Source organism: Lucilia sericata, unplaced genomic scaffold (assembly GCF_015586225.1).
Source record: "Lucilia sericata isolate MDLA Ls3-8-SP2 unplaced genomic scaffold, ASM1558622v1 Contig000107F_arrow, whole genome shotgun sequence".
Lineage (NCBI taxonomy): Eukaryota > Metazoa > Arthropoda > Insecta > Diptera > Calliphoridae > Lucilia > Lucilia sericata.
The window spans coordinates 6286-150464 of record NW_023994139.1 but is presented as its reverse complement, the minus strand read 5'-3'; the positions used below and the strand labels follow the sequence as shown (position 1 = coordinate 150464).

At 32.2% G+C, this 144179-nt stretch overlaps 6 protein-coding genes and 1 long non-coding RNA gene across 8 annotated transcripts in view; 5 read left to right on the top strand and 2 right to left on the bottom strand.

Moving 5' to 3' along the window:
• Positions 1-12909, bottom strand: part of LOC119600211 (transcription initiation factor IIB) — a 14769-nt gene extending 1860 nt beyond the window's left edge. Inside the window, exons 1-2 of the mRNA XM_037950308.1 lie at positions 12724-12909; positions 12255-12663 (exon numbers count right to left, since the gene is read on the bottom strand). Coding sequence (XP_037806236.1) covers positions 12255-12663; positions 12724-12740 — 426 coding nt within the window. The 5' untranslated portion in view covers positions 12741-12909. The remainder of the gene's footprint in view (positions 1-12254; positions 12664-12723) is intronic.
• Positions 12910-29126: 16217 nt separating this feature from the next.
• Positions 29127-35997, bottom strand: LOC119600216. Of its 2 annotated transcripts, XR_005231130.1 has the most exons (4): positions 35966-35997; positions 35281-35914; positions 33846-33960; positions 29127-29245 (listed from the first exon to the last, which is right to left on the bottom strand). It is a non-coding gene; the product is annotated as an uncharacterized LOC119600216 (long non-coding RNA). The 2 variants fall into 2 exon arrangements; XR_005231131.1 differs by lacking the exons at positions 29127-29245; positions 33846-33960 and adding an exon at positions 34132-34435.
• Positions 35998-37486: 1489 nt separating this feature from the next.
• On the top strand, positions 37487-41729 carry LOC119600198 (uncharacterized protein K02A2.6-like). The gene is made up of 4 exons (XM_037950295.1): positions 37487-39502; positions 39634-40321; positions 40896-41255; positions 41425-41729. The coding sequence occupies exons 1-4, from the start codon at positions 37487-37489 to the stop codon at positions 41727-41729; spliced, it is 3369 nt and encodes a 1122-aa protein (XP_037806223.1).
• Positions 41730-59100: 17371 nt separating this feature from the next.
• Positions 59101-62091, top strand: LOC119600197 (uncharacterized protein K02A2.6-like). The gene is given in 3 exon segments (XM_037950294.1): positions 59101-59958; positions 59961-60227; positions 60230-62091. Coding segments are annotated over 3 exon segments (2952 nt in total). The 5' UTR covers positions 59101-59135.
• A 10869-nt stretch (positions 62092-72960) lies between these two features.
• LOC119600196 lies at positions 72961-97003 on the top strand. The gene is made up of 6 exons (XM_037950293.1): positions 72961-73240; positions 74120-74749; positions 74848-75368; positions 75516-76700; positions 95677-95747; positions 96901-97003. Exons 1-6 carry the CDS (start codon positions 72961-72963, stop codon positions 97001-97003), a joined length of 2790 nt encoding a protein of 929 aa, XP_037806221.1.
• Positions 97004-109767: 12764 nt separating this feature from the next.
• LOC119600213 (sm-like protein LSM4) lies at positions 109768-124613 on the top strand. The gene is made up of 4 exons (XM_037950309.1): positions 109768-109877; positions 109938-109979; positions 124036-124134; positions 124187-124613. Exons 1-4 carry the CDS (start codon positions 109875-109877, stop codon positions 124499-124501), a joined length of 459 nt encoding a protein of 152 aa, XP_037806237.1. The 5' UTR covers positions 109768-109874; the 3' UTR covers positions 124502-124613.
• Positions 124614-132879: 8266 nt separating this feature from the next.
• On the top strand, positions 132880-133692 carry LOC119600195. The gene has a single exon (XM_037950292.1). The coding sequence runs from the start codon at positions 132880-132882 to the stop codon at positions 133690-133692; it is 813 nt and encodes a 270-aa protein (XP_037806220.1).
• The last annotated feature ends 10487 nt before the right edge of the window (positions 133693-144179 follow it).

Genomic DNA, 144179 nt, shown 5'->3' with positions numbered 1-144179 from the left:
GTGTGAGTAAATTAACTATTTTTTCAAATTTAATAAAAATTGGCTAAAATTGAATAAAAAAAATTTCCCGTTTTCACCTTTTTGGTACTTTTTTCCCCAGTGAAATAGCAAATATTTTCTTTCAATAAATATTACAGAATTAGTACATAATTTAATAGGTATACATACGTCAATAAGTCGAAAAAGTTTTCTGAATGTGCAAGTACCAAAAATACTGTTTTTTTCCCTTTTATACCCAAAAATATTTACAAAAATTTTATTAAGTTTATTTGTTAAAAAGTTATAAAGGGACAAAAAAGGTACCAAAATCACCTTTGTTACATATTTTAACCCTTTAAAAGTACGAATTTCAAAAAAGACAGGTGCATTTAAAATTTTTCTTGTATCACTAATATTGTGTAAGATAGTTAAGAAAACCTGTTTTACCCGTTTTTTCCATTTTTTACCCTAAATGTAGAAATTCCAAAAACACATCTACTGTCAAAATTTCATGATTCTAGGTTCAGCCGTTTGGGCTGTGCGATGATGAATCAGTCAGTCAGTAACGCTACTCTCTTATATATATATATATATATATATATATATATATATATATATAGATTAGCTTGCTGTCCGCTACTTCGTTAGCGTTACATTTATGTTTTTACATCATACTTTAATTCATCATGTTTTAATTCATATACGTATGTACATAATACATAATATGTACGTAATTAAAATTTAGACGTGTTTTCACGCCTACAAAATTTTCTAAAAATTTACATTTATACATAGTTCAATATTGTAAACATGATACCAAACAAAAAGGTCTCTGTGCAATCTCAGTCATTTCTTAGCATATATTTTAAATTACAATCTATAGAATCAATCTATAGAAATTTTAAAATGTATCACTGAGCTTCTTATGTATTCACCTATAGATCTTTCGTTTTGTGTTTCTAGATTCAATGCAAAAGAAAATTTAAAGAGTGCCATTAATAACGAAAAAGTCCTCTCTTATAGATTATCATATAGTCATCACCCCGAATGTTTTAATTTACATATGTTTCCAAGTTAACTATAATAGAAACATCAAAAATTTATAGTTTCAGAATGAAAAGTACAAAAGTCCCTGCATGTTGATTTGAATTTCTAGGGCCAATATTTTCATTCTCCCTTTTATTTAATTATTTTAATAGACTTCAAAAGTACCGACTGATATTACAGATTTCCATTTAGCCAATACCCTGCATGTTTAATTTTATGCCACTAAGTCGATATCCAACCACTCAGGATTCCGCGGGATTTATTTTATGTGTCTGTTTCATACATTACAAAATTACAACTGTTATGGATATCTATTATTTCAATGCTTCATAGTCCATTATTACAGAAAATTCAATTACAGGAATAAATTGCTTTTGAAGGACGAAAAAGAACCAAAAACTATTAACTTTATTTCTCAATATTATAGAAAACTCAAAAAGTACCAGCTGAAGAACGAAAAAGTATATTAATACAGATTTCCATGTAGAGAAACCTGCCTGTTTATTTTTATGATTTTTACATTATTGAAAATCTGAAAAACGAAAATCACTCTAAAAGCCCTCATATATGTATTATAGAAAAATTAAAAAATATTCGTTTCTACATTCAATATTGTACACTTTTTCGTTTCATCTTATAGATTCTCCTCTTCGCGTCACCTTTTAATGTTTAATTTTATGTTTTATGTTAAATATTATAGAATATTTGTATCATTTAAAGATCGAAAAAGTAAAAAAAGTTTCTCATAATATAAATTCTCAATTATATAATTTCACTCAAGACTCTGCATGTTTAAATTTATGTTTCAAAAAGTACCAAAAAATTTTGTTTTCCTACTAACTATCCATTTAATATTTAATGTTATTAAAGTTTATCAAAATTGGTTCATTTATTAATAAAATCAAATTTTGCGTTTTTAACCCCTTTTTTCTCTCTATTGACATACAGTGATGTTCGATGAATAGAACACCATCACGTTCAAAGTTTCTCTCCACTTAAAATCTCTCCTACAAAGAATAGAGTTGAAAAACTGACTGAAATGTTGTATTGATCTGTTATGAATGTAATAGCATTATTTTTGCAATAATTTACGCGTCGCTATTCGTAATTTTAATGAAATTTTAAATTAAGCTATATAAAATGGTGTAACAAAAAATAGAGCAAGTTTGCAAAAATATAAAAATTTAACAATTTGTAGACAATTTTCAAATTGAAATAGATCCAAATAGTAAGTTTAATGCTTTTTATTATTATTTTAAAAGAATCTCATTACAAAATTATAATTTTGAGTACAAAAGGGGCAGAGACAAACATTGAAGGCGATACAGCAGAAAAACGATAAAAATACTCCTTGATTTAGGAAAGGGCTATAGACAAACTGTAATAGAAGATGCTGTAAAATATAAGTTTAAGCCAAAAAATATGGAGAAGAAATAAAAAATTACATCTTTTTTTAAGCGAAAAAATCAGACTCATGCAGAGGATGACACTTTTGTGTGCTCCGTATAACCTTAAAAGGGAATATAATTTAGATGTTGCCAGCTTAATAGTCAGACCTCTCATGTATAAAAATAATTAAAAGGATAAAATTAGTAGAAAAGTATTATATGGTACTTTAAAGATCCTGAAAGAAAAAATAAAATTTTTCAAAAACATTTGAAATCTCCCCTTGAGCAGGAATCGAAATATTTTGTGGTCAGATGTAAAAAAGTATATTTATTTTATTCTGATATGATCCGTAGACGTTCCAACACTGGATTTTGTCCCCAATGTGCTATGAAGATCATTGAACATGGTGGCGGATACGTAATGGTATGGGGTTATTTTTTCTTGTTTGGAACATGATCTCTATTTCGGATTGAGGGAAGATAGGACTGTAAATATCCCATAATTATAATTAATGATGCTATGCTGAATGAGAAATAGCACTTTTTAAGGAGATTCCTACTATTGTGTCCTCAAAAGCGCAATTTTTTTACATGACTCCATATTTCTTGCTCCAAAAAGAAGTGTTATTTCTTATTCATTCTTGATATTTTCTGGTTTAAACTTATGCATTTTTACAGTGTATATTATTTTTTTGGACCAAAGAATTATTTCAACAATTTGTCTTGAACATGGCGTATTTTTATAAATTTTCTGCGGTCTCGCCTGCAAAGTTTGCTTCTGCTTCTTTTTGAACTCAAAATTATTGTTTATAATGAGATTATATTAGGATTGTAATAATAAGCCTTAAACTTACAATTTGTATCGATTTCAATTTGAAAATTGTCTACAAATTGTTAAATTTTTATATTTTTGCAAACTGGCTCTATTTTTTGTCACACCATTTTATATAGCTTAATCTAAAATTTCATTAAAATTACGAAAAGTGACGCGTAAATTATTGCAAAAATAATGGTATTATATTCATAACTGATCAATACAAAATTTCAGTTAGTTTTTCCAACTCAATTCTTCATTGGAGGGATTTTAAGTAAAAAGAAACTTCGAAAGAGGAGGTGGCTCTATTTTTCGGAACATCACTGTAAGTCAATAAATAGGTTAATGAAAAATGTACCAAAAGTAGGTAAAAAATTTTACCCCTTAAAAGACCGAATATCCAAAAAGTACTAAATTTATATTTTTATTCTTTCTATAAGCTATGAAAGAATTGAAGGGCTTATTGCAGTAACTCGATATGCCACCAACCATCACAATTCGATTTTATGTGCTTTTTGAGTTGCTAGGAACCATATCTAATGTCCCTAAAGAGATTTTTAGCTTATTATGGTAAATTGGCGATATAAGGGTCATGCCTCTTTTTCCATTTAAACAATTTGAAAAAAATTTTATTTCATAAACTCGATATGCCACATATATTTTTTACACTTTTTAAGAAAGTCCTTTATAATGATGGAGATAAAAGCGGAATTGATATTTTTTTATGTTACTGTGATAGAACGAGTTAAGACAAGTATCATTATACGAAGAGAACAATTTTTTGCTCGAAATATCGGGAGATATAATTTTTTGAAATTAAAGTGGCTTACCTTGTTACTGCATAAAAATAATTTCATATATAATTATGTTGCTTACCAAGTTCTTGCTGATTGGAAAATTTTGGATTGCAGAACATCAACAAAATTTTGCTTATAGATTTACTTTCATTTCCTGGAAATATCTTATATAATGTTCAAACTATGTGCATAATATAGTCATATTTATCATACCAAATTAGCAAAGACATTGCAGCATATCCTATAATCTTTGTAAAACATATCACAATCATCAGCATATACAAAAAGCATAATATTATAACGCCTGTTATATAAAGTGCATATCGAAACCTCTTTTGAACAATGGACTTGAAATTTCTAAAATCCGTGCAAGACTTCTGACACAACATGCTTCGAAATTGGTTCAGATGTTTAAAATGATGATCAAGAAGCAGAAAATTAACTATGTTGAATAAACGCAATATTATCTCAAATTTTAATCCGAAAACAATGTGTTTTGTCATTCTATTTAAAATAGAATCAAACCACAGGACCTGCCTTTTACTGCAGAATACTTTAGCTAAGTATATTTAGCCAAATTTATTCTCATATAAAAAAATAACCAAAAATATAAATTTCATATTGAAAATAAATTTTATAAATTTTTTTGTAGCAAGAACATGATAAGCCACTTTAAAAATGTACTAGAACTTGTTTTTTGAAAATAAAAAATGTTCAAATATTGTTAGGCAATAACTTGATAAGCCACAATTTTTTGCTAAAACAGTGGTTTTCACTTTATTTATGATTTCCATCTATTGGCATACGATAGTTATCGACCTTATATGATTATTAGGCGTCTTTAAAGTACAAATTAAAAAAAAAATATTTTTTTGAGAATTTTTTTAAACTTTAATGTCGATTTACTCAAAATTTTATTTTTGTGGCATAACGAGTTACTGCAATAAGCCCTTCAATTAAAAAATGTGAAATGATGGGGTGAAAAATGTACCAAAATACAGCTTAATAAAATACCTTTATGCGTTATTACTAAATACACAGCTGCTTATTTTTTAATGGTACAACGATAAGTATTGTTATTAAGTTTTTTTAAGCTTTTTTAGTTTAAGAGGTAAAAGATTGCCGATTTTACCTAATTTTACCCTTTTTACACCATAAATATTCGAATTTAAAAAAATTCCTTCATTTGGTAAATGGACAATAATCTGTCCAAATTTCAACATCCAAGCTTTAACATTCTCAACCAGTCACTCATGACTTTAACATTATCAATCAGTCACTCCGCAAGTCCAATAACAAATATAAGGGTAACATTTTGTGTATTGGCATCTAATTGTTTTTGTATTGTTGATATTCAGGCAATAAAACACAAATATATTTTTCTGTTTTGGCATTGGTTTTGTACTTCTTGTGTTTTGCTTCATATCTAAAACACCAATAATGACGAGGTTCCACATTAGGTTTAGGTTAAGAAGGGTTATACACCATAGAAACAACGGTGTATATCCACTCGGAGACCATAAGGTCCATTTTGATTCCCTTCAAGAAGTGAAGATTCAAAAACAGAGAAACAAATAACACTACAACAAGACAAGAAAATAAGAAGATGGCAGGCGAGCATTCTAAGTGATAATAATCTTCCGACCAAGCCTAATGTAAATTCTGTTACTCCTACCAAACCTCCATGGCTTTTTCCAGTTAATTCTCTTAACTCGTCTTTAAACGAACAACCAAAAGCTAATACTCCACCAGATATATATCGAAGACTCTTTAAAGAAACCGCAAGTTCTTACGGAAATTACACATTCTTATATACTGACGGTTCTAAAGATTCTTACAATATTTCTTACAGCATAACAACTGAGAACTCCGTTATAAAAACTTCTATTCTTCCTCAATACACAACTATCTTTTCCGCCGAAATTATAGCCATATATGAAGCTCTTAAGCTCTCCATTAATTCGACTAATAAGACTTTGATATGCACTGACTCATTATCTTCTATCAACGCTATAAGTAATCCTCACAGTAAAAATTACTATGCCAACTTTATAAGGAACCTTTTAATAAAACATTTTCCCAGAATAGTTATTGTTTGGGTACCCGGACATTGTTTAATTACCGGTAATGAATTTGCTGACTTATCGGCAAAACTGAGTCTCAAAGCACCTGTTTATTTAACTGAAAATCTCAATACATCTGATATAGTTAAATACATTAAAAAATCTCTAGTACTTGAAACCGATCAATGGTGGTCTAAGACATCACTTTGGTATAAAGAGATTAATCATGAAAGAATTAATATCAGAAAATACCTTAACATAAACATTAAGGAAAACATTAATACCAAAGACTGTCAGAAATTTATAAGACTTAGGCTAGGGCATACATTAATAACTAAAAAATATTTAATAAATCCTCATATTTCTAATCAATGTCCTTATTGCAGAACTGGAACAATATCCATCAAACATATCCTAATCCATTGTACTACATTTAATTCAACCCGTAACTATATGTTCAACATGTATCCTGTTCGATTTCTTTCCAACCCTTCCATTAACAACATCAAAACTATTATTAATTTCTTAAAATCAACTAATATTTATAAAGACATATAAAAACACAAACATACTATTTTCCATATATCCAATACTCACTATTAATCTACTAATTTTGTATATACTTATAAGTAAGACATTATATTAGAAATCTATTATATATATCTATTATCTATTATATAATCTATTATATTATATGTAATTATTTACTATTTGTATTTACATTTCCTCTAGCTGAAGGCCTTAGTTGCCATTGCTTAGTAATAATAAGTTATCCTAATTTCTTATCTTAAGATAACTTATAAATAAATAAATAAATAAATAAATAAGAAGATGGGAAGATACCAGATTAATAATTTATGTTCACTTTTGTAATGTCCTTATCTCATTCTGAAATGACTTGAACTCCAGAATTCACTTAACACCCGTTAAGTGAATTCTAAGGACTTTACAATAAGCTGGCATTACATAGTATCTTATGTTTAACAGAAGTGTCCCACTTTTGTCCTAATTTTTTTTTACATTAAAGAAATAAAGTAAATCAAACGACTAGATCTAAAGTTATAATCTTTTAAACTGTTAAAAATTAGTTCGGACCATGTTTTATTAATCAAATTTAATTATAAACATTAAATTTTTCAAATTAATAACAACCGGTTAACCGGTTTTTTCCGAATTTGAAAAATATCAACCGGTTTTTTTCAAATGCCAACTAATCGAAAACGGTTTTTGGAAAATCTCGAGTAATCGATCACCCTAATATATACACATGTGGATATTGAATTAAGTTATTCTTGAATTTTTGAAAAAAAAAAAAACTGAAGCCGTGTGTACATTCTTTGCATAAATACGAAGTTTAAAGTTCTCCAAAATTTCCAAATTCCAATAATTATTGGCGATGTTCTTCCGAATTTCAAAGAGTAATTTTTAATTCTTTAATCAAATCATTTTTTTAGTATTTTTATTAAAATACTTAACATATGGATTTATTGATAATAATTTGCTTTTGGAAGGGGATAGGGCCAAATATAGACTAAATGATGAAACAGAACTGGGGCATAGCGCTTTTTTCCATACAAATTGGCATTTTTTGAAGTTGTAGAATGCGCTTGAAAAAAATAGATTTTATTTTATTTTGAGAGCGTTTATTTTTATGCTCACATTTTTAGCTACTCATTCTCTCAACAGCGTTACCATACTTTCAAAATATTGTCATATATTTTATAAACAAAACCATGTAAATAGGCAACGAAAAATAAAAACAAAAGAAAATAAATAGAAATATGAGAGAATTTGTAGTTACTGCCGTAGCTTTAATTATGGGCTTATGTCGTTTTGACAACGTTTTTGCTTGAAGTTACAGTCGTGTTCTGTTTCATCATTAATCCTCTTAAAATGTTGGTTTTTGTAGAACTTATTTTTGCCAGATTTCATTGTTTTACCAAGATTGCCATCATTAAAAATTAAATCGTGTTGATGGGACTACAAAATTGGAATGTTTAATCTAAAAAATACGCAAATGGTCTTCTTTATCCATAATTTCATCGTTTCTTTGCAATGGTCTAAGGCGGCACCATATAAAGCAACCCCATTACATTACCGTGTTTCCCTAACATGCTGCTTTGAATTCTCTCTATATGACGGTGTTACTAATTTTGAAGGAATCGGTAAAATAATGTTGTAAGAAGACTATCTGCGTATTTTGAACACTCTTCATCCCGATTTTATAGACTTATCAGTCCGCTTTTCTAGATAAGACCGCAAATCCTATAGAAGAGTTATTTTTCAGCAGGATGGCGAATTAAAGCACCCCTCAAAAACCGCAAAAAATTGCTCAGCAAGCAAAATTTCCCTCCGAAATACTATCCAGTTCAAAGTCCCGACATCAATATGTAATCTTTATATATATATATATATATATATATATATATATATATATATATATATATATATATATATATATATATATATATATATATATGTGTGTATATGTATTTCAGATTAATATTTTGACTGTGTATATAATAACGCCTATCCTGGGGAAGAAGTAATTTCACTGCGATATGGCGATGCAAAACACACGTCAAAAATATTAAAGAATATTTTTCTGAACATATTCATATTGATGTAGTATTCAGCTCAATGTCCTCAACCCAATCATGGTGAACCATGAAAAGCTTTAGCAGCGGATTGAGCAGGAGAGGAAGAGTCATTTAAATGAAGTAAATGAAAAATTGGTAGAAAATCCCAAAAAGTGTAAAAATTTATGAAAGTAATAACGGATTTTGAAAAATATATTAAAAATGCTATTTTTCTCAAAATTTTTCGTTTGGTGCAAAATTGAGTACATGTGAGTTATTTTAGTTTTGTCTATTTTTTAATTAGAACTTGATTCTTATTAATTTGAATTGCAATTAATTTTGTTACATATTAAATATAAAATAAGTGACAGAAAAAAATTTTGGATTTGCATTATTACTTTTATTTTTATATTATGAGAGGTCTACAATGTACCAACATGTACTCATTTATGCTCCCTACTGTTTATATGGGGGGTAGGTTCAATTATGAGCCGATCCTCATAAAATTTGGTACAGTTTGGGGTTTCTCTAAAACTAGTTTTTAGCTATACTGTTATTTTTAAGACTGGTTTGACTATTTAAAATGTATTCTTGACGTGTATGTTTGGTTAAAATTATTGTCCGATACTGTCCATTTTCTGCATCAATAAAAAATAATTCTGGTAAATTTCAGACCTAAAGCTATTTTCGTTCGGATCTTATTTTATGTCGGATATAAAAAAATACTCAGTTTGTATGGATATAGACCACAAAAGGGAAAACAAAAATAAAAAAATTGATATAGACCATAAAACTGTTTGTTTGTTTGTCAACGTGCGCTTCGAATGCCGTAACTCGGTACAGTTATACGACGCCACACTTTGTTCAATGCGGTTTGAAACGTAAAACTATCGAAGGCGGAGCAAAAAAGACGGCCTGATTCCCTTTAAACGATAATGGCAACGTCACACAACGGCCTTCCTCCACCCAGAGCTGAATTACGAATGGACCATAAAACTGGAATTATTGTTTTCATTAAAATCGTAATAACTTTTTTTAAATTTTACGCAGAAAAAACTAATTTGAAAAAATGTTCAATTAAACGATTAATCAACAATTTTAAAAGGGGTTCAATTCATTTTGTATTTGTATCATACACAGAAAAAACTGAAAAACCATTTCAATTACCAAAACCTCGTTTTCAATTATTTTATTTTTTGAAGTTCAACCTATAACAAAAGTTGTATATTCAATTACTACTTATAATTGATTTCGTACACAAAATTTTTATTTTTTCTATTTTTGTTGTTGTTAAATACGTATTTGATTATACATTTTTATGAATCAAATACAAAATGAATTGAACCCTTTTAAAATTTTTGATTAATCGTTTAATTGAAAATTGTTTAAAATTATTTTTTTTTCTGTGTAAAAATGTATAATCAAATACATATTTAACAACAACAAAAATGGAAAAAATTGTGTATGAAACATACATGGGAGTAGTTAATTATATCGACGAATTGACGATTTCATTAGCATTAAATTGAAAAAATTTATAATTATTTTTTTTTCATTAGCATTATTTTGTCTAATGGTAATGCTTTTTAATGGAACAATTTCATAGTAATTATTTAATTAATTAATTTTAAATATCATTACCATTATTCAATGGATTTTAAAAATTTTCGAACATTAGTTCGAATTTCGAAATTAATTCCGAACATCCTAACATTATAATGTATTGTCATTAGGTGAAATCATGTATGCCAAAGAACTAGTTTTAACAGCTTTAAAAAATTTTCGAACACGAGTTCGAATTTTTTTTTAGTTTTTATGACAGAGAGATTAATTTAAAAACATAAAAAATTTTTCGAAAATAACTTCGAATTTTCGAACATATTGTTGCATTGTCATCAGATGTACTTATGACTGCTAAATTTCACACAATTTTGGCTACGGGAACTGGTTTTAAAATATTTCAAACCTGTACTCGAATCTTCGAAAAATTTTTGTGAATTCTAATCAAATACATTTTTCGACAATTATAAATACTAATTAAGTTTGTTTTAGAAAATTTATTATCACATTCATTACCATTATCAAAAAAGTTATAATGAAAAAAATATAATTTTCATTAAATGGTACTTAAAATATTTTTCATTAGAATTTTTTCTATAAATGGTAATGAAATTTTAATGCTTAATGAAAAATTCATATGTATAATATGAAATCAATTAAAAGTTGTAATTGAATATACAATTTTTGTTATAGGTTAACTTCAATAAATAAACTTAACTTCAATAAATTGAAAACGAGGTTTTGGCAATTGAAATCGTTTTTCAGTTTTTTTTGTGTACATTACGTTCACAGAAAAAAATTATTTTGAAAAATTTTTAATTAAACGATTAATTAAAAATTTTAAAAAGAGTTCAGAAAATGTATAATCAAATATATATCAAATATATACAAATATATTTAACAACAAAAATAGAAAAAAAATAAACATTTTGTGTACGAAATCAATTATAAGTAATAATTAAATATACAATTTTCGTTATTGGTTGAAATTCAATAAATAAAATAATTAAAAACGAGGTTTTGGTAATTGAAATCGTTTTCAGTTTCTTCTGTGTACATAACGGTGTATAAATCTATAATTTTGTTCAAAATACCTACATATATGTCGAAATCAAGTGTAACAAGTAAAGGAAAGTATAGTCGGGCATGGCCGACCAGATGATACCCTACACCAATGAGTATGTTAAAAATGTGGATTATATTTAATAACAACGCATTTAAGTTGTTTACCTTAATTCCGAAATATTTTAACAATTTGTTGAAAAAGTGATTTTCTAAAAGAAATGGGGGCAAGGGTAAATATGGGCCTACCCTTATAATTTTTGGTACATGGCTTTACTTTTACATTAGAGTTATGTATGCTGGATTTCATCGTGATACTAGTGTTTATTAGTGAATTATTGACCATCAAGTCATTTTCTGAAGGAAACTTTGTAAGGGGGCTAGGGTCAAATAAAGCCCTATAATTACGAAAATCGGTAGTATTATTAAGAGGTATATAGAACTAAGTTTTGCCGAGTTTTGTAGAGATACTACAATATTTAACATAATTATGAACTCAAAATCCCTTTCTGGAGGATGGGGTTGTATGGGGGCTAGTTGAAATAATGGACCGATTTCAACCATTTTCAATAGGCTTCGTCGTTGGGCCAAATTTCAGCAAAATATCTTGAAAATTGCGACCTGTACCTTGCGCACAAGGTTTACATGGACAGCCAGTCAGTCAGACGGACATGGCTTAATCGATCCAGAAAGTGATTCTGAGTCGATCGGTATACTTTAAGGATGTAAGACCAATATTTTTGTGCGTTACAAACATCAGTACAAACGTATAATACCCTCCCCACTATGGTGGTGTAGGGTATACAAATTTTAAAAATCTATCACGTAAATTTTGAGTAAAGTTTATATAAACATTCTTAATCGTTCTTCTCAATAAGGAGTGTTTGGTGTATGGGTCAAACCAATAATATACTGACGATACATATTTTCTATGAGCAACAAAAGCTAATAGATTAATTAATTACCTGTTTGAATAAATTGTTTGCTCGATCGACAATAGTTTTAGGCAAATTGATACGATCAGCCATCATTGATATCTCCTTAAAGGCTGATATCAATGATCTGTCTGAACTACTCATAGTTCGTCTATTTTGATACTTTGGCGATCCAAATGAATCAAATGAAGCGGAACCAGTTCCTGGCCCAATTATAGTTGATAAATCGCCGCCACTCAACAAAGGATTCTCTGGACCACCAACACGACTGGGATCAACTCCACTTTTTTCATTGCTAAATGTACGCCATTCTGAACCTACATCAATTACACGGTCACCAACAACCAAACCACATTCTGAACAAATCATATCACCAGCCCTATAATCCTCTATAAGTGGAGCATCTGGATGTGCATAACAGCATACTTTATTGGTATCTCTGTAAGAAAAAAGAATTAATATGCTAAATGCTTAAAAATTATAACTTGAATTACAATACCTGGAAGTGCTTGCCATTTTGTTATCCTGAAATTATTATACCTTTATGTGTAGTGTTTTCTTTTAGTTTTTAGACGCAAATATGTTTTAAGTAAATTTTCATTTATTTATTTACGTCTTCGTCAGTATTAACAATGTTGCCACATTTCATTTATAATGACGTTACGATGCATCTACTAGGGTTCTATAAATCGACTTTCGAATAATCGAACAATCGACTTTTTGTCGAAAAAAGTCGAAAAGTCGAAGTCGACTATTTTGTTCCAAAAAAGTCGATAACTCGACTATCGTCTATGAAAAAAGTCGAAAAGTCGACTTTGTAAATAAAAGTCGAAAAAAGTCGAAAAGTCGGAAAGTCGAAAAAAGTCGAAAAGTCGAAAAAAGTCGAAAAAAGTCGAAGAAAGTCGAAAAGTCGGAAAAAGTAAGCTTCCGCTCGAAAAATCGACTTTTCATAAAATGGAAAAAGTCGAAAGGTCGAAAAGTCGACTTTTAACTAAATGCAAAAAGTCGAAAAGTCGACTTTTCGTTTCAACTATAGAACCCTAGCATCTACACGTAAAAAATTATTTTGAGTTTTTTCGAAAGTGGCATGTGCGTTTTGAAAAAATGTGGAATTACACAACACACGTTGTACGCGGTAACGCGTTATAGACTTCAATAAAAAATATTTAAATAAATAAATATTTAAAAATTTCCGTTAAACGGAGAAAAACCTCGTTAATATTTTTAATTATTTATGTAAAAAATCTACAAATACCAAGCATCTCGTAAACAAATATCATTTTATTTAAATAATGGCATAATTGGTATGTATACAAATATGTTATTTAGGAAAACTATTTTTTTTTCTATTAAATGTTAACATATTAAACAATATTGTTTTATATTTTATATTAACATTATGTAGATAACGTGATTAATTAAAACAATCTCTTCCGGAACACTTTATATAAAGAAACACAAATGAAGAATTTAGCCGAACAGCGGAAGCTTACTTTTACATATGGCTTAATTTTGAAATCTATTAAATGTTATCAAATTCAACAATATTGTTTTATATATACACTATGTAGATAAAGAGATTAACTAAAAAAGTCTGTTCCGGAACGCTTTATATAACAAAACCCATATGAAGTATTTACCCGTCCGGCGGCTGCTACATTATGGCCAAATATTGAAAATTACTCCGCCGGAGTAGAATTTTTCGTTTGAAACAAACATTATTCAATTCAGAATATATTTTCTTCACAAATTTTAATATCTTTATCTTTATTTTTAATAAAATATACAAATTTTACAAAAATTTTTCATGAAATGAATTCGCCGTACTTATTGTTTTTGACATCTACCATGGCGAAACTAATAAGGTGAAGTCATTTCAACAGCTGATTGTTTTTTTGTCTATGGAAATTTAGTCTGACGCTGTCAAACTCCATATAAAAAAAATCTCTCTCAAAACCGACGCTGTCAAACTCCATATATAAAAAATTAAATGAATTCGCCGCAAAATGAAATGACTTCACCTTATAATTTATTCGCCTTGACATCTACGTAAACCAAATGCAAAAACAAAATACATGTAAAATGTTGTTGTTGCAGAACTGCCACCACCTTATGTGAATTCGCCTTGCATCACACACTGAGAGAAAATACGGATGGAAAATTTGACAATCCTATGGCTCTCTTCATTTTTTGAAATGATTCAAAAAAAAGCAAGTCGCATTAGATCAGGGATGTATTTTTATGTAAACACATACAAAAAAAGTAAAACAGCTGTTTCCATTTTACTTTGTTATTGTTTTATACCAATCGTGTAAACACGAAAAATATAAATCAAACTACTTTTATTCTCTTTTTTGTCATACGGATGGAATTTCATTTTACTTTTTCATTAGACTTGCCGTATGTAAAGTGTGATCGTCCGAAGGGCCCTTAAAGGATAATCGGAGATTCGGATTAAGGGCCTTACATTAAAAGTAAGATTGAAATTTTAATAGTTTAACATTGCAATAAAATCTAAAATAATTTATTGTTTTCAAATGTTAGAGTATTAATATGTTACTATTTCTTTAATTAAAAAATCTATAAAAAGAACCCAAATTTACAGTTAATATATATTTTCATGTATTTAAGTATTTTTTTATAAATTAATAAAATATCTACATAAAAAATTAGCACATTAATAATTTAACAAATAATTTAGAAATAAAAGATATTTATTAATTTATAAAAATGTTGCCGTCGCAAAATCTAAATAAAAAACTCACACGGGATATATATGCGGTATACAGTTGACGAATTTCAAAATATAACCAGGTGTGTGCATGGTTTTTATTAGTTTTTTAGTTTTTTTTATTACTTTTACTCTTGGGTCTCCGCTCGGAGACCCAAGAGGATCCATTGTGATTCCCTTTAAGAAACAAGAAAAATAAACAGAAAGCAGTTAGAAAGACCTACTATACCAGGATTGGTTGGAAGATTCCTGAATTTGTCGGAGATTAACCTATATTAGAAGCAGATAGGAGGTTTCACCGACCTAACTCCACTATTATTGTCCAGACATGACCCTTGTCTGGCCAGTTCGTCTGCAATCTCATTACCCTGTATATTACAGTGCCCTGGAACCCAACACAACCTGATTGTGTACATCCCAGATAGCTCGCGGATAGCATCCCTGCAGCTGCTTACTAATCTGGAGTAAACTACTTGACATTTCAAGGCCTGACTATCAACATAAACTGTCACTTCCGACCCCCTTCTAATGTGTGTCTTTATCAGTTCCATAGCCTTCCAGATCGCTAAGATCTCTGCCTGGAAAACACTACAAGATCTTAGTGTGACCGACCCTCTGAGGTATTACTAAAGATGACTCATAGAGTCTCAGTAAGTTCCTACCCGCCACACTCTCAACATATTTGTCAATGGGAAGTAGGTTCAGAATCATGTCCAATGCTGCTTGTGGCGTGCTTCCAATATCGCTTGTGATGCCTAATGAAGCACACCTTTGAGCTTTATTGAGTATCATTTTATAACCACTCTTCCTCACAGCTACCCACCACACCGTACTTAGCTCCGTCTGACAAAATCAACTCGACGCCGTTCAACTTCAGCAAATTAAAACTCTCTTATATCTCCTGGTAAAGAGTATTAATTCCGTTTTTAATGGATTGACACCAAACCCATTTATACCGGCCCCAGACCTTTGTGTTCGAAGATTTTGAGAATCCAGTTAACCGCAAGTAACCAAAGCAGAGCACTCCTCCTTATATTAAAAAAACAAAATTTCCTTTAGATAATAAAGTTTACTTACAAAAGTACTGAAAATGGAAACAAAATGACCGAGTGAAAAATATCAGAAAATGTGCAGACTATTCTGTTAAATATCTAAAGGAAATTTATATGATTCGGTTAATTGTCTGATGAAGTTACAAAAACAATTCTCTTCAGATATTGTGCAGATTTTTCTGATATAATTCGTAATCCATTTTATATTTCACCTCAGAAAATGTGCAGACTATTCTCTTTTATGTCTAAAGAAAAACATAAGAATAAAAAAACAAACCAGAGTAGACTCATAATTGTCGTAACACTGAAATTCCCTTTCGACAATGTGCAGGTGTTGCGTGTAAGAGGGTCTTAAACCTCCTGGCTGCGCCACTGGCTCCAAAAAACCCCCTAAAACACGCCTCTGACTCAAAAAAAATTTTTGCGTGGGGGGACGGGCAAATCACTGTTTGGGAAGAGGTCGTCTACTCCTAAAACCCTTTTTTCCCAAAATTAGTATTTTAAATATGGAGGGGCTACTAATTGCGTATGGAGCCACCACTCCTGCCCACTCCCAGTGGATTTCATTCGCAATTGAGATTGAGCAACTAATTGCAGTTGGAGCCACCACTCCTCCAGCTCAATCTCGGTGGATTTATTTATTTTTTTGGTAATAGGGAGGGGCTACTAATTGCGTATGGTGCCACCACTCCTGCCCACTCCCGGTGGATTTGTTATTATGAGATTGGGCTAATAAAATGTAGTTGAAGCCACCACTCCTCCAGCCCAATCTCGGGGGATTTAATTTTTTTGGTTGTTTTTTTGTTTATATTTTGTACCTGAAAAGAAAAAAGAATACATAGCAATAAAAGTAAGAAAAAAAAACAATTGGAACAATACATAATTACCCCATCTCCATGTCCAAAGATTGTCCTAGATTCCTGAAAATAAAAAAATAAAAGATAAATATTAAAATTAGTCGTACTACTTACCATCATCATCCATTGAATTATACGCCATGTGTATGTAAATAACAGCTGTTTGAGTATAAGTCGTAGAGAAGCTGTGTTTAGTAAGCATAGTAGTGGCAACGCACTTAAGTAGAAAATATATGCAGGGTTGCAGTTTTCATTCAAAAGTAACTAATTTTGAAATCAAAATTTTAAAATAGAAAATTATGAATGAAATTTTGTATGTTGCTAAAATTGCTGAACGCCTGGTATTGTAGGAGGATGATATAGAGGAGTAACGCATAATTTGTTAATTTATTTTGTTTAAACAAATAAAGTCCGCAAGAAGTAAAGTTATTTTTTATTGCGCTTAAACAAATTATGTATATTATTTATTTTCTTTTATATATATTTAGAATCCAATTCGCGGGAAAGGTAGTTAAGGGCCACAACCATACAAACCTATGGGAGAGATGTAATAAATAGGAGAAGTATATGTACGCGGGCAAATTTACAAATAAATAAATAAAAAAAATTTTCCAAATATGGTAATATATATATAGAAAATAAATAGGTATCGGCGGGAACTAATACCGACAAAATATTGTCAGTAAATAAGCTGTCAGTGGTATAGAAGAAGTATTGGTTAGGTAGACAAGCTTAAAAGGTGTAGAAAAGTGCAAGTGTAAGAAAGTAAATTTCAAGAAAAATTTTAATTTTACAAAAAGAAAATTTTAATATTTTAAATAGTCAAACAATTTGAGAATTTTAAATATTATCCAAAAGACAATTAATTAAACTGAAAAGACAACCATCAAACCCAAAATAAAGTGCTAGTGAATTATTCTAGTGAATAAATAACTAATTTTGTGTATTAACAATAAGAGATAAAATAAAACGTAAGTGTTGTTCAAGAAAAACAAATTAAATAAGTGTTATAGATGTTTGAAAGAAAATATTTTAAAAAAATGTTGTTTTCCGTACAGCTGGCTATTCTCAGAACTGGTGATGGAAGATCAATAGATCACAGGAGAAATAGTCAGGTAAGTCCTATACCTATATATTTTATATATTTTTCCTTGCACATATCCTAAACTACATCTAATAAGAAGAGGCTAGAGAAGATTTTATGCCGAGACAAAACTGCAAGTAAAGATAGTAATTTCAAATAAAGCCATATTGATTTGCAAAAGCAAAACAACAGCCTTTAGGCAATATAAAAGAAAATATTTAAGACTATGTTTTATTGGCGAAAGAAAAATAAGAAAGCCAAGTCTAGCCATTAGGCGATATAAAAGAAAAAAAATATCCAAAATATAAAAAAAGAACAATAAAAAATAATATTAATAAGTTAGAAATAAATTAGTTTTAAGTATTTTAAGTTGTGTTATTGTGAACAAAATATTGTGTCCTTTGAGAGTGTAGTATTGTATGTTATTATGTTTAGGTGTAAGTAATTCCTTAAGGCCAACAAAACATCTAGAAAAAAAAAATTAGAAAATATCGTTAAATTCATATATATATATATGTGAGATTAGGACATTAACTGATCTTACGCTAACCCTACATTGCAATTATGACATTGACTGACGATACGGTAACCCTATACACTTTGACATTTGACAAACGAAAAGGAATGTCAATAAAACATTTTGGAAAAGACGGACAGAGATTAATTAACAGAGAGATAAGAGAGAATAAAGGTAGAAGCAAAAGATGCTAGATGTAAAGTAGTGAACAGTCGCTGTGTAAAATTAAAACTAAATACCTAAACTAAACTTAATTATAACTTAATACCTATAAGTGAACTGAATTAATAATAAATGAATTCAAAATAAAAACTATCGGTGTTTGTGTTTCATTAAAAACAAAGGCAAAGCCAAAAAGGACACCACAACTTGGGGGCTCAACCCAAAGAAAAAAAACAATTTAAACCTGTGAAACTGTGTAGTTAAATAAAGAAAAAATCAAATAAGCACTCTAATATTGCCTTCGAATAGAGTGTTTATTATAATTGTATAATGTTTAAAATAATAATTGTATATTTTGCTGAAACGAAAAAAAAAACGTTATAAATAAAGTAGACAAAAATTTAAAATATTTGACTGTCTACATGGAAAAAAAATGTGTGGAAAAAACAAAAAAACAACCGTTAAAAAGTGTGTAAAAAAAAATACTTAACAACAACAATTGGAGACTCTAGAAAAAAAAACATCGAATGCAAAAAAAAGGAGACAGAAACTGCATTAAAAGTTGTTTGAGTGTTGCTAGATGAATATCGCTCTGTTCCGATGAAGCAGAGACTGCGTATTGAAGCAGAACTAACTACACAGGCAAGCTAGATGGTGACGCAGAGAGAAGTACCAGCTCGTTGTGATTAACTTTTGAAGCAGGTGGTTGGTGAGAAGCAGCGGCAGAATTTTTGGAGAAGCAGCAGAGGGTATGAAAATAAAATAATATAGAGGTATAGGAAAACAAAAAAATATATAGCCACTGAGCATATTTTTTTTTAATTCTATTTTCTGTTTGTTCAAAACAAGAGTTTTAGATGTTGTGTTAAGAACAAAAGAGAAGTTGTTCAATTTAAGAGTTTGTACTAATTATTCTAGATGTAAAGAGTTTTTATTCAGTTTGTACAACTTTTTTTTCAGTTTTTTGATGTGAAGAGAATTTAAAAGTTTACATTATTAGATGAATTGAAGTTAAGAGAAGTAAATTATAATAAGGGTTATTTTGCTACATTTCAATATTAGTTGATTAAATTTCTTATTTTGGAAAAATTTGATGATTAAAATTATTAGAGACAGAGAATTAAAGAGATAAAATAATTAAATTAATCAAAATTTTGTCATATTACTCCAGTTGAAGAATATAAACTTTTTGTATATTATTAAACTTTATATTTTATAATATTCTTTTATAACATTTTATTGGTAATATTGCTTGTAAAGCACTGATCACTACAAGATGTTAGCAAGCGATATTAGACCTTTCTAAGGCCGGCAACAAACCGGAATTGCAAGATCGTTTACTGCAACATTTTGGGTTGCAATTACGGGACGAAGAATCTGACACGGACAGATTTGTCCGTGTTTAACGTGAGCGCCTACCTTGACGGTCTAAGCTCACGGTGCTCTTAACACCGGGTGAATACAATGCGTCGACCAGCGCCCCCCTACACAACCCGTACAATAACGACGGGATGTGCAAGAGTACCAGAATTGAAGTCATGCATTTGGACATGACCTCCCCCTTGGTTTGGGGCGGAGACTATCTAAACTCCTACCGATCTATGGGTCACGGCACCCGGTTGCAATGCAACTCCACACCGAGCTTGCGCTCTTCCCGCGATTTGGGTCTAAACCACAGCCACCACGATACTCCATAAATGGCCGCACCATCATCCAGGCTGAAACCCAGTTTCAGGGGCTTCCTGGATCCTGTGGTACCAGATTTTAAGTCTCCGGTCGGACTTCGTAGTTTAAAAATAAACTACTACCAGTTGGCCTCCAAATAGGACCTGACTGGTGGCTAACAGCAACACATAACATACAGCGAAAGTACACAAGACGCACCAACATTAAACAGCCGCCCTCACGAGCGACACTTTGTGTCATATTCTCAACACCGGCAGGACAGCACGCACAAAACACTGAACAGAGCACCCTCACGGATACCCAAGATAGCCGAAAGATTCAACGAAGGAAGTAACGACGAAAATGGAAAACATAACAACGACGACAACGATGAAACCAGCGAGACAACGTGGCTGAAGTCCTAAAAAACAAACAAAACAAAAACAACAAAAAGTCGGACAGGGAGAGAAAATCCAAAAATAATACAGCAAAAACGAAGCTGGGGAAGGAAAGCAGCTACCACGTACGACGGAAACAACTAACCAACGGCCATATACCTATATGCAACCTAGGCCAAGCCAGCGTGCCGAGAATGCACGACACCTGGCAAGGAACACCACCAACGGGTAACCGCATTAGGGGTTGCCTCCACTAATGTCAGTCCTCCTCCTATTGAATACCTGCCTAGCATATTCTCCCAACCTAGCAACTGTCCTATCGTCCTCTAAAGCCCTACTGTACTCCCAATTTTCTCCGGTCCGAGTAATATTCATACTCGCTAAATCCCTAATGTCACTGTACAGGGGACACGCTGTAAGCACGTGCCCTACGTCTTCTACACCTGTCGCGCACCTACAGTCCGCTGTTTCGGACAGACCTCTCTTATGCAAAAATGCATTAAGAGAGCCATGTCCCGTCAGTATGAAACCCAAACTCAAGCCGAAGCTAAAGGATGGTTGTTCCTGTACGAACGTCACGTATGAAACCATACGTTACCCGCCCCTTGTCACTATTAGTCCATCTCGTCCGCCACCGAGAGATCAGACACTCCCAAAGCAGTGCCTTGATGTCTCTAGGTCCTCCAACCACATCAGGAGCAGAAAGCCAATCCCGATCTAGAAGTGGTAGTCCCTTCTTGATCTTAAAAGCAATACCACGACGTATTACTTCCAAGTCAGCAAGACCTGAAGAGCATCGGTTGAGACCGTTCGGCAAACAGGCAAGCAACCAAGCAAAGCAACTCTCTGGCACGATAAGACCTTGTTTCTGCCTACAACTGACATAACCGTCTCGTACCATACCGACGAGCCATACGTTGCACAGGCAACAAATAACCCCTCGTATATAATACGAACGGCACGTCTGCTGAGACCCCAGTCACTCCTAAGGATGCGTCTGATCTGTCCCACAACGACGGAAAGCTTGTCTCTAACACGAACAAGATGAACCAAAAAGTTCATCCTCTCGCTCATAGTAATCCCCAAGTACTTGACCTCAGTCACATACTTGAGGGCCACATTGCCAGAACGTATGCATGGGGGACGAGCCGATGATAAGCTGCCTTTCAGCAGCATCATCACCGTCTTGTCCATAGCCACCTCTACACCAACACTACTACCCCACGCATTAACTCGACGCATAATCTCCCCACCAATGGTTTCTATAACAGCACGAGACTGTCCTTCCACCATGATGAGGAGGTCATCCGCATACGCACACAGCTTACACGACTGCACAAGATCACCCAGCAAAGGATCCATCATGAGGTTCCATATAAATGGACCACTCGGACAGTGGGGAGGCCTCACCTTCAACAAATCGTTTGGTAGTAGACAATGTGGAAACTTCACTTGCAATAAATCGTGTGGTCGTAGAACGCGGAAATATTTTTTCACTACGAGATATTCAAGATTCAATATCTACTTTTTCCGGTGATGGTTTACCCGAAGTCAGACATTGGTTACAGGAATTTGAAGACGTTGCGTGTACAGTCGGTTGGGATGATTTACGAAAGTATATATATACGCTAAACAGCTGCTAAAGGGTGCAGCAAAACTATTTATCAGAAGCCAATCTGATGTGACTAACTGGTCTACTCTTAAAAGACTCCTAACCAAAGAATTTGGTACAAAATTATCTTCTGTGGAAATTCACAAGATTTTATCGAACCGTTCCAAAGCAAATAATGAGACTTTTCGTGAATATTTGTACAGTCTACAAGAGATTGGCAAACCCATAAAAATTGACGATGAAAGTATTATCGAGTATTTTATTCAGGGCATTAAAGGTTCTGCCATTAACAAATCAATTTTGTACCAAGCTAGGAATATAGAAGAGCTTAAAGAAAAACTTAAGACATATGAGAAAATCAGAGCAGCTGGAGAGCCATCAAGCTTGAAAATAACTGAATCTACTGGAAAACGTAATTTAGACTCCAAGATCGAACGACGTTGTTTTAAATGTGGCGAAAAAGGGCATTTAGCTAGTGAATGCAATAAGACTGAAATAAAATGCTTCAAGTGCAAAGGCTTTGGGCACAAATCATTCAATTGCACAGCAAACGACAAGAACGAGAAATTCGACGACAAAAACAAGAAGAAGAGAAGTGAAAACAACAACATTCATACGTTAGCTGATGATATTGCCTCGGCATCGAGAAGAATTTTTACTGACATCGAGCTTTTTGGAAAGAAAATATTCGCAATAGTCGATACGGGTAGTGATATAAGCGTCCTTCGGTATGACACCCTTATGATTTTGAGTGATGTTGAATTGAAATCTAAATTTATGGCAAGACTATTAAAACTTTAGGAAGTTTCAAAGCGCGTACAAAATTAGATGCTGTGGATATAGAGATAGAATTTCACGTGGCTAAAGAGAGTGACATTTTGTACTCCGCAGTTATAGGAAACGATGTCTTATCCCAGGTTGACTTGATTATTGATGCTAAGGGAGCCAAATTTCGGAACAAGATTTCAGAGTGGTCATTATGTAGAGATGTGGATAATGTTACTGGCAGTAGCTCAAAATGTGAGAACCGAAATACGATGGAAATCAATCCAATTGTTGAGGATTATATTGCTAGTTGTAGCTCAAAATGTGAGAATAGAACTATTATGGAAATCAGTCCGATTATTGAATTACAGGAAGAATTCGCCGATATGGTTCAGTCCGCTTCTGTAGGTGATTTTATGGAAAACGAACTCCAAATAGAACATCTTGACAATCATAGACAGAATAATATCAGAAGTTTAGTAAGAGCTTATAGGCCAAGAAAACCAGAAAACCCCGTTAAGATGAAAATTGTTCTGAGTGACGATAACCCAGTTGCACATAGACCCCGTAGAGTTTCAAATTCCGATCAATGTTTTATCGACAATCAAGTCAAAGAGTGGTTACAAGACGTAGTTGTAGTACAAAGTTATTCGGAATATTCAGCCCCAGTAGTCTTAGTGCACAAGAAAGATGGAACAAAACGTTTATGCTGTGACTATCGAAAACTCAACGAGAAAATAATCCGAGATAATTTCCACATGGCGCTTATTGACGACGTTATACAAAGGTTAAAGGGTGCTAAAGTATTTACAACTTTAGATTTACGCAACGGATTTTTTCACGTTCCTATTGAGGAAAATTCTCAGAAATACACTGCTTTTGTGACGAGTAAGGGTCAATATGAATTTAAATTCGTACCATTCGGTATATCGAACTCCCCAGCGGTATTCTGTAGATATATTGCTTCTGTCTTTCGCGATTTGAGGAATGACGGCACAATAGTCGTTCTCATGGATGACATTGTCATACCATCGGAAGACGAAGATGAAGGCGCAGCAAAGTTGAAAAAAGTTTTAAAAGTAGCACAAGAAAACGGATTAAATATTAAGTGGTCAAAATGCCAATTTTTGAAAAGAAACATCAATTTCTTGAGCTATATTTTCGAAAACTCGACAGTTTCACCGTCGATTGAGAAAACCCCAGCTTTACCGACGAATGTGAAAGCCTTACAAAGATTTTTGGGTCTTACTTCTTATTTGCGACGATTTATCCCAGACTACGCATCAATAGCGAGACCGTTGTCAAACTTGTTGCGAAAAGACACAAAATTTAAAATGGGAGACGAAGAAATTTTAGCGTTTGAACAATTGAGAAATTCGATGATAAACCCTCCAGTTTTAAAAATTTTTGACCCCAAATCCACAACAGAAATTCATACGGATGCCAGTATACACGGTTACGGTGCAGTTTTATTGCAAAAAGATGAGGACTCGCAATTCCATCCCGTGGAATACATGAGCCGAAAGACTACTCCGACGGAACAAAAGTACCACTCATACGAGCTGGAAGTTTTAGCTGTTATTGAAGCTCTTAAAAAATGGAGAATTTTCGTGCTGGGAATACCGATAAAAATCATTACTGACTGCAACGCTTTTGCACTAACAATGCGTAAACAGGATGTACCACCACGAGTATCGAGATGGGCTCTTTTTCTACAAGAATTCGATTACAAGATAGAGCATAGATCAGGATCGAAAATGAAGCACGTAGACGCTTTAAGTCGTTTGACATGTTTGATGATAGAGGATTCGTTGGGTCATCGACTAAAACAGGCGCAACTACAAGATGAATGGATTAAAGCAATTCGGAAAATACTAGAAACCGGTCCATACGAGGATTATTTCATGAAATCCGATATACTACACAAAGATCCTAATAACGAATTATTAGTAGTACCGAGTTCAATGGAACAAGAGATAATCCAAATAGCTCACAGGCAAGGACACTTTGCTAGTCGAAAGACGCAAAAAACATATTATATTCCGAATTTGACGAATAAAGTTGATCGCGTTGTGAAAAGTTGTGTCGAATGTCTAATATCCGAAGCAAAAAGAGGATGCAAGGAAGGATTTCTTAGTCCAATTGACAAGGCCGATAAGCCGCTATTGACGTATCACCTCGACCACGTAGGACCTATGGAATCCACTCGTAAGCAATACAACTATATATTAGTCGTTGTTGACGCCTTTTCCAAATTTGTTTGGCTGTATCCCACTAAGAGCACAGGCACAAATGAGGTTATAGACCGCCTATCAAAACAGGCAATAACATTTGGCAACCCTAGAAGAATAATAACGGATAGAGGTACTGCTTTTACTTCCAACCAATTTAATGAATATTGTACATCACAGGACATACAACACCTTTTAATCGCCACAGGAGTACCGAGAGGAAATGGCCAGGTCGAAAGATTAAATAACATAGTAGTTACCATGTTGACAAAATTGTGTCAAGAAAAGCCAGAAAACTGGTACAAACACGTTGGTCAAGTTCAACAAGTTTTAAATAGCACGCCACCTAGAAGCACCAAATTCGCACCATTCAAGCTGTTAACTGGATTAGACATGAAGAGAAATGATACCTCAGAAATTCGCGAGTTACTTAACAGCTTAAATATTGAAGAGCTGGACAACAATCGAGACAATATCAGAGAGGAAGCTAAAGAAAACATCCTCAAGATACAACAAGAAAACCGTAGAGAATACAATCGTAAAAGAATCTCCGAAACTGTATACGACGTCAACCAATTGGTAACCATTAAGCGAACTCAATTCGGTACGGGTATGAAATTAAAACCCAAGTATCTAGGACCATACAAAATCGCATGGAAGTTGAACCACGGTCGTTACGAAGTTCATAAAGTAGGAAGCTTTGAGGGACCGACAGAGACGACGACAGTAGTTGAATTTATGAAGCCATGGGAAGGACATTCGAGGGCGAATGTAGGTTCAGGACGGCCGGTTGTGGGATTAGGACATTAACTGATCTTACGCTAACCCTACATTGCAATTATGACATTGACTGACGATACGGTAACCCTATACACTTTGACATTTGACAAACGAAAAGGAATGTCAATAAAAGATTTTGGAAAAGACGGACAGAGATTAATTAACAGAGAGACAAGAGAGAATAAAGGTAGAAGCAAAAGATGCTAGATGTAAAGTAGTGAACAGTCGCTGTGTAAAATTAAAACTAAATACCTAAACTAAACTTAATTATAACTTAATACCTATAAGTGAACTGAATTAATAATAAATGAATTCAAAATAAAAACTATCGGTGTTTGTGTTTCATTAAAAACAAAGGCACAGCCAAAAAAGACACCACATATATATCTTAAAAAAAGGAAAAAATCTATAAAGAAAGAAATTATATAAAATTAGTTACCTTAGGTGCTCAAATTAGGCGCGGTAAGATAAATTAGTTGCAAAACGATTGTGTTTGAACGTCATTAGGGAGCTCCTTCAGGCGTAGGAAACTAGAAAGCGAACATCCGGTATTGAGGATACAGTCATCATAATTTGAGTATTTAATCTAACTAAGAAAAGAATGAGAAAATAAGAATTAAAGAAAGATATAATTATTCAGTTTTTTTAAGATATGCATTATAAAAAAAAAAACGATACGAAACCAAAATTTTGAAAACAAAAAGTAACGGCAAAATAAAAGAAATAATAAATTAGGAATTAATGAATAAGATTAAGTATGAATGTTTAGAAAAGTTAAGAAATAAGTTATATATGACTAAGATTAAACCAATGTCAATAAAATTTTTATGTTATGTATGTTAAGAAAATGAAGAAATTTGAGTAATTACTATTTAGGGGATTGTTGATTTAGATAGGGCGACGAATGGTGGGTTAATGGGACTATGGATAACGGACACGGGAAAGGCCACTGTCATGGTTGGGAAAAGGGCGATTGGAGGTCAACACCTACCTCCCTATTGAGTGGTTTTACCAGAACGATGTAAGTGTTTGGAAATTTTAGTTTTAAGAGTTTTTTTCTTGTTGCGATCCAGCCAGAGGGTTGAGAACTCCTCCTATGAGATGACGCCGCAAAGTTGGCAGGGTAAATTCTGTCCTCCCGAGAAAACAGGTTCGTAACAGAAATGGCGCCCAATACGAAATTTAGGTAGTGTAAAAGAACTATGCACTATACAATAGACCATTAGATTTGGAAATAGCCTATCGTATTTTTTTTTTTTGGTGTGTGAGAGATTAAATATAGTAGGGTAAAGTCATATCCGTTTTTGGAAAGTAAACCAAGAAGTCCGTTGTGTGAACTACTCTACCTTATGTGATTACTTGTGACCAAGAAAAATAATCGACTAATACCTTCAAGAAGAGGAAAGTCCTTGACGCTTGAGTCAGTCTAAATGTACGCCTAGTCTTGTTTTTTGTTATTGTTATATTTGTAGTTTCAGTCTGAATCTGCATGTGCAAAACAGCATGGATGAAAAGCGACAGCCGCTTGAGACAACAACTCAAGGTCAGTTGTGTCGACATTCATCCCATACTGCCCTCTAATGATTAGCGTTAGAAGTGTAAAACACATAAGGATGTTTAGTATATTTGCTTTTGTTTTAATATGATTTATGGTGAGATCACAATAGCTCTCTAGGAGAGAATCAAGAAAAATGAATAAACCATCGTACCGCCGCTGATCAACAATTCCTTAGAAAATTAATATCAAAAAAAGTAGACGTAGATATTTATTCTTATATTTTTTTATTCATTTTAGTTATTTTCTTATAAGTTTTTTTTTCGTTATATGATTGATTTTGTATTTTATTATTATATTTACGTATATTATTCCTTTTTAAATTATTAGGTTAATCAATTTACCATTATTAGTAGTTATTTTAGTAGTTATTTTTTATATAAACACATACCGAACAATATCCACAACATATTTTTATATATCTTTTTTTAAAACATCTATCTACAAAACGAAACGTTATTATTTTTTTTCTTATTTAGTTCAAAATTATCGTAATTGAATACACATTTTAGTTCATTTAGGTGATGAATAGGGAAACTAGAGCCCAATTTAGAAATAGAAAAAGAAAAGTTGAGTTTGATACGAGCAGAACTTATAATCCTTTGTCTCCGAAACAGCGTAGAATTAGAACACCCATAGTCAATATGAATGAAAATAATAGTAAATCCAACGAAGGTCAGATTAGAGATCTCTCGAACACAATTATATCCAATAGGGCTAGTACATCTGCTAAATTACCAACGGAAACAGGATTACCCATGAATTCTGCCAATAGTAGTGCTATCAGTGAAGAAATAACACCAGAAGTCAGAGATTTAGTGGTTGATGAAGCATTATCTGTTCAGAAAACTCTACAGGAGCAGATTAGAAGTATGGTTCAGGGTGAGATACAGGAAGTTAGAAAATCAATAGGGGATTTAATGAAAGTTGTAGGAGATCTTTCGAAAATAGCTGCCCGAAATAATCAAACTACAGAGCCCACTAATGTAGGTAACAATAATGTGAGTGGAGCACGAGTCACTGAACTTTACCACATTAATCCACCTAGTGTAGAGTTAAACGCAATGCCAGGGACTAGTCAAGTTCAGACAGGTCAAGCGTGTTCAGAAAATAGTCAAAATAGAACTCCTTTATCAATACCAGCTCTACCAACTCGAACTGCTTATGGTAATTTTGTGCCACGGAAAAAGGGCAACACAAATCAGATTCCTCAAGCCACTGGTATTCAATTTAACACTAATTATGGCGAGAATATAGTCGGTAACTTACCATTTAATGGAAATTTTGGTAGCAATCAAGCAACCACTGGCTACAGTTTCGGCAATAATAATGTCCCAAATACATCGTCCATACCAAATGTAGCTGTACATAAAGAGTTACCTAAAATTTGGATACGAATAGATAAATGGAGGATTTCATTTTCCGTATAGAGCGTTTACAGGCTCAATATGAAATTCCAGTAGAAGAGTTAGAAAGAGACTTCCATCTCTTGTTATCAGGTCCAGCCAAGGATTGGTACTGGTTATTCGTCCAAACTCATTTCGGTGTTAAATGGCAAGCATTGCTGAGTCAGTACCAAACATCTAGGTCAAACTTCGAGATAATGCGTGATCTAGTGGAAAGAAGACAAAACTTTAATGAGTCTATAGATCAATTCTTTCACGCTATGAATCAAATACGCGCTAAATTGGTTCAGTCCATACCGGAGTACGACATGATTAAGATTTTGAAACGCAACGTTAAAGAAAGAGTCGCTAGGATAGTGTACCCAATTCCGGTTTCATCTGTAGAACAACTTAGAATCGAATGCAATGAGGCCGAAAGAAATTTTTCCCGTTGGGATAGTCGAAATTTACAGCCACCAACAAGATCATCTAGACCTGTAAGCGAGGTATATTTAGAGCATACTGAATACACAAACTTGGAAGGGGGTATAACTGAGGATTTAGAAGTTTCTGCGATACAATTAAATCAACAAAAATCTAATCTGGTGTGTTGGAACTGTAAAGTGCCAGGACACGTTTTTATGGAATGTCCTTCAACAGAAAGGGCACTGTTTTGTTACCGTTGTGGGAAACCAAACGTTATAACTCCAAACTGCCCAATTTGCCAGGGAAACTTGAAACGGGGCGTGGGAATGACTGGGGACCTACGTCCATCCAAAAATCCCAACAAAGAAAATTAGACAGTCCTCCAACAGATAAAGATAATGAAAATTTAGAAAGTTGGGAACAAATAGCGAAAGATATGCCTAAAATAAGACACAAATTACCGATAAAAACTAGACAAGACTATTATGATTACGTGAGAGCACAAATATTTAACACCGAAAAACTTCGAAAACCTTTGTCACAAAGAATTGTAAAGATTAGAGAAAAGTACAAAAGGAAACAGGAATGTAAAAGAATGATTGTGGATTCTGTAATTAGGATAGATAAATTAAAAGATAGTCGTGTTTATGTAAAAGTAGAATTAGAAGGAAAAGAAATATTAGGATTATTAGATAGTGGAGCATCTGTGAGCTTATTAGGAAAAGGATGTAGAGAACTAGTAGAAGAATTAGGTTTAAAAATAATACCAATATTCTCCAATGTGAAGACTGCAAGTGGTCAACACCATAGAATATTAGGTAAAGTAAATCTATCCATAAAGTATAAAGATAAGAAAGATAATATAATTCTATATCTTTGTCCTGATTTGGAACAACATTTATACCTAGGAATAGATTTTTGGCGTACTTTTAATTTAGCTCCAGAAGTTTTAGGCGTAGATGAAATAGCCATAGATAAAGTTTTAGAAGATTTTGCGCAGGATAGAGATAATTATAGAATAGGACCTCACGAACTAAATGATGAACAGAGACGTAGATTAGATGAGGTAATTGCTAAATTTGATACGTTTGAAGAAAAAGGATTGGGAAAAACGAATTTAGAAAAGCACACGATTAAGCTAATAAATGGTGCCGAACCGATCAAGGATCGTCACTATCCTATTTCACCAGCAGTTCAAGATATTATTTATAAGGAAATTGATAACATGTTAGAATTAAATGTGATAGAGATAAGCGAGAGTCCGTGGAGTAACAGAACCACAATCGTAAGGAAACCTGGTAAAAATAGATTTTGTTTGGACGCGAGAAAACTTAATAAATTAACTATTAAGGACGCGTATCCCTTACAAAATATAAACGGTATTTTAAGTAGGATCGATGAGACGTATTTTATAAGTAGCGTTGATCTTAAATTCGCTTTCTGGCAAATAGAACTCGACCCAGAAAGTAGACCGTATACTGCGTTTACCGTTGCAGGGAGACCGCTATATCAATTTCGGGTTATGCCCTTTGGTCTCTGTAACACGGCCCAGCGTTTATGTAGGTTGATGGACAAGGTTATACCACAAACTTTTTATCTATCTTGACGACTTGTTAATAATTTCGAATGACTTTGATAAACATTTACAATTACTGGAAGAAGTGGCTAATTGTCTGAGAAAAGCCAACTTAACAATAAGCTTAAAGAAGTCCCAATTTTGTTTCGAGCAATTGAAATACTTAGGATTCATCGTAGGTGGAGGCATGCTTAAAACCGACCCCGATAAAGTCAAGGCAATCAGGGAAATAAAAATACCGAAATCTGTGAGAGAAGTGAGAAGTTTTCTGGGTACTGCAGGATGGTACCGCAGATTCATTAAAAATTTCTCAGTTATATCTGCACCGCTTACAGATACCTTAAAAAAATCAAAAAAGTTCGAAATGACCCCAGAAGCTATAGTTGCATTTGAAAACTTGAAAAAGGCTCTGACCTCAGCACCAGTGCTTCGTCACCCGGACTTCACTAAGAGGTTCTATGTGCAATGCGATGCTTGCGAATATGATATCGGTGCTGTTTTGTACCAGATATTCGGGGAAAATGAGGAACATCCCATTGCATTCTTTTCCCAAAAGTTAAATTCGTGCCAAAGAAATTATAGCGTTACCGAAAAGGAATGCTATGCTGCGGTAATGGCTGTCGAAAAGTTCAGGCAATACGTGGAGATGATGCCTTTCACCATCGTCACTGATCACGCTAGCCTTAAGTGGTTAATGACCTTAAAGGACTTAACAGGAAGGTTAGCTAGGTGGTCTCTTAAACTACAAGCATTTGATTTTGATATAAAACATAGAAAAAGGTTCAGAAAACATAGTTGCCGATATGCTATCAAGATTACCAAATGTTGATGAGCTCAATTTAACAGAAAATTTAGGTTTTGAAACGAATGAATTCGAAAGTGAAGAATATGTACACTGAAAATAATCCATGCCTAATATACACGAAATATGTTGTACATTGTACAAAATGATTCGTGGTCTCGCACCACGAAATTCTTTCGTAATATATACGAAATTGTACGAAATATTTTAGTAAAATGCAAAATAATTTTATATAATTTTAGAAAAAAAAAAATTTCATTTTACGATTTTTTAAAGACAAATATGTTGTTCTTTTAAAATAATTATTATTAATTTAGAAAAAGATTGTGCATTAAAAAAAAAATTATGTTTTTTAAAAAAACATAAAAAATTTTGCAGGAAATTAGCTGCCTAATTTAAAATTACGTTTAATTTAACTCGCTTAAAATTACGAAAAAAAAAATTCGTAACAAAATATTTTTTTTTTTTTGTGAAATCAAAAATAATTCTTGTATATTACTAATTAATTTTGTTACGAAAAAAATTCGTTACTTTCGTTAAATATTACATGTCTTAACGAAATTATTTTTGTAAAAGAAAACAAAGTTTCTTAATATATACGAAAAAAGATATTACGACAGGGTTTCGTACTTTCGTAAAATTAGAAAAGGGGTTGATTAAACAATATTTCGTATTATACACGAAATTTTCGTATATATTACGAAAAAAGTAGTTACGAAATTTTTTTCGTAAAGTTAAGCATGGATTATTTTCAATGTAGATTTGGTGAAACATGTACAGGAAAATAGAGGCAAATTGCCTGATATAAAAGTTGAAGAGGGTTTAATATACAAAAAGATTGGTTTTGATCAAATGGAAATTATGGATTCCAGTGATGATTACACACCAATTAATTGAACATGCTCACTCGGCATTAACAACAGCTCACGGGGGTGTAGCAAAGACACTTGAGAGATTGAGACGAACTTTTTATTGGCCAAAAATGGCAGTTCAAGTAAACAACTTTGTAGGTAATTGTATAGTCTGTAAGGAATCAAAACCTTGCAACCTCAATCTGAGACCCGAAATGGGAAAACCGGTCATAACGGAAAGACCATTTCCAGAAATTGTATATAGATTTCATGGGTAAATATCCTCGCTCGAGAAAGGGAAATAGTCATATCTTCATTGTCGTTGATCATTTTACTAAGTTCATGTTCTTAAAAGCGATGAAAGAAGCGACAACCAATAATGTTATTGATTTTCTCGTTCACGAAATCTTCCATAAATTCGGAGTGCCTGAGGTAATACATAGCGATAATGGCAGTCAGTTTGTGTCTAAAGGCTTTGAGAATTTATTAAAAACCTATAAAATACAACATTTAAGAACCGCTGTGTATTCACCTCAAAGCAATGCGAGTGAACGAGTAAATCAATCAGTGTTGTCTGCTATAAGAGCATATTTAGAGAAAGACCATCGGGACTGGGACATGTACCTTTCCGAAATTGAGTGTGCACTCAGAACGTCCGTACACACAGCCACAGGTGTAACCCCTTTTTCGCACTTTTTGGGTTTCACATGTACACTAGTGGAGCCGATTATAAATTGGGGAGGAAATTGCAATCTTTGAGCGATCATGAAATCTTGGAAATAAATCGAAATGACAAGTTAGAAATTATAAGGGAGAAGATGAAACAAAATATACAAAAAGCGCAGGAAAAGAGCGCGGAAAGATACAATCGAGGAGCACGTTTTATTAGATTGGTACCCGGTCAAGAAGTTTACCGGAGAAATACTGTGCTAAGCAATTTTAGTAAAAATATAAATGCCAAATTCTGCAAAAAGTTTCTAAAATGTAGGGTAGTAAAACCCGTGAATTGGAAACGTTACAGGGTAATCCAATCGGTATCTATCATGCCCAAGATATAAAAATGTAAAACAAATAAAAATCGTGCAATATTTACATAGTTTTGTCTCAAAATATCCCTAATACCTTTCATAATCCCTAATAACCTTTAACATAAACAAAACAACTTGACTTACCTTAAATGTGATCTATAACAAATTGGTTTTTTAATGTTGTCCAAAATTTTTGTCGGATAAAGTATTTGAATCCTTCTGTATACAAGTCCACGTCAGGTTTACGTTGGTGATGTATCTGTATGTAGAAAGAAAATAAACAAAATTTTAACAAGGTAAAATAATTATTTTATTTTATTTTATTTATTTATTTACATATCATACTTATAAATTAATTATTAGTACAATAATAATAAAAGCTATGACAACAAGGGCCTTAAGCTTACCGAGATTAGAGGAAATTATATGGAATTATAAAGATTAGAATGTTTTACAAAATTTATAATTAACTTGATATTGTCATTGTTCACTGGGACGTCAATTAATTGGAAAATATCATTACCGTGAAGAATGGAGTTTTTGGAAAAATAATTATTATTTGTATGTTTATGCTACTTCCCGTAAAATGATTTCCTGGAAAAGGATAAGAAATGTCTCGAATACCTTCTTTATGAAAGTCTTTCGAAGACTGTGACCAGGTATAATAGGAAAGAAAACTCGAAGAGGTAACGAAGAGTGTAGAGGTATTTCCAGTAGGTAATGTTGTGATGATTCTGAAATGTAATTTAAAATGATTTTAAATTTGATGAAAGAAGTTAGTGATTATATTTTTTTCTTCGAACCTGGTGTTCAAGTCCTAAATTCCGCTAATGGGAAGTATCCGAATCCAAGGTGCAATATTAATGCAATCTGTGTCGTTTTAAGTGCAATAATAGTTTTAGGTCATCTGTGATATTAGTTTTAAAAAAATGCAATATTAGGTTTAGAAAACTTTGTAATTATTTGATCAAATTATATTTTTTTGTTTGTTTGTTTTCGTCCTAATATTGACCAACTTAAGAATATATCATTATGACCAAAGAAATATTATTCTTTAATACGACAATGATACTCATTAATAGAACACATTGTACTTGATTCACCTAACATCGGTTATAGAAATATATAAAAAAAAATTTTTTTTTTCGTGTACATATACCAGATAGATATATAGTAAAATCACCAACAGGTCACCAAAATATCGGAGGAAGTTATAAAAGAATTCATTCCTGATTTTTTTTTTTTTTTTTTTTTAATTTGAACTATATTTTAAAGAATTCATAATTTTTCAAATTCATTCCCTGATATTTAATTCCACCAAAGCTTTCGATTTAAGTGAATTGATTCCCGGAAGAATTAATTCCTATAGAATGTTAAATTAATTTTGTTTGCATTCAATCGAATGCAAATCCAAATAGTTAAGCTTTAGAATTAAAATTCAGAGAATGATTTTGAAGAATCGCACATTCGAAAATTTCAAGCCGAGTCTTTTCCAGCTGTGAATAGTAGTGCCCGGCTAGAGAATCTTCAGGGTGTGGGAGTTCCCCACGTTGGGTTTCTAAAAAGAATTAAAACTTACCCGCACACCGCTCTCTTCAACTGTGTTGTTAGACATCGGAGTTTTGTTGCGTGTAAGAGGGCCTTAAGCCTCCTGGCTGCGCCACTGGCTCCAAAAAACCCCCTAAAACACGCCTCTGACTCAAAAAAAATTTTTGCGTGGGGGGACGGGCAAATCACTGTTTGGGAAGAGGTCGTCTACTCCTAAAACCTCTTTTTTACCAAAATTAGTATTTTAAATAGGGAGGGGCTACTAATTGCGTATGGAGCCACCACTCCTGCCCACTCCCGGTGGATTTCTTTCGCAATTGAGATTGAGCAACTAATTGCAGTTGGAGCCACCACTCCTCCAGCTCAATCTCGGTGGATTTATTTATTTTTTTTGGTAATAGGGAGGGGCTACTAATTGCGTATGGTGCCACCACTCCTGCCCACTCCCGGTGGATTTGTTATTATGAGATTGGGCTAATAAAATGTAGTTGAAGGCACCACTCCTCCAGCCCAATCTCGGTGGATTTAATTTTGTTGGTTGTTTTTTTGTTTATATTTTGTACCTGAAAAGAAAAAAGAATACATAGCAATAAAAGTAAGAAAAAAAAACAATTGGAACAATACATAATTACCCCATCTCCATGTCCAAAGATTGTCCTAGATTCCTGAAAATAAAAAAATAAAAGATAAATATTAAAATTAGTCGTACTACTTACCATCATCATCCATTGAATTATACGCCATGTGTATGTAAATAACAGCTGTTTGAGTATAAGTCGTAGAGAAGCTGTGTTTAGTAAGCATAGTAGTGGCAATGCACTTAAGTAGAAAATATATGCAGGGTTGCAGTTTTCATTCAAAAGTAACTAATTTTGAAAATCAAAATTTTAAAATAGAAAATTATGAATGAAATTTTGTATGTTGCTAAAATTGCTGAACGCCTGGTATTGTAGGAGATTGATATAGAGGAGTAACGCATAATTTGTTAATTTATTTTGTTTAAACAAATAAAGTCCGCAAGAAGTAAAGTTATTTTTTATTGCGCTTAAACAAATTATGTATATTATTTATTTTCTTTTATATATATTTAGAATCCAATTCGCGGGAAAGGTCAAGGGGCCACAACCATACAAACCTATGGGAGAGATGTAATAAATAGGAGAAGTATATGTACGCGGGCAAATTTACAAATAAATAAATAAAAAAAAATTCCAAATATGGTAATATATATATAGAAAATATCGGCGGGAACTAATACCGGCAAAATATTGTCAGTAATTAAGCTGTCAGTGGTATAAAAGAAGTATTGGTTAGGTAGACAAGCTTAAAAGGTGTAGAAAAGTGCAAGTGTAAGAAAGTAAATTTCAAGAAAAATTTTAATTTTACAAAAAGAAAATTTTAATATTTTAAATAGTCAAACAATTTGAGAATTTTAAATATTATCCAAAAGACAATTAATTAAACTGAAAAGACAACCATCAAACCCAAAATAAAGTGCTAGTGAATAAATAACTAATTTTGTGTATTAACAATAAGAGATAAAATAAAACGTAAGTGTTGTTCAAGAAAAACAAATTAAATAAGTGTTATAGATGTTTGAAAGAAAATATTAAAAAAAAATGTTGTTTTCCGTACAGCTGGCTATTTTCAGAACTGGTGATGGAAGAGCAATAGATCACAGGAGAAATAGCCAGGTAAGTCCTATACCTATATATTTTATATATTTTTCCTTGCACATATCCTAAACTACATCTAATAAGAAGAGGCTAGAGAAGATTTTACGCCGAGACAAAACTGCAAGTAAAGATAGTAATTTGAAATAAAGCTGTTGGCAACCCCAAATAAGCAACTTCTATGTTCTCTGTACTAAAATTATAACTGCCGTTTTTATATTGTCTTATATACATACTTTTATATTGTCATACATACATAGTTTGCCGCTATTACTTTTTGTTATGTTTATTGTACATTGTTAAGTCGTCTAATAAACATCACACAGTCGTATACGCGGTAACTATTTTAAATTAATTTGTTATTTGTTTTATTATTAATTATTGTTTTTAAATAAAGGTTAACTTTGGGTTAGAATTAAACTCCATTGTTTCACTCAACCACCTGACAATCATAACAATTGGCGACGAGGATTTTTAAACATAAAAAAAAATTGCAACGACATTGCAATATAAAAAAAACACGATCGTTTTATTTTTTTGTTGTGAGTGAAATTAATAAACACAATGACTTCTTTGGAACAAGTGGTTGGACAACTCCTAGCGCGTCAACAAGAGGCTATGGAAAAACAACACCAACTAATGGAAAGACTGATTATTGCTACACAAGGATCAACGGCAAGTAATGTAAGTGGGTCAACAACACCTTCTGCAAGTGTAACTGCCCCAGAAGCCTTGATGGACATTTTATCGAAAAGTATACGTGAGTTTACCTACGAACCTGAAGAAAACCAGATTTTCGGCACTTGGTACGAGCGCTATGAAGATGTTTTCCAGGTTGAAGCAGATCAACTTGATGATGCAGCAAAAGTGAGGTTATTGTTGAGAAAGGTTAGTAATGGCGTATTTAACAAATACAAAGACTATTTACTTCCAAAACAACCTAGTGACGTCACATTCCAACAAACAGTGGACATCTTGAAAAAACTTTTTGGAAGGAAAGAGAGTCTATTCAGTACTCGTGTAAAATGTATAACAAATGTAAAAAAAGAAGACGAAGACATAATCAGTTACGCCGCCAAAGTAAATCGCCATTGTGAAAATTTTTTAATAAATACATGTACTGCTGATAATTTTAAATGCCTTATACTTGTAAATGGCTTGTCATCGCATAAGGATCAAGAATATAAAGCGAGACTTTTGACTCTACTAGAGTCAGAAACTGAACAAAATCAGTTGAATTTGGATAATTTAGTCGCTGAAGTAGAACGAATCAACAGTCTTAAACGCGATGTTTCAACAAAGGAAAATCCAAATGTCAACATAGTTCATAGTTCCAAGCAACGTACACCACAGAATGCTAATAAAGACCTAAAGCCAAGGCGATCGTGCTGGCAATGTGGAAATATGCATTTTGTCCGGGATTGTGGTTATACAACACACAAATGCTCACAGTGTGGTAAAGTTGGACATAAGGAAGGATTTTGCTCATGCTTTCCAGATAAAAAGCCAAATATAAGCAAAAATAATCAGCAACATCAAAATAAAAGTAATTTCAAGAAAACGCGTAAAACAATAAAAAGCGTATATGCAACCACAGCAGCATGTAAAAATAGACGATACATTTCACTACAAATTAACAATGTAAATCTCTCTCTTCAACATGATACTGGTTCGGATGTCACGATCATCTCAAAGAAGAACTGGGTAAAAATTGGTAAACCAACTTTAAAAATTTCTCAGCACAAGCCAAGAGATGCTTCTACAAATGAAATTAACATAATAGGTCAGTTTCAGTGTACAGTAGTTATCAATAATCAAAACCAAACTTGCAACATTTTGGTATCATCACTTCCCGATTTGAATCTTTTCGGTTCTGACTTAATGGAACAATTTAAATTGTGGAACCAACCAATTGATTCGTATACATCGTGTAAACAACTTCAAGTTAACAACACACTCACAGAATCTGAATTGCGTAAAACATACCCAGAAGTTTTTAGGAATGAAATTGGACACTGCACTCATTTTAAAGTTCACCCACAAATTAAACCACAAGTCGTTCCTGTTTTTCGTCCTAAAAGGCAAGTAGCGTATGCAGCAAAAGATCAACTAGACAGTGAAATTCAAAAACTTGAACGTGAAGGTATCATTTCACCAATAAATTTTTCTGAATGGGCTGCACCCATTGTGGTGGTGAAAAAGGCTTCTGGTAATCTACGTATTTGTGGGGATTACTCCACTGGACTAAATGATCAGCTAGAACCTCACACGTTTCCACTACCTCTTCCAGATGAAATTTTTATAAATTTTAACAACTGTTCAATATTTTCAATAATTGATTTAAATAATGCCTACATGCAAATAGAAGTCGACGATGACACGAAAAAACTACTAGTTATTAACACTCATCGTGGCTTGTACACTTTTAATCGGCTTAGCCCAGGTGTGAGATCGGCTCCTGGTGCTTTTCAACAGTGTATGGAATCAATTATTTCTGGTATTAAAGGCGTTTTTCCTTATCTGGACGATGTTATTGTAGCTACACCAACACGCGAAGAAAATATAGCAGCTGTAAAACAGGTATTTGAAAGTTTAAAAAAATACAACATTACAGTGAATTTTGAAAAATGCAAATTTTTTAAAACTTCGTGTACATACCTTGGTTACCATTTCGACAAAAAAGGCGTTTATCCAGATAAAAATAAATTAACTACTACGGTAAATTTCTACATGAAATGAGAATGCTTAGAGATCCTTTGGATAATTTACTCAAGAAAAACACAGCATGGAGTTGGTCATCTTCATGTCAACGCAGTTTTGAACGGTTTAAACAGCTTCTGTCATCTGATTTGTTGCTTACTCACTTTGATCCAAAGCTTCCTATCAAAGTAGCAGCTGACGCCTCAAACGTTGGACTGGGTGCATACATCTGTCATGTTTTCTCTCTCACTCCAGCTGAGCAAAATTACTCTCAAATTGAAAAGGAAGGATTGGCGCTGGTTTTCGCGGTAAATAAATTCCATAAATATTTATTTGTAAGAAAATTTATTCTTCAAACGGATCAGAAGCCCCTGCTTTCAATTTTTGGAAATAAAAAAGGAATTCCGGCACATTCTGCAAACCGTCTCCAGCGATGGGCTCTTACACTCATGTCATACGATTTTACTTTGCAATACATTTCAACTCATGAATTCGGAGCAGCTGATATTTTATCTCGTCTAATTTTTAATGTACCAAAACCAAACGAAGACACTATCATCGCTTGTATTCAATTGGAAGATGACATCAAAAAGGTAATTAACGATATCACAAATGCCTTGCCGTTAACATTCAACATGATTTGTGCTGCAACTAAAAAGGATTCAAATCTCCAAGATCTTATAAAATTCTTACAAACTGGTAAGTGGCCAAATGAAAAATCTTCTGATATTCAGTGTTATTTTTCGAGAAAACAAGATTTAAGTATTGTTGATGATTGTGTTATGTACGGGGAGCGTATTATAATACCCAGCTGTTTTTAGAAAACGCATTCTAAAAGAATTACACAAAGGTCATCATGGTATCGAGAGGACAAAGGCACTGGCTCGCAGTTATGTTTATTGGCCCCATATGGATGATGAAATTAAAAGGTATGTACAGAATTGTACCAAATGCTCTTCAGTAGCAAAATCGTTACCAAAAACTTCACTTTATTCATGGCCATTAACAAAACAACCTATGGAAAGAGTTCATATAGATATAGCCGGTCCTGTTGATAATTTTTATTATTTCGTAATAGTAGATTCATTTTCGAAGTGGCCACAAATTTATCAAATTAAATCGATTTCTTCAAATTCAATTATAAATTGTATGCGCGATTTCACTTCATTGTTTGGAAACCCTGAATTAATAGTGAGTGATAATGGAACTCAGTTCTCCAGCAGCATGTTTTTCAAGTTTTGTCAAGAAAATGGTATTTTACACAAATTCACAGCTCCATACCACCCTCAATCAAATGGTCAGGCAGAAAGGTTCGTTGACACTTTAAAGCGCGCTTTGAAAAAACTCGAAGGAATGGGCACTGCTAGTGAAAATCTACAAACATTTTTAAAATGTTATCGTTCTTCACCAAATCCTAGCTCTGGTGGCAAATCGCCTTCTGAATTGTTCGTGGGGAGAAAAATAAGGATTAATCTTGATCTACTTAAAAAACCAACAGAATCCCAATTACAACGAAACGAGAAAATGGAAGAACAATATAACAAACGTAATGGTGCTAAAGAGCGGATATACAATATTGGTCAGAAAGTTTACGCAAAATTATACAAATTAAATAAATCTGAATGGTTCCCAGGTATTATCAAACGAAAACTCGGAAATGTCAATTACGAAGTCGAAATCGAAAACATTCCTGAATTTCGTGCAGTTAGATCTCATACAAACCAACTAAGACCTCGTTATTCTGAATCTGAGAACATAGCAGCTAATGATGTTTTATTTGATTACATATTTCAATTTAACAGCTCAACAGACTCCTCCTAGAGATCAAAATATGAGAGACAATGAATTTGAATATGTACCACTCACTGATGGACAGACTACATCTACAGATGAATTGCAACCTGTTCAAGATCCACTTCTAGTTACTTCACCATCTGGTTCAACAAACGTGAATAGTCTACCGACAACTTTAGAAAAGTTAACGTCAACATTAGAAGAAGGTGCATCGACTAGTAATTCAACAACAGATCCTGTAGTTCAAACAGATGAAGCTAATTTTAAATGCCTTATATTTGTAAATGGCTTGTCATCGCATAGGTTAGGTTAGGTTAGGTTGATAGGAGGATGTATACTACATCAAATCCGAAGAAATACACCTAGGCCACTATCGGGCCTGTTGTGCGCTCCAATTCAAGAAAAAAAAAAAAAATTGTTTACTGAATGTTCAGAAACTCAGTTTCTTGGACGTAATTCCTAAGAATCTTCCAATCGGTGTTGGTTAAGAATGTTATTTCCGGAATAACATCACTTCCAAGATACTTGGATCTAACTTCGACGAATGTCTGACAATGGCAAAGAAAGTGCTCCAGAGTTTCACTGTCCTCTCCACATGCTCTACATTCGTCTGAATTCGCACGTCCAATTTTGTATAGATGTGCTCGTAATCCTGTGTGTCCACTGAGAATACGTACCATCATACTAACCTCAGACTTGCTCATTTTGAGAAGATTTCTCGTCTTGCTCTCATCAGGGTCACCCCATAGAATCTTTGTGGTTCTACCCACCGTTTCATTATTCCAAGAGGCCTTATGGGATTCTCTCATCCATATTTTTAATTCAGCTTTTGTTGCGTCGAATGGTTTTGCGTTTGTCAGGTTAACTACATCGAGCTCCCTTCCCTTTAAAGCTATTACATTCGCCCTTTCGTTGCCGATTACTCCCGAGTGGCCTGGTACCCATATGATGTGAACCTTACCTCTGGGAGAGTATTCAGTTAAAGCTTTCTTACAATCCAATACGGTCTTAGATTTAATTCTATCACCTGATATCGCACAAATTGCCTTCTGGCTGTCGGTAAATATATTAAGCCCTGTGGGCGCCATATTTATTCTAATCCAATTTACACATTCCGTTATTGCTCGTACTTCTGCCTGGAAGCTTGTGTTATGATTAGGTAAACGGTGGTATATTTCTGTTTCTGGGTCTTCAATATAGAACCCCAGACCCACTTTGTCCCCTAATTTAGAGCCATCCGTGTAGCAACGGATTCCTACTGGTATTTGCTCTAATGTTCCGCTTGACCAAGACATTCTATCTGGGATTAGCGTTTCAAAGTTTCCGACATATTCAGTGTCTGGTATGCGATCAGGCACGTCCGATGAATGTGTATAACCTTCCAATGTGTCCAGTATACATTGATGACGTGTCCTATAACCGTTTTTGGCCAGTTCGCCTAAAGTAAAGAGCCGTTCGGCTGTAAGCGCCGCCTCATATCTTATATATGTTTCAATGGGTGGAATATCTAGCAACGTTTCCAGAGCCTTGGTTGAAGTAGTACACATGGCACCACTTATACCCAAGCAGCATGTACGCTGAACTCCCTGTAGTAGTTTGATATAACACTTTTTGTCCAAAGCAGTCCACCAGATTATTGAAGCATAAGCTAGAATTGGTCTAATTACACTTTTATAAAGCCAATTTGTCATAGTAGGACTAAGACCCCATTTCATGCCTATGGTTCTCCTACATATCGCCCAGCACCGATGTGCCTTGTTGATCCTATCCTCTATGTGGTGTCTCCATTTTAATTTCCGGTCAAGTATTACACCTAAGTACTTAACTTTGTCTGTCACCGGTATCTTCTTGCCCAAGAAGCAAGGTTCAGTATATGTAGAAATTTTTGTCTTTCTTGTGAAAAGACAGATTTCCGTCTTCGCCGGGTTAACATTGAGGCCTCTCGGTTGAGCCCAGCTCAAGGCCGTATTCAGAGCCTCCTCAGCTCTTCTACACAAGTAATTTGGATCCTTTCCCTTTAAAAGTATTACGACATCGTCTGCATAGCAGACAGGTCTAAGTCCTTTCTCGGTTAGGGTCCTTAGGAGGCTATTAATCGTGGTGACCCAGAGTAAAGGTGACAAAATGCCACCCTGTGGTATACCGCGAAATACCTTTTTCTTGATAGTTATATCGTACATCTCGCAGCTTATCCATCTGTTCCTTAGCATGTAGTTGATCCAGTTACGGAGCACCCGGTCAACATAAAACTGGTCTAGGGATTGGATAAGGGTATCAGTGTGCACGTTATTGAAAGCGCCTTCGATGTCAATGCATACTGCCAGTGTATACAGTTTGCTATCGAAAGATTCACCTATGTAGTGGACAACTTCATTTAAAGCGGTTTCCACCGATCGTCCCTTTACATAAGCATGCTGCTTATATTTAAGGTCATTGTATGGTATGCTGCTTTTAACCATGCTATCGACTATCCGTTCCAAGGTTTTAAGTAGGAAGGACGTAAGACTTATCGGTCGATAGGACTTAGGTGTCGCATAGCTAGGTTTCCCTGGTTTGGGTATAAATATTACCCTTGCATCCTGCCATTTAACTGGGGTATATGCCAATTTTAAGCATGCAGTGAATATCTGTGACAGATGTACGGAAACCAGTCCCGCCTCCATCTGCAAAAGTGCCGGGAAAATTCCATCCGGCCCTGCAGCTTTATAGGGAGCAAAGCTCTTGATTGCCCCTTTCACCATGTCAGTTGTAATAACTATTTCCGTGTTACCCTCCCCTTCCTCCAATATCGGTTCATCTATGTTATTCGATATACCGGGTGGGAAATGAGAATCCATTAGGAGTTTCATTGTCTCCTCCATATCCTCAAGCCTCCTGCCCGTGTCATCGATCATAGATTCCGGTTGGACATGAGTTTTGGATAGGAATTTTTATACCCTCCACCACCATCAGTGGTGATAGAGGGTATATATAACTTTGTCATTCCGTGTGTAACACCAAGAAATATTCATCTGAGACCCAACAAAGTATATATATTCTGGGTCCTTATCAAATTCTGAGTCGATTTAGCTATGTCCGTCTGTCCGTCTGTCCGTCTGTCTGTCTGTCTGTCTGCCTAAAACACGCTCACGTTAAAACGAAGCAAAGGAAGTAAACCAAATTCACCAAAAATATTCATTGTTGTCCTAAGCAGTTTGGTATTGAAAATGAACAAAATCGGTTCACACCGGGAAGAGTTATGAATCAAAATTTAAAACAACCTCGAAAAAAATAAGCATTTTTTACACATTCTGATGTAAATTTCTCGTAAACCATGCAAGATAAATTCATGAAAATCACCATACATAAGTTTCTACACAAGATCTTGATCCCTGCTAAAAATTGTTAGCATCGGTCCAAAATTTCATATACCTCCCATACAAAAGTACATATTCCCGTAAAATGGGTTTTTTGTTAATAACTTCCGCCACAATGTCGACATCTTCACAAAACTTTGCAAATTAAAGTCTTACGTCAATAGAATTCATACAGAGAAAACACTTTTTGCATTGGTCCATAATTGGACATAGCTCCCAAACAAGGTCCCCTCCCGAAAATCACTTAAACGCGCATAACTCATTACTAAATTAAGATATCCATATAAAATTTGGTATAAGTATTGCTCATATGCATAGAAATATTACTGCGAAAGTTTTTTCCGATCGGTCCATAATTGGTCATAGTTCCCATACAAGGTCCCCTCCCGAAAATCACTTAAACGCGCATAACTCATTACTAAATTAAGATATCCATTTAAAATTTGGTACAAGTATTATTCATATGCACAGAAATATTACTGTGAAATTTTTTTCCGATTGGTCCAAAATTGGTCATAGCTCCCATACAAGGTCCCCTCCCGAAAATCACTTAAACGCGCATAACTCATTACTAAATTAAGATATCCATATAAAATTTGGTACAAATCTTACTCATATGCACAGAAATATTACTGTGAAATTTTTTTCCGATCGGTCCAAAATTGGTCATAGCTCCCATACAAGGTCCCCTCCCGAAAATCACTTAAACACGCATAACTCATTACTAAATTAAGATATCCATATAAAATTTGGTATAAGTATTGCTCATATGCATAGAAATATTACTGTGAAAGTTGTTTCCGATCGGTCCAAAATTGGTCATAGCTCCCATATAAGGTCCCCTCCCCAAAATCACTTAAACGCGCATAACTCATTACTTAAATAAGATATCCATATCAAATTTGGTACAAGTATTGTCCATATGCATAGAAATATTACTGTGAAAGTTTTTCCGATCGGTCCATAATTGGTCATAGCTCCCCTCCCGAAAATCACTTAAACGTGCATAACTCATTACTAAATTAAGATATCCATATCAAATTTGGTACAAGTATTGTCCATATGCATAGAAATATTACTGTGAAAGTTTTTCCGATCGGTCCATAATTGGTCATAGCTCCCATACAAGGTCCCCTCCCGAAAATCACTTAAACGTGCATAACTCATTACTAAATTAAGATATCCATATACAATTTGGTACAAATATTACTCATATGCACAGAAATATTACTGTGAAATTTTAATTTTAAACGCGCATAACTCATTACTTAAATAAGATATCCATACATTTAGCACAAATATTGCTCTTATATACATAAATTACACTATAAAATTGTTTTACGTTCGGCCCATATTTGGTCATAGCTCTCATACTAGGTCTCTTCCTGAAAATCACTTAAATGCTCAATATTCATTACCAAATAATGATATGGATACAGAATTTTGAAATTTTTTCTTTATATACATAATTGGTCATAGCTCCCATACAAGGTCCTTTTACGAAAATCTGTTAAACGCACATTACTCATTACCAAGTCAAGCTATTGATACAAAATTTGGCACAAATATTAGTTTTGTATACAAAAATTCTATTTCAAGATATTTTCATGATCGGTTCATAACATTGTATGGTCCCATACAAGGTTCCCTTCAGAAAATCACTTAAACACACATTACTTATTACTGAATTACGATATAGATACAAAATTTTACTGAAACATAGCTTTTATGTACAGAAATTTTGCTTAAAGAATTTTTTACGATCAGTCTATAATTGGTCATATCTTCCATACTAGGTCCTGCCCCTGAAAGCGCTTTAACCGTATTTAACTAGTTGCATTATCAATTTGTGGAGAACAAAATTATATATATGTATTTTGAAAATCCTTAAATCTTTCACACACATGCATACATGCAAATTTCTAAATATCGCTAAGCGCTATAAAAATATAAAGAAAATGGCGTTTGTAATGTTCAATAAATCTTGGAATTGTAATATATTTAAGCTGTTTAAATCTTGAGATTTTTCTATTTAAGATATGAGTTAACTTATAGGGGGTGGTGATGGACCATCTGTCCTCTCCCAGCTTTAATTTCACTTAAGCTGAGGGAGGGCAGATTGTCCACCACCTGGGAATATTATATTCCCCGCGGACCAAAAAACTGAAAAAAAAAACAAATATGGAAAATAAAAATAAAAAGATAAAAGTTACGGTGCAGGGCCTAAATAACCCAGTACCGGCGGCAAGTGTTGATCTACTCGCGAGTCACGTGTCGTCGTCATCCTGCAATCGTGAGCAGAATACTACTACGGAGGTGGGTACCTTGGCCTCCGTGGCGGACAATGCGTCAAGTGTACAGCATGCCGCTGGCAAAAATATAGGGGTGAAAGAGAAGGATGTACTCGGAGAGAGCTCTAAGCTACCTCAGCCTTTAAATATAGGTGAGGGTTCCGACTCTGAATCCTCAGATGATAATAATAATAATACCATTATAGCAAATCCCAAAAAGGATGAAGTAGAGCAAATGGTGAAAGAGGTGAGTGATAGCATAGCTAAACTACCTATTACTAAGAAAAGACTTTCTGGAGCACAGAGGAGGAAGTTGAAAAAGATGCTTCAGGAAATCATAGTTAGTCAATCCCACGACACTCCAAAGGAATCGGACTCTCTCACAAGATCTGAGGCAAAAAGGATCAGGTCACCCGAGGAGTTGACAACTGAGAATAAGCCTAAGAAGAAAAAGAGCTCCCCGTCTTCTAATACACAGTCGAAGCCAAGCCATACTTCACTCAAAGGAATCTCAAGTGAGAATCCTGCGAGTAAGGGTGACAACGCCAAGCCAGATATTCCGAAGACGAACACGTCGGCGAAATCAACCTCGAAGGTAAGGGAATCTCAAAAGAAGCCCCGAAAAACGAGGAAGGAGAAGCTAGACGGAGGAAAAGGTAAAGAGCCGCCATCTTACGCCAAAGTTGCCAGAAGTAGGCACCGGGACGATCTCTGCTATGCAGTTTACGATGCCGGTAATCCGACAGGCAAAATTCCAATAGACCAACAGAGTAAAATAGAAGACCTGGTCAACAATAAGATAGTGGACCATGCAATAGCTTCAAAGGGCAAACAACCAATAGAGAGCGAGAGCTGCGAGTTCAGCATGGGCGTGATGTTGATGAGGTTGGCATCTCACCAATGTGTTAGCACCCTAAAGAACTTGGTGGAAAGTATCCCTCCTCCCTGGGACGGCGCTAGGCTGGGACTGGCAAAGAAGAGCGAGCTTCCGGTGCTCCTAAAGTCCACTGTCTACATAAAAGGATGGGGCAGTAAACTGGCTAATGAACGTATACTGGAAATTCTTGGAGGTCAAAATGCTGAGCTGGCCGTGGAAAAATGGGATGTCTTTTACAGGAAAGAAGAACCTGAGGGAACTTTATTTGTAATAGGTATCGACCAGAAATCCATGGCTAGTCTTGCCAAGAATAAAGGTAGGGCTTACTTCGCCTCTAAATCTGTCATATTCAAAATTGGGAAGGTGCCGATTGGAAGGGCTGTTACAACAAGCCTCGAAAAGGACACTAAAAAACCTAAGACCACAGTATCCACTACTGATAACGTTGAGGAGTCAAATCCTAAAATCGAGGAATTTACCATTAACTCGCCAGAAGAAAGTGTAGTTGCCCTTTCCAAAATTGGGAAGGCGCCGATTGAAAGGGCTGTCAAAACCGGCCCCGACAAGGACACTAAAACACCTAAGACAGTACCCAAAGCATCATTAGCAAGTACTAGCAATGTTGAGGAGTCAAATCCTAAAAGCGAGGAGGAAATCACTCACCCGCCAGAAGACAGAACAGCAATGCTCTCCAGAATTGGAAATGTGTCTATTAAAAATACTGCTATTCCTATGCCTGATAAGGACACCGCAGTGCCATCAACAGTACTCACTGCATTAATAGCCACTTCAGGCTATCCGGAGGAGTCAAATCCAAAGAGCGAGGAGGTGACCACCAACTCGCTGGAAGACAGTTTAATGGATGACCATGATTGAGGTTATCCAAATAAACCTCCATCGGAGCGAGACAGCTACCAACGCTCTGATGGCTAAAATCAACACAGGTAAAATACATATAGCTTTAATCCAGGAACCTTGGACGATTCGCAACAAGGTTTCTGGATTAAATCACGTAAATTTCCAACTTTTCTACGCTGATACAGGATCTCGCCCGAGAACATGTATCTTATGTCACAAGAACTTATGTTTTCTCCTCTCAACAGGATTATCAACATCGGATGCAACGGTGCTGAAGCAAGGTCGAGGCAACATATACCTTGCATCTATTTACCTGCCTTTCGATTCTCCGACCCTACCACCAACGTCGGATCTGATGAAACTGGTTGAAGAGGCACAAAGGAAAAATAAGAAAATTGTAATAGGTTGTGATGCCAACTCGCATCATGTAGCTTGGGGTAGTACAAACACCAATCGCAGGGGACAAGCCCTCATGGATTTCTTTAATACTAAAGACTTGATAACATTGAACTTAGGTAATAAAGCTACCTTCGTCAATAGAATCAGAGAAGAAGTATTAGATATAACTATATGTTCAGAAGAGCTTATAAACGAAATTCAGGATTGGAGAGTTTCGGACGAGCACTCCTTTTCTGATCATCGGTACATAAGATTCAAAATACTAAGGCCACCACCAAAGCCGATAAAGTTTCGGAATAAGTCTAAAACTAATTGGACAATGTTCGGGACCTTACTAAAGAACCGTTTAGGTCAGGACACTTTTCAATGTCGAAATAAAGAGGATATAGATGCCAAAGTGGAAACGTTCACAAGTGCCCTGGTTGAATCGTTCGAGGACAGCTGCCCTCTGCGAGAGCGGAGATCTGCCCAGGAAAAACCCTGGGTAACTGGGGAGATCCGGAACCTTGGGAAGACTCTTCGCAAACTATTTAACCGGGCACGGCGTAAAAAGACCGCAGTATACTGGGATGAGTATCGTAATAAACTTGGTGAATATAAGAAAATCGTTCGAAGAGCCAAACGAGACTCCTGGAAACTTTTCTGTGAACAGGTAGATAGCGTAAATGAGGTATCGAAGATAAAAAAATTCCTATCCAAAACTCATGTCCAACCGGAATCTATGATCGATGACACGGGCAGGAGGCTTGAGGATATGGAGGAGACAATGAAACTCCTAATGGATTCTCATTTCCCACCCGGTATATCGAATAACATAGATGAACCGATATTGGAGGAAGGGGAGGGTAACACGGAAATAGTTATTACAACTGACATGGTTAAAGGGGCAATCAAGAGCTTTGCTCCCTATAAAGCTGCAGGGCCGGATGGAATTTTCCCGGCACTTTTGCAGATGGAGGCGGGACTGGTTTCCGTACATCTGTCACAGATATTCACTGCATGCTTAAAATTGGCATATACCCCAGTTAAATGGCAGGATGCAAGGGTAATATTTATACCCAAACCAGGGAAACCTAGCTATGCGACACCTAAGTCCTATCGACCGATAAGTCTTACGTCCTTCCTACTTAAAACCTTGGAACGGATAGTCGATAGCATGGTTAAAAGCAGCATACCATACAATGACCTTAAATATAAGCAGCATGCTTATGTAAAGGGACGATCGGTGGAGACCGCTTTAAATGAAGTTGTCCACTACATAAGTGAATCTTTCGATAGCAAACTGTATACACTGGCAGTATGCATTGACATCGAAGGCGCTTTCAATAACGTGCACACTGATACCCTTATCCAATCCCTAGACCAGTTTTATGTTGACCGGGTGCTCCGTAACTGGATCAACTACATGCTAAGGAACAGATGGATAAGCTGCGAGATGTACGATATAACTATCAGGAAAAAGGTATTTCGCGGTATACCACAGGGTGGCATTTTGTCACCTTTACTCTGGGTCACCACGATTAATAGCCTCCTAAGGACCCTAACCGAGAAAGGACTTAGACCTGTCTGCTATGCAGACGATGTCGTAATACTTTTAAAGGGAAAGGATCCAAATTACTTGTGTAGAAGAGCTGAGGAGGCTCTGAATACGGCCTTGAGCTGGGCTCAACCGAGAGGCCTCAATGTTAACCCGGCGAAGACGGAAATCTGTCTTTTCACAAGAAAGACAAAAATTTCTACATATACTGAACCTTGCTTCTTGGGCAAGAAGATACCGGTGACAGACAAAGTTAAGTACTTAGGTGTAATACTTGACCGGAAATTAAAATGGAGACACCACATAGAGGATAGGATCAACAAGGCACATCGGTGCTGGGCGATATGTAGGAGAACCATAGGCATGAAATGGGGTCTTAGTCCTACTATGACAAATTGGCTTTATAAAAGTGTAATTAGACCAATTCTAGCTTATGCTTCAATAATCTGGTGGACTGCTTTGGACAAAAAGTGTAATATCAAACTACTACAGGGAGTTCAGCGTACATGCTGCTTGGGTATAAGTGGTGCCATGTGTACTACTTCAACCAAGGCTCTGGAAACGTTGCTAGATATTCCACCCATTGAAACATATATAAGATATGAGGCGGCGCTTACAGCCGAACGGCTCTTTACTTTAGACGAACTGGCCAAAAACGGTTATAGGACACGTCATCAATGTATACTGGACACATTGGAAGGTTATACACATTCATCGGACGTGCCTGATCGCATACCAGACACTGAATATGTCGGAAACTTTGAAACACTAATCCCAGATAGAATGTCTTGGTCAAGCGGAACATTAGAGCAAATACCAGTAGGAATCCGTTGCTACACGGATGGCTCTAAATTAGGGGACAAAGTGGGTCTGGGGTTCTATATTGAAGACCCAGAAACAGAAATATACCACCGTTTACCTAATCATAACACAAGCTTCCAGGCAGAAGTACGAGCAATAACGGAATGTGTAAATTGGATTAGAATAAATATGGCGCCCACAGGGCTTAATATATTTACCGACAGCCAGAAGGCAATTTGTGCGATATCAGGTGATAGAATTAAATCTAAGACCGTATTGGATTGTAAGAAAGCTTTAACTGAATACTCTCCCAGAGGTAAGGTTCACATCATATGGGTACCAGGCCACTCGGGAGTAGCCGGCAACGAAAGGGCGAATGTAATAGCTTTAAAGGGAAGGGAGCTCGATGTAGTTAACCTGACAAACGCAAAACCATTCGACGCAACAAAAGCTGAATTAAAAATATGGATGAGAGAATCCCATAAGGCCTCTTGGAATAATGAAACGGTGGGTAGAACCACAAAGATTCTATGGGGTGACCCTGATGAGAGCAAGACGAGAAATCTTCTCAAAATGAGCAAGTCTGAGGTTAGTATGATGGTACGTATTCTCAGTGGACACACAGGATTACGAGCACATCTATACAAAATTGGACGTGCGAATTCAGACGAATGTAGAGCATGTGGAGAGGACAGTGAAACTCTGGAGCACTTTCTTTGCCATTGTCAGGCATTCGTCGAAGTTAGATCCAAGTATCTTGGAAGTGATGTTATTCCAGAAATAACATTCTTAACCAACACCGATTGGAAGATTCTTAGGAATTACGTCCAGGAAACTGAGTTTCTGAACATGGAAAAATAATACATTCAGTGAACAATTTTTTTTTTTTTTTTTTTTTTTTTTTTTTTTCTTGAATTGGAGCGCACAACAGGCCCGATAGTGGCCTAGGTGTATTTCTTCGGATTTGATGTAGTATACATCCTCCTATCAACCTACCTACCTACCTACCTAACTTATTTCTACAAATGTTTGATCAATTAGAAAAGTATTAATATAAAAGTATCTGGTGGAGGGTATTTAAGATTCGGTTCAGAAGAATATAGCACTCTAACTTGTTTTTATCTTCGATACGTCATTTACGCTATCTACCTGTTCACAGAAAAGTTTCCAGGAGTCTCGTTTGGCTTTTCGAACGATTTTCTTATATTCACCAAGTTTATTACGATACTCATCCCAGTATACTGCGGTCTTTTTACGCCGTGCCCGGTTAAATAGTTTGCGAAGAGTCTTCCCAAGGTTCCGGATCTCCCCAGTTACCCAGGGTTTTTCCTGGGCAGATCTCCGCTCTCGCAGAGGGCAGCTGTCCTCGAACGATTCAACCAGGGCACTTGTGAACGTTTCCACTTTGGCATCTATATCCTCTTTATTTCGACATTGAAAAGTGTCCTGACCTAAACGGTTCTTTAGTAAGGTCCCGAACATTGTCCAATTAGTTTTAGACTTATTCCGAAACTTTATCGGCTTTGGTGGTGGCCTTAGTATTTTGAATCTTATGTACCGATGATCAGAAAAGGAGTGCTCGTCCGAAACTCTCCAATCCTGAATTTCGTTTATAAGCTCTTCTGAACATATAGTTATATCTAATACTTCTTCTCTGATTCTATTGACGAAGGTAGCTTTATTACCTAAGTTCAATGTTATCAAGTCTTTAGTATTAAAGAAATCCATGAGGGCTTGTCCCCTGCGATTGGTGTTTGTACTACCCCAAGCTACATGATGCGAGTTGGCATCACAACCTATTACAATTTTCTTATTTTTCCTTTGTGCCTCTTCAACCAGTTTCATCAGATCCGACGTTGGTGGTAGTGTCGGAGAATCGAAAGGCAGGTAAATAGATGCAAGGAATATGTTGCCACGACCTTGCTTCAGCACCGTTGCATCCGATGTTGATAATCCTGTTGAGAGGAGAAAACATAAGTTCTTGTGACATAAGATACATGTTCTCGGGCGAGATCCTGTATCAGCGTAGAAAAGTTGGAAATTTACGTGATTTAATCCAGAAACCTTGTTGCGAATCGTCCAAGGTTCCTGGATTAAAGCTATATGTATTTTACCTGTGTTGATTTTAGCCATCAGAGCGTTGGTAGCTGTTTCGCTCCGATGGAGGTTTATTTGGATAACCTCAATCATGGTCATCCATTAAACTGTCTTCCAGCGAGTTGGTGGTCACCTCCTCGCTCTTTGGATTTGACTCCTCCGGATAGCCTGAAGTGGCTATTAATGCAGTGAGTACTGTTGATGGCACTGCGGTGTCCTTATCAGGCATAGGAATAGCAATATTTTTAATAGACACATTCCCAATTCTGGAGAGCATTGCTGTTCTGTCTTCTGGCGGGTGAGTGATTTCCTCCTCGCTTTTAGGATTTGACTCCTCAACGTTGCTAGTACTTGCTAATGATGCTTTGGGTACTGTCTTAGGTGTTTTAGTGTCCTTGTCGGGGCCGGTTTTGACAGCCCTTTCAATCGGCGCCTTCCCAATTTTGGAAAGGGCAACTACACTTTCTTCTGGCGAGTTAATGGTAAATTCCTCGATTTTAGGATTTGACTCCTCAACGTTATCAGTAGTGGATACTGATGCTGTGGTCTTAGGTTTTTTAGTGTCCTTTTCGAGGCTTGTTGTAGCAGCCCTTCCAATCGGCACCTTCCCAATTTTGAATATGACAGATTTAGAGGCGATCGCATAAGGATCAAGAATATAAAACGAGTCTTTTGACTCTACTAGAGTCTGAAACTGAACAAAATTAGTTGAATTTGGATAATTTAGTCTCTGAAGTAGAACGAATCAACAGTCTTAAACGCGATGTTTCAACAAAGGAAAATCCAAATGTCAACTCAGTTCATAGTTCCAAGCAACGTACACCACAGATTGTGGTTATACAACACACAAATGCTCACAGTGTGGTAAAGTTGGACATAAGGAAGGATTTTGCTCATGCTTTCCAGATAAAAAGCCAAATATAAGCAAAAATAATCAGCAACATCAAAATAAAAGTAATTTCAAGAAAACGCGTAAAACAATAAAAAGCGTATATGCAACCACAGCAGCATGTAAAAATAGACGATACATTTCACTACAAATTAACAATGTAAATCTCTCTCTTCAACATGATACTGGTTCGGATGTCACGATCATCTCAAAGAAGAACTGGGTAAAAATTGGTAAACCAACTTTAAAAATTTCTCAGCACAAGCCAAGAGATGCTTCTACAAATGAAATTAACATAATAGGTCAGTTTCAGTGTACAGTGGTTGTTGCCGCCGTCCACAATTGGTTAACTTTCATTTTGCATATATACTTTTATAAGAGTTACAATTTGTTTATTTCATCTCCTTTAATGTTAACTTATTTATTTTGTTTTGCCTCATTTTTTGCTAGTATTCGTATACATTTATATACACATGTATAAGTATGTATGTCTTTTGTAAAAACTAACGGACCCTTTGAGTTTGTCACGTAGATATCTTAAACGCATTAAACTGCATGGGATAAATGACAAAAGAAAAGGGAATTTTTAGTTAGTTGGCTTTTAACTTTCATAAGACGAGGCAAAACACAATAAAATTTTAAAGCGCTCTCATACTTTGTATTCCTGTTTCTACTTGAACCTTTATTGAAAATAAATCGAATTGAGTGCTGTTAAAATTATTTATTTTGTCTCTGCGGCGAGCCAACATTTCTTTAAAATTTTATTGTTCTTAAACTTTCTTTAAAAAATTTGTTGCCAAAGTTTAAAAATTTTGAGTTTGCAAATTTAATATGGAAAGAGACAAAACTGCTGCCGGTTATAGTTGCAAAAAATGCGACCAGTTGGATGATGATCACATGGTGATGTGTGACAAGTGCGATAACTGGAATCACTACTCCTGTGTAGGAGTGGATAGTAATGTGGCCGATTATAGTTGGAACTGCGATATTTGCGAACACACGCCATCGGTCGCTGCTGCCCCTAATCACACAGTGGGATTTGAAACTGTTCCTAGCTCATCGTCATCACCTGTAATAATACCACTAACAACTCCAACACCGATCGCTGTTACCGCCACAGGCAGTACTATTCCAAGCACGTCAACATATGCAACAACAACAGCAATTTCAGCACATCCCGTAGTAGCTCCCGTATCAGCGCAAAGTTCGAACGGCGTTACATCAAACTTATCTGTTACCACGGAACACGAGGTTATGAATAGACCATTGTCTACGGGTAATAATATGACTACAGCAGATATATTTCTACCAGCAACAATTCCGACAGTATTTAATACAGTTGCTCCTATCTACACATACAAAACGCAGACAGCATCAATGCCAATTAATTTTCAACAGCAACAAATGCAAATGAATGCGAGTATACAAAATGCAAAGATAACTGCAAATGCAAAGATGCAAAGATTGAGTTCGCCCTGAATGTACAGAATATATGTGCAACAATGGAATCATGTGGACTTGATTCTCACCTCAATAATCCAATGTTGGTGAAAGAACTTGTAGATAAGTTATCAAATCAGCACAAATTGAATTGGGCAATGTATCAACGTGATGAGCGAATTCCAATAGTAAAATCATTTAGCGTGTGGCTCTACCAAATTGCTGAAGCGGCCAGCAAGGTAGTAACACCAAACTTTGGCAAGGGAAGTGCTTCAGTAAATACTCACACACAGATTAACAACACTACAAGCAAGTTGTGCCTTGTATGTAAGCTTGCGGATCAAAAAGTACATCAGTGCAGCAGCTTTAATGATTTACCGCTAAACCAAAAATGGAATTTAGTGAAGCAAAATAATTTGTGCCGCCATTGTCTTAACCAGCACAAAGGAAAATGTCATAAGATCAAAGAATGTGGTATATTTGGCTGTAAGTACAAACATCATCCATTGTTACACAAGGTTATGAACACCGAAAGTCAGTCGACATCCCAAACTGTAAGTACGAATGAAAACGATAATATTCAGCGGAATGTTCAAATTAATACACACCACTACGACGGCGAGGATAGACCGCTATTTCGTATATTGCCAATCCGCATTAATTTAAAAAATAAAATTATTAATACCTTTGCATTTCTAGATGAAGGCTCGTCTGTCACTCTAGTAGATCAGAGTATATTTGGTAACCTGCCATTAGATGGTACCCCTGACCCCCTGTGCCTGCCTACAGTGGACTGGCGGGACAACGCGTGAAGAAAATCATTCCGTCAGAACTTCTTTAATAGTGTCAAACACACAAAACAATGCGCAGTTTGAGCTTTTGAATGTTCATACAGTTAAGCACCTGGAGTTACCATCTCAAAGTATCAACATGTCTGTAATGGCCAAAAGGTTCCCATACTTAAAAAATTTGCCGATACAATCGTATAATAATGCAAGGCCTATGATTTTAATTGGTGCAAATAATTGGAAGCTGGCAGTTCCTATCAAAGTTCGGGAAGGCGGTTGGCAGCAACCAATAGCAACAAAAACACGTCTTGGCTGGACAATACAGGGAGGTAAGACAAACAGCTCAACTCAGTATATGCTGAACATCCACACTTGTGTGTGCCAAAAACGTTACGAAGGGCTTCACGAGTTGGTGAAAACGTACTTTAACATGGAAAAGCCAATTCCGTCTACATTACTATCTACAGATGACTCTCGTGCAATGGAAATATTGAAGTCGACATGTAAACAAATAGGTGAACGCTACGAGGTTGGTTTGATGTGGAAAAATAGCCACCAACAGTTGCCAAACAGCTACGATAACGCTTTTCGTCGGCTTATGTGCCTCCGTTAAAGATAGATCGCTTCTAGAAAAGATGCAATCTCAAATTACTAATTTGCTTGATAAAGGATACGCCGAAAAATTAAGTCCGGCCGAAATTGCGAATCATGCTGAAAGAGTATGGTATCTCCCAATTTTCTTAACATTCAACCCTAACAAACCGGCAAAGTCAAACGGAATATCACTAAATGATTTTTTGCTCAGTGGTCCGGATTTGCTGAATCCCTTAGTTGATATACTTCTGGCTTTTCGCATTGGAAAAATTGAGATTTGTGGGGATATCTGCTTGTGCAAACCGGCGGCGTTGTTACCGTCACGCTTATCGCCTCTAAGGCCAAAGTAGCGCCACTAAAACCTTTGTCAATACCAAGAATGGAACTGCAAGCGGCGCTTATTGGCGTAAGACTAGCAAACAAAATAAAACAGATTCGCCGTCTGCGAATATCATCCACATACTGGTGGTCAGACTCTAAGACCGTACTACAGTGGTTGCGCATAGACCCAAGAAACTTTCAACAACTTTCAAAATGGAGAAAGTGTCGAAAAATCAAGTAAACTATACCGCCTGAACACCTATCTTGATGATTACGGAATCATAAGATGTCAAAGCCGTGCTAAACGTCTCAACAATCACGATGACGAGATATTGCTGCCTTTCAACCATCACGTTACGTGCTATTCATATAGAAATCTCTCACAGCTTAGATACCAGCTCGTGCATTTTATGTATACGCAATTTTATTGCGAGGCGTGGTGTACCTAGAGAGATATACACAGACAATGGTACAAATTTTAAAGCAGCAGAAAAAGCGTTAAACGACAAAGTAAAAGATATTAATTTGTCTAATATATCATCCGCATTTGGAAAAACTAAATGGATATTTAACCCACCAGGTGCACCACATATGGGTGGAGCCTGGGAAAGGCTTATACGATCGGTGAAAAATGTTCTTTACGTTTTACATCCCAGCTTAAATTTAAACGACGAAACACTAAAAAACGCGATGTGTGAGATAGAGTCGATAATAAATTCTCGGCCGCTAACATTCGTCTCAATTGAACACGAAGATGATGATGCTATCACCCCGAATCATCTATTGCTTGGCAGCTGTGATGGCTACAAACCGTTTTTTGAAGATAATAAAAATTTACGTCAGCGGTGGCATCAAACACAATAATTTGCCGACCACTTTTGGCAACGTTGGTTGAAGGAATACGTTCCGGTAATTTCCCGTAGAAGCAAATGGTTTTCTAAAGTACCCCCAGTATCAGTCGGTGCCATAGTCATTGTTGTTGATGAAAACCTGCTGTTTTGAACGTCGGCGATGATCATGAGCAAGCTCGTACCCCTTGACTCGCTTACGGGTGGGGGAATGTTGCCGCCGTCCACAATTGGTTAACTTTCATTTTGCATATATACTTTTATAAGAGTTACAATTTGTTTATTTCATCTCCTTTAATGTTAACTTATTTATTTTGTTTTGCCTCATTTTTTGCTAGTATTCGTATACATTTATATACACATGTATAAGTATGTAAGACGAGGCAAAACACAATAAAATTTTAAAGCGCTCTCATACTTTGTATTCCTGTTTCTACTTGAACCTTTTGGTTAAGCAATTAATTAATAAAAAATAAATATTGAAAATAAATCGAATTGAGTGCTGTTAAAATTATTTATTTTGTCTCTGCGGCGAGCCAACAGTGGTTATCACTAATCAAAACCAAACTTGCAACATTTTGGTATCATCACTTCCCGATTTGAATCTTTTCGGTTCTGACTTAATGGAACAATTTAAATTGTGGAACCAACCAATTGATTCGTATACATCGTGTAAACAACTTCAAGTTAACAACACACTCACAGAATCTGAATTGCGTAAAACATACCCAGAAGTTTTTAGGAATGAAATTGGACACTGCACTCATTTTAAAGTTCACCCACAAATTAAACCACAAGTCGTTCCTGTTTTTCGTCCTAAAAGGCAAGTAGCGTATGCAGCAAAAGATCAACTAGACAGTGAAATTCAAAAACTTGAACGTGAAGGTATCATTTCACCAATAAATTTTTCTGAATGGGCTGCACCCATTGTGGTGGTGAAAAAGGCTTCTGGTAATCTACGTATTTGTGGGGATTACTCCACTGGACTAAATGATCAGCTAGAACCTCACACGTTTCCACTACCTCTTCCAGATGAAATTTTTATAAATTTTAACAACTGTTCAATATTTTCAATAATTGATTTAAATAATGCCTACATGCAAATAGAAGTCGACGATGACACGAAAAAACTACTAGTTATTAACACTCATCGTGGCTTGCACACTTTTAATCGGCTTGGCCCAGGTGTGAGATCGGCTCCTGGTGCTTTTCAACAGTGTATGGAATCAATTATTTCTGGTATTAAAGGCGTTTTTCCTTATCTGGACGATGTTATTGTAGCTACACCAACACGCGAAGAAAATATAGCAGCTGTAAAACAGGTATTTGAACGTTTAAAAAAATACAACATTACAGTGAATTTTGAAAAATGCAAATTTTTTAAAACTTCGTGTACATACCTTGGTTACCATTTCGACAAAAAAGGCGTTTATCCAGATAAAAATAAATTAACTACTACGGTAAATTTCTACATGAAATGAGAAAGCTTAGAGATCCTTTGGATAATTTACTCAAGAAAAACACAGCATGGAATTGGTCATCTTCATGTCAACGCAGTTTTGAACGGTTTAAACAGCTTCTGTCATCTGATTTGTTGCTTACTCACTTTGATCCAAAGCTTCCTATCAAAGTAGCAGCTGACGCCTCAAACGTTGGACTGGGTGCATACATCTGTCATGTTTTCTCTCTCACTCCAGCTGAGAAAAATTACTCTCAAAATTGGCGCTGGTTTTCGCTGTAAATAAATTCCATAAATATTTATTTGGTAGAAAATTTATTCTTCAAACGGATCACAAGCCCCTGCTTTCAATTTTTGGAAATAAAAAAGGAATTCCGGCACATTCTGCAAACCGTCTCCAGCGATGGGCTCTTACACTCATGTCATACGATTTTACTTTGCAATACATTTCAACTCATGAATTCGGAGCAGCTGATATTTTATCTCGTCTAATTTTCAATGTACCAAAACCAAACGAAGACACTATCATCGCTTGTATTCAATTGGAAGATGACATCAAAAAGGTAATTAACGATATCACAAATGCCTTGCCGTTAACATTCAACATGATTTGTGCTGCAACTAAAAAGGATTCAAATCTCCAAGATCTTATAAAATTCTTACAAACTGGTAAGTGGCCAAATGAAAAATCTTCTGATATTCAGTGTTATTTTTCGAGAAAACAAGATTTAAGTATTGTTGATGATTGTGTTATGTACGGGAAGCGTATTATAATACCCAGCTGTTTTAGAAAACGCATTCTAAAAGAATTACACAAAGGTCATCATGGTATCGAGAGGACAAAGGCACTGGCTCGCAGTTATGTTTATTGGCCCCATATGGATGATGAAATTAAAAGGTATGTACTGAATTGTACCAAATGCTCTTCAGTAGCAAAATCGTTACCAAAAACTTCACTTTATTCATGGCCATTAACAAAACAACCTATGGAAAGAGTTCATATAGATATAGCCGGTCCTGTTGATAATTTTTATTATTTCGTAATAGTAGATTCATTTTCGAAGTGGCCACAAATTTATCAAATTAAATCGATTTCTTCAAATTCAATTATAAATTGTATGCGCGATTTCACTTCATTGTTTGGAAACCCTGAATTAATAGTGAGTGATAATGGAACTCAGTTCTCCAGCAGCATGTTTTTCAAGTTTTGTCAAGAAAATGGTATTTTACACAAATTCACAGCTCCATACCACCCTCAATCAAATGGTCAGGCAGAAAGGTTCGTTGACACTTTAAAGCGCGCTTTGAAAAAACTCGAAGGAATGGGCACTGCTAGTGAAAATCTACAAACATTTTTAAAATGTTATCGTTCTTCACCAAATCCTAGCTCTGGTGGCAAATCGCCTTCTGAATTGTTCGTGGGGAGAAAAATAAGGATTAATCTTGATCTACTTAAAAAACCAACAGAATCCCAATTACAACGAAACGAGAAAATGGAAGAACAATATAACAAACGTAATGGTGCTAAAGAGCGGATATACAATATTGGTCAGAAAGTTTACGCAAAATTATACAAATTAAATAAATCTGAATGGTTCCCAGGTATTATCAAACGAAAACTCGGAAATGTCAATTACGAAGTCGAAATCGAAAACATTCCTGAATTTCGTGCAGTTAGATCTCATACAAACCAACTAAGACCTCGTTATTCTGAATCTGAGAACATAGCAGCTAATGATGTTTTATTTGATTATTTCAATTTAACAGCTCAACAGACTCCTCCTAGAGATCAAAATATGAGAGACAATGAATTTGAATATGTACCACTCACTGATGGACAGACTACATCTACAGATGAATTGCAACCTGTTCAAGATCCACTTCTAGTTACTTCACCATCTGGTTCAACAAACGTGAATAGTCAACCGACAACTTTAAAAAAGTTAACGTCAACATTAGAAGAATGTGCATCGACTAGTAATTCAACAACAGATCCTGGAGTTCAAACAGATGAAGCTTCCCCAGCTCTTCGAAGGTCAAATCGTAGGAAGCATCCTCCTGTATGGACTCCAGATTATCATCTTCTTAAAAGAAAGAGAGATGTTGGCAACCCCAAATAAGCAACTTCTATGTTCTTCGTACTAAAATTATAACTGTCGTTTTTATATTGTCTTATATACATACTTTTATATTGTCATACATACATAGTTTGCCGCTATTACTTTTTGTTATGTTTATTGTACATTGTTAAGTCGTCTAGTAAACATCACACAGTCATATACGCGTTAACTATTTTAAATTAATTTGTTATTTGTTTTATTATTAATTATTGTTTTTAAATAAAGGTTAACTTTGGGTTAGAATTAAACTCCATTGTTTCACTCAACCACCTGACAATCATAACAAAAGCCATATTGATTTGCAAAAGCAAAACAACAGCCTTTAGGCAATATAAAAGAAAATATTTAAGACTATGTTTTATTGGCGAAAGAAAAATAAGAAAGCCAAGTCTAGCCATTAGGCGATATAAAAGAAAAAAAAATATCCAAAATATAAAAAAAAGAACAATAAAAAAATAAGATTAATAAGTTAGAAATAAATTAGTTTTAAGTATTTTAAGTTGTGTTATTGTGAACAAAATATTGTGTCCTTTGAGAGTGTAGTATTGTATGTTCCCAGCAAAAAATAATTGATGTCATACTTTACAAACGACATCTTAATCACATCTAAAAATGCGATTGCATACTTTTCGCTTTTATAAACCAAACATATACTTACAAATTAAAACACAGTTAAAAATGAGAAAAGAGCTGTAGAAAAGTCACTACCAACAACATATTCGAAGTACTTCAAATTTTGATGAAAAATTAATGAAATTTACATAAGCGTTTCCCAGCAAAAAAAGTGTGGAAAAAGATGTAGAATTTTCATCACAACTAGTAACCCGAAGTGCTTCAAATTCGGGTGTAAAACCTATGAATTTTACATTAGCGTGTCATTGGAGGGATGTTGTTCATTTTTGGCAGCTTTGAACTACATCTGATGTAGGCGTAGGAAACTAGAAAGCGAACATCCGGTATTCTAACTAAGAAAAAAAAATGAGAAAATAAGAATTAAAGAAAGATATAATTATTCAGTTTTTTTAAGATATGCGTTATAAAAAAATCGATACGAAACTAAAATTTTGAAAACAAAAAGTAACGGCCAAATAAAAGAAATAATAAATTAGGAATTAATGAATAAGATTAAGTATGAATGTTTAGAAAAGTTAAGAAATACGTTATATATGACTAAGATTAAACCAATGTCAATAAAATTTTTATGTTATGTATGCTAAGAAAATGAAGAAATTTGAGTAATTACTATTTAGGGGATTGTTGATTTAGATAGGGCGACGAATGGTGGGTTAATGGGACTGTGGATAATGGACACAGGAAAGGCAACAGTCATGGTTGGGAAAAGGGCGATTGGAGGTCAACACCTACCTCCCTATTGAGTGGTTTTACCAAAACGATGTAAGTGTTTGGAAATTTTAGTTTTCAGAGTTTTTTTTCTTGTTGCGATCCAGCCAGAGGGTTGAGAACTCCTCCTATGAGATGACGCCGCAAAGTTGGCAGGGTAAATTCTGGCCTCCCGAGATAACAGGTTCGTAACACAAGCAAGTCTGATGTTAATCGTTTAGTACTTCAGAAAATGTGCAGAAAAGTCTAACAAAAAGTTTGCCGATTATTCTGTAAAATGTTTAAGGGAAATTTAGAAATTCGTTAAAAATTCTGTAACGTATAAGAATTATTTCAGAAAATTTCTGACATCATACATGTCTGAAAAATTTGTTTACTGGGTGTACATGTGAGTTTTGGCCAACAAATTTGATGTGTGGTCATATCGCTTCGACTGAGGGGACATGTCGCAGGGTTTTTTTCTCAATTCTCTTTTATCCCGTGTCTATATTAGACAAATATTTATCACAGCACTTCACAAAACGTCGGCCGAAAAATTGTCAGTTTTTTGTTTATGTTAATGCATAGGGGCAAAGCTTGGGAAAGAATGAATTCTATTTGGAATTAATTCCCTTATATTTTTAATTCGGCTTTACATTTTTTAATTTACCATTCTTTAAAGTTATTCTTTGAATGTACCATTCTAAAGCTGAATTCCTTGGCTTTATATTCCATAGAATTAATTCCTAAGAGAATTCATTCTTTATGGGAATGAATTCAATTGCATGATCATTCTTGTCTGTTTAATTCCTTCTATTACAAATTGATTGAAAAAAAATTTAATTCAATTGTTAATATACAGAATGCCTTTGAATTCTAAAACAAAACTTTCATTCAATCTATTTCAAATTGAATGGTGGAAAAATGTTTAAATTAATTTTCTAATAGATTGAATTAAAACAAAATTTTTATCATTCAGAGGGAATTCAAAAATCAATAGGAATTGTTGAAATTTATTTTAATTCAATTTGTAACAGATTGAATGCAAACAAAATTAATTCATTCAGAAGGAATTTAACATTCTATAAGAATTAATTCATTAGAGAATTCATTCAACTACATCGAAAGCTTTAAGAATTAATTCTAGGAATTAAATCATAGGAATTGAGATTAAAGAATGGTTAATTCTTTAAAATATAACTCAATTTAAAAAAAAAGAATTAGGGAATGAGTTCTTTTAGAGCTTTGCATAGGGGTAAAAAAATGCTAATATAATGCTAAGATAATTTTACTGAAATAATGCTATATTTTATAAAAACAATTAAAATTAAATGAAAATTTTGTAAATAAACACTAATTTTACTAAAACTTATGTTAAAAATCCATTTTAATTGCACAAAAACAAAATTCTATAGAAATTTTTCAATATAATTACGTTTGTTATCAAGACAACTTTGTCTAAACAATTGTTTAGACAACACTATCATAACGACGCTAAAACACTAATAAATGCTGTCTGTACCTGCTAATTTTTTGTCATGATAACAATTTGACGTTTAGCATAATAAACATTAGTTTAATATAGACATGGGATTGAATTCCGTTCGTAAAATTATGAACGTTTAGATTAGGGTTTCCAAATTCACATTCCCGGGAACCCAGGAATTCCCGATAAAATAAAAAAAGGGTTTACGCGATGTTTTTTGAATTTTTTTAACATATCATGTAACTTAGAAATATGTATGTACATATATATAAAATCAGGGTTGGCAATAGTTTTGAAGCAGTGAAAAGATAAGGGTAACGGTATTTGGATTATTTCGGTAACGTTATTTTAGTGGTAATTGTAGTGAGATAAGAGGATATTTGAAAGGTGTAATATAGGAAAAATTATTTAAAAATAATATAAAATAACGGTAGTTCGGTAACGATATTTTAGAGATAACGCTAGTAGAGCTGAGGACACGATAGCCAATCTTTATTTAAATAAAGTAAATAAAATACTTTATTATTTTCTTTATAAATACATACATATGAGTATGTATTCAAGTGTCCCGGCGGCAACTTTTTGAAGGACTACCTGTCTATTTTTGTTGTATAAAATGTGTTACAATAAGAAGGGTTGCATTTTTACTAGTTTTTAATTCCCGGGATTCCCGACTAAAATTCCTGAAAATCGGGAAGCTAAAAATCACTACATTTCCCGGGAATTTTTTCCCGATGCTTCCCGGGAACGAAGCCCTAGTTTAGATGGAGACTCAAAAGGCGTGTGACATTTTTTTGTTAGTGTTGCCATATTTATGATTCCTAAATGTTGTTTCTATTATATTGCTTAACAATAAATATGTTTATTTTTAAAATATTTGTTAATTAAATATTGAAATAAATATGTTTAACAAATATACTTTAATAATTTATACAAATTTGGCGAAATAACACCCAATTGACTATTAAAAAATGTGTTTATCTGAGAAATATTCCTTATTTTATATATTATTTTATAGTTATTTATTTAATTACAATGTTCAACAAGAAAATCTTTCCCGAATAAAACCAACGGGAAATGAAAGTAGAGCATTAGTAGACCAAAATTCCCAAAAGGTTTAAAAAAGTTAGCTCTAGTTTTAAATTTATAGCCACTTAAAGTTTTGCAATTTTGTGAACAATTTTCCCATATATGTATTTTATATGTATGTAATCCAATGAAATAAGTCAATATATAAATTGCTCAATTATATTTGACTATTTAAAGTCTAAGATATTTAAATATATTAATGTTTATAAATTGTTGGCTTTAATTTCCTATTTCAATAGTTGTTAGTAGATACTGTACTAAAAATTTTCAAAAATGTTCAAATTTGTACAGAAGTAAAACGGATTAGTTTACTAAAATTAGAATTTCTATGGATGGTTTAACTCTTATTTTTTTATATGTTGTTGCTGATATTATAAACTAATTTTCAAAGGAATATGGGAGATACCGTTCTTAAGACATCCTTGACTCAAGGACATTTTTTGATATTATTATCCTTATTTTAAAACCTTAATATTTCAAATAAAATATTGTCAAACTACGACACATAAATAAGATAAATATGTTAGAATATAATATGTATATTATACAATATCAAATTTAACCCTTTTTAGAAAAACTCTTAGAAATAAATTTTTAATGTGTGAAAACAATGCGTGTACCGAATTTCATCAAAATCAGAGAGGGTCTGCTCAACATTTTTTAATACTACATATAAGAAAATTTACCTGATAAAAGTTTGGTTTAAAATGCCTATAAATTAACAATACGAGCTAACTTTTTAAAACCCTTTGGGGAATTGGGTCTATTAATTGTCTATTTCATTTCCAGTTGGTCTTGCTCGGGAAAGATTCGAAGACCAAAAATTTGTTGCAAAGTGTTATTTATATTTTTTATAAAAATAACTAAATTTAACAAGCTAATATTTAAAATGTTTATTATTTTTGAATTAAATTAAATGTAAATAAAATTAAAAATATTGCAAGTGGCAACACTGATTCATACATTAGAGTGATCGCACACGATGTCTTCTCAATAGTTATAGTTATGATTTTCAGACATTCCACGTTTAATTAATTTAATATATTAATAGTTAAAATTTAAAATATTTTCTAAAAACTCATATTTAGTTGCGGTGGAACTCTGGGGGTGCCGACTGTAGAGTGCATGTCGAAAAAAAATTTGCGTGGGGGGACCTTAGTGGGACGAGTTTCGAGCACTATCCGGCTTGGCCAGCGACATCAGCGCCTTACAGATTTTTTATATTTTTGTTATTTTTTAGTCGGAATGGTCTAGTTTTCTTTGAGTAGTGGGGATTGCCAATGCGCAGTAGACCATTGGCAAACAGGGGGGAAACCTTGCTCGTGCGACCACCCGACATACGGATCGAAGTTAAGCCCCGCTGTTTTTACCTGAAAAGAAAAGAAAATTATTAAATTTGAAAAAAAAATATTGTGGAACGATACTTTCTATACCAAAATGTTTTTTGTTTTCATTGTAAACATGAAACATATGTTGTCCAGTGTTGGTAAACGTTCGTATAGGTTTTACTTGTTGATGACTATTGTGAATGATGAATTTATGCTTCCTTTTTGTATTGGAATCTAGTTGTTATATCGTGGGCGTGACAAATGTGTGGAATTCTAATGGGAGTGAAATAGATATAATTAACTAAATAAATTTTGATAGAAAGGGATGTATGTATCTTTGTTAAAAGGCAGATTGTAGAGGAAAAAAATAAAGATGGCTTTATTGGAATAGCCAGTTAATATAGGTCAAGCGTAGCCATGTAAATTTTGTATTTGGTAAGATTACAAAGCTTCTGGACGTTAAAAAGTGCGCTCAATAATAAGTGAAATTAATTGCAAGTTTTTTTTTTCATAAAGTAAAAAAAATCAGAGACAGTAACTGTTATAAGTTTTATTATAAACTTAAAATTTAATAATTATTTTTCAAGCAAAAATTTTTCCTCAAAAATAAAACTTATTGTTAAGTTTTATTTTTTTGTTCAAAAATAAAACTTATTTCTTGATTTTTATTTTTTGTTCAAAAATAATTATTATTTTTGAGTTTTATTTTTTCCATTGAAAAATAAAAATCATTTTTAAGTTTTATATTTTTGCTTGAAAAATAAAAGTTATTCTTGAGTTTTATATTATTTTCTTCAAAAATAAAACTTAATATGAAAATATATTCTTACAAATATAAATGAAATTTTGATTAAAATATTATTATAACATTATAAAGAAGTAGTTGTGTTCAGCGTTGCCACTTTGGTCCAATTGGACCAAAATTGGTAGTTTAAATTCTCTAAAATGACTTTTGGTAGTTTGGTTGGTAGGTTTAAATTTTGGTCCAAGTTTGGTAGGATGAGATAATTTTGATGTCATGCATATGAATTTATAAACATTTCTAACCTTGTTGTGCCAAAGTTTATATTGTTTGTTCTAAGAAAATATTAAGTTTCTATGTATTTCAACAATTCTGATTCATGAATGTTAGTAAGTTAGTTAGTTTTAAATGAGGATGCTACATAAAATTCAAAGGAATACTTCTAGGACTGCATCGGTCCCGTTGAGAACTTCCTAACCAATGCCTCAGGTGGGAATCGAACGCACGACGTCAGGTCTGACTATAACAAACCACTAACCTACTGGAGGCCACACTAATTCATTTTTTTCTAAAAAGCAAGATTCACGAATGAATATATAATTTGGTGGGTCTACTACCTTACAAACGGAATCACAAAATTAATATACCCCAATCTTTTTTGATGGGTATAAAAATATTAGGGGTATATTGATTTTGTGATTCCGTTTGTAAGTATATATTTTTTCTAGGTTCTTATTAGATTCTAAGACGATATAGCCATGTCCGCCCGTCTGTTGAAACAGTTTTTTAAGAACCGAAATCTATGTCGATTGGTCCACAATTATTCCTACTACATATAAAATAGCAAATTAGTTAACCGTAGTATAATAAAAGGATTTATCCATAAAGTCCTCAATTTATACGATAGATGCTGATGGTGGATATACATATATGATAATAATAAATTATATACCAAAACAAATGGCAACTATAATGCAATAAAAAGATATATAAACGACTGCTATAACATGAAAACTATAAAGGATATTTGCAACCATATCGGAGCCTTAAATTACCGCATTTCTAAACCTGTACTAATAAATATACCGATCTATCCAATTTTTGTAAAAATTAATTATGCCACAAATTATACACCAAAACAAAGTGCAACTGTAATGCTTTGAAATGATGCATAAACGATTGTCCTGGCATGAAAACTGTCAAAGTTAAACCTGGGAAAATAATTCTACCGATCTATCCAATTGTCCATTTTCTAAAAATACATTATGCAATAAATTATGTACCAAAACAAATAGCAATTTGAATGCTTTAAAATGGTGCATAAATGACTGTCCTAGCACGAAAACTGCCAAAGTTAATTGCAACCATATCGGAACCTCAGATTACAGCGTTTATTAAACATAGAACAATAATTCTACCGATCTATCAAATTGACCAATTTGTAAAAACACACATTATGGAACAAATTATATACCATATTAAAGTGCAATCATAATGCTTTAAAATGATGCATAAATTACTGTCATAGCATGAAAACTGTCAATGTTATTTGCAACCATATCGGAACCTCAAACTACCGCGTTTTTAAAGCTGTGAAAATAATTCTATCGATCTATCCAATTGGCCATTTTCTAAAAATATATCTATATAAATAAAAATAAATTGTCGTTCGTTGGTAATTGCATCAGTTGAGAACGGCTTTATAGTTTTCATGTTATAGCAGTCGTTTATATATCTTTTTATTGCATTATAGTTGCCATTTGTTTTGGTATATAATTTATTCTTCTTATTCTTATCTTCTTCTTCTATATAAATAAAAATCAATTGTCGTTCGTTGGTAATTGCATCAGTTGAGAACGGCTAGACCGATTTGGACAATTTTTTTACTGAAATGTTCGTCATAGTCCAACTTAGGTTTTTACGGAAAGAAAAATTGACAACGCCCACTTTTACGCACACTTTATTCGATTTATCTAAAATCGGAAAACGGCTGCACCGATTTGGCTAAATTTTTTATTTAAATGGTCGTAGTAATCTAATTTAAGTTTTTACTGAAAGAAAAATTTACCACGCCCACTTTTTTCGATTTATCTAAAATCGGAAAACGGCTGCACCGATTTGGCTAAATTTTTTAAAACATGTTCGTAGTAATCAAATTTAAAGTTTTACTGAAAGAATAATTGACCACGCCCACTTTTACGCTCACTTTTTTCGATTTATCTAAAATCACAAATCGAACATAAACATTTTTTCTAATTTGGACAGGACAACGTCTGTCGGGCCAGCTAGTCTATATAAATAAAAATCAATTGTCGTTCGTTGGTAATTGCATCAGTTGAGAACGGCTAGACCGATTAGGACAATTTTTTTACTGAAATGTTCGTCATAGTCCAACTTAGGTTTTTAAGGAAAGAAAAATTGACAACGCCCACTTTTACGCACACTTTTTTCGATTTATCTAAAATCGGAAAACGGCTGCACCGATTTGGCTAAATTTTTTAAAACATGTTCGTAGTAATCAAATTTAAAGTTTTACTGAAAGAATAATTGCCCACGCCCACTTTTTTTAAAGCATTACAGTTGCACTTTATTTTGGTGTATAATTTGTGGCATAATGAATTTTTACAAAAATTGGATAGATCAGTATATTTATTGGTACAGGTTCAAAAATGCGGTAATTTAAGGCTCCGATATGGTTGCAAATAACTTTTATAGTTTTCATGTTATAACAGTCGTTTATATATCTTTTTATTGCATTATAGTTGCCATTTGCTTTGGTATATAATTTATTCCATAATATATTTTTAGAAAATGGCCAATTGGATAGATCGATAGAATTATTTTCACAGCTTTAAAAACGCGGTAGTTTGAGGTTCCGATATGGTTGCAAATAACATTGACAGTTTTCATGCTATGACAGTAATTTATGCATCATTTTAAAGCATTATGATTGCACTTTAATATGGTATATAATTTGTTGCATAATGTGTGTTTTTACAAATTGGTCAATTTGATAGATCGGTAGAATTATTGTTCTATGTTTAATAAACGCTGTAATCTGAGGTTCCGATATGGTTGCAATTAACTTTGGCAGTTTTCGTGCTAGGACAGTCATTTATGCACCATTTTAAAGCATTAAAATTGCTATTTGTTTTGGTACATAATTTATTGCATAATGTATTTTTAGAAAATGGACAATTGGATAGATCGGTAGAATTATTTTCCCAGGTTTAAAAAGACGGTAATTTGAGGTTCCGATATGGTTGCGAATAACTTTGACAGTTTTCATGCTATGACAATCATTTATGCATCATTTTAATGCATTACGATTGTACTTTAACTTGGTATATCATTTGTGGCAAAATGTGTTCTTCTAAAAAATTGTAAATTTCATGGATCGGTAGAATTGTTGTTCTATGTTTAAAAACGCTGTGATTTGAGGTTCCGATATGGTTGCAAATAACTTTGACAGTTTTCATGCCAGAACAATCGTTTATGCATCATTTCAAAGCATTACAGTTGCACTTTGTTTTGGTGTATAATTTGTGGCATAATTAATTTTTACAAAAATTGGATAGATCGGTATATTTATTGGTACAGGTTTAGAAATGCGGTAATTTAAGGCTCCGATATGGTTGCAAATATCCTTTATAGTTTTCATGTTATAGCAGTCGTTTATATATCTTTTTATTGCATTATAGTTGCCAGTTGTTTTGGTATATAATTTATTCTTCTTATTCTTATCTTCTTCTTCTATATAAATAAAAATCAATTGTCGTTCGTTGGTAATTGCATCAGTTGAGAACGGCTAGACCGATTTGGACAATTTTTTTACTGAAATGTTCGTCATAGTCCAACTTAGGTTTTTACGGAAAGAAAAATTGACAACGCCCACTTTTACGCACACTTTATTCGATTTATCTAAAATCGGAAAACGGCTGCACTGATTTGGCTAAATTTTTTATTTAAATGGTCGTAGTAATCTAATTTAAGTTTTTACTGAAAGAAAAATTTACCACGCCCACTTTTTTCGATTTATCTAAAATCGGAAAACGGCTGCACCGATTTGGCTAAATTTTTTAAAACATGTTCGTAGTAATCAAATTTAAAGTTTTACTGAAAGAATAATTGACCACGCCCACTTTTACGCTCACTTTTTTCGATTTATCTAAAATCACAAATCGAATATAAACATTTTTTCTAATTTGGACAGGACAACGTCTGTCGGGCCAGCTAGTTTTTTTTAATAAATTTCATCAAATGATTTTAGACAGAAAATAAAAAGGAAAATTTATAGGAAAGTATTAAAGGTAAAATCTAACAAACCGCTAAAATCATAAACCGCTAACATAACAAAACGCTATCGCAACAAACCGCTATCGTAACAAACCGCTATCGTAACAAACCGCTATCGTAACAAAACGCTATCGTAACAAACCGCTATCGCAACAAACCGGCAATCGCTAAACGTTGAATAAAATTCATATGCATCAAAGAATCTACACAAAACGAAGATACTAAAAGGTAAAACTTTGAATTTCTTTTATTATACATTATTAGAAGAGTCTCTAATATTTGGGACGAAATAATATTTTTTTCTCTTAAAATTGCGTTAAAATCTGATTCCTTTTAAACCACATTTTTTTAAAAAAATTTGCTAACACTATTTCGTTTGATATGTTTACTTAACTACTGGGTTAGTCGTGTTTAAATATATAAATTGATTCTTTATTCTTCAATAAATATCTTCTGCAAAATTGTATTTTTGTACAATAGTGAACTACACATCCTATAAATATTTAATTTCCAGTTGTATATATAATACAATAGTAGATTATATTCCACTATCAGTTTATTCCTTCAAACAAATAGTATTCAAACTTGATTCTCATAGAAACTAAAAAATGGCAACTTCAGAAGAAAATGGTAATTCTGCCAAACAAGAAAAGTTCCTTTTTGATTGCGATCACCTAATTACATTTTGTACAAATTTTGGCAAGTCTGATATAGAAGATCAAACTGATTCAGTATTAGAAACCAAGTTAAATGATCTCGAAAATAGATGGCTTAAGTTGCAAACATCATATGAATCTCTCATGGTTTCCCCAAGATCAGAAAATTCTAAAGAATATAAAGAAAATGCCAAAACCAACTTCAATGCTTGCTCTGAAACTTATTATACATGTAGGTCACATATTGTTGACATACTAAAACTCTCAAGAGCATGCGAAATGTCAGGTGCAATGGCGCGACCAAGTCTTCTCCCACATGTATTTCCCACAGGAACAAGAACTTCTTTTATAAAACTTCCTCCATGTGATATAGATACGTTTTCAGGTAGTTACGAAGAATGGCCGGCATTTCGTGACCTTTTCACTACAGCATGTATAGAAAATGTTGAGATTTCAAAGGCCCAAAAATTATTCTACTTAAGGGTGAAAACAAGTGGGAGTGCTGGCGCCATTGTTAAAAGATATACTCTATGCGATGAGAATTTCGATCACGCGTGGAACGCTCTCTAATCTCGATTCGACAATAAACGTGTCTTAATAGACAATAAATTAAAAGTACTGTTTACTATACCAGTCGCAAATTCTGAAAATAGCCATTCTATACAGAAAATTCATTCAACAGTTACTGACTGTTTAACAACACTTAAATCACTAAACGTGAAAATTGAGGGATGGGACCCAATCCTTATATATTTAGTCTCTACAAAATTACCCGACGATACGTTAGCTCTCTGGGAACAGTCCTTCAAATCTCAACGTGAAATGCCAACTTGGGCACAAATGGATGAATTTCTAGTAAACCGTTATGAAGTTGTTGATAGAATAGCATCAATAAAAACCACAAAAGAGCGATTTAGTCTTCCGGCTGTTCCTCACACTAAAATTCAGTGCTATTCATCACAAGAAAAACTAAATAACCCAAATAGCCCGTGCCATCTCTGCGCTGGAGATCATCATCTGAGAACTTGTGGAAAGTTCCGAAAATATACGGTACAACAGAGGATCGATTACGTCTTTCAAAATAAAATTTGTAATAATTGTCTATCCTCAGGCCACACAAAATCTAAATGTGCAAGCACAAATACTTGTTTTATTTGCAAATCGGGACATCACACTTTGCTTCATTTGCAAAAATCTCAAAACACATACAAACCTATACAAACCAACAACACAACAGAGACTGAAAAGTCGTCACATCAAAAAATAAACGATTGTACCAATAACCAGAAAATGGATCACAACCAAAATCCCAGTACATCCCAAAATTGTCAAGTTCAAGCTAATTTTGCTTCTAATAATGAAAATATATTACTTCGCACTGCACTAGTGCAAATAGAACACATTGGACAATTGTTCACTGTCAGAGCATTAATAGACCCTGGTTCGCAAAGAACTTTCTTATTTGAAAGAGTCAGATCTTTACTACAATTACCTTACCAAAAATCATATGTTGAAATTGTGGGAATTGGTGGTCAATTACAATCTGCAAGTAAAGAATGTAACATTACTATTTTTGCAAAACGTTATAACTTAAAGTTTTCTGTAAATAGCATTATTCTTCCAAAACTTACTAAACAAATTCCAACCCTTTCATTTGAACCCTTTGATTCCACTCAACTCTCAAATATAGATCTAGCAGATCCCAATTTCAATCAATCTACTCCAATAGATCTTATACTTGGTAATGACTCTGAACAGTTTATTAATATAATACCATATTTGGTTGGGTTTTAAGTGCCCCTATTCGTACTAGCACGGTGCATACCTTTACAACAACAGTCAAACCTTCAGAAAACACCTCTCTAAACGATACATTGAGAAAATTTTGGGAACAAGAAGAGTTATCATCCCATCCCGTGATATCAGATGACGATCAATACTGCGAAGACTTCTATAAACAAACTACTACAAGAAACGCAAGTGGTAGATATATTGTAAGACTCCCATTTAAAAAGGAATTTCCTGATCATACATTTCTCGGTTCATCTCGCATCGCAGCACTAGTTCAATATTCGCGTATAAACCAATCTCTTTCCAAGACTCCTGAGCTCCAAAATGAATACAATAATGTTCTTAAAGAGTATTTAACCCTCGATCTCATGGAGCCAGTTTCATATCGTGAAGTAGTGTCAGATGGCAAGTATTTTTCCTTTTATTTACCCCATCACGCAGTAATTCGACCAGAACATAAATCAACGAAAGTTAGAGTAGTGTTTAATGCATCGCGTAAGACCAAATCTGGTCATTCACTGAACGATGTTTTATATACTGGTCCCACGTTACAATCAGATTTAATTACCGTAATTCTGAATTGGCGTATGTACAGATATGTTTTTAGCGGAGACATACAGAAAATGTATCGTTAAATTTTAGTTCACCCAAATGACAGACCCTTTCAGAGAATAATTTTTAAAAGTTCTTCCGATAACATTATTAAAGACTTTCAGCTCAAAACCGTCACTTTCGGCGTAAACTGTGCGCCATTCTTAGCAATTCGAACCCTCCACCAACTTGCAAAAGACTCTCAAACCGTGTATCCCTTAGCTTCTAAAATATTACTTAATGAAACTTATGTAGATGATATATTGTCAGGCGGCCACACACTTGAAGAGGCAAGAAAGTCTCAGACCCAAATCCTAGAAACTCTCAAATCTGCAGGGTTTATCTTAAAAAAGATTACCGCAAATGATTCCCAACTTCTCAAGGATATTCCAAGCGACGATTTATATGATTCCGATTTACTTCGATTTCATGAAACTAGTTCAATGAAAACTTTAGGAATTAAATGGAATGCCCTTACTGACACTTTCAGTTACTCTTGTTTCCCAATACCTCACGCTGAACAAATCACGAAACGAAAAATTTTGTCTAGTATAGCATCTATTTTCGACCCAGCTGGTTGGATAACACCAATAGTAATCAGAGCCAAAATGCTAATGCAGGAATTATGGTTGGAAGGATTACAGTGGGATGATGAAGTTAATCCGGAAATACTAAATAAATGGAACAAACTTTTAACAGATCTCTCACATATTGATAGCATAAATATACCCAGATGGCTCCAATATAATATCGCAGACGTGGTTCAGATTCACGGTTTTTCAGATGCATCTAAGGGAGCATATTGCGCAACGGTTTACTTACGGTGTCAAAGCTCCTCCCAAGTCGTATTTTCAAACTTAATTGTAGCAAAGAGCAAGGTAGCACCTATACAACCAATTTGTCTACCAAGATTGGAACTTTGTGGCGCTGTATTACTCTCGAAATTAGTAAAATATGTCACAGAATCTTTTAGATTACCCAATTGTGATATATTTTTATGGACAGATTCATCCATTGTAATGGGCTGGTTATCCAAGCCTTCACACACTTGGGAGACGTATGTCGCAAACCGGTCAGCTCAAATTCATAGCGCCTTACCCCACGCTACTTGGGGTCATGTTCGTACACATGATAATCCAGCAGATCTCGGTACTCGTGGTTGCAAAGCTAATGAACTTGCTAATAACATTTTATGGTGGCAAGGACCTCAGTGGCTAATAAAGCCACAATCGGAATGGCCCAAGAAGACCCCAGTAAAAACTCAGGAAATTGATAAAAGAGTTAAATGTTTCCAAACCTCTGTACAAATGGTAGATATTATGAATAATTTTTCAACATATCACAAAGCTCTCCGAGTTTTATCATATGTATTCCGATTTTATCACAATAGTCTCTTAAAATTTAGATCACAATTCACATATTCCCAAGTACATCTCACTCAAAAAGAAGTCAAATATGTAAAAGTAAGATTAATCACTTTAGCTCAGAAATCTCATTATCCAGCAGAATATAAAGATGTCTCAAATTATGTACCTATATCTAATAAAAGTCCATTAAAAGCTTTAAACCCATTTTTTTGTTCGGAAAACATGTTAAGGGTTAATGGAAGACTCGCAAATGCATCACTACCATATAATGAACGTTTTCCAATAATATTACCAGGAAACGCAAGAATTTGTCAACTTTATTTAGAACATTTGCACATATTTCTTGTTCATGCAGATTGCAATCAGATGTGTAGAATGGTACAAAATGAGTTCTACATTTCACGATTAAAAGCTCGTATCAAAAAGATTATTCTGCACTGTAAAACATGTATAATCTATAAACAAAAGTCATGTTCTCAAATTATGGCACCCTTACCTTCTGATAGATGTAGTCTCACTGTCCCATTTCAAACGACTGGTGTCGACTTCGCCGGTCCTTTTGAACTCAAAAGCTCTTCTCTTCGAAATGCTACTACAATAAAAGGCTATGTCAGTGTTTTCGTTTGCTTCAGCACAAAAGCCATTCATTTAGAAGTGTGCTCAGACTTATCAACTCCAGCCTTCCGGGCGGCATTCTGTCGGTTCGTTGGGAGGCGGGGACTTCCCTTCAGGATATATTCTGATAATGGAAGAAATTTTGTTGGTGCCAATAGACAGTTACAACGCGAGTTTAGCTCGTTCATAAAGTCAGCCTCGATCGATATAGCTCAAAAATATATATGTCATGGATTTGAATGGATATTTATTCCCCCTCATGCTCCTCACATGGGCGGCTTATGGGAAGCAGCCGTAAAAAGCTTTAAATTCCATTTGAAACGAGTTACTGGTTCATACAAGTTTAACTATGAGCAATTCACTACTATAATAACTCAGATCGAAGGAATATTAAATTCTAGACCAATTTCGGCTTTATCAGAGGACCCTTCCGACTTGTCAGCCTTAACTCCTGGACATTTTTTAAGAGGTGCTCCTATTATGAGTTTCCCTGAACCTTACGATCTTAAAGTAGGACTCATTAATCGATGGGAGAGACTCAAAGCGATTCACCAACAATTTGCAATTCGATGGAAGGAAGACTATTTAAAATCCTTACACAAACGTTATAAATGGAAAGATGTCTCTAAAAATCTTAAATGCGGCGATCTCGTTGTCGTCATGGTCATGGCGATTGGGAAGAATTATAAAAACCCACTCTGGCAAAGACAATAATGTTCGAATTGCCGATGTCAAAACTGCCTCTGGTACAATAACTCGTCCTATAGTCAAGCTCTGCTTTTTGCCACTACTTAATGATAATAATTCCTCTTAAACTTGTAATTGCAACTTGCCACTATATATCTTAACAAACCCGCAACTTACAATACTCATCTACAATCAAAATTCAACAACTAATTCCAATTTTCTTTGTCTCTTTTTTTTTTTTGTTCTTTACTTTACAGTTCAAGTCGCAATCAGCCAACATATCTTACGCACAGACGTAGAACTGAATTATATCAGTGTCGACTTTGTAGACGATTCCACTCGATACGTTCTTGCAAGAAGTTTTTGGAGATGGATACTCGTAAGCGACATAAGGTGGTGAACAAACACAAGTATTGTGTAAATTGCCTTGCAAAAAGCCATGTTTTAAGGGCATGTCCTTCTATGGACACCTGCCGAAAATGCGGAAGACGCCACCATACCAAATCTAATCTCTTTTCAAACTACCTACGTATAATTTCTCATTTTAATGGGAAATTATACTTTTTGAGAAATTTGTCATTTGCTGTCCACTAATCTACTCTTATTCCCACAAAGTATCCCGCTGAAAACCTAAACGTCAAAAGCCCAAATTTCTTCACTTATATTGGACGCACATATTCCATATTGAAAATTTTAAACATATTAATATTATCCCTTTCACGCACAAAACCAAACCGCTGGACACCGGTGTCCCGTATACGTGAAAGAGTTATCATAGCTATGCGTTTTAGAAGTGAAGAGTTAAAATTCATACTTGCCCTTTTTTTGGAAAAGCATAAAATTTACATGTAGTATTGTAAAAAGTCATTTCTCTAAACATTTTATATAAGAAAATGTTTTCATATTGAGTTTTATTTTTGAAAATAAAATAAAACTCAAGAATAACTTTTATTTTTCAAGTAAAAAAATTAAACTTAAAATTGATTTTTATTTTTTAATGAAAAATATAAAAATCAAAAATAATCGTTATGATTTGAACAAAAAAATAAAACGTAAATTATTATTTTCTGAGTAATATATAAAACTCAAAGAATAATTTAGATTAAGTTTTTTAAATAAAACTTAAAAAATAAAAATCATTGTTTTAACCGATAATCCATCTTTAGATAAAAGAAATCGTATATTCAATTAAATTTTACTCTTAATCCTTGTATTTGATTTTTTTGTTTTAAATTGTAAGAATAATCATTATTTTCTGTCCCTAAAGGTATCGCATCAGTTTACAAAAAAAAAAAAGAAAGCTGTGTGATTTTCCTGACAGTATATGTTTTGTGTGTCTATAGTTTGGCAAGAGTTTGAGAATTTGGAGTATATGATGAGAAATAAAGTTTAAGGTTACTGCAACAACAAGTGAGAAGGAAATCTAGAAGTGTTCCTGCAAAATAGTATTCTAAGCTTGGAGAAAGTAAGTTTCATAGTGTATAGGTTATTTTATTAGCTTTTATGGTCAAATGTTTATTAATATTAATATTTCGACCAAACAGCTTGAGACTGGTTTTTATCTGGAGCAGGACCAGAGTCAACTATTTACGGAAACCATACTCTTCCTGGGAAGAATCTCAAAAAGGGTACTCCAAAGATAAATCTACACCTCTTTTCCTAAAACAACAGGTAACCATACTGAAGTAAGAAAAATAATAGCAAGAGAAAAAAGAGTACAATCAATTCAATACTCGACGCAACGTATTCTATCTCGAAATTACAATTATTGCACTTGCTTTTTATAATATTTAACTATAGAACAGAAGATACATATCAGAAGTTAGGGTTAAGATTATTCAGTATCGTCTATTAGTTTTAAGTTTAATTTATTTATAAAATTCTTGCGTGTCTCGCAAGAAGAAAAAAAATCGTCAGGTTGTATAAATATCCATTGGTACTGTCCCGATGCTAGGTTGAAGGGAGAGACCACCTCTGAGTGTGTCATGCGTAAAGTTAGTCGGCCAGGATTCAACCTAGTGCTCCCAAGGGACACGTAACAATTTTTATTGTTTGACAGATGGGATTATTTCACAGTAACAAATCGCCTGTTGTTTTTGTAATGTCGTATTTTTTGTAGCGACGAGGCTACCTTATTAAGTGTACACTGGATTCGTGCATGGTGTACTGAATACAAGGTGACATGTTAAGTATACCGTGGATTCGTGTGTCCTTTGCTACTTCCCATTCTTCTTTACCCCTTTGCAAACTTGTTAAAATTTTTAATCATAAACTAATTGAATACAGTCAACTGTGCGCACATGCTGCTGTAAGGGAAAATTTTCAAAAACAGCTGACAAATAAATCAAAGCGAATTTATATTAAACAAAAAATGTTTATAAATTTGAATCTATTTATAATTTATTTTGATGTTTAAAATTTAAAAGATTAAAAACACAAAATGAATCCAGTTTGACATTAACAAAATGAGAAAAAAGTTTGACATTTACAAAATGTAAGCAAAGTTTGACATTAATTATACACCACGGAGAAAAATTAACATAATAGCAAAAAACGATCAGCTGTTCTGATAACACTACCTTATAATTAATATATCTTGATAACTAGCAAGTGATTTTGTTTTTCTTCAGCAGCCATACAAACAAGCAGCGGCCATGTTAAGTTTTTTCAACTCAACCGAACTGAACACGACGACTGAAAAGTGCAAGGTATATTAATTTTATAACGTAGTGTCCAAAGCAAGGTATATTAATTTTATAAGGTAGTGTCATCGGCGAATTCAGAATACCAAGCGAATTGGTTATATTTTTTTTATATGTAGTTTGACATTGTGCCTGCACTTGAAGGTGAATTGGCTGTAAGGGAAACATTTCAAAAACAGCTGACAAATAAATCAAAGCGAATTTAAATTAAACAAAAAATGTTTATAAATTTGAATCTGTTTATAATTTATTTTGATGTTTTAACTTTTAAAGATTAACGGCTGTATTTATAAAAACTTATTTTAGGTTTATTAAACAATTTTAGGCAAAATTCAGGAAAATCGTATTTATAAACATGAAATAGCTTAAAACACCTTCAATAAACCATTGACAATTAGAAGAATTTTATTGTAGGTTCGACCCTTCTTTAAGCCAACAATAAGTTGATTTTTAACAATTTTTTTCTCAGATAAAGATTTTTCCGGTAATTTTAGGTTGATTGCGAAAACTAATTATGGTTTCTTTTAAAATAAAATCTAAAAATTCTAATTTTAACGTTTAAAAATTTGTAAATAAAATCCCAGAAAATTTTTAAACGATTATATTTTGAGGAAAAAACTCAAATCTAGGCATTATTGGATTAATGCATGAATATTTGACAATATTCCAATTGTCCAGCACTATTTTTAGGCAATTTGGAAATGCCCGTCTGTCAACCAAATGATGGACAAAATCATTTGATTTGGCTTTTTCAAAGTTTGTTGGTTAAATATAATGCCATAAAGTAATTAACCATGTAAATTATATTGATTAGTGTTATACTAATGCAAAATATATTCGCCGGCATTAAAATTAGTCAAATATCAAAGAAATTTATCAATATTTGCAAAAATTTATCAAAAATTACAAGGAAAATAAGTAAAAATAAGAAAATGTGTCATAGTGATGTATATTTTGTCGCAAAATATCCGTTACTCGGATACTTTTAATAATAATTAGAAATTATATGTTATATTTATACATCTGAACTAAATAGACATTTATTAAAGCCATATATATTTATTTTTCTTAAAAGTTTGTTTTTATTGTCAAAAATCTATTATAAACAAAAATATGAAATTAAGAAAACCGAATCAACGAATATTTTATCCTAATTGTACGCAACACTAACACATAAAATGACAGCCATATTGTACAGTGCTGCCAACTTAAACATAAATCAGCACAATAGTTAATATACGTTTATTATTTGTTTATGAATATCACAATTTTATTAATGGTTTTTAAGGCTAAAGTGTGCTTTAACTATTGAGTGCATTAAAAGCAAAATAAGATTTTTTATAAATACAAGCGTAAAAACACAAAAATATACCCTAATCACACAATTTCACTTTAATCACAAAATTTACATATACAAAATGAAACCAGTTTGACATTAACAAAATGAAAACAAAGTTTGACATTTACAAAATGTAAACAAAGTTTGACATTAATGATACACCACGGCGAAAAATGAACATAATAGCAAAAAACGATCAGCTGTTCTGATAACACTACCTTATAATTAATATATCTTGGAACAGTGCAAACATTTTTGAGGCGTATTGTTTAGTTCTAGTTTTCGTTTTCTTACTATGCACGTAATAAAAACTGGATAGTAGCGTAATTTGACTGGGTAGTAGACGTAATTTGACTGGGTAGTAGACGTAATTTGACTGGATAGAATGGCTGAAAAAAGTCTCAATGTAAAAGAGTGGTTTGATTTGAAAGATTTTGTTGTTGCATGCGCTTTTTGTTCAGCTTAGTAGAATGGATTGGTTTTTTATTTTGGTGTTTACATTTTACAATGATAAATATAAATAATATCGCTAATTTAAATAAATTATGTATAATATTTGTAAATTTAGGTATAAAATATATGTTATATTTAGTAGAATCGAATGATTTCTTATTTATGTGTTTAAATTTGATGTGAATATATATTATGGTATTCAATTATTTGGGGTTTTGTCTTATTCGGTTAATTCGACAAATAATTATTTGAGGTTTTAAGTTAGCTGGTTCATTAATTCAAAATTATTCGGTTAATCGAATAAAAAGAAACTGGATGTTTTTTTATTAATATTATTTCTTTTTTACAATATTTTACTTCCCATAACAAACGAAATTATAATTTAAAATCAATAGATCACATTTTATAAATTTTCCCATGAAGTTAATGAAAATAAATCCTAGAAAAATTAAATGTTTTAAAAATGTCACTTTGATTTATAATTAGATAAATAGCAGAAATATAATAAAAGTTTATATATTAACCCCCTTATTCATAAACACAATTTTATTTTATAAACGATTTATAAATCAAATTTCGTATGAAAATTTTGTTTTATTAACCTTTTATAAAATAAAATGTTGTTTATGAATAATGGGGTAAGTATACAAAATTATACATTAACCCTTTTTGACTATGGTGTAAACTTGAGGTGTACATTTTTAAAAGAATAACTTTGTTTTTAAAACTGATAATTTATGTAGTCCATTTTTTCGGTCGATCTTCGACATACTATGTCTAAAAATAAAAACCGTATATGTTCAAAAAGGGTTAATTCATAAGTTTTATAGTGCATTTTTGATTATTTGAACTTCGGGGGTAAATTTGTCCCATGTGTTTTAAAGGGTTAATTTTACTTTTTTCACTGTTATTTTAAACATAAGACTTTATACTAAAAATTCAAGTCATCTTTATTAAATTTGGCCGACAAATAAATAATATTTCGATATGGTACACTGAGAATTCACAAATATTGTAAAATTTGACTTTTGAACTCCACAATTTATGGGTTAAGAAAGTCCAATATGAATAAAACTTCCTATATATATTTTATATTATCTGAACTATAATACTCTGAAAATACTTTATTTAAAATGTAAAATAGTAAAGAATTAATACGTATTCACTAAAATATTACAAAAAAATGCGATTTTCCCGAAATACGCCGAGTTCAAATTGCAGGTACAGCTAAATTGTAAGAATTATAGATAAAATTTCATTACCGTTTTATTCCCTCATCTATTGTCCATAACTTGTCAACTTCCAATAAAAAATATTAGGTTTTACTATTAAAGAATTTGTTTATTGAATAACAAGAAATCGCGTTGATAGAAACAAACTTTTTAATTTAAATAGTTTTTTGCTTCTCCTGTAAAATTTTTAAAATAAAATACAAAAAATGTACCAGAGGAACACATAATTACCCGTTTTTGCTCATTTAGGTTGAATTTCTTGTTCCCGTTTTCCCCCCTAAGGGTGGGCTTTCGAAATAAACATATTTCTGAGACTACAAAACTCATCGTCTAAAATATTTCTTCTTTAGAACGAAAAAAAATAGTCTTAAAACACAGAACTGCTAATTTTTTCCCGTTTTTTGTACTTCGTCCTATTTTTGTCTCCTTCTGGTCAAGCTTTCGAAACGGAACTTTGCTAATATATACATATTTCAGACACTTAAAAAGCGTAATTGCTTTTTTGCTTAAGTATAATAATTAGTATTTAGGCTCAAAATAGATGGTGTATAGGCTATATTGATTTTCAAAACTAGGATTAGAAGGGGTGAAGAAGGGGTACATGGATGAAAAATGGGCAAAATTAGTACTTATTTTGCCCATTTTTCATCCATATACCCCTTCTTCACCCCTTCTAATCCTAGTTTTGAAAATCAATATAGCCTATACACCATCCATTTTGAAACATAGATATAACTATGTTCGAAATTTAAGGAAAATCCTTCCAGCCGTTTAAGTGTGATTAAAAAAGATAGCATTATTTTAAAAGTACCAAAAAAAAGTTTAAAAGAATACATTGAAGTAGTTTGAATTGTCCGAAGATATGCATTTTTTGAGTGTTTACAAATTTCCCTTTTTACCGTTTTCCCGCTAAGGGTAGGCTCTCGAAAAATCCATATTTCTGAGATTATAAAAATCATAGTCTATAATATTTTGACTTTATAATAGAAAAAATCGGTCTTAAAGCAGACCGACCATTTGGCCTATTTTTTGTACTCTCCTGCTCCAACATTCCCAACGACACTTTGCTAATCAAAAATGATTTTGCTTAAATATAGACAAAATCAGTATTTTCTCTCAAAAGTATTAATTTTGGCAGTTTTTCACCCATTTTACCGCCTTGTTGTCCCCATACAAACAAATAAAATAAATATTATTATTGTAAATGTATAAACATATACATATCTGCAATATCAAAAAGTCCCCTTTTATATAAGTTTGATTTTATAATTCTAGTCTCAATATTACAGACAATTTAAAACAAATTAAGAACGAAAAAGTACCATGCAGTGCCTTTTTAAAGATTTTAATTAAATTAGGATGATGCATGTTTGATTTTCAACCAGAAATTCTTCGCATACAGAATTTTATACAATCAGGAAGCTGCGTGTCCAATTTTATGTTTTTAGGTTCAATATTATAGAAAATTCGAAAAGTATTAGTAAAAGAAAAAAAAGCAGAAAACAACCTTTTTAAATTTTCGTGCAATCAGGATACTGCGTGTTTAATTTTATGTTTATATATTCAACTACCAGAAAATACTCCAGTTTAAATTTTCATTCACTCAATTCCCTGATTGCTTAATTTTATGTTTTTAGGTTTAATATTATTATTAAATTCAAATAGTACCAGTTGAAGAGCGAAAAAGTACCAAAAAGTCCCGTTTTATATGTTCTCACTTACTCCGGGCCCTACATGTTTAATTTCATGTCTATAGGTTCAATGTTATAGAAAATTCAAAAAGTCCCTTTTGAAGAACGAAAAAGTACCAAAAATTCTCCTTTTATATTTCATCACTTACTCAGGGCGCTACATGATTAATTTTATGTTTCTAGGTTTAATATTATAGAAAATTCAAAAAGTACCAAAAAGTCCCATTTATTAGGTTATCACCAGGGTGCACTTATAAGGTGAAGTCAATTCTACAAAAACAACAAAAGTAGATACTTCTGTCAAAAAATTTATATGTTGTCACGGTGTTTTTTTTAATTTACCTTACAAAAAGACAATCCCACATGCCCAAAAATCTCTTCACGTAAAGTAAATATGTATTATAAGATAAAATTTATTAAAAATTATACATGAATTGAAAAATAAGGGTAAGCCCCCTTATTCACAAACAAAATTTTTATTTTATAAACGGTATTTTGTATGAAAATTTTGTTTTATAAACCTTTTATAAAATAAAAATGTTGTTTGTGAATAAGGGGGTTAGAATATTATTTATTATTTACTTATTAAAAAAGTAAATAAATTATCAATTAAAATAACAAAAAATTAATATTAGATTACAAAATTTTAAGTATGTAGTAGCAAAAATACAAATTATATACATATTATTTTTTATCAGTCAATATTGGGAACTTATAACACAGGGTATACAGAGGCGTCACGAGCAAAAAACTATTTCCCTCTCTTTCGCACAAAACGAATTCAATAATTTTTTTTAGCTGTATTTTATATACCTCTTCTCACCAAACAATTTCAAAATCAAACAAAAGCTGATTTTAGACTTTTTTAAATGTCAAAAGTGACACCTCTGTATACTTTGTGCTTATAATACCGTGTAGGTCTCTACCATTGTCGTATAAGAAATATATAATGATCTTTACCCCGTGTCTATATTAGACAAATATTTATCACGGCAATTGACAAAACGTCGGCAGAAAAATTGTCAGTTTTTTGTTTATGTTAATACATAGGGTAACAAAATGCTGATTTTATCACGACAACTCAAAGATAATTTTATTGAAATAATGCTATATTTAAAAAAAACAATCGAAATTAAATGCAAATTTTGTAAATAAACACTAATTTCACGAAAACATATGTTAAAAATTAATTTTAATTGCACAAAAACAAAATTCTAATCAAATTTTACAATAAAATGACGTTTGTTATCATGACAACGTTGTTTAAACAATTGTCGTCTGTACCTGCTAATTTTTTATCATGATAACAATTTGACGTTTAGCTTAATAAATATTTGTCTAATATAGACATGGGGTTATAGAAATGTGACCAAACCACTACAATGGAAAGTTGTTAAAAATTAAGATATCTATGATAAAATCAAGTTTTAATAATTTTATTTACAATTGTGGGATGTTTGTACTCTCAATTGATTAGTAAAAAGTTCCCTATAATTGATAAAATAGATGCATATTTAAGATAAATAGTTTGTGCAATTTTTGAGTATTTCCCATAAATTTACTACGGATTGAAATGAATATAAAATTTATTTATTAATTTTTTGTCCTAAAATATAATAAATCCCTATATAGATGTACATATTTTTTCGGATTGTGGCAACTCTAAATGGTGTACTTTGACAGTTGTATCTACCTCAAATAAACAAAATGAGTGATCAGCTGTTGAATTGACTTCACCTTATGAGTGGTTATCACTTAATCCGTACTCTATATGTTTACTTTTATGTTTCTAGGTTTAATTTTATAGAAAACTCAAAAAGTACCAGTTGAAGTACGAAAAAGTACCAAAAAGTCCCCTTTTATAGATTCTTATTTACTCCGGGCTCTACATGCTTAATTTCATGTTTCTAGGTTTAATTTTAAAGAAAACTCAAAAAAGTACTTTTGTAGAACGAAAAAGTACCGAAAAGTCCATTTATTATTAATTTCATGTTTCGATTTCAATATCATAGAAAACTCAAATGGAGAATGAAAAAGTACAAAAAAATATCACTTGGCACCCATGTTCCAAATAACACCCCATTAGCATATTTAGTGTTTCTAGATCTAAAAATTTTAAATAAATTGGATCATTGTGTTTTAATAAAATCAAAATCGCATCGTATTATGTATTCATATGCATAAGTTAGTGCCGGTCCACACGCGGAAACTTTAGTTGAAAAACTTTTTCTTAATTCTCTTTTAAAGTTTCCTTAATGTCCACACATGGAAACTTTTGTTTTAGAAAATACGTGTTAATTGCATTCTGCATAACAAAACAAAACGAGTTTTCGAGTACGAGAAACTCCGTACCGCGAGAGAGATGAATGATATTTCTTTCTCTTTCTCTCTCACGCAAAATCAAAAGTTTCCCAAAAATAGTTTCCTAGTGTGGACCGGCAGTTATTAAACCAAAAATTATGTTTTATGAAAAAAGTACCAAAAATAGTACTAAGTCCTCTTTTACATCGAGACTTTTTCCCCCTGGGCTTTTCTCAATTTTCTTTTAAATGCCCTTCGTAAAATCTTGAATGTTTCTATTGAGACTTTTAAGGCATGCCCGCTTTTTGAAATTATGAGTGTAAGAGTTGCCATTTCTTATAATTCTTAATTTATTGTTTTAAATATTTTATAAATGAATAAATCTATTTCTTTAATATTTGTTATATTAAATATTGTTTTAATTATTTAAGTAAATATTTATATAAAAAAAATTTATGAAAAATATACTAAAATACTTTAAAATACATATTTTTGCTACTATTTTTGCTACTATTTTATTAAAGACCCAGCAAAAAATAATTGATGTCATACTTTACAAACGACATCTTAATCACATCTAAAAATGCGATTGCATACTTTTCGCGTTTATAAACCAAACATATACTTACAAATTAAAACACAGTTAAAAATGAGAAAAGAGATGTAGAAAAGTCACTACAAACAACATATTCGAAGTACTTCAAATTTTGATGAAAAACCAATGAAATGTACATAAGCGTTTCATTGAAAGAATGTGGTTTATTTTTGACATACAAATATCGGATTTTTACAGCTTCTAAAGATAAGATTAGATGTAGTTCAAAGTTATCAAAAATGAATAACATCCCTCCAATGACACGCTAATGTAAAATTCATAGGTTTTTCACCTGAATTTGAAGCACTTCGGGTTACTAGTTGTGATGAAAATTCTACATCTTTTTCCAGACTTTTTTTGCTGGGGATATAATAACATTTTAATACTCATAACATTTGAAAAAATAAATAATTTTTAAATTTATTGAAATATGAAAAAATTAAATTATTGCAAATGGCAACACTAATTCATGTGTGAGAGAAGTGGCACACGATCTTTACGCTGTGAGAGCAGAATAGAAATAAAACAACTAGCAAAATCACAACATGAAGGAAAAGCAATGTCGAAAAAAAACCCCTCAAATTACGATTCGTGCGTGTCTTGCTACTACCCTTTCTTCTTTCCCCCCTCTGGCTACAAGCTCGACACGCTTGCGTGCCCACCCCTGAGGAAAAGTCTCAATGTAAAAGTGGAATGAATTCATATATTTAGTTTTTCGTCATGGTATGAAGATGCCAAAAATATTTTTTGAATGTTCTCTGGTTTAAAAGATAAATGGGGTCCAAAAAAAGTACCAAAATACAGTTTTTGCCCGTTTATTCCCTAAAGGGGCCGAATTTGAAAAGAGTACCAGACACCGCTTATTTTGTAAATGAACGACGATATCTATCTTTTATAGTTTAGGAGATATGAGTTTATATTGTATATATATATTAGTTAGGATATTAGGTTTATACATAATTTTTTTTAATTTGCGATATGATTTCTATTTATCATTGTAAAATGTTAACTCCAAAATAAAAACCACTCCATTCTACTACGAAAAAGTGACTTTTCATTTTGAAATAAAAATAGAAAAAACTATAATTTTAAAATAAGTGGCAAATAGACTACACCAGCGGCTTGACAAATATAAAAATATTTTACGTTTGTGCAAGCCTGTTGTGAGAGTGTTTCGTGTTTGTACAAATGCTTTCTGTTTGTTTGTATAAAAATTAAAAAATTTGATTTTTACACAAACATATTGAATTTTTTCAAACCGTTTGTATTGTTTATATTCATTAATAACAAATTTTTCACAAAATTTACATTTCTAAGAAAAATTGTCATCTGTATCTTTGCAAGTCCACAAAAACGTTAAAAAATCGGTGTTTGTACGAACAATGTTTGTGTAGTGTGTGCGAATGAAAAAAGTATGTTTGATAAGCTGCTTGCGTAGTTTATTTGGGCCTTAAGTTTTTGTTTATTTTTTAATATTTTCTTTCATTGTTGGTGAAATTTATTTCATTTTAGTTTATTATTATTCTACATAAAACAAAATACAACCCTAATCCTAACGCCGTGTGTAACTTGTTAAATGAAAATACACCATTTCAACTTTTTTGGAAGAAGCCTATAACGCGTTACCGAGTACAACGCGTGTTGTGTACTTCCATCTTTAGCCGTAAAAGTAAAAGTTGGGAGTACACAACACGCGTAAAAGTATTTTCATTTAAAAAATTACATACTGTAGTTTGTAACGCGTCTGCCGCGAAAGCACAATGTATACAGAGGTGTCACTTTTGACATTTAAAAAAGTCTAAAATCAGCTTTTGTTTGATTTTGAAATTGTTTGGTGAAATACAGCTAAAAAAATCATTGAAATCGTTTTGTGCGAAAGAGAGGGAAATAGTTTTTTGCTCGTGACGCCTTTGTATACCCTGTGGCGAAAGGTTCAGAAACTATCACCTTTTGACGAGTGGGCTAAACTAAAATGAAATAAATTTCACTAAAAATAAAAGAAAAAAACTTTAAAAATCGACTTTTAAAACAATAATAGTCTTAAAAACATTAAAAGAAAGATTAAAATGACGCGTGGTGTGTAACTTGCAGCTTGTAAAGTGCAAAAAGTTTGAAAAGCATAAAACGCGTTGCAGGGTTTAATATTTAGTTTTTAGTTTTATTTTCTAAATTGGCGACTAAACTGAAAAATGTTCAAGTATTTATTTTTCCCTTAGAAGCTAACTGAAATCAGTCAACTGTTCGCACACGCTGCTGCAATAATTAGCAAGTGATTTTGTTTTTCTTCAGCAGCCACACAAACAAGCAGCGGCCATGTTAAGTTTTTTCAACTCAACCGAACTGAACACGACGACTGAACAGTGCAAACATTTTTGAGTATTGCGTATTGTTTAGTTCTTGGTTTTGTTTTCTTACTATGCACGTAATAAAAACTGGATAGTAGCGTAAAGGCTCAGTTAGTCTCTACGTTCCGTTCCGTGATGAATCAGCTGATTCCTTTTTGGCTTACGAAAACCTGTGTAAGTGGTTAGTTTTGCCGTAACGTTGAAGTTACGTTGCGGATGAACCTGTAGAAAATAGATTTCAATCCGCAACGTTAAGTGACAGCTACAAACAGCTGACATAAAATACAAAAAAATGTAAACAATAAAAAAACAGTGATGTTAATGTTTTAAAAATAATGTACATACGAAAAATTTTATTTATTACTATTAATTGAAAACTTAATAATTAAACAATAAAATTAATAATAATAATAAAATAGTAATTATTTATTAAAAAAGATATACTAAATGTTATGAATTTTAAAATTAAAAAAAAAGGCGAAAAATAAAAAAAAAACGTGAAATATGTCAAAGAAAATATAAGAGTTGACATTAGTTTCAACATAAACGACATAAGAAAAAAAGTCCAAGAAAGAAATTAAAAAAAATCGTGTTTCGTGTTTTTACTTTTTATAATTAATTTAATTATTAAAATTCGTTATAAATGTGTCCACTGATAATCATTGGTCAAGAAGTTTGTAGATCGTGTTTTTAAAATGGACGACGAGAAATTAATTTTTTTAGTTGAACAAAATGATATTTTGTATAATAAATTTAACAAGGAATATAGATTGCCGGAAAAAAAGATCATGTGGACAAAGATCATGTGGACAAAAGGAATTCCTGGTAAGTATCATAAAAGTCTATAATACAATTGATTAATAAATCTGTTTCATTTTTATTTATTTAATTGCAGAGAACAGAGAAATACAAATGTCTTTTCAATATAAGCGCTAAATTTATATAAAATTGTAAATATATGGAAAAAAACAACTCTAGCAAAGAAAGAAAATCAACTCTGGTTTTTGACACAAGAAGTCAGAGTTGCTTTTTTGGCTGTTATTCTTAAAAATAGCTGCTATGTTCTTACATAGAAACTAACTACACATAAACAGTCAACGGAACGTTACAGAACGGAAACGTTACGGAACGTAGAGACTAACTGAGCCTTTATTTCTCTGGATAGTAAGACGTAATTTGACTGGATGGTATGGCTGAAAAGACTTGATGAGTTGTTTGATTTGTAAGATTTTGTTGTTGTGTGCGGTTTTTGTTAAACTTATCTCAACAAACCCAGCCATAATCAAAATATAACTACATTTAAAAAAAAACTTATAATAAAGAATTTTCTACAACATTTCATAAGGATACTTAAGATAGGTTTATTTTAATGGAAATTATGAATACTTTTAAAATAATGCTTAAAAAACGCTTCGTATAGCAACAATATTTGCAATAATACTTGCTGTACACTTAGTTACGATAACAAGTTTTACAAATGTGATTGTAAAAGACTAATGATCGCAATAGTTTTGTAATTGTTTTCGTATAAGATATCCCGTTATTTTATTGCGTGTTTTTCTTATTATTATTCTTCTTCATTTCAGTCTTGTTTAGTTTGGCAAAGGCAGTGTTTTTAAGTGTTTAAGAGTGTAATTTTATAAAATAAAGTAATAAAAAATTTTTGTTTAAAAAAGGTAATTTAATTAATATATAAAAAATGCCACATAATAAAAAAATGTGCTTTTTTATTTTATAGACGCCGCTTTTTCTATAGGATTGAGGGAGGACGAGCTCATAAAAAGTATAAACAAGTCTTTTCCATTTACCAATAATAGACTAATACGTAAAATATATGTATTAGGCTTCACGCAATACTTTTGAAATTGTGATATCATACCTTTTATGACAGTTTTTGGAACAGCGCTAATATTGGCGTAATTATTTTGTTAAAATTTCAACTCCTTCATCTGCATATCTGCGGCCAAAATACCGATTTTGGGCGACATTTTTTATAGTCCGAAAACTGCTGTACAAATTTCAAATCTGACTTTAGTATACTATTCTACAGGAAAATTTAAGATATATAAACTTAATTTGACAGAATTTAGATGCACTATAAATGCATAAGAGCAAAAGAAAAAATGCAATTTAAAAAAAAAAAATTCAAAAACCTGATTTTATCATTCGTAAATATAATATTCAATGCCCTTAAAAAAATAGTGTTAAAATTTTTAATTTATTGTAATCCCTTTAGGAGTTGTGATAGTTATAATGTTGGCTTGTAGTTTAATAATTTCCGATCAAACAATGGTGTTTTTCATCATCATCTCCGAATTTAATAAAACTCCATCGAATTAATGTTCCATATATAACTTGTATAATGACAAATCTTGGGCCTTATAACTTTCGTGGTTTTCGAAATATAGCGTTGTAAAGTTTAAAATCTGAAAATTTAAAGTCTCATCACATCTAAAAGGTTAATGATAAAATTTTTGTTTTTGCACCATTTGTCTCAGCAAAAAGCATACTTTGATTATGAATTGTTTGAAATATTTTTTGAAAAAAGTGCATCTTTGGATAATACTAAATGCACTTTTGAAGCATTATAAAGTGTGAAATTAAGCTCATTCTTATTGATTTTTCCTACAAAATCAATTATTAGAGCATGATTTCCTATAAATTCTACAGTTTCTGCTCTGTAAAAAATGTCGCTCAAAATCAGTGGTTTCCGCCTCAGATATGCAGAGGAAGGAGTTGGAATTTTGAAAAAAATTATTACAGCATAGTAATCACTGATACAAAAACCTTCTAAAAAGTTGTAATATCACAAAAACGGGAAACATTTTATTTTTTGAAACGAAGCCTAATATGTATATAGAAAAGTGCAAAATTGTAAAAAATATAATTGAAAAATAGCAATAAAGTAATGAAAAATAAAAAATATGTATGAAACAAAAAAAAAAAAATATTGTTTTAATTGAATAAATAAGATTATAAAAATGTTACGAAAATAAGCTTCAATCATATTTCAAAAACTATTTTGCAGTAAGCTTCTAAGCTTGTTGTAAACTGCAACTAGGAATATTATCACAAGGGTTCAATTTATATATATATATATATATATATATATATATATATATATATATATATATGGTTTATACATAATTTTTTTTAATTTGCGATATGATTTCTATTTATCATTGTAAAATGTAAACTCCAAAATAAAAACCACTCCATTCTACTATGAAAAAGTGACTTTTCATTTTGAAATAAAAATAGAAAAAACTATAATTTTAAAATAAGTGGCATTTAATAATAAAATTTATATTTTTACAACTGTAATTTTATATTTTCAATGTTTAAATTTAAAGGATATTAACATTACTATCGTTGTATCAAAATAAAATGACCGAATTTGTTCGAAAATTCGAATATCGGAAACGAGTATGCTCAGTGGAAACACCTTGAAGAGGTTTAAGCAAACCTAGTAGATTTCAAGTCAGTGGAAACATAGTATTACTACCATTAGCGTTAGGTTTGCAAAACTCTTATGATAATTATTATAAAAGGCTTGTTAACAATTATTTTATCAAGAAAATTGAACCCTTGTGATAATATTCCTAGTTGCAGTTTACAACAAGCTTAGAAGCTTACTGAAAAATAGTTTTTGAAATATGATTGAAGTAAGCTTATTTTCGTAACATTTTTATAATCTTATTAATTCAATTAAAACAATATTTTTTTTTGTTTCATACATATTTTTTATTTTTCATTACTTTATTGCTATTTTAAAACAATATTTTTTTTTTTTTGCATTAAAGTTTTTGTTTGGTTTCAGTTTTTTTAAGAGTTTAATATGACTTCCATTATGGTTAGAGTTATGTTTCAACAAATAAACACTTATTATCTTATTATTTATTAATCTTACAACTGTTTCTAAACTCCTTTAAGCCCCCTTTACACGAGCACACAAGTAATATGATCTGTCCAATTTTTGTGTAAAAGAATACGGATGGGATCGTCTAAACGTAGTATGTAATGAAAACATCAACTATTGAGAGAAAAAACAGATGCAAAATTTGACAGTCGTATGGCTCTCTTTATTTTTTGAAATTATTAAAAAAACAAGCAAGTCGCATAAGATCAGGGATGTATTTTTATGTCAACACATACAAAAAAGTGAAACAGCTGTTTCCTTCTTACTTTTTTATTTTTTATACCAATCGAGTTAACACAAAAAATATAAATCATACGACTCTTTTTTGTCATACGGATGGAATTTCATTTTACTTTTTCATTAGACTTTAAGTACGTAAAGCGTGATCGTCGTATGACTTCTTCTTCCTCTGTTGCTGTTACTCTCAGTAACATTGTCAATCATTGGAAAAGACCACCGAAACATATGTTTTTATTGTGGTCTTTACTAAAGTGTTTGGTGTAAATAGATATTTTCATTCATTTTTATTATTTTTTTCCCCTTTCTCTCTTTTTTTATCTCCTTCTTTTTTCGGTTCTTGTTTTTTCCTTTTTTCTTTCTTTCTCTTTTTTTGTTTTTTTTTTTTTATTATTTTTTTCCCTTTCTCTCTTTTTTTTATCTCCTTCTTTTTTCGGTTCTTTTTTTCCTTTTTTCTTTCTTTCTCTTTTTTTGTTTTTTTTCTTTTTTCAAAAAACGTTATAAAATTATAGGTATACCGTGACAAGAACAGTTAACAGCAAATTTAAAAATGATGTAACAAACATAAATAACGATTACAATAAGTAAGTATTGAACATTAATAAACAGCAAATTAATACAAATATCATTTAACGAAATGTCAAATTTATAGATAAATAAAATAAAAAAAAAAATATTCGTATGACAAACATAAACAAAACAGCTGTTTTGCTTTGAAATAAAATTTTTTTGAAAATAATTTAATAAAGAACATGAAAAAGTAAGTATTTTTTAATTTTTAATAAATTAATTTATAATTTTAGAAATTTTTACACATTAAAAAGACAGCTTTGATTACATTTATAGGTTATGTCATACAGAAAAACACAGGCAGGTGTGATAGCAAAAATTATGAATCGTATGTAAAATAAAAATTTTGACATACATTCGGAATAACATATGGATAAAAAAGTGACAGTACATATGTTGAGGTGCCGAATTGCCCTCGGAATGTCCTGGTGGTGGAATCCTTTTAAGCTTCCAAGGTTAGCCAAGTACCTTTCACTTGGCGCTGGTGAAGAAAGCAAAAACAAAAAAAAAAAAAACACAGGATTGAGGTTTAAGTTTTTAACCATATAAAAACAACACTTTCCTTTTATTTTTCCCACAGTTTTGTTAACAATTTTATTCACAATTTATTTAAAACCCAATGGCTCGATATAAATTAAATTTAATAACAATTTAAATAAAATTCAAAATTTAACAAAATAAATATTTATAATTAGAAGAAAACTAAACTTTTCTTTACGATGGCCGAGCAACGAATAACAAACCCGCCAAAAAGTATGTGAAGCTTAAGCTAAAACGAATATTTAGCTTAAAAGCATCAGCTGATAACAACAGCGCCTCTAGTTTTCTTTTTCTTCAAAAGGTTTTGGCAACGTCACCATCTGACGCAAACCAGGGATGGGCAAACCTCTGTTCAAACCTGAACATCCCGGCCCCCTTGCAGTACTGCAATCCGAAAACTATATGCTATTTAATGAAAGGAAAAAAATAAAAAAAAAACAAACCAAAAATATTAACTCATGATTCGAATACCAATATTCCAAATCCAACTAATTGTGACAATACGTAGTTACTTATCCAAAAGCACTGCAAAGGATTTCCAAAGTCTCCTATATCATCTCAAGTATCACGATCTATTGTGACAAAACAGGTCACCCGTAGATAGTACATTGGACTAGAGGGGTACTGGTAACAAATAAACCAGACCTCCAACTAGATTAGACACATTCGGAACCATGGTTACCACAAAGAATTCCATTCTATTGTAAACGTACATACGTTGTATGAGGGTACCAACATGGTTCCTGCGACGGTGCTCCTGTTCAGAATTGAACACGCATTTATTTATGTTTAATTTTGTTTAAGTAAAATAAGAAAGATCATAAATTATAAGTTCAAGTGCATGGGTTAGGTCATAAAAAATATTATATACGTTTGTTTGTACTACAAATAAATATGTATTATCGCTTTGTTTTTAGGACAAGCCGTAGCAGTGATAAGAACTTTAGTTCTAAGATGCACATTAATTCTGTTGTTTATGTGACGCATAAACCATATGTTAGAGTTAATAATGAGGCATAAAATATATTTATATCACTGATGCAGTTATTACCCCATGCTAAGATAGAAACATTACACTGATAAGACTGAAAGTACACATGTGCACAAGATGTCTTATCATAGTTCTAGTTAGTTTTAAGATTTTTGTATTTAGCTATTAAGATCATTGATTTTAAATAAACTCTTAATGTCTTACAAACATTCATTCGAACAGTACGTTCATACAGCTCCCTTTATTCGCATTCGTTGTTTGCAGCTGTGTTATGGTCCTTGTTTTCAATTAAAAGAAGTGCATGACACAAAACTGTTCAAACATTTCCATGACCATTGGAATAGCCGGGTACTGGTAATTAAAAAACCAGACCACCAACTAGCTTCGGAACCGTGGTTACCATACAAAATCCACTATTTTCCAATCGTTCCAGTACGGTTCCTACTTCGTAGATCCTTAAAACCAGGACACAGTCATGTATACATAGACGTCTTCTTCTTTTGGTTGGATGACGCTTCTTCTTGTGTGCTTTCGTACTTCCACAAGTACGCAATGATCATGAGCCAAAACTCCCGCGCAATAGCGATAAGGAGACCAGTCGCTTTTCGTAGTCATTGTATTCGTTGCACTCTCCAAATAAACTATTATTACATCCTAAATATACCGCAATAATAGATCATGATACTGTAAAAATATTAAAACAAAATTAATGTGTGGGAAGAACGACGATCTTCTCCACTGGTATTTTAATAGAACAACCAATGTTCGTTTTCACTTCAGCATTTCGTCATCTATGAAAACGTTAACAACATGGCCTAAATGCCACTTATTTTTCGACAAATTATCGTCTCGATACGAAACTATGTCGCCAATCTTCAAATTATGTTGTACAAAACGTTTATGTTTTTCTATGTTTGCAATACGTTTTCTATGTCATGTAGAATTAAAACTTTTCTTTTGAGGCTTTAAATTTTCATTACAATTAGGTACTTCTTTATGTGGACTTCTTGAAAATTGTGATGGTTGTTTAGGTTTCGAAAGATTTTGTTTCTTATATTTTATTTTCGTAAAAAACGTTTGAACAGTCGATTCGTTTCTATTATTGGGTACCGAACCAAACAAAACCCAACGAAATCGACTCTCATGAACAATTATATCTCCTATAACCTTTTGTTGAGAACCATCACACATTATCTTCGGATAATAATCGGCTCCTATCAAAATATCAACAGGACCACTTGCTGCAAAGCTTGGATCAGCCAATTGCCAATCCAATGGCAAACTCAAACCAGAAACATCGATTATTTCATTAGGCAAATTGCCCGTTAATTTTGGCAATATTAACGTCCTTAGGTTTAATCTGAAATTCACATCGATGCGAGAGGCCAATGTAAGGTCACATTCATTTAAAACAGGACCAGGTGTCGCGTTGTTTAGTGCCGAAATGCACGTAATAGTTGACTTTGTTGGCATATTTTGAACATATTTCAACATATTTTGAAGTTTCTGCGAAACGAAACTTTTTTGCGACCCTGGATCAATTATTGCCCTTGCCGAAAAAACTTTACCATAAGATATGGCAGTTCCCAATAAAATCTTTTCTTCCGAAGCAGCAAAATAATTTTGAACGGTTGGCCCTTGCACAACCGCTAGACTGGAACATGGATTATATTTTTGGTTATCGCTCGGAGCTGTTCCAGACACATCGCGGTGCAAAAGCGTATTATGTTTCAATTTGTATACCGAGCAACCATAATTCCATGTGCAAGTGTCAAACATGTGACCATCATTTAAACAATTAATGCAAAGATTGAATTTTTTAACTTCCAAAAATCTTTGCTCGGGATTCATTTCCAAAAATTTCGAACACAATCTCAGCCAATGCTCTCCTGAACATAAATTACATTTTGGTTTCTTTATTGCCTTAGTCCCAAAAAATTTAAACTGACCATCTGAAGATCTATTATTATTAGCACCCTTTCTATTATCGAAGTTAAATCGATTATTTCTAGGTCTATTTACAAAAAAGTGACCTGAATCAGTATTCGAGATGGTTTTCGTTGGACTAGAACTTCTAAAGTCGAATACTGTTTCCAATGATTGGAATCTCGATGTCAAAAAACTATCTAAATCGCTCCATTTAGGAATCTCTTTTTTGTTCTCCACATTTTGTTCCCATAAAGACAATGTAAGAACTGGCAAATTTATCGAACAAAGATAAACGAAAATAGGATCCCATGAAGAAATATCTATATCATGCAAATTTAAGACCGATATGCAATTATTTATGTCTCTTTGCAACCTTTTTATTTCTTTAGCAGACTCAGATTTAACGGGAAAGGATTAAACAAAGTCTTCAATTGGCTATTTACCAAAATTCGTTTACTCTCATACCCATCACATAGATTTTTCCATGCGTTACAGAAACCTTGATTTGTCAGGGGAGAATCTTTTAAAATTTTTAGAGCATCTTCACTCGTAAATTGCCTCAAATAAAATAACTTTTCGACTTCTGATAAATCTTCGCAATTATTGTAAACAGCAGTAAACATATCGCGAAAAGAGGCCCAAGTTCTATAATCGCCTTTGAAAACTTCCATTGTACTAGGTGGCAAGCTCATATGATGGCCAGAATTACGACTCATCATACTAGCTGAAGATGCATTAGCACCCGTTGCACATTGAGTCGAGGTAAGTGCCGACTTACTCAAAAAAGATTGGGACAACTCACCCATAAGAGCAGCAACAGTGATGTAGGCCAACCTACATTCTTTATAAATGTGTTTTGCATGCTCGCAATCTTCTTTTGAGTCCGAGTCCTCGCTATTTAGTAAAAAAGCCTCATAAGCATCTCTAACTTTATCCCATAAACTTTTAAATTCCTCCTTTTGAAGGTCAATGCTAAATGAACTACGATTTTCTTGTGGCATTTCATTATAATCGTTCTCGAACTCGAGAAACAAAGCTGCCAGCTTTTAAAATTTCTTTAAAATTTCCGATTTCATTTTGTAAATTGTTTTATTTATAATGCCAATAAAAATTAAAGTGACAAGAAAAATCGTCAACTCGATGGTCTCGAAAATGTTCAAAATTCTTAATAAATTGTTACCAAAATCAAAATAAATGTCACAATAGGTGGCTTTTCAAGCTTCAAAACCAAAAAGATTCTCAAAAAAATTAACGATTCATAAGATACGATGATTCAATTTCTTTACCTTTTCCAAAAATGCTTGCAAAAACAAAATTACTATCCTAAATCCGCAAAAATAGTAAAAGTAAATGAACTCTTTACTCCTAAAACCTTTCAAGAAAACAAAACCGTCGAAATGTTTACAAATTTTGGTTTAAAATAAGAATTAAAGATTCCAGAATATTTAAAAACGCTTGCATTTTACGTAAAATCGAAATAATTCACTTGTCAAAAAAGTTTATTTTATAACAAAGTAGTTGGCTAACAATAAGTAAACAAAAGACAGCTGTTCAATTTTGTATAGGATAATTATTACTAGTACGAAATTGTTTGCAACTAGAGAAATGTTTCCGTTCTTGATTATTTTCTCTTCTTCCTAGTTTTTGAGTTAATGGACGTTTTCTAGTAATTATTGTTAATAATTTGTACTAACTAGCAACTTTTAGTTATTAAACATAGCTTATATTCAGAAATATTGAGACAATTCATCAAATTATGTCCAAAATATCGAATACAAATCGTTATGGAAACTCGATGGTTACTAATAAGCTCAACAGTATAAACAGTTTATAAAAATATAGCCAATATTAAATTTCAAAATAATTTCAAACGAAACCGTAGTTGAACTTATCAAAGACATACGAAAACAATAAAAACATGAAAGGTCCACGAATTGAACAATACAATTTTCGAATTTGTTTAAAATCATAAATTGTAAGAGACATAATATTTACTTACACCATCGAAAACAGAAGACCATATATCTAGAGATTGCAATGCACCTCCAAAATTCACTTTCAAAAGACCACGGATACCACGAAGTTATAATAGAAAATATCCAATAAGTTTTCTTTACAAATGTGACATTACATACCTTGCCATTATTAAACCAAACCAAACAATACTAGTTGCACACATTTAATTCTTCTTCTAAATATGATTTCGATCTGTCTGTGCTTCTGTCTGTGAGCACGAGTCACACCATTTGTGACCAACTATTCCAAATATTAGAATTAGCGCAGCTTCTATCAATCTTAATGATGATTTTATTGTAATTCAAAGAAATTCAGCAACGCAACCAAAATAATATTTAAATATAAGACTATTAAGGCTCACAAAAGTAAAGTACTATGATTTTAAAAATTAAAATGTAAACAAAGACAATGTGCCAATAAAAAGCAAATGACAAAAAACAAAAAACCAGCTGTATAAAAAAGCAGAGCCGGCCACTCTGATTGTACATATATGAGATCTGGTTGCTCTGATAAACAATGCTGCCACTTAACAATATGGTTAGTGTCTTTGCCAATTTTTAGCTAATTCCGCAACTAAGTTGGCAATACGATCAATACAACGTAGTCGATTCACACACCTTTATGTATAATTGTGAATCGATCTTAGCAAATTTCAACATCTTTGTGATAATACCAATCAAAATAATGGAATATTGTGAATTTTCACTATCAAATTCACGCAACTTTCTGATAATACAGTACAATTATAATAAAATTAATGAACTGTATAACAAATGTATTATCAGACGGTATTATCATTTAGAAACTTCAATTTTACAGCGCAATTCAAGGATTTTCAAACTGTATGATTGAAAGTGTCACTTGGAGAATCCCGATCCAGCTCGAAGGACCAATGTTGAGGTGCCGAATTGCCTTCGGGTGGTGGAATCCTTTTAAGCTTCCAAGGTTAGCCAAGTTACCTTTTACTTGGCGCTGGTGAAGAAAGCAAAAACAAAAAAACACAGGATTGAGGTTTAAGTTTTTAACCATATAAAAACCAACACGTTCCTTTTATGTTTTCCACAGTTTTGTTAACAATTTTATTCACAATTTATTTAAAACCCGATGGCTCGATATAAATTAAATTTAATAACAATTTAAATAAAATTCAAAATTTAACAAAATAAATATTTATAATTAGAAGAAAACTAAACTTTACTTTACGATGGCCGAGCAACGAATAACAAACCCGCCAAAAGGTATGTGAAGCTTAAGCTAAAACGAATATTTTGCTTAAAAGCATCAGCTGATAACAACAGCGCCTCTAGTTGTCTTTTACTTCAAAAGGTTTTGGCAACGTCACCATCTGACGCAAACCAGGGATGGGCAAACCTCTGTTCAAACCTGAACAACATATGTAAAATACATGTCGTCTAATACCACCTTTAAAGAACCAAATTAATAAATGTTTATCTATGCCCCGTTTCTGTAATTCTCGGATCGAGAAAATCTGTCGAAAAATGCATGATCATCTTTGTAAAACAGGGTGAATACAAAAAATTTAAAAATTTCTTATTAAATTTTAATGAGTACAGTTTAAAAATAATTAGAGTCACACTGTTAAAAACTGGAAGACTATTATATTTTTTCTCGATTCGAGACAATTACAGAAACGAAGTACTGTTTTACTTGCAAACATTTAAAGATAATGCAGACAATCACTTGTAAAACTGGAATAATTTTTTTTATAAATTGCGAAAAATAGTAAACATTTTGTTTCAATTATAACAGATCTTTAGAGTAAGTATTTGTTTTACATAATATTAATGTTGTTTTTTGTTTAATACTAATAAAATATTCGTAAAAATTAACATTAAAATATTATTCGATTAATCGACAAAAATTTTTCGAATTATTCTTTAAAGGGCCCATACACAACACCAGCATGCTGACACAATAATTTGATTGAGCTTTCATGTTCGGACCATATATCACACCAGCATGCTTGCACAATATTCATTTTTAGAAATTTTGTGTGGTAAAGGTTGTTGCGAATAATACAAATATTTGCAAAGAACTGACCTATTTTGTTTACCGCAAGCGTGGAACCGATCCGGAGGCATATAACAATTATACACAAAATATTTTTCTTTTAGATTTCATATACTAACTTTGATTATTGCTCAAAAAAATGTATTTGAATTAGCAAATTTCCCTATACACAGTACAAGCATGCTGGCACAATCACAAAAATATCAAATTAATTTTGATATCACACAATCAGATGGCACAATCGTACCACAACCCCATACACGTTCAATCGGCTTGCACAATCACTTGATTGTGCCAGCATGCTGGTGTTGTGTATGGGCCCCATTATTCTAAATTGGAAATTTTTTATTCGTTTGAAGAAAAACAATTTTTTTCCTCGATTAATCGAATAATTTTTATTCAAATAACAACCATAATATCTATCTGTTAAACGATAACCGCAGGTTTAGATACCCTACAAGAAATGTATGACCGAAACTAATACATACAAAATGATTTTACTAACACTTGCAACATTTTTATACCCTACACCACTTTAGTGGGGAGGGTATATTGGGTTTGTGCTGATGTTTGTAACGCATAATAATATTGGTCCTATACCCATCTTAAAGTATACCAATCGGCTCAGAATAATTTTCTGAGTCGATTTAGCTATGTCCGTCCGTCTGTCCGTCCGTCCATGTAAACCTTGTAATCAAACTACAGTCTATTGAAAATGGTTAAGATCGGTCCATTATTTCATGTAATCAAACTACAGGTCGCAATTTTGGAGATAATTCAATGAAATTTGGCACATGATCTTTTATGGTACCGTAGACGAAGCCTATTGAAAATGGTTACCATCGGTCCATTATTTCACCTAGCCCCCATACAACTGAACCCCCGAATAGAGCTGTTAAAACTTGTAATCAAACTACAGGTCGCAATTTTGGAGATAATTCAATGAAATTTGGCACATGACCCTAGCCCCTATGAAAAGCCCCCATCAAAATTTCACTTAAATGTCCACAATTTTATTCAACAATAAACGGCTTAAATATGTATATCTAAGGCAAGGTACAATTCAACTTAAATGCTTTATTATGGCAACTAAAGGTGTAGGGTATTATATGGTCGGCCTTGCCCGACTATAATTTTTTACTTGTTTTTTTTTTATAAAATTGCTAAAAAATAGTTAATGGATAATTCCATCAATAATGACAGTTAAATGACCTGTAAATGACTGTTTATGTACCCAATGTTTGGTAAAGGGTTTTATTTGCATATGAAAGATTGAAACAACTACATTTGACTGTTACTGTGTTTCATAGTTGTATTTTTCGTCGTTATAAATTAATTATTTCAGCGAAAGCCAAGGACCAAGAAGCGAAAAATTAAAAAAATTATAAAGACTATAAGTAATTAAAAATAAAGAGAATTACAAATTATAAACTGAATTTAAAAATAGTGCAGGAAGTGGAGCTGAAGATAAATACTTCGGAGTTTAATCAATCTATGTATGGTCGGTGTCGGTTTTTTCTAAATGTTGATTTTTCGAATACCGAATAACACGGTTTTTTTACTTTTTAAAAACCGGTTTCGAATACTTTTATTTGCTTTGTATTCAAAGATTACTTAAATTAATTTTTGAAGTAAATAATAATACAGCCCGTCTAAATTTTAAAAATATTGGAGTCCAGGAACTAGAGTATATATTCTAACATACCTTTTATTAAACTTTTTTGATTCAAATTGAAATTTTATCAATCTTAAGATTATCAATCTTAAGATTATATTATTTTATAATGAAAAACCGGCTAACCGGTTAACCGGTTTTTTCAAATGTCAACTATTCGAACTATTCGAAAACCGGTTTTTATTTTATTTTTTTTATTTTACTTTTTATTTTTATATTTCTATATTTATATGAATTTCTTTACAGACAACATACTTCCACAAATAAAAAGGAGCATCAGAAGATTTCAGATTCTGCAATGTATGTAAAATGGTGAAAAGATTGTTAACTTATATATAAATTTACTATATTAATAAAATATATATATTAAAATATTAATAAATTGTGTTTTATTATAAATTGGTATAGCCGTCAGATTTGACGGATATATTCATCAAGTATGATTAGTCAACAATGACCGATGTATAATACATCATTTTTTATTTGTGAACTGTGATGAATATATCCATCAAGCATGATCAGTCAATTGTGACTAATATGTATATCATCCTTGGTTAGTAAACAACAAAAGAGTTAGGAGCTCAAATATGGTTTAAAGCTGATAGAATTCATAAGAACAATGGAGTAGAAAAATCACATTTACATAAACGTTTCCATCAGTTTTGTCCATTTGCCTTAAGAAACTGATAGAAACTTTGTTCTACGCTATGATAGAAATAATACATCAGTAGTGCCAGTCAAATGACCGGTCAAATGACTGTCACTGTTCTTGTGACGGTGACGATTATTTTTTATATTGAGTTTTGAAAACTTATAGAAGATATCCGAAACAAAATAAACGGCACCCGCACTCCATTTAGTTTGTATTTTCCCTTGAAACCAGAAAACGCATCCGTAAGTTTGTATTTCTACTCTTAGTTTTATTTACAAATCGATTATTCGACTTTTTCTTGCAAGATAGTCGATTGTTCCTACAATAGAACCCTATGGTAAGCCAAAGTATATTAATAAAGTAGCGACATCTCTTGTTGTACAACACATCTACAACAACCACATGTATTTTGTTTTTGGAATAATTTAAGATTGTGTCGAAATAAAATTTCCTTGAACAACAATGTGAACAAAACATAAATAAAAAATATTACTTTTAAGTTAAAAATATTAACGATATAATTATATTATTATATATTATACAATTTATTACACTTTTAAACTACTTTAAAACCACTTTTAATTCACGTTTTCAACTTTTCACAAATTTTAACAAATAGCAAAACACAATTTAAAAATGGCGACGTAAACAATGTTAACAATTTTCAAAACAAACTTTGACAATTTGCTTCATTTATCTAGTTTAAAAAAAAATAGTCAGCTGTTCAAGTGATGCTACTTTATTAATTTACTTTGTGGTAAGCCATATTAATTAACAACTCTGAGCTTTTGACATATAAATACATCAGGGATGGAAATATCAGTACTTATCTAATTATTTGTGCCGGTTCACATAGGCAAAGTTTTCTTGGGAACTTTTGATTTTGTGTGTGAGAGAAAGAGATGATTGATATTTCATTCTCCTTCTCACTCACACAAAATCAAATGATTCCCACGGTATAATTAACAAGGTACCAGCACTTGAGAGCAACCGCACGATTGTCAATTTTTTATATATGGAGTTTGACAAACGTGCGGTTTAAGCCTGTATACAAGTCTATGTATAAAAAATTGTAAACAATGATCGGCTTTAGGCTAAACTCCATATCAGGGTGCACTTATAAGGTGAAGTCAATTCTACAAAAACAACAAAAGTAGATACTTCTGTCAAAAAATTTACATGTTGCCACCGTGTTTTTTTTAATTTACCTTACAAAAAGACAATCCCACATGCCCAAAAATCTCTTCACGTAAAGTAAATATGTATTATAAGATAAAATTTATTAAAAATTATACATGAATTGAAAAATTATTCACAAACAAAATTTTTATTTTATAAACGGTATTTTGTATAGAAATTTTGTTTTATAAACCTTTTATAAAATAAAAATGTTGTTTGTGAATAAGGGGGTTAGAATATTATTTATTATTTACTTATTAAAAAAGTAAATAAATTATCAATTAAAATAACAAAAAATTAGTATTAGATTACAAAATTGTAAGTATGTAGTAGCAAAAATACAAATTATATATATATTATTTTTTATCAGTCAATATTGGGAACTTATAATACCGTGTAGGTCTCTACTATTGTCGTATAAGAAATATATAATGATCTTTATAGAAATGTGACCAAACCACTACCATGGAAAGTTGTTAAAAATTAAGATATCTATGATAAAATCAAGTTTTAATAATTTTATTTACAACTAGCTGGCCCGACAGACGTTGTCCTGTCCAAATTAGAAAAAATGTTTATGTTCGATTTGTGATTTTAGATAAATCGAAAAAAGTGAGCGTAAAAGTGGGCGTGGTCAATTATTCTTTCAGTAAAACTTTAAATTTGATTACTACGAACATGTTTTAAAAAATTTAGCCAAATCGGTGCAGCCGTTTTCCGATTTTAGATAAATCGAAAAAAGTGGGCGTGGTAAATTTTTCTTACAGTAAAAACTTAAATTAGATTACTACGACCATTTAAATAAAAAATTTAGCCAAATCGGTGCAGCCGTTTTCCGATTTTAGATAAATCGAATAAAGTGTGCGTAAAAGTGGGCGTTGTCAATTTTTCTTTCCGTAAAAACCTAAGTTGGACTATGACGAACATTTCAGTAAAAAAATTGTCCAAATCGGTCTAGCCGTTCTCAACTGATGCAATTACCAACGAACGACAATTGATTTTTATTTATATAGAAGAAGAAGATAAGAATAAGAAGAATAAATTATATACCAAAACAACTGGCAACTATAATGCAATAAAAAGATATATAAACGACTGCTATAACATGAAAACTATAAAGGATATTTGCAACCATATCGGAGCCTTAAATTACCACATTTCTAAACCTGTACCAATAAATATACCGATCTATCCAATTTTTGTAAAAATTAATTATGCCACAAATTATACACCAAAACAAAGTGCAACTGTAATGCTTTGAAATGATGCATAAACGATTGTCCTGGCATGAAAACTGTCAAAGTTATTTGCAACCATATCGGAACCTCAAATCACAGCGTTTTTAAACATAGAACAACAATTCTACCGATCCATGAAATTTACAATTTTTTAGAAGAACACATTTTGCCACAAATGATATACCAAGTTAAAGTACAATCGTAATGCATTAAAATGATGCATAAATGATTGTCATAGCATGAAAACTGTCAAAGTTATTCGCAACCATATCGGAACCTCAAATTACCGTCTTTTTAAACCTGGGAAAATAATTCTACCGATCTATCCAATTGTCCATTTTCTAAAAATACATTATGCAATAAATTATGTACCAAAACAAATAGCAATTTTAATGCTTTAAAATGGTGCATAAATGACTGTCCTAGCACGAAAACTGCCAAAGTTAATTGCAACCATATCGGAACCTCAGATTACAGCGTTTATTAAACATAGAACAATAATTCTACCGATCTATCAAATTGACCAATTTGTAAAAACACACATTATGCAACAAATTATATACCATATTAAAGTGCAATCATAATGCTTTAAAATGATGCATAAATTACTGTCATAGCATGAAAACTGTCAATGTTATTTGCAACCATATCGGAACCTCAAACTACCGCGTTTTTAAAGCTGTGAAAATAATTCTATCGATCTATCCAATTGGCCATTTTCTAAAAATATATTATGGAATAAATTATATACCAAAGCAAATGGCAACTATAATGCAATAAAAAGATATATAAACGACTGTTATAACATGAAAACTATAAAAGTTATTTGCAACTATATCGGAGCCTTAAATTACCGCATTTTTGAACCTGTACCAATAAATATACTGATCTATCCAATTTTTGTAAAAATTCATTATGCCACAAATTATACACCAAAATAAAGTGCAACTGTAATGCTTTAAAAAAAGTGGGCGTGGTCAATTATTCTTTCAGTAAAACTTTAAATTTGATTACTACGAACATGTTTTAAAAAATTTAGCCAAATCGGTGCAGCCGTTTTCCGATTTTAGATAAATCGAAAAAAGTGTGCGTAAAAGTGGGCGTTGTCAATTTTTCTTTCCTTAAAAACCTAAGTTGGACTATGACGAACATTTCAGTAAAAAAATTGTCCAAATCGGTCTAGCCGTTCTCAACTGATGCAATTACCAACGAACGACAATTGATTTTTATTTATATTATTTACAATTGTGGGATGTTTGTACTCTCAATTGATTAGTAAAAAGTTTCCTATAATTGATAAAATAGATGCATATTTAAGACAAATAGTTTGTGCAATTTTTGAGTATTTCGCATAAATTTTCTACGGATTAAAATGAATATAAAATTTATTTATTAATTTTTTGTCCTAAAAAAATAATGAATCCCTAGATAGATGTACATATTTTTTCGGATTGTGGCAACTCTAAATGGTGTACTTTGACAGTTGTATCTACCTCAAATAAAAAAAGAGTGATCAGCTGTTGAATTGACTTCACCTTATAAGTGCACCCTGCTCCATATAATAAAAATTCTCTCGTAAAACCAACGTTGTCAAACTCCCAAAAATGACTTCACCTTGTAATATATACGCCTAAACTGGTACAAAGCCGAATTCAGATAAGGTGGTGTTATTCAATCAGCTGATAATTTTTTTCTTAATTCGCCTGGTTTATGTAGCTGTCAAAGTTTGTTATTGTTTATATTTTTATATTTAAAAATTTCCGTTAAACGGAGAAAAACTTCGTTAATATTTTGAGTTATTTATGTAAAAAATCTAAAAATACCAAGCATCTCGTAAACAAATATCATTTTATTAAAATAATGGCATAATTGGTATGTATACAAATATGTTATTTAGGAAAAATATTTTTTTCTATTAAATGTTAACATATTAAACAATATTGTTTTATATTTTATATTAACATTGTGTAGATAACGTAATTAACTAAAAAAAATCTCTTCCGGAACACTTTATATATATAAATACATGTAAAATGTTGTTGTTGCAGAACTGCCACCACCTTATCTGAATTCGCCTTGGTTTGAGTTTAGTACCATTTTAGAATTTCAGTTTTCCATGCCTGTATCAAGTTGCAAATTTTGTTTATTTCTTTATTGCTACAGGAAAGTTAAACGTAAAAATGGTAAATTTATAAAAAGAATTATTCAAAATATAAAAATTACTATGAATTATTTTTTCACAGCTACCGCTATCACTTCTTAAAACAGCACAGAGTCACCCAATGGTAAGTAAATCATTATTGTTCAAGTAACTATTGCATATGAATGTACATATATTAAACCGACACACTCTGTATGGAAAGCAAAATCGTGGTTTGTTACCCTACCAAAATTTCGCTGTCTTCCTAACCACTATGTAAGCGGTTTATAGTGTTGATAGCTCCTTTAATTATAAGCCATTGTAATGGGTTTTTAAAAATCAAAATAAAATTTCTATTCAGTTTTGATCATTCAAACAAATTCAATACTGAATAAAATTAAATTCAAATTGTATTTCAAATCAATACATTTGAATAAAAAAATCAAAACAAAGAAAAAACTTTTTGAATTATTGTATTTTCAAACACAATTTTTTATTCACACATTTGAATGAAAAAATATGGTTTTGAATCATGATACAACCATAACCAGGTAGAATCAGTATGGAGAGTTGACAATTTTCTACCTTGTTAAGTCAAACAAAAAAGAACTGAAATCGGAAAACTTTAAAATGTAGAAATGAAAAACCACAAAAAATACAATGAAATGCAGGATGCACTTATTACATCATGATGAAATGTTTCTTGAACGGCACACGCAAGCAGCATTCCACACTTTTGTGTCCTCTTTTTGAGTTTTAATGCTTTCACAAAACAAATTTCAATAATTTTCATTTTATATTGTTCAGTGATCAAAACATTCAAAAATGAATGAATATAATCAGAACGTTATGATTGTATATGGACATGAAAAAACTACTTTTAAAAATGTCAAATGACCAATATTAAGTTTTAGAGCAAATTTGTAAAGAGTTGTATACATTATCGACGCAGCGCAAAGATAGACTTCAATATTAACCACATTATTGGCAATTATAAGCAATTATTTTTCCAAATTAAGAGTCAAAGTGTTTAAAAATTGTTGCAGCAGTGCTTTGCTACCCTAAAAGCAATATAAATAAAAAACAAGAGTGCCTTCACCACAGTGTATTTAAAAAAATTCAATTCTATAAAATTTTAATTTATTTCATTTTCCCGTTTATATCATTATTATGGCAATAGCAAAACGAACAACAACAACGCTAAACGAAATAAACACACACAAAAACAAAATAGACAAGGCAGTAAAACCAACAGATATCCAAACATACGAAACGAAATACACAAAAAACAAAAACAAAATACATAACGCAATGAAACCAACAGACATCCAAACATACGAAACTGAATACACCAAAAAACAAAAACAATATACACAAGGCAATGAAACATACAAAACGAAAAACTCATAAAAAAGGCAAAAACAAAATACTCACCGCAATGAAACCAACAGACATCCAAACATACGAAACTGAATGCACCAAGAAACAAGAACAATATACACAAGGCAATGAAACTCACAGCCATCCAAACATATGAAACGAATACTCAATGAATAAGCAGTGTTGTTGTTGTTGCTTATATCAAAGCATGAAAAAAATAATCTTTTTTATGAAATTTTCAGAGGTTGTCTCGGATTTTTGCTCATATCTCCGGTATTTATGGACCGATTTTGCTGATTTTAAATAGCGATCTTCTCGAAAGCATGTCTAACAGAATTATTGAAGATTTGGCTCTCGCCGATATCTGGGGTCCTCTAAAAACTGATTTCAACAAACACACAGACGGACAGACAGACGGACATAGCTTAATCAACTCCGCTACCTATAAGGATCCAGAATATGGGATCGGAAAATTTTATTATAGAAATTACAAACGGAATGATAAACTTATATACATATACCCTTCTCACGAAGGTGAAGGGTATAAAAAAAACACTTACACATGGGGGGTGACACGCAAATTATTGCAAGTTCGCCAATTTTTCCGAACGCTAATAAGGATTTTAATGTAAGCTATGAAAAATGAGAATAATATTGTATCCCAGCAACAAATAATTGATGTCATACCTTACAAAGGACATCTTAATCACATCTAAAAATGCGATTGCATACTTTTCGCTTTTATAAACCAAACATATACTTACAAATTAAAACACAGTTAAAAATGAGAAAATACCCGGCAAAAAAAGTGAGGAAAAAGAAGTCGAATTTTCACCACAAATAACATACTTGAAGTACTTCCAATTTTGGTGAAAAACCTATGAATTTTACATTAGCGTGTCATTGGAGGGATGTTGTTCATTTTTGACAACTTTGAACTACATCTAATCTTATTCATAGATGCAGTAAACATCTGATATTTGGATGTCAAAAATAAACCACATTCTTTCAATGACGCGCTTATGTAAATTTCAATGGTTTTTCACCAAAATTTGATGTACTTCGAATATGTTATTTGTAGTGACTTTTCAACATCTCTTTACTCACTTTTAACTCGGTTTTTATTTGTAAGGAAATATTTGGTTTATAGAAGCGAAAAATATGCAATCGCATTTTTAGATGTGATTAAGATGTCGTTTGTAAAGTATGACATCAATTATTTTTTGCTGGGGAGTTGTAGAAAAGTCACTACAAACAACATATTCGAAGTACTTCAAATTTTGATGAAAAACCAATGAAATTTACAAAGGCGTTTCATTGAAAGAATGTGGTTTATTTTTGACATACAAATATCGGATTTCACAGCTTCTAAAGATAAGATTAGATGTAGTTCAAAGTTGTCAAAAATGAACAACATACCTCCAATGACACGCTAATGTAAAATTCATAGGTTTTTCACCTGAATTTGAAGCACTTCGGGTACCTAGTTGTGATGAAAATTCTACATCTTTTTCCACACTTTTTTTGCTGGGATTGTATTTAATTAATTAAAATTAGAATAATATTGTATTGTATTTAATTAATCGTTGCCTCCGATAGGTAGACCGGAGGTGGTGGGTTGTTTCCCACCTGAGGCACTGGTTAAGGAGCGGACAACAGGCCCGATAGAGGCCTAGGTGTATTTCTTCGGATTTGATGTATGTACATATATACATCCTCCTTTCAAACTAACTAACTAACTAACATTTAATTAATCAATCCCCCCATTGAAAGTCCCATTTTTCTCTAAATGTTCCCATGAATGTCAAAGTTCTTCATGTAAAATTTGAAGATTCTAGCTTCTATAGTATCACGGATATAAATTTTTTTCTATTTAATTCATAAGGGGGTTCCAATCCACCCCCTGATGAAAGTCCGCTTTTTTCCCCAAAATGTTCAGTTGAATATGAAAGTCCTTAGTGCAAAATTTTAAGAATCTAGTGCTGCTAGTTTCCAAGATAAAAGATTTTTTGTATTTAATTCATATGGAAGGTGCCGCTCCCCCCATTGGTAGTCCGCCAATTTATTACCCAAAATGTTTACAGGTATGTTAAAGTTCTTCGTGCAAAATTTGAAGATTTTAACACTAATAGTTTCCAAGATAAACGAATTTTTGAATTTAATTAATATGGAAGGTGCCACGCCCCTTGCTGCTAGTGCGCCCAATTTTTATCATAAATAATCATATTGAAACTTAAGTGGCTCCGACAAAATTTGAGGACTCTAACTGTTATATTTTCTGAGATATACTGATTTCATATTTTCTTAATATGGAAGGTGCCACGCCCACTATAGCCATTCCGCCCATTTTGTCCAAAAATATTCTTATGGATGTCAAAGTTTTCCGTGCAAAATTTGAGGACTCTAATTGCACCAGTTTCCAAGATATACGACTTTTAATAGATATTTAGTAAATAGCCGTGGCACCTCGCCCACTTGAAATTTCAAAATAAAAAGTAGCCTATTTTTCCTTCCAGGCATACAGGAACACATTGTGATTTCAACAAAATCGGTTTAGCCGTTTAGGCGGCTATAGACTTCAAACAAACATACATACAAACAAACACCTATTAAATTTTATATATGCCCAGCAAAAAAAGACGTGCAAAAAAGTAGTAAATGCATGGGTTGAACTGATAATGAACTGGTTCATATTTAGGGGAAACATGCATGATTTTAACATTAGCGTGTTATTGGCATGCATGGGTTCGTATTTGCAAAAATAGTTCGTCATTTAAATGAGTTCTTATTAATGGACTTAATATTACTAATTTTAACAAAAATCTAATAAAAAAATTAATGTCATTTTTAATCTTTATTGTATGAAATGCACGTTTTCGTTAAATCTCCTAAGAGAATACCAAATTACAGTAAAATATTACAATTCCTATAGTGGAGTTACATGAGTGAATTTGGGTGCATTTTTCATGCCTTCACTGATCACAAATTTATTAGAATTTAGGCATGTATTAAAAACGCATTAAATAGAATACTGTCTAAAGAAATCATAAAAATATCCCTTCTTCTTTAACAACTTCAAAATTTTTTTGCTGGGTGTATATAGATAAAAAAAATCATTTTTGAGACGATCGAATAAACACTCAAATTGATTAGAATGAATTGAGCAATGATTTCATAAAACAAAACAAAATGTACAAATTGTTTTATTTAAAAACAAATTTGAATTTTTTTGTTGAAACAATTTTGAACGTTTGAATAAAATACAATAATTTTTAAGGTGTGAATATTTTTCTTCACCCATTACTGTTCTCTGGTGTACATCTTCATGGAAAAATAATAGCACCATAGAGTTCCACATTCATTGTTCGATTACGTTATTATCCGTTAATACTTTTCTCCATATTTTTGTAGCCTTAGAAAGTAAAAAAATGAACCCGTTATGTTTAAGTTAGAATTGATGTAACTACTTTTTTGTAATACTTTTTATAACAACGTTAGAATCTTATAATGCTCCTCTTTATTGCTCCTCTTTATCCTCTTTGTTGGAAGATTCTAACGAGTAAACCGTTAACAGTACCTAAATATTGTTTGCCACCAATTTACGTTTTATAAATTAAAAAACACTTCTTTTCTGATCGTCAACATAAGCACTACGTGCTCTTGGCGTTATTACCCAGCAAATAATAATTGATGTCATACTTTACAAACTACATCTTAATCACATCTTAAAATGCGATTACATATTTTTCACTTTTATAAACCAAATATTTCCTTACAAATGAAACCCCAGTTAAAAGTGAGGAAAGAGATGTGGAAAAGTCATTACAAATAACATATTTAAAGTACATCAAGATTTGGTGAAAGAGTAGTGAAATTTACATAAGCGTGTCATTAAGAGAATGTGTTTTATTTTTGACATCCAAATATCGGATTTTTACTGCTTCTAAAAATAAGATCAGATGTAGTTCAAAGCTGCCAAAAATGAACAACATCCCTCCAATGACACGCTAATGTAAAATTCATACGTTTTACACCCGAATTTGAAGCACTTCGGGTTACTAGTTGTGATGAAAATTCTACATCTTTTTCCACACTTTTTTTGCTGGGATACTTACAAATGAAAACGCAGTTAAAAATAGGGAAAGAGATGTACGAAAGTCACTACAAACAAAATATTCGAAGTACTTCAAATTTTGACGAAAAACCAATGAAATTTACATAAGCGTTTCATTGAAAGAATGTGGTTTATTTTTGACATAAATTTCGGATTTTTACTGCTTCTAAAGATAAGATTAGATGTAGTTCAAAGTTGTCAAAAATGAACAACATCCCTTCAATGACTAATGTAAAATTCATAGGTTTTTCACCTGAATTTGAAGCACTTCGGATTACTAGTTGTGATGAAAATTCTACATCTTTTTCCACACTTTTTTTGCTGGGTACCTCACATAGTTCGAAATATACTGTAGTTTTCAAAAAAGTTATCAATACGAAAAGAATACACACCCTGTATTAAAACAGAATATTCCAAAGTCGATATTCTTATTCATCTTTGTCTAAAATATCACTATACATCTCTAATGAATCAGATCACAAATAAAGAAGATATGAATTATATTCTCCTAAATTGGTTTTCTCCCACTGTGTAGCAGGTTGACCATTTGGACGAAGTAAAAATATTAATAAAATATAAAAGATATTTTTAAAAATGTTACAGATATACCATCTGTTCCTACTGAAGTAGACTTTATTTTAAATAGAGCATTATTAAAGCATAATTATAAAAGTTTTTTCATCGATGACCTGCGTAATTAATAATACTAATAGCAACTTAGCGATGTAAATTGGTTTTAATAAAGTTTTATGCACTACTTTGTTTTTTGTCAAATATAGAGATATTCGTGTAATTATTTTAACGTGTTCAGCTCCACCACAATTTCCCAAGATTTTATGAAAATAAAACAAAATATTTGCAAATTAAATGAGACGTAGATCTCTCTGTATTTATTTATTATTATTATTATTTTACCTCGTAGAAGTACCCAGCAAAAAAAGTGTGGAAAAAGATGTAGAATTTTCATCACAACTAGTAACCCGAAGTGCTTCAAATTCAGGTGAAAAACCTATGAATTTTACATTAGCGTGTCATTGGAGGGATGTTGTTCATTTTTGACAACTTTGAACTACATCTAATCTTATCTTTAGAAGCTGTAAAAATCCGATATTTGTATGTCAAAAAGAAACCACATTCGTTCAATGAAACGCTTATGTAAATTTCATTGGTTTTTCATCAAAACTTGAAGTACTTCGAATATGTTGTTTGTAGTGACTTTTCTACAACTCTTTTCTCATTTTTAACTGTTTCCCAGCAAAAAATAATTGATGTCATACTTTACAAACTACATCTTAATCACATCTTAAAATGCGATTTCATATTTTTCACTTTTATAAACCAAATATTTCCTTACAAATGACACCCCAGTTAAAAGTGAGGAAAGAGATGTGGAAAAGTCATTACAAATAACATATTTGAAGTACATCAAGATTTGGTGAAAGAGTTGTGAAATTTACATAAGCGTGTCATTAAGAGAATGTGTTTTATTTTTGACATCCAAATATCGGATTTTTACTGCTTCTAAAAATAAGATCAGATGTAGTTCAAAGCTGCCAAAAATGAACAACATCCCTCCAATGACACGCTAATGTAAAATTCATAGGTTTTACACCCGAATTTGAAGCACTATGTTTGGTTTATAAAAGATGTCGTTTGTAAAGTATGACATCAATTATTTTTTGCTGGGTACTATACAATTTTTAATCCCAGGGTTCTGTATTTAGGTCCAAGCAAAGAAATTGGGCTACTTTAATAGGGTTAGTCCATAAATCCATTGGGCTAAGTGAAGTAGGGTGGGCTGGACAGTTGAATATGTGGTGGGTTTCATGGGGACCCTGTAGGCACTGAGCCTGTTGTTCCATCCCGATCTTAGTTGTGCTAGAGCAACTCTTGTTTTTCTCGGCTTCTCTATTTCTCCTATGGGCGGTGGGCGACCACCAATAACGACATTCATGCGGTAACCTGAAAGCGCGGTATTGATGGTCGTTCAAAGCTGCTTTATACGAACTCCGATCCAAGGGATCCTGCACATATTTTCATATGCTCTCCTCGTATATACGAAGGTCCTTCTTGATATGCCTCGGGGGAGCATCCGACTGTGTGATGTTGAAGTTGGGATGATTCCTCCAGTGACATCCCTGGAGGAAACTGTTTAGTAGGTCGTGTTCCGAGGCATGCAGCACGTTACAGTTCATAGGGCAGCAATTTGGCAGCTTTGAATATTTTTCCACTGGGTATCACTCAGCGAAGGAGACCATACTGGAGCAGCATAATTGACCACTGACCGGCCAATTGTTTAATAGGTTGCCAACAAGGTTTATTTTTCCATTCCCCAAGTGCTGCCGGCTATCTCACTATAGTGGTACTGAAACATATTTTAACTACCATTAAAAAAAAATAGTGGTGAAAATTTTGTTACAATAAAATAGTAAAAATTTTTAACAGTCACTACATGAATAAAATGTACAACATATGTACCTTCAAAATTTGTTCAATGTTTAGATGAATTTTAAGTAAAATCTATTGTTTAAAATTATTGGGATCATGATGTAGCAATAATTGGCAATAATTATGAATGAATTTGTAGATACATGTATGTGGGTAGCATTTAAAAAATATACATATATTCAGATACTTCTTAATACACATGTATGTAAACTAGAAAGTTGTTGTAGATACCCTGCAAGCAACTCAAATAACTTTTAATGCATTATAAGATAGCTTTCTCACAGCAAGTTGTGGGTGACTCTTAGATTATTTTTAATGAGGTTAACTAACTATTTTAACTTGGGGGTGTCATTGACAGTAGTCAATTGTCCGACTCTGCATAACTTTTCAACTAACTTAAAATCAGTTATATCCCAGCAAAAAAAGTGTGGAAAAAGATGTAGAATTTTCATCACAACTAGTAACCCGAAGTGCTTCAAATTCAGGTGAAAAACCTATGAATTTTACATTAGCGTGTCATTGGAGGGATGTTGTTGATTTTTGACAACTTTGAACTACATCTAATCTTATCTTTAGAAGCTGTAAAAATCCGATATTTGTATGTCAAAAATAAACCACATTCTTTCAATGAAACGCTTATGTAAATTTCATTGGTTTTTTATAAAAATTTGAAGTACTTCGAATATGTTGTTTGTAGTGACTTTTCTACATCTCTTTTCTCATTTTTAACTGTGTTTTAATTTGTAAGGATATGTTTGGTTTATAAAAGCGAAAAGTATGCAATCGCATTTTTAGATGTGATTAAGATGTCGTTTGTAAAGTATGACATGAATTATTTTTTGCTGGGATAATAATTATCTTGAAGTTAGCAGTTTTTTAACTAACTTAAAGTTAGTTATTCAAAGGTTAGCTTAAAGTCTGCTAATTTTTGTGTAGCTTAAAGTTAGTTATATGAAAGTTAATTTAAAGTTTGCTAATTTTTAACAGATCTATAGTTATTTATAGAATAGTTTTATAAGCAATAAGTCCACTTTAGAATTAAACTGTTAGTAAATTACCTGAAAGTATGATTTACCTTTTTGAAAAATTTTTAAATTGAACCCATTTTAATTTTTGAAACTATTTTATTTATTTAATTTAGGTAAAAAGCCTAAAAACAAAAAAAAATATATATATAAAAATGAAAGTGTGTTTGTATGTATGTATGTTTGTTTGTGCTTTATAGACTGCTAAACGGCTGGACCGATTTTCCTGAAATTTTCACAGTTTCTTCCTGTATGTCTGGAAGGAACTATACGCCCATATTAAGAAAATATTAAATTAGTATATCTGAGATAATATAATAGTTAGAGTCTTCAAATTTTGTCGGAGCAACTTTAATATCTTATATAATTATTTAAGACAAAAAGTAGGCGGATTAGCATTAGGGGGCGTGGCACCTCCCATATAAATTAAATACAAAAATTCGTTTATCTTGGAAACTATTATAGTTAGAATATTAAAAATTTGCACGAGTAACTTTAACATCCATGTAAACATTTAAGGGAAATAAATTGGCAGACTACCCATGAGGGAAGCAGCACCTCCCATATTAATAAAATACAAAAATTGGTTTATCTGGGAAACTAATAGAACTAAATTCTTCAAATTTTGCACTAAGAACTTAAATATTCATCTGAACATTTTGGAGAAAAAAGAGCGGACTTTCGTCATGGGGGGCTTGGAGCCCCCATATAAATTAAATATGAAAATTATTATATCTGAGAAACTATTAGAGCTAGAATCTTCAAATTTTAATTGAAGAACTTTGACATTAATGTGAACATTTAGAGAATAACGGGCGGACTTTCAATGGGGTCTTGACACCCCCTATATGAATTAAATACAAAATTTCGTATATCTTAGATTTTTTTTAATTTGCCACCGATTACATTAAAATCTTAATTAACGTTCGGAAAAAATGCATCTCTGGAAAACATTACAGTTAGAATCTTCAAAATTATTAAGAAGATTTTTTATTTATATTGCTTTTAGGGTAGCAAAGCACACTGGGTATAGCTAGTATTCTTATAAAAAACAAAATAATTAAGAAATTCATTCATAACATACTTATAGTTAAATTTAAAATATACATATTATTATTATTTTCTTTATTTAAAATAAATGTATGTATGTATGTATGTATGTATGTATGTATGTATGTATGTATGTATGTATGTATGTATGTATGTATGTATGTATGTATGTATGTATGTATGTATGTATGTATGTATGTATGTATGTATGTATGTATGTATGTATGTATGTATGTATGTATGTATGTATGTATGTATGTATGTATGTATGTATGTATGTATGTATGTATGTATGTATGTATGTATGTATGTATGTATGTATGTATGTATGTATGTATGTATGTATGTATGTATGTATGTATGTATGTATGTAAGTATGTATGTATGTATGTATGTATGTATGTATGTATGTATGTATGTATATGTATGTATGTATATATGTATGTATGTATGTATGTATGTATGTATGTATGTATGTATGTATGTATGTATGTATGTATGTATGTATGTATGTATGTATGTATGTATGTATGTATGTATGTATGTATGTATGTATGTATTTTTTCATTTTTCAAATTGATCATTGGAACCACTGTTACTATTAATGTTTTCAACACTTTTTTCCTCGTGAAACGTATATTTTGAGAAGAAATGGGTTTTCAATTGTTCTGATCTATTATTTGTTAATTTATTTTATAAATTATAAAATTTTTACATAGCAATAACAATAAGTTGTCATAAAAAACTTAAGAAAAAAAATATAATTTTTTAAGATATTCAAGGATAAAGGACATTTTCCACTATATGGTCCTTGCACCAGGACTTCATTTAATTTTAATTAAATGTCAAAAACGAGTAATCGAAGACCTGTCGAACGAAACATCATTTGTTAAAATCGGATAACCGGTTCCAAAGTTATTCAGTCATCAATATTTCTAATTTTGAACAAAAATACCCGAGATGCTCTACTTTAGAGGCCAATAAAATATGAACCGAATGAGTTAAGGATCTAATTTATACGCCATAGAAACCGCTATTAAGAGTATAAGAGTATGTTTCGAGTTATAACTAAATCGAAAGGGATGAAAATTTGATGTGGTCGGAATGTTTGTGGAATTACCCAATACTTGTCCATGACGTTTTGGAACAGTATGCATTTTCAATGTTTTGTACTGCGGTGTTATAAAACTCCGTTCTTTGTTCGTATACAAAGCAACTGACGTTTTAGAAGTCAGCCATAAATACAATTTTTATATTTCAGGTTATTCATTTTATTTCACAAACCATCGTGATGGTAAGGTGGCACAAATTTAAGTTTTAGAAACTCAAGAAACATGTTATATGTAATAAAATCTTTATTTATTAACGAAGCTCAATGAAATTTTCAACGTTTTATAAATTTGTCATTCTTAAAAATATAAAAATCTTTGATATCGGATGGGAAACAAAAAAATTGCACGCGTTTAAACATTTTACATGTCGAAGGTCCCTATTTTGAGACTCCATAGCGCCGCCCCATTTTCATAACTTAAACTCGAATACTCCTTGGCTACGTCAGTGTCAAATTTAATCCCGATCAAACTATGCCAGATTTATTTCCAAAAATTGTTCATTCTGCCCACTGTGTGTTGTAGAGCACGAATTCGATGGTCTATTTTAATAAAAGGCTGTGTGCCAAACGGTAGCAAAGTTCTGTGGTAAAATATAATTTTCTAATGGTGGAAAATATTATCATGAAATTTTGGCAATTGTCACTAATTTCACAAGAAAATTTGTATTTATTTTTTATTGATTTTTTTATTATAAATATAAACTAAAATTATAAAATATTGGATTTTTTGGATTTTCAAATTTATCTTTTCATTTGTCAAAAATTTATGTAGCTCTATGAGCTAGTAAAATTTTATTCACCTTATGCCATGTTTCCACTGAGGCGTTTTGAGCAAATCTAGTTGATTTGGGCAAAACTAGTTGAAATCATGTGGATTTTCCATACATTTTTGACACATCCAAATCTAGTTAATCTACCAGATTTGATTTAAAACATATCGAAAATGTATTTTTTCGAACAAGATTTGCTTATGCAACACTGCGTTGTGTCTAGGATAAGCAAATACTTCTTTGGGCTATCCATTCAAATTGAATGTTTTCATCGAAAAAGTGACAATTAATTTCGAAGTAAAAATAATAACAAAATATAATATTAAAATTTGTAGCATTCAATAAATAAATTTATTCGTTTACAACTGTAATTTTTTATTTTTAATGTGTAATTTTAAATCAAATTAACTTTATTGTCGATATGAAAAAATAATGTGACAGAATTTGTTCGAAAATTCGAATATCAAAAACGAGTAAGCTCAGTGAAACACCTTGAAGAGGTTTCCGCAAATCTAGCAGATTTTAAGCCAGTGGAAACATACCATTATATCTATCAAAAATTTACATTTTAAAGTAAATTGTTACCGATTGGCAAACTCAAAATTTAAGATTTTTATAAAACAAAATAGTTTGTATTATTATTACAGGTATTTTTTTCTATAACATTTTATTAGCAATTAGTTCATGTATACATATATTAACCTGGTTTTATTTAAATTTTCTGAAAATACTTTGTTTTTTCCCGTTTTTCCGTTTTTTTATGTTTTTATTATTTTTTTTTTACCACGTAGCGCAATCGGTTCAGAATTATATTCCGTGTCTGTCCACGGTGTTGGGCAGCTAAATTTTTTGATGGAATTATAGACTAGAAGGTGTACTTGTCAATTTTAAAGCAGAATTAGCAAAATGAGACTACAACCCAATCAATGTATTTTTTATCAGAAAAACAATCAAAACACACAGTTTGGGATTTGAAAATGTGGATCATTTACAGTATCTTCCTCCGCCAAATTTTCAATAGAGTTCAAGTCTGGATTTAACTCCGTTCAAAATTTGTGGTCATATTTATAAAAACAATTTATAAATCGTCAATATCAACAAAAACCAACCTAAGAGTGCGTTTGCATGAAAAACGGGACAAAATAACGCCAGAACTATTGTTATGATGTTATTAAAACCAAAGGACTTTTACTTCATAATGCTAGTTTAAATAAGCCCCAGCAAAAAAAGTGTGGAAAAAGATGTAGTATTTTCATCACAACTAGTAACCCGAAGTGTTTCAAATTCGGGTGTAAAACCTATGAATTTTACATCAGCATGTCATTTGGCAACTTTGAACTACATCTAATCTTATTTTTAGAAGCAGTAAAAATCCGATATTTGGATGTCAAAAATAAAACACATTCTCTTAATGACACGCTTATGTAAATTTCACTACTCTTTCACCAAATCTTGATGTACTACAAATAGGTTATTTGTAATGACTTTTCCACATCTCTTTCCTCACTTTTAACTGGGTTTTCATTTGTAAGGAAATATTGGGTTTATTTTAAGATGTAGTTTGTAAAGTATGACATCAATTATTTTTTGCTGGGAGATAGATACTTCGAATACTTTTGTAAGTTAATTTTATGCACTTAAAAAAAGCTAAATTAATTTATGTAATCCCTAATCTGTTATAAAATGATGTTTCTTTTCATAAAACATTAAATTAGAATACTTATGTGAAAGTTAGCTAATGGTATATCCACAATCTAGGTAGTTGATTAAATTTATGACTGCTGCTATTATAACTGAAACGATCAAATGACCCCATATATTTAATATTAATAACGTCCCATCAAAAAATAATTGATGTCATCCTTTACAAACGACATCTTAATCACATCTAAAAATGTGATTACATATTTTTCGATTTTATAAACCAAGTATTTCCTTACAAATGAAAACCCAGTTAATAGTGAGGAAAGAGTTATAGAAAATTCACTACCAATAACATATTCGAAATACATACATATATCAAATTTTGGTGAAAAATCAATGCAATTTACAGATGCTTGTCATTGAAAGAATGTGGTTTAATTTTGACATTCAAATATTGGATTCTTACTGCTTTTAAAAATAAGATTAGATGTACTTCAAAGTTGTCAAAAATTAACAACATCTCTCCAATGACAAGCTAATGTAAAATTCATAGGGTTTTCACCCGAACTTGAAGCACTTCGGGTTACTAGTTATGATGAAAATACTACATCTTTTTCCACACTTTTTTGCTGGGGTATTAACATTTATTTCTTTTGCAGCTCGTGGAACTAAAAAATGGAGAAACTTATAATGGACATTTGGTTAGTTGTGATTCTTGGATGAATATTAATTTACGTGACGTTATTTGCACTTCTAAGGTAAGAATCAAATTCAATTTATGAGGTGTTTTTTTTTAATTTTTTTCAATAGGACGGTGACCGGTTCTGGCGCATGCCCGAATGTTATATACGTGGCAGTACAATTAAATATCTCCGCATTCCAGACGAAGTAATTGACATGGTAAAAGAAGATGCTCAAACTAAGTCAAGAAATCGAGCAGAAATGAATAAAGGCCGAGGAGGAGGTCAAGGCGGTGCACAAAATCCAAACCAACGCGTACGTGGTGTTAATAGAAATAATTTTAATAACAGAATTAATCAAGGAACAACCGCTGGAAATAATGGTCCAAGACAGAATGCTCAGAATATTCGATCCGTCACACAGCCAAACAAATTAAGAAAATAATTTATTAATTAAAAAACATCTGTAAAAATATGTAAATTTTTTAAAGTAACTATATTATTAAAGGCTGATAACATTTCTCACTTTAAATTAAAATGAAGTTAGTAACGAATAATGTTGAAGGGTTTTTTATATATTACATGGAATCATACATGGGAGTAGTTATACATATATCGACTAATTAATTGACGATTTCATTAGCATTAAATTGAAAAAAAAATTATAATTACTCGGACTACAAGAACTAGTTTTAACTGCTTTAAAAATTTTTCGAACGCCGAGTTCGAATTTTCAAAATTTTTTTAGTTTTTATGATCCAATGATTATTTTAAAAAACATAAACAAATTTTCGAACATAACTTCGAATTTTCGAACTTAATTTCGAATGTTCGAACATTTTATTGTATTGTCATCAGTGTCCGTTTCTCCAGTCGAGAACATTGAAATATTAGAGTCTTCCACTTTTTAGTTGCGTGATTCAATAATTTTTAAACTGTACACATTACAATTAACCAAAATATATTTGAATTACGTCTGTTCGCCCTGTTTTAAACAAGACGATTATAGATTTTTTGAATTTTTTTGTCGATTCGAAAGTTACAGAACACAGACAATTTGGGCCACAGGAACTGGTTTTTAAAATCTTTCGAACCTGTGCTCGAATCTTTGAAAAATTCTTTTTATGAAATATAAAAAAGATTTTTTCGACAATTATAAATAGTAAGGGTTTTCATTTAAACGCTTAAGTTTCCCATTTGTGCAAGTGGGCAAGTTTATTCGACTTGTTTCATGAAACCCCTGTTCAAATTCTGTTCAATTACAATATTTATAAACATTTTACAACGATGTCAAACGAAATCAAAAAATAAAAAATAAATTATTTTAACAAAAAATTGTACAAAATATGTTAAAAATCTGAATATTCAAGTCCATAAATTCAAAAGTGAACAACAGTGAACAGATTTATTAAATGCACAATGAGTTTGCTCAAGTTTGCCAGTCTAAATAGTCGCTCAAACTTATAAGGGTTGTGCAAATCAATTTTCAAACAATTCAATTGCGAGAATGGAAGCTTGTACAGTTTAAGAGGGTTTTGAACGTTTAAATGAAAACCCTTAGTAATTTTTTTTTTTTTTTTTGAAAATTCATTACCATTATCATAAAAGTTGTAATGAAATAAAAAAATTATTAAATGGTACTTAAATTTTTTTCATTAATAAAAAATTCCCATGTATGTTTTAATAAACAATTTATTTTTTGTTTCAAATTATTAAATTTATTTTTGTGGTCATCGAAAAATAAAATTATATATTTAAAAATTTGATTAACTTGAGATTCCCTCATTGTGCCATTCTGAAATTTTTATATTTTGTTGAGAACACTATAAGCTTTTTTTGGTGAATAACAAAGAAAGTGGAAGATATCTTTTTTAAGATATCTTGGACTCAAGGACATTTTTTAATATAATTATCCTTATTTTGAAACTGTCATTTTCCAACAAAAGTATTTTTAAACTATAAGGGCCAATCTTTAGGTGAAAGATTAGCGATTACATTAAAATTAATCCTCGAAAGATGTTTTTGAGTACTCAATTAGTTAATTTTGTTTGCTAGTTTAAGCGCCCATTGGAGGTGGTTTAATCTTAAGCACGAAATGCAAAAGTGTAAACAGCTGATGCAAAAAAATTAATAAAATATTTATGTTTTATTTATTGATTAGTATAAATTATGGACTCTCCAAAATACAGTTTTTTGTTTTTAATTTAAGTTTTCATTAATTTTCATATTAAATTTACAATTGTCTTCTTCTTTTTATAAAATATGCATTGTTTTGATAACAAACAGTGAAGTTTTCTGTTGTTTTGTATGGCAACACTGCTAAGTTTAATCTTGTACTCAAAAACATCAAAGGTGATTAACATAAGATTAAATTTATTTTAAGATTAACTAATCTGATTATTAATTGGCATTTGATTACCATCTCAAAAACCCGCTCTGAGACATTGGCTTTAATTAGGGACTATCGGTTGTATTCATAAAAAGTTAATTTAGGTTTATTAAACATTATTAAGCAAAATCCACGAAAATGGTATTCATAAACGTCAAATAGCTTAAAATACCTTCAATAAACCAATGACAAATAGAAAAAATTTATTGTACGCTCGACCCTACTTTAAGCCAACAATAAGTTGAATTCTTACAAATTTTGTCTCTGATTAAGCTTTTTTCCATTAATTTTAGGTTGAAGACGAAAACTAATCATGTTTTATTCTGAAATGAAATCTAAAAATTGTAATTTTAACTTTACAAATTTGTAAATAAAATTCCAGATAAATTTTAAAAGTTTCTATTTTGGTGAAAAAACTAAAATCTAGGCATTATTGGATTAATAGATGAATATTTGACAATATTCCAGTTGGTCAATACTATTTTTGGCAATTTGGAAATGCCCGCCTGTCACTCAAATCATGGCCACAATCATTTTATTTGTCTTTTTCATAGTTTATTCGCTAAATATAAAGCCATGAAGTAATTAAGAGTGTAAATTATATTGATTAGTATTATATCAATGCAAAATATCTTCTCCGGCAATAAAATGTAGTCTTTTATTAAAGAAATTTATCAGTATTTGCAAAAATTTATTAAAAATTGCTATAAAAATAAGTAAAAATAACAAAATGTGCATAGTGATGTTTATTTTGTCACAAAATATTCGTTATTAGAATACTTTTAATTATAATTAAAAATATATACACTATCGGACAAAATAAAGTGCAAAAGTGCTCATGCTACATTATTTTATCGAAAAATCTGTTAAATGATTATTGAATATGGAACTTTTTTTTAAATTCATTTAGTTTATATACAATGCTACAAAAATAACTATAAAACAAATTTATTCCACCTAAAATTTTTCTGTATAACATTTAAAATTAAAGTAAATTCACTTTTTTGTCGGACAAAATAAAGTGTAAATTTTATATATCATTATTTTAATTTTATGTATATCAAAATTTTTTATCTATTTTGGTTCTGATTTGAATATCTGGATCTACTCAAGTCATTTTTGTAATTATTTTACCATTATTATTCGCAATCGCTTTCACTTTCCTTTGCTTTCTCCCATACTATTATTTTCAAAAGAAATCCGTTTTTGTTCGCTATTTCAGCGGAATTTTGTGATCAATTGTGGTCAAATATTAATCTATTAGATTTAGGGCGATGCTCTGAGCAGGTCATTCAAATTTTTCAGTGTTTTTTTTTTTTACAATAATGTTTTTAACCTTAGTCGTGTGTTTGAAGTCATGAATCGGTTGAGGCATTAAGTCTCCCAAACCCATTTTTACGGCATTTATTTCCAAATTTTTATTAAATAAGCTCGTGAATTGCTCATTTGTTATTAGTTACTCCATTTTCACTAAGATTCTCGCTCTTAAAGTTGAATAATGTAACAATACCGATAGCCCTCCACTATAATATTTGAAACCTGGGGTATTGTTTTTTAAATTTTGTATATTGAAGGGCTTAATTCACACTCATTGTCGACATTTCAAAATTTTCGGTAGAAATTGGGACTCATCTGACCAACTACGTAAATTTGATCTAAAAAATATGAAATTAAATACTAAAATCGAAAAAAAATTTTAAGCTTATAAATATGTTGGTGAAAGATTGAAGGTATGGGTCAGTTGACTCTTCGTAAGTGTCAACTGACCCATAGGTGAAATTTATTCAAAAAGCTCCAATGAACACTATATGAGCATATTGCAGTGAAATCTTAAGATCAGTGCCTTCGAAATGGACTTGGGCAACTTTATATTTCGGCAAGATAATAAGCTTAAGCACTTGATAAAGTTAAAAAATAACATTACTGTAGGAAAAATCACTGAAAATTGAAATAAGTTGCTCAGAGCACCGCCCTAAATCCAATAGATTAATTTTGGACCACAATTTATCAAAAAATTCCGATGAAATAGTGATCAAAAACGTATTTCTTTTGAAAATTATCATATGGGGATAGCAAGGGGAAGGGAAAGCGAATGCGAATAATAATGGAGAACAAAATTACCAAAATGGCTTAAATAGATACAGATATTAAAATCAGAACCAAAATAGATAAAAAATTTTGATATACAAGAAATTTAAATAATGATATATAAAATTTACACTTTATTTTGTCCGACAAAAAAGTGAATTTATTTTAATTTTAGATGTTATGTAGAAAAATTTTAAGTAGAATAATTTAGTTTTATTGTTATTTTTGTAGCATTGTATATAAACTAAATGATTTTGAAAAAAAAATTCCATATTCAATAATCATTTAACCGATTTTTCGCTGAAAGAATATACATGAGTACTTTTGCACTTTATATATTTATATATATATATTTATATATACATATTTATTGTAGCCATGTATACATTTATTTTTCTTTAACGTTCGTTCTTATTTTCAAAAATGTGTTATAACCAAAAATATAAAATTAATAAAACCGACTCAACGAATATTTTATCCTAATTGTACGCAACACTAACACAGAAAATGACAGCCAAATTGTACAGTGCTGCCAAGTTAAACAATAAACAGCACAATAGTTAATGTAGGTTTATTATTTGTTTATGAATACCACAATTTTATTAATGGCTTTTAAGTCTAAAGTGTACTTTAACTATTGTGTGATTTGAATCTAAAATAAGCATTTTTTATGAATACAACTGTATAACTATAACGGATAGATAGTTTAGAAAATATACGATGTCAAATTTGCTTTTTGAAAAATATCGTAAAAAATATGAACTTTGAACCTCGATAAAATCTATACTGTAATGAATTTTGTAATTTTGATTTTTAACAGTTTAAGGGCCAATCTGTAGGAGAAAGATTAGCGATTAAATTAAAATTAATCATCGAAGGATGTTTTTGAGTACTCTATTAGTTAATTTTGTTTGCTAGTTTAAGCGCCCAATGGAGGTGGTTTAAACTTGAGCAACAAATGCAAAAGTGTAAACAGCTGATGCAAAAAATTTAATAAAATGTTTATAAAAATAAACATTAAAATGTTTGATTTATTGATTAATATAAATTATGGGGACTTCAAAATACAATTTTTTGTTTTAAATTTAAGTTTTCTTAATTTTCATATTAAATTTAAAATTATCTTCTTCTTTTTTATAAAACATGCATGGCTTTGATAACAAACAGTGACGTTTTCTAACGTTTTGTATGCCAACACTGCGAAGTTTAATCTTGTACTCAAAAACATCAAAGGGGATTAACATCAGATTAAGTTTGTTTTTAGATTAACTAATCTGATTATTAATTAGCTTTTGATTGTCAACTCAAAGATCCGCTCTAAAAGATTATCGGTTTTATTCATAAAAAGTTAATTTAGGTTTATTAAACATTATTAAGCAAAATCCACGAAAATGGTATTCATAAACGTCATATAGCTTAAAATACCTTCAATAAACCAATGACAAATAGAAAAAATTTATTGTACGCTCGACCCTACTTTAAGCCAACAATAAGTTGAATTCTTACAAATTTTGTCTCTGATTAAGCTTTTTTCATTAATTTTAGGTTGAAGACGAAAACTAATCATGTTTTATTCTGAAATGAAATCTAAAAATTGTAATTTTAACGTTTACAAATTTGTAAATAAAATTCCAGATAAATTTTAAAAGTTTCTATTTTGATGAAAAAACTAAAATCTAGGCATTATTGGATTAATAGATGAATATTTGACAGTATTCCAGTTGGTCAATACTATTTTTGGCAATTTGGAAATGCCCGCCTGTCAATCAAATCATGGCCACAATCATTTTATTTGTCTTTTTCATAGTTTATTCGCTAAATATAAAGCCATGAAGTAATTAAGAGTGTAAATTATATTGATTAGTGTTTTATCAATGCAAAATATCTTCTCCGGCAATAAAATGTAGTCTTTTATCAAAGAAATTTATCAGTATTTGCAAAAATTTATTAAAAATTGCTATAAAAATAAGTAAAAATAACAAAATGTGCATAGTGATGTTTATTTTGTCACAAAATATTCGTTATTCGACTACTTTTATTATAACTAAAAATATATATGTTATATTCATTCATCTGAACTAAATATATATTTATTGTAGCCATGTATACATTTATTTTTCTTAAAAGTTCGTTCTTATTTTCAAAAATGTGTTATAACCAAAAATATAAAATTAAGAAAACCGACTCAACGAATATTTTATCCTAATTGTTCGCAACACTAACACAGAAAATGACAGCCAAATTGTACAGTGCTGCCAAGTTAAACAATAAACACCACAATAGTTAATGTAGATTTATTATTTGTTTATGAATACCACAATTTTATTAAAGGCTTTTAAGTCTAAAGTGTACTTTAACTATTGTGTGATTTAAATCTAAAATAAGCATTTTTTATGAATACAACTGTATAACTTTAGTCGTCTAATTTACATTATTTCTTTAATGTAAAAAAATGGAAAAAAAAGATGGACACTTCCGTTAAACATAACTAAATATGTAATCCTAGCTTATTCTAAAATCCCAACAATAACAATTTTCATAGGCATTCCAACACTTCCATAATATTTTAGTCGCAAATTAATTATTGTAATTGGAATATAATCTTATGATTGATAAAATTTTATCAAATAGTATATTCCAATAAATTTTACAAATAAAATTTGTTAATTAATTAGGAAAATCAAAAAAGTTTAATAAAAGGTATGTTAGAATATACTCTAGTTCCTGGACTCCAATATTTTTAAAATTTAGAAGGGCTGTATTATTATTTACTTCAAATTTTAATTTAAGTAATCTTTGAATACAAAGCAAATAAAGGCATTCGAAACAGGTTTTTAAAAGAAAAGAAAACCGGGTTATTTGATATTCGAAAAATCAACATTTAGAAAAAAACCGACACTGGTAAAGTAGAAAAAAACAGTTTTAAAACCGGTTGAAAAACCGAGTCGATCACCCTACTACGCACTCACTTTGAACAAAAGTATTTGCAAGATGAAGCGAACATTTGGCTGTTATTTAAAATAAATAAAATAACAAAAAAAGCACCATTATATTGAATTTAATTTTTTAATATAATAGGAGATTGTGGCTATCTATTAGAGCCGTGGCTGTTAACTCCACATCGACCACTTCAAGACGATTAAACCGAAATGCGATTTACTGAGATTCACGCAAAATATTCCAATATTATCGAACGGACTAAATTTGTTAACTAAAATTTGTTGTTGTTGTAACAGTTCGACTGTGGCCGATAGTTCTTTCCTGGGGAAAAACTTTCGGTTGATACAGCTGTCGCTGGGTTGACAATCTTTGGCCGAGTATGAATCGGGTCGTTCCGGAGCGAAGATCCAATTGTCGTGGGAACGAATAAAAAGGGTAATTTCGGGTACTTCACATAACATAAAATTTTCAAGAGAATACAGGATGACAGAGAAATACTGAGGAAATACCGAAAGAACCTTCATCTATCAGCTCAAAAATTAACAACGAACTCAGGACAGTCCTGTGAATAAAAATTAGTGACGAAATTGTGCGCAGAGTACTATGGTCAAGTACCAAGGTGGAAACCACTTACATCGTAGATAATCGATGGTAAGTGTCTTGACTCCATAATGGGCTCATTTCTTGTGATGTGAGGGCTTAAGTACATATCGTGACTAGCTTTCTGTGACTAATACTAATATTTCGGTATCCAGCCATCGAAAGTTATGGTTTCAAAGAAGTGTATAACTAAAGGTTACTCATCTTGTCAAGATATTCCAATCCTACTTCCTTCTATCATGACATAGATGATACGCTATGTTATTCGATCTGGCTCGCTCTTTGTGCAGTAAGGGCTTTACCGTTAGACATTGCGTTATACCTGAAATGAAAAAGGCGTAACAACAAAAAATTTTAAATCGACTTCTTGATTGAAAATGGTTCACTGCGCCAAAATACATGTTGTATTGAAATGAAATTCAAAAGAGCGTAACAACAAATTAGTAATTTCCACAAGTCAAAAAGTCATAATTAGCAACATAATATGCAATGTCTGGCGGTACAGTTATATTAAAACGTGTTTATCGATTTTGGGATACAATATTTGTAAGAAAATTACGTGTTTTGTAGGCACCACTCCTAATACTTTATACTTTATATTCTAAATACATTTTTAATCAAATATTCTTTTTTTATATTGTAAAAAATTTTCATAAAATTTTCATTAGATTTTTAACTTAAAACACATTAGAAGCAATTTTGACTGTTAACAAATAAATATTTTTAAATTTTTATAAAATATAAATGTGTATTCATTTATAATTGGTGACCCCGTAAGAAAAGTTAATATAATTGCAACAATCAACATGCCTGTTTTTGAAGACTTGCCATCAAGAAGCGCATCGCAAGAGATGCCACAATCGAATCCTACACCACCTCCGGCAGTGTCTCCAGAAATTTCTTCTGCAAAAACTCCTAAACTTCCTGCATTTTGGAAGGATGAACCAGAGGTTTGGTTCCTTCAAGTTGAAGCAAGTTTCCGTATGTGTGGAATAACTCAAGACACTACCAAATTTGAATATTTGGTAATGAATTTGGACCAATCTGTATTATTTTTGGTTAAAGACATAATTATTTCTCCACCTACATCTGGTAAATATGAAACTCTAAAAGAGCGCATAATCAAATCATTCGCTGAATCTACAGAGCATCAACTAAAACGATTACTAAGTGGTATGAATATGGGTGACCAAAAACCATCCCATTACCTTCAACGTATGAAATCTCTTTCCAACGGTAAAGTTAGCAGTGATATTTTGAAAACACTCTTTATGGAACGTTTGCCGGACAAGGTTAAGAGTATTTTAGCTGTTTGTGAAACAAATGACGTTGATAAATTAGCTTTCCAAGCCGACAAAATTGTTGAAGCTTTTTCAAGTTCAACATCCATGTTTGTTTCTGAAGTATCTACGCCTCAAAATGCAGATATTTCGAGTAAATTGGACAACATTATTTCTCGGATTGATGCTTTGGAAACTCGCTCACGGTCAAGTCAACGCACAAATTCCTCATCTTTTAAAGCTCGATCTCGTTCAAGAGGAAGTTTAACAAATAGAAAGGAGTCAGGTTTATGTTGGTACCATTGGCGTTTTGCTGAAAAAGCACGAAAATGTATTTAACCGTGCAAATTTGAAACACAAAAAAACTAAACAACTCTCATACAAGTTCTTCGACCGCTTGTATGGATGAATTATATAATGGTCGTTTATTTATAACAGAAAAATACTCAAAAATACAATGTCTTGTCGACACTGGGGCTGAAATTTCAGTATACCCTTGTAAAAATCGTAAGTCACCTCAAAAACTTTCACTATACGCAGCAAACGGTACAGAAATCAAAACCTATGGCAATATCGTTCTCAATTTAGACTTAGGTTTACGTAGGTGTTTCAAATGGAAATTCGTAATTGCTGATGTATCGCGCCCAATCATCGGAGCTGATTTCCTTCGTCATTACCATCTTCTTCCAGACTTGAAGCAGAGAGCGTTAGTTGATGGTACAACCAATCTAAAAACGAATGGTAATATAGTCAATGAATCGTTTGCTGGCATCAAAATGGTTTCTAGTGATAGTATATATCACAATTTGCTCAAAAAGTATCCAGAAATTTTCACTCCATCTGATACTTTTGAATCAAATCATGGCATTTATCATCACATAATCACCCAGGGACCAAGTATTTCGTGTAGGCCGAGGCGACTAGATCCTGTTAAATTGAAAGCTGCTAAAGATGAATTCCAGTACATGTTGGACAAAGGAATAATTAGACCATCCAGCAGTAACTGGTCAAATCCCCTTCATATGGTAAAATGAATGGCGTCCCTGTGGTGATTACAGGGCTCTAAACAGAATAACTGTTGCCGACAAATATCCTGTCCCATATTTAACGGATTTTCAAATGACTCTTCATGGATCGGTAATTTTTTCAAAATTAGATCTAATTAAAGCTTTTCATCAAATTCCAGTACACCCAGATGATATTCCAAAGACTGCAGTAATCACACCCTTCGGGTTATTCGAGTTCCTGAGAATGCCCTTCGGGTTGGAGTTTGTAGAGGACTTGACTTGACTTCTACATTGATGACGTTTGTGTTTTCTCAAAATCTGAAGAAGAACATATTAAACATCTGAAGATCCTTTTTGGGCGGTTTAAAGAGTATGAAATTAAAGTAAATCCCGCAAAATGCGTTTTTGGTGCTACAGAGATTGATTTCCTTGGATATCACATCACTTCAAATGGTATTTCCCCACTTCCAGAAAAAGTCAAGTGTATAAACGAATACCCTCTACCAAAAACCATTAAAGAATTGAGAAGATTTCTAGCTATGCTGAATTTTTATCGCAAATTCCTTCCTCATGGTGCTACTGCACAAGCTATGCTCAATAATTTTTTGAAAGGGACAACAAAAAAGAATGACAACCGAGAAATACCCTGGACACAAGAATCCATAAATGCATTTAACAACTGCAAGAAAGCATTAGCTGATACAACATTTTTGGCCCACCCAGCTCCAAATGGAAAATTGGCACTAAAAATTGACGCATCAAATTTCGCTGTTGGTGCAGTTCTCGAACAATTCGTTGACAAGTCCTGGCAACCCCTTGGATTTTTCAGTAAAAAACTTAACACCACTCAAGGGAAATACAGCACATATGACCGTGAACTTTTAGCTATATATAAAGCTATTCGTCATTTTCGTCATCTATTAGAAGCCCGAAAATTTACCATATATACTGATCATCGGCCATTAATATTTGCGTTTAAACAAAAATTAGATAAGGCATCACCCCGTCAGAGAAACCATCTTGATTTTATTGCTCAGTTTTCTACTGATATTAGGCATATATCTGGAGTGGAAAATGCTATAGCCGATGCTCTTTCGCGAATTGAGGAAATTCAAATTCAAGCCATAGATTACAAAAAGTTAAGTGAATCTCAAAGGAAAGACCTCCAACTTAAAGAGTTGTTGCAGTCTCCAGGTAATTTAAAACTTGTTCTTATAACACTTCCAAATACAGATTATCAAGTCCATTGTGAAATGTCACCTGGTGTAGCTCGGCCATATATTACAAACGAATTCGAAAGATAATATCTAAAAATATTCATACACTTTCTCATCCTGGAATACGTGCGACTAGAAAACTCATTTGCTCCAAATTTTTTTGGCCATCAATGAACAAGATTGTCAACGATTGGTCTCGTGGTTGTCAAGACTGTCAACGTTCCAAAATTACTAGACATATCAAAAGCCAACTTGCAAATTTCCCTGTTGTGACTAACCGGTTTTCAATGATTCATTTGGACATCGTTGGACCTTTGCCTCCATCAGAGGGATATTCATATATATTAACATGTGTTGATCGTTTCAGCCGTTGGCCCGAAGCTTTTCCACTTAAAGATATTAAAGCTGAGACCGTATTCAGAGTTTTCTATGAAGGTTGGGTATGTCGTTTTGGTGTTCCAAGTACTATCGTAACTGATCGAGGTAGTCAATTTACCTCCCACATGTTCAGTGAGATTACAAAGAATTTGGGTATAGTTCACAATTTCACAACATCATACCATCCACAAGCAAATGGAATGGTAGAACGTTTTCACCGAACACTGAAAGCCGGTCTCACATGTGCTGACAGTAAACAATGGACTGTCTCATTAAATACAGTTCTGCTTGGATTAAGGGCAAGCATAAAAGAGGAACTTGGTTCATCTCCATCAGAAATGTTGTATGGAGAAATGGTACAACTTCCAGGGGAATTCTTTAAAACCTGTGATCAATTAGATCCTACATCCCATCTAGCAACAATTAGAGAAATAGTTACTAACCTTAAATCTACAGAAATCTCACATCATCAAAACAATTCAACTAAGTTTTTTGTTTACCAAGATCTTAAGCAGTGTTCTCATGTTTGGGTACGACGAGATTGTTACTTAAAACCTCTACAACCTAAATATGCTGGACCGTTCCAAGTTTTGCAACGTAATCAAAAAACGTTTAAAATTTTGATTCAAAATAAACAGGAAACTGTATCAATAGACAGACTCAAGCCCGCATTTTTTGTAAATGACGCTTTGGAAGCAAATATTAAAAATACTAAAAATAAGCAAGATATGTTGAAAACTAGATCCGACAAAACTGTAAAGCTTCAAGAACGTTTCCATGTCCATTGAGAGGGGGGTACTGTAGGCACCACTCCTAATACTTTATACTTTATATTCTAAATACAGTTTTAATCAAATATTCTTTTTTTATATTGTAAAAAATTTTCATAAAATTTTCATTAGATTTTTAACTTAAAACACATTAGAAGCCAGTGATGCCAAGTGTAGGGATTTTTCCCTTTTTGTAGGGATTTTTTTCAAAAATTTCACGTGTAGGGAAAAAGGGAAAGATTTCTTACTATTGTCAAATTGTAGGGATTTTTCAATTTCATAGTTTTTAACAACTAAAAATATACCCTTTCATGTATTAAACTTTAAAATTAAAAATGAAATCAGTTTTAAGTGTATCGTTAGTAAAAATTCCGCTTGTAATTTCTACAATATATGTACCTACATATCGCTACAAGACTGGCATAATCCAAAATTCGGGTTTCTTGAACTGAGGTCTACAAAACATGCGACATACTAAAATATTTCATATAGATTTAATGTTCTGAAAATTTATAAAAGTAAACCGCAAAAAGAAAACGCAAAAGTAAACGCGAAAGTAAACCTTAAAAAACATAAAATAAATTTTTAACATCGAATCGTGATACTGCCATAAATCTATCAATTGTCTTGTTTTTTTAATCTTAACTGAAGAGTCAGGCTTGGAAGATTTGTATTATGTAAAATTAAAAGAAAAAAAATTTAAATTCTAAAAATTTCATTCCTAAAAATTAAAAAAAAAATACATATATTTATATGTATATTATAAAACGGAGCTAATATTTAAGTTTTTTATGTTATTTTTGTATTTTTTTAAGATAAACTTGGAAAAATGTAGTGTAGGGAAAAATGTAGGGAAAATAAAAAGTGGGTGTAGGGAAAAAAGGGATTTTTTCTCATAAGCGTAGGGATTTCTGAAAAAAATCTCCTGGCATCACTGTTAGAAGCAATTTTGACTGTTAACAAATAAATATTTTTAAATTTTTATAAAATATAAATGTGTCTTCATTTATAGTTTTTAACAAAAATAACTTTCATTTTATTTAGTTTTTTGTCTCTCCTGTAAAATTTTTAGAGCCAATCTTTAGGTGAAAGATTAGCGATTAAATTAAAATTAAACCTCGAAAGTTGTTTTTGACTACTTAATTAATTTTGTTTGCAAGTTTAAGCGCCCAATGGAGGTGGTTTAATCTTAAGCATGAAATGGAAAAGTGTAAACAGCTAATACAAAAAAAAAAAAAATAATACAATTTTCATAAATATAAACATTAAAATTTTCTATTTATTGATTAGTATAAATTACGGACACTTCAAAATACATTTTTTTGTTATGAATTTATGTTTTCATTAATTTTCATATTACATTTAAATTGTCTTCTTTCTTAAAAAAAACATGCATTGTTTTGATAACAAACAGTGACGTTTTCTGTTGTTTTGTTTTTTAGATTAACTAATCTGATTATTAATTGGCATTTGATTGCCAACTCAAAAACCCGGTCTTGAAAGTGTTGTTACGCCCTTTTGCATTTCAGGTGACTATATGCACTTTTAAAGTTAAGGTGTGGGAATAGAGAAAATTAAAATTAAAACAAAAAATAGGGACACGGCGGAAGGTGGTCGACCTGTTAAGTAGAGACAATCCTGACGTCACGGTCAACGAGGATGATAGGGAGTTGGACAGTACATGGGAAGACGGTGAAGTTACCCTTACTGACCTCCATGCCAGAATTGCTGAGCATGAGGGTCAAGTACTGACTGACTTAGACGTGGATGGCCTTCTATAGGTGAAACCAGTGACACACAGAAGTTGGGGAATTTATCTTCAGACAGATAAAATCTCCTACTAAAGAGGCCAAGGAGAAACTTGGGAGAAGACTGTCCACAAGCCAAGCGGCCCTCCACGAGGTATAAATAATACAGGCCGGACGAAGGAGGAGAAGGCAAGGAACCGGACTTTGAGGTCTCTCGCCTTTCTGTCTAAGATGGCAAAGGCTGATTCTTCAAAGTTCTCGTCAAGGGTGAGGCTTCTTCTCAGAAGGCACCGACAAAGGTGCCAGAAAAGGTAAAGAGGACTGGTAAACTTTCGGCCCGCTTTCCTACTGATCTCTGCAAGGATATCAGTAATCAGGATCAGTACCTATTTCTGGCAATCAATTGAAGGTAGGCTGATTGATGAAATCGTCATCAACAAGAACTACTTGGAGATTTTAAAATCGACAATTGGCAAGTGTAGCGACATTAACCCAGCAGCAAAGCTTGAGGTGATACAGGCTTCCGAACTGCCACTACGGCCAATTGTGACAGTGTGGATTCCACCACCCGTTAGAACCAAACAGAATAGTAGACTTCTTACAGACCAATGGAGGCATGTGAACTCACTGGTATGTAAGGAGAATACTGAGAAGGTCTTTCGATTCGCTGTGGATGGTAAGTCCTTAGAAGTCTTAGATGAGATGGGTGGTGTTGCCACTGTCAGGTTCCGGTACCCGAAACATGACAGGACCAAAGAAGCTGCTGGTGGTGTAGATAAACCTGCATCATTGTGAGGCAGCTTCAGTCGATTTGGTAACTTTCCTCATCGATTCGAAGACGGACGTGGTCCTTATCCAGGAGCCATGGATTAACAACAATAAGGTTCTGGTTTAAGGGTCAAAGGTTACACCTTATTTCTCCCGTCTTCTGAGGACAAGGTAAGGTATCCTGGCAAAGAATGAATTAGGTTTTCTGATTTCTCATTCTTTAAGGAGCGGTGATATAACCGTAATAAACAGAGAAGCCAAAGGTAAGCGTTCGCTCACACTGGCTTCGGTGTTTATGCTGTATGAGGCGACTGTCCCACGCGGCTCGGAGGTGCGTGAGCTGACGGCATATGCGAGAAGAAAGAATGTGGTCCATATGATGGGCCGTGATGCCAATGGGGCAGCAAGGACATCAACAAAAGAGGTGAGTCATCATCTGTAACAAGGGTGATACGCCGACGTTCAGGAACAAAGATAGGGAAGCATTTATAGATTTAACTTTAATTAATTTAGATGATCTTGTTAAGGATTGGAAGGTTACAACGGATCGTTCATTTTCGGACCATATTCGCATTACCTTCACTCTGGATTTTGTTTTGACTAGGAGTGCACCTTTTAGGGATTCAAGGAAAACAAATTGGGAAGGCTTTGATAATAGGGTAAGATCTGGGTTGGCACAACAGGCCATATGCAATTTGTTGCCAAAAGTGTTGCACCAAGGAACTTAGATTTTAAAGGTCGACCATTAAGAAACTTTTCAAAAGGGTCAAGCTTACAGGTCAAGAAATTGACTGGAACGACTATAAAATGTGTTTCAATAAGTATAAAGCTGATCTCAAAAGGGCTAAAAGGAGCTCATGGTACCAGTACTGTGAATCCATTGACAATGTCAACGAGTTATCAAGATTCCGACGGATATTATCCAAGGACCCAAGGGTCATGGACTGAGCTCTAAGACCCTAGCTCTACTGATGGAAACAGATTTTCCGGGTTGTATTGCAACTGAAGATGTGGTTGACGACCAATGGGACTTTGAGTCTATGGCGCTAAGTAACACCTACAGTTACATAGAGGAGATAGTCACTAGGGTGAAGCTAGTATGGGTGGATGGCATATTTCCAGCTCTACTAAAGAACTTAACTCAGGACGCTTTATCTCTTCTGCTGATTTTTAGGAGATGCCTTGGTAGAAGGACGTGGAGGGAGTTAGGTTTATTTTCAAGGTCGTTAGTCAATTCTTCGACTGGGCTTTATAGTGGGACAAAGATTTTCTCTCTCATCTCTTTAGTTTTTAGGGTTCTGACTTGTGTTTTTCTTTGAAGGAAATCACAATGGACCTTATGGTCTCCGAATGGATATGCACCGTTTTTATGGTGTATAACCCTCCTTAACCTAAACCTAAGGATATTGGATTCTGGAAGAAGGTTATCTTCAGCGATGAGGATAAATTTAATATTATTGAACCAGACGCTCGTTAAATGGTATGGCGAAAGCTTGGAGAAGCCTTGGAATTATCTAACTTAAAAACCACTGTAAAGGACCGAAGTGGCTCTGTCATAGTTTGGGGTTGTCTGTCGGACCACGCTGCTGGACTGCTAAAATTTATTAATGTAATTATAGACTAATTTATTTTATTTTTTAGTTTATTTTTCAACAGAAAAACTTTACACGTTGAAAATGTGGATCATTTACAACACTAGTATCTTCTTTCACCAAATTTTCAATGCCTGGACTTTAACTCCATTGAAACTTTGTGGTCATATTTACAAGAACAACTTTGAAATCACTCAGTATTCTCCAAAAACACTGTACGGGCTGCTTTGAATGAAGAATGGGAAAAAATAACGGCAGAACTATTCCATAAGTTGGTAGAAACGGCCCCACGACGCTTGGAAGCTGTTTTTAAAAACAAAGTCTACTATACAAAATAATAATGTAGTTTTTATTATTTATTTTTACTTTATAATGCTAATCTAAATATGATACATATATACACAAAATTCGAATACTTTTATGTAGCTATTTTATGTACATTTTTTAAAAAAAGCTAAATTAGTTTAAGTAAATTATTTTTTTTAAGTTTTTTAAAAATGTGAGACCTGTCTAGACAACATAATAAATTTATTTATTTATTTATTTATTTATTTATTTTTCACACAAAATCTATTAAAAAATTATGTTTCTTTTCATAATACATTAAATTCGAATTTTTATGACAAAACAATTTTGACATCCATGTTAGTATTTGCCTAATAAATTGGCGGATCACAGAGGCGTGATCCCTCCCATAAGAATAAAATAAAAAAATCGTATATCGGGGAAACTATTGGAGCTAGAGTGATCAAATTTGTCTAATAAATTGGCGGATAACGGGAGTGTGGTCCCATTATAGCTAGAATCCTCAAATTTTGCACGAGCAATACTGTTGCGGAACAATAACCGGACTAGTAATAGGAGCAATGAGAGATTTGGCAAATTTTTGTTTATACGAAAAAAATTATATCTTTTTCAATTTTTTTCTGATTTCAACGTTCCATATCTTATTTTATTCATAAAAGTATGAGCTAAAATAAAAAAATAATTAAAAAATATGTTTTCAAATACCAGTACTTGGAAGTTTTGTGTTGTTTAAAACAAAACTAAAAAAATAATTAATTACTCGCCGAGCACTTTAGATTAACCATATTATGTTTAATATTTAACCATAATATGGTCACTGGAAACCATGTGATTACTTGAAACCATAATATGTTTACTTGAAACAATAATATGATTATTTAAAACGCTGGTGGCCTAATACATAGGCAATACGAATACTCTGAGTAAAAACACAAAGTAAGCACAAAACAAAAACAATTTAATTCAGTTGCTTGTCAGCAGTGTTACCAGAAAATTATTTTCAAAATATGCTAAAAATTTAAAAACTAAGTGCTAAAATGTTCTACGGAAGAAAAAAAGTGCTAACATTTTTTAATCTAACAAAACAATATAGATGTTTGTGTTTTCTAGTTTTTATTAAAATACTGATGATGTAGTGCATGACTCCAATATTTCTGGTACTATATCTTCATCGTTATCATAATTTTAATATTTTTCAAATGATCGTATTTAATTTGTAATATAATTTTTTATATATGTATTCATAAACAACATTTTATTTTGTAAAAGATTTTTAATAATAAATTTCAATACAAAATTTGATTTATAAAACTTGTATAAAATTAAAATTTGTTTATGATTAAGTGTAACAGCATACATTTTCGAATTTCAATTCTTTTCGAATTTGTATTATTGAACATAAAATTTCAGCTTAAATACGATTTTGAATTTTAATTGTAGCTTTTGATATAAAAAGCCTTTCAAGTTCGGCATTAGAAAGGGGTGAAACGAGTAATGACAATACAAAAATAGACAATTCATTAAATTAATGTTCACCGATAAAATTTTCAAAATTATATACTTGAATTTAAAAAGCCATTGTATCAGATTTTTCGTCATAATGTTGTTTGTAATATCCAACCACTGATTTTTCAATAATATTTTTATCAGTTAAACTATACTTAATTTTTTATAGAAAACATAGAAATATATTTTAATTTTTTTTATCAAGCAAATTATGCTAAAAAGCCTTTAGCACAATTTTAAAAAACTTCAATGCATTTTCACGCACATAAAGAAAACAACCCGACGAAAAATAAAACGAACCGTAACAGCTGTTTTATCAAAATAAACATTTTTTGGTGTGGTGAGTTATTTTTGTTTACAAATATGTGTTTCTGCACGTGGAAAATACGCAAAAACTCGTTTTCATTATTTACATTTTTAATATGTGTTTATGCACGTGGAAAAGATTCAAAAAAATCGATTTTCATGATTATATTTAAAAAAATTATTTTTGATCAATTAAAATATGTATATAAATGTGGAAAGGAACAGATCTGATAAAATATTAAATATATTTGGGATAAAATATTAAATATATTTGGGATTATATCGTTACAGAATGCTTAAAAAAGAAACATTCAAAATATGTTACTATGGTCATATATAAAAAATTATATATAAATGCTATCGGACGATCTTGTGCACGATAAAAACCTATATAGAACTTTAAGTTGGAAGTGTAGAAATCGGATGGCATACATTTTTTCCGGATTTCATCGTTCTAGGGTGTGTATTAAACCAAAAAACTTTTTTTTACAAAACATGTTACATTGGCCGTATATAGAAAATTATATATAACTGCTATCGGACAATCTTGTGCACTATAAAAACCTATATAGAACATTAAGTTGAAAGTGTAGAAATCGGATGGCATACATTTTTTTCCGGATTTCATCGTTCTAGGGTGTGTACTACAACAACAAACTTTTTTTTTACAAAAAATGTTACATTGGCCGTATATAGAAAATTATATATAACTGCTATCGGACGATCTTGTGCACGATAAAAACCTATATAGAACTTAAAGTTGGAAGTGTAGAAATCGGATGGCATACATTTTTCTCCGGATTTCATCGTTCTAGGGTGTGTACTTCAACAACAAACTTTTTTTTTACAAAAAATTTTACTATGGCCGTATATATAAAATGCTGTATAACTGCTATCGGACGATCTTGTGCACGATAAAAACCTATATAGAACTTTAAGTTGGAAGTGTAGAAATCGGATGGCATATATTTTTTTCCGGATTTCATCGTTCTAGGGTGTGTACTACAACAACAAACTTTTTTTTTTTACAAAAATTGTTACTTTGGCCGTATATATAAAATGATATATAACTGCTATCGGACGATCTTGTGCACGATAAAAACCTACAATATTGTTCGAAACCTAAGCAACTTTTTTGGCATTGTAAACAAAGTGCTATATTTTCTATTTTAATTAATTTATTCAAAATTATATAATTTATAATAATAACATTATGTGTCTACATTAT

What these genes read in the sequence shown, in the direction of transcription:
- LOC119600195 (XM_037950292.1), top strand. Translation starts at nt 132,880, where the DNA reads ATGCCTGTTTTTGAAGACTTGCCATCAAGAAGCGCATCGCAAGAGATG.
- LOC119600196 (XM_037950293.1), top strand. Translation starts at nt 72,961, where the DNA reads ATGGCAACTTCAGAAGAAAATGGTAATTCTGCCAAACAAGAAAAGTTC. An exon ending in TCCAATAGATCTTATACTTG is followed by an intron (nt 74,750 to 74,847) that starts GTAATGACTCTG and finishes TTACAACAACAG; the next exon opens with TCAAACCTTCAGAAAACACC. An exon ending in ATACAGAAAAACACAGGCAG is followed by an intron (nt 95,748 to 96,900) that starts GTGTGATAGCAA and finishes CTTTGTTTTTAG; the next exon opens with GACAAGCCGTAGCAGTGATA.
- LOC119600213 (XM_037950309.1), top strand. An exon ending in CAGCACAGAGTCACCCAATG is followed by an intron (nt 109,980 to 124,035) that starts GTAAGTAAATCA and finishes TTTCTTTTGCAG; the next exon opens with CTCGTGGAACTAAAAAATGG. An exon ending in ACGTTATTTGCACTTCTAAG is followed by an intron (nt 124,135 to 124,186) that starts GTAAGAATCAAA and finishes TTTTTTCAATAG; the next exon opens with GACGGTGACCGGTTCTGGCG.
- LOC119600198 (XM_037950295.1), top strand. Translation starts at nt 37,487, where the DNA reads ATGACTTCTTTGGAACAAGTGGTTGGACAACTCCTAGCGCGTCAACAA. An exon ending in TATAAAATTCTTACAAACTG is followed by an intron (nt 40,322 to 40,895) that starts GTAAGTGGCCAA and finishes ACAAATTCACAG; the next exon opens with CTCCATACCACCCTCAATCA. An exon ending in TAAATCTGAATGGTTCCCAG is followed by an intron (nt 41,256 to 41,424) that starts GTATTATCAAAC and finishes TCAATTTAACAG; the next exon opens with CTCAACAGACTCCTCCTAGA.